The following is a 144179-nucleotide window of genomic DNA, read 5'->3' as shown; positions in this document are numbered from 1 at the left end:
TCCTTTCATAATCCTATACGTTTCAATCAGATCCCCTCTCAGTCTTCTAAACTCAAGGGTATACAAGCCCAGTCGCTTCAGTCTTTCCGTGTAAGGCAATCCTGCCATTCCAGGAATTGGCCTCATGAACGTACGCTGCACTCCCTCAATAGCCAGAATGTCTTTCCTCAAATTTGGAGACCAGAACTGTACACAGTACTCCAGGTGTGGTCTCACCAGGGCCCTGTACAGCTGCAGAAGAACCTCTTTGCTTCTGTACTCAATTCCTCTTGTTATGAAGGCCAGCATGCTATTAGCCTTCTTCACGACCTGCTGTACCTGCATGCTTGCCTTCATTGACTAGTGGACAAGAACACCCAGATCTCTCTGAACAGCCCCTTTACCTAATTTGATACAATTGAGGTAGTAATCTGCCTTCCTGTTCTTGCCACCAAAGTGGATAACCAGACATTTATCCACATTAAACTGCATCTGCCATGCATCTGCCCACTCACCTAACTTGTCCAGGTCACCCTGTAATCTCCTAACATCCTCATCACATTTCACCCTACCACCCAGCTTTGTATCATCAGCAAATTTGCTAATGTTATTGCTGATACCATCTTCTATATCATTTACATATATTGTAAAAAGCTGTGGTCCCAGCACGGATCCCTGCGGTACCCCACTGGTCACTGCCTGCCATTCCGAAATGGAGCCGTTAATCACTATCCTTTGTTTCCTATTAGCCAACCAATTCTCTATCCAATCTAGTACTTTGCCCCCAATACCGTGTGCCCTAATTTTACTCACTAACCTCTTGTGTGGGACTTTATCAAAAGCTTTCTGAAAGTCCAGGTACACTACATCCACTGGAACTCCCTCGTCCATCTTCCGAGTTACATCCTCAAAAAATTCAAGAAGATTAGTCAAGCATGATTTCCCCTTCATAAATCCATGCTGACTCTGTCCTATCCTGTTACTATTATCCAGATGTGCCGTAATTTCATCCTTTATAATAGACTCCAGCATCTTTCCCACCACTGAGGTCAGACTAACTGGTCTATAATTTCCTGCTTTCTCCCACCCACCCTTCTTAAAAAGTGGCACAACATTAGCCGCCCTCCAATCCTCAGGAACCGACCCCGATTCTATTGAACTCTGGAAAATAATCACCAGCGCATCCACGATTTCCCGAGCCACCTCCTTCAGTACCCTGGGATGCAGGCCATCAGGTCCCGGAGACTTATCAACCTTTAGACCTAACAGTCTCTCCAACACCAAATCCTGGCAAATATAAATTCCCTTAAGTTCAGGTCCTTCAGCCACTGTTACCTCAGGGAGATTGCTTGTGCCTTCCCCAGTGAACACAGATCTGAAGTACCCATTTAATTCCTCTGCCATTTCTTTGTTCCCAGTAATATATTCCCCTGTTTCTGTCTTCAAGGGCCCAATTTTTGTCCTAACCATTTTTTTGCCTTGGACATACCTAAAAAAGCTTTTACTATCCTCCTTTATATTCTTGGCCAGTTTACCTTCGTACCTCATTTTTTCTCTGCATATTTCCTTCTTACTAATCCTCTGTTGTTCTTTAAAAGCTTCCCAGTCCTCAGTTTTCCCACTTATCTTCGCTAAGTTATACTTTTTCTCTTTTAACTTTATATGTTTCTTTACTTCCCTCGTCAGCCACGGCCGCCCATGTCTCCTCCTGGGATCTTTCTTCCTTTTAGGAATGAACTGATCCTGCAACTTCTGCATTATACACAGAAATATCCGCCATTGTTCCTCCACGGTCTTCCCTGTTAAGGTATTGCACCATTGAACTTTGGCCAATTGCTCCCTCATAGCTCCATATTTCCCTTTATTCAACTGAAATATTGTCACTTCCGATTGTACCCACTCCCTCTCAAATTGCAGATTGAAGCTTATTGTATTATGGTCACTACTTCCCAATGGCTCCTTCACTTCGAGGTCACTGACCAATTCTGGTTCGTTACACAATACCAGATCCAGAATCGCCTTATCCCTGGTCGGCTCCAGCACCAGCTGCTCTAAAAATCCATCTCTGAGGCACTCCACAAAGTCTCTTTCTTGATGCCCGATACCATCCTGATTCTCCCAGTCTACCTGCATGTTAAAATCCCCCATAACAACTGTAGTAACATCTTTGCGACAAGCCAATTTCAGCTCCTGATTCAACTTACATCCGACATCCAGACTACTGTTTGGGGGCCTGTAGATGACTCCCATGAGGGTCTTTTTACCCTTAGTGTTTCGAAGCTCTATCCACACTGACTCTATATCCCCTGACTCTAGGTCCCCCCGCGCAAGGGACTGAATATCCTCCCTTACCAACAAGGCCACCCCACCCCCTCTGCCCGTCAGTCTGTCCTTACGATAGCACGTGTAGCCTTGAATATTCATTTCCCAGGCCCTGTCCCCATGAAGCCACGTCTCAGTTATCCCCACAATATTGTATCTGCCAATTTCCAAAAGAGCCTCAAGCTCATCCACCTTGTGTCTAATGCTTCGTGCATTCATATATAGAATTTTTAATTTGTTACTGCTCTCACCCTTCCCCTCAACCCTTATTTCACTCAACTTTACAGCATGATGCCTTTTCCAGTTTTCTGCCTCCTTGATACAGTTGTCTTTCTTGACTTCTCTTGTTCTAACTACCCCTTCAATTTCCTTTTTAAACATCCAGCTTGTCCCCTCCCCCCCGCTACTTAGTTTAAATGTAGCGGTGTTGCAGCAGAAAACCTGCCTGCCAGAATGCTGATCCCTGATCTATTAAGGTGCAAGCCGTCTCTCTTGTAGAATTTATGGTTACCATAAAATATACCCCAGTGATCCAAGAACTTGAAACCTTGCTTCCTGCACCAGTTCCCCAACCACACGTTCAAGTCCATTATCTCCTGGTTTCTGGCCACACTGGCCCAAGGAACTGGAAGCAAACTGGAGATAACCACCTTGGACGTCCTGCTTTTTAGCCTTCTTCCTAGTTCTCCAAAGTCTCGCTGTAGTATGTTCCTCCTCTTCTTCCCGACATCATTTGTGCCAACATGTACCACCACCTCGGGCTCTTCACCCTCGTCCTTGAGGATGTCCTGCACTCTGTCCGCGATGTCTTTCTCTCTAGCACCAGGAAGGCAACACACCATCCTTAAATCCCGTCTGCTGCCACAAAAACCCCGGTCAGTTCCTCTCACGATGGAGTCCCCTATTACCACGGGTCTGTGCGATGTCCGACTCTTCCGCTCTGCTTCTGCGGCAACTTTTGATTGACAAACATGGCCGCCTTGCAAACTGGCAGTGTCATCAGACTCTACTGTTTCCAAAAGCTTCAACTTGTTCCTGACAGGTACTTCTCCCGGCGTCTCTTGCACCTGTCTCCTCTCTGCCTTCCTCATCGTCTGCACTCTTCTGCTCTCTTCTGGCATGATTGGTGTAATAACATCACTGAAGGTCTTGTCCAGAAAGATCTCGTTCTCTCGTTTAGAAAGATGACATGCAATCTTATTGAAACCAATAGGCTGGTTTCCATGGGGGTGAGAAAGTCTAGAGCTAGGGATCATAGTCTTTGGGTAAGGGATGATTCAAATTGAAATGAATTAAGGAGAAATGTCTTTTCTCACAGAGTGTGACTCTTTGGAATCCTATACCTGGAAGACTGTGTTCATGAACTTATTCGAAACTGACACCAATAGATTGTTAAACCCTAGGAAGCAAAAGGGTGGAGTTGGCATAGAAGTTCAGTAATGGTTTTATTGAATGATCAAATAGGCTCAAGGGGCAATGTGCCTTACTTCTTTGTATTTCTCATATTTTTCAACAGTCTATTGAAACATCTAAAAGTTCATTGGATCGCTCCTGTTCAATGGTGAAGGGCCCATACTACAAGTGAGTTCAGTTCTGTTTTGCAGTTAATACTTAATGAGCTCATGGTGACTAATCCTCCTTTTCCCATTGTTGGGAATAAGAAAAATGACTGACTCTGGTTGAAGTGTCTCAGGATGTTTCAGCTTCAGAAATAGCGATTAGCGAAAAGTTCTGAAGACAGCACATACCTTGCCAACAGGGAATTCAGCACAGACTGATTATATGTCCAAAGGAAGGGCCCTAGAGGACTTTCCACTAATTCCCCTTGCTGCTAAATGGACACATTGGCAACAGATTCTGAGTGACATTGGGAAGCAACCAATGTGGCCTGTTGTTTACTTCCATTGGAAAGATATTAGCAGCTGCTCTGCCTCACTTTAAAAGCCCCTGTACTTCCTTCAGTTGTGGTTCTAATTATAGTACAATACACCAAAAGTGCTTAACAGAACAGAACCAATAAAACTATTGGAACTTGACTATCCAGCCAATACTAATAGGATATACAATTTATAGGCTTTCTCCCCAACACTCATGTTTTATAAATCATGTGAACTAGATATCTACTGTTTTTATACCTCAGGAGGGCCAACATCACATGCTCCATTCCATCAAGACATGTCCCAGTAGCTCATGTTACAGACATGACCTAAGCACGTTGTGCTCTCTAGCAGCTAATACTAGGTTGAAATGCCAGTTTCCACAAAGGAAAATATCAACTACAACTTATTATAAGCTGCTTGTAATATGGAAATCTATTTGTTGCAGTTAGTTTTGTACAAAGTGGATCTATTGTTTACAGTATTTGTGTTGTTTTTTTTTCTTCAGAGAAGTGACTATCTGCAATCTCATTTTCATAACTGTGTTGGAATAGAGTGGGAGAATTTGAAAGTGCTGACTAAGACTGGATTCCTGCCTGAGGTGGTAGTCACTTGTCTAGTAATCCAGAACCCAGACCAAAGCTCGAAAGGCACATATTTCTTTACAACTCCATTTAAAATAATTATTTTTGCTTTCATGTGACTCCTGAAGATTCCACTTTGTGGCTGCTGAGCAAATGGTGATTGGGGATACATTAGGGCATAGACGATATGAGGTGGCAAGTGAGTGGGTGAGGTTTGGGGTCTTCTAAGCAGCCATTAGAAAAAGGGTAATGAAGACAGGCTTTTTTTTAACGAGGTTGCTTCAGTGCTTGCACTTCTCCCATGCTCCATTGCAGCTTGCAAGCTGCAAAACAAAGCCAAACCCTGTGTGAGCAAACAAATGTCCTGCATAAAGTCAGTCACAGCAACTAACAGAACTAGGCCATTCAACCTACTCAAGCCTGATCCACCATTCCAGGTTGTAGTCGATCATCTACTTCAATGCCACATTCTTGTACTATCTCTATATCCCTTTGTGGGATATAGGTAAATTAATGTTACTTCTGCAATTCTGCAATTCCATCTTACAAAGTAAAATGAACTCACACCAGTGTGTAATTGTTTTAGCCAAGAGCTGAGTCAACAAGAATGGAAACGATGTGGAGGAAATATATAATTGTTTTTGTATTAGCTAAAACTGTATGTCAGAAGGTAGACATTATGGGCAAGTAGATAAGATGTTGTGAGGGGATGAAGTTAAGCTAGATACGCCTGTACAAACAGTAGGTATAAACATGTGCTTCCCACTTTTACAAAAACACAGGAACAAACCCCAATTAAAAGGGTCATAGGGATCAGAACGGCCTCGGGAAAGGCACAGATGAAGGGGGTAGATAATGATGAAGAAAGAATATGCCTAACAATGACCTACAGCAGGATGAGGTCAAACAGCCTTGTGAGGCCAGAAATAAGCATTTTGTCACAGACAAGGCCGGATAAGGCAAGACGTAAACAGGGGTAATGGGGGCCGGTCTTAGGGAAGTGGATGATGTAAACAGGGGAGGGAGCAGTGTAAAACAATAGACATCAAATCATATAAATGTTGTGTATGAATTGAATTTGGTGTGTGTATGTCCCTTGCCTTGTAGACAGTGGACATCACACCCACTTGCAAGTGTAAAATAAATGGCACTACTGATTCAGATCTTGTCTCGGACTGAAATTATTGAAGTGAGTGGGCTTTGTTTCTCACAATTGGGGGCTCGTCCGGGATTTTCTTCCATCACCGGGGGGAGTGGCTGGCCTTGGACACTGGGAAGACGCGTCCCGTTCCCCATTGAGGAGCGGTCTCGTGTCCTGGTTTGGTCTGCTCCCTTGGGCGACTGGTACGAATCCCACAAGAGAGACATCTGAATCAGACTGTGATAGGACCTCGATAGACAATACGGCACAAAGGGGCCAGGCAACTCTGTGCACAGACCAAGGTAAGAAACCTGACTTTTAAGTATTGCCTTGGTGGCCGGGATTGAGTTTTAGTAGTTAATAAGGGACTAACGAAGGAACTCAATATGGGTTGTGCCGTTGGTAAGGAAAAAGCCTCCGGGAAAACAAAAGAAGGAAAAAGCAATGGAATTGGAGGCGGGGTCCCTTACAACATACCTCCAGAAAGTCCTTTGGGGAGGATGTTGTGGAATTGGCAAAATAATACTTGTACAGGGGAAAAAGATGATTAAATATTGTTGCTTCATATGGACTAAGGAATCCATTCTTCGTCCCGCCTCTTTTGGCCAAAATTCAGGTCGGACAAAGACTGGGTTTGTAAATATCTGAATTTATTTGTCAATGAGTGAGAGAGAGAGAGAGAGAGAATGAAGAGAGCTGTACAGCTGGTAGAAAGTTTAACCCTTTGTGATTTGGTTTGAATGCACATTTGTTTGTTGGTGATTGAATGTTTGCGTTTTATTCCCTGGAGCTTGAGTTCCGGGACTGTTTTGAATCTGATTTTTATTATGGAAACTTAACATGATTTCTTTTAAGGTTAAGGATTCTATAGAGATTATGAAAAAAAAAGAATGATAACTCCTGTTCTTCTTACAGGTCATGACTGCCTTACTATCAGTTTCTAACTAATCTCTTTTATCTTTACATAAAAGCGATTTATGGAGGACAGTTGAAGTTTCAGTTCAACATTAGATTGTAGTAAAAACAAGATCCTATGGTTAATATCTGTGACCTTGGATTCGGCCATTGTTCATGCATTAGAAGTTTTTTTTTAAACTTGAATAGACAAATAATTTTAAGGCAGCTCTGATTATTTCAAGACCTATAGTATTGTAATTGAGCAATGATTGGTCAGCACTACTTAAGAAAACTAATTTTGGATTTAAATTAAGGGACTAAAACTGGGTGATTACAGTGGATTTCAAAATTGAGAACTGTATGCATTTTACATTTTGAATATTAAATACTGAATAAATGAACGTAAATATATAAATATATTTACAAGTTTGGAACAGGCTTTAAAGTTAGTCAAGCATGAATTGATGAATTGGTGTTTGAAGTTATGGGGAGCTAGAAATATTGCAATATTTCTTGAAAAAAAAGAAAAAGGGGAAAAACGTAATGACTTATCCCCTTCGGGAGGTACCAATAGGGGACAAAGAGATTGGGTTTGTAAGTGTCCCCCTCAGCAGTGGGGAGGTCAGAACATTTTAAAAAAAGAAATGAAGGTCCTGGTTGAGGATCCGGTAGGGTTGTCTGAACAAATTGATCAATTTTTGGGGCCCAGTCTGTATACCTGGGCTGAGTTAATGTCTATTTTGAATATACTATTTACTGGGGAAGAAAGGGGACTTATATGGGGAGCAGCCATTAAAATATGGGTCAGGGAACACCCCATTGGAGATGGGGATGCTGGACAGGGAGAGGTGAAGTTTCCCCTCAGAGACCCCAGTGGGAAAACCAAAATCCGGAGCATAGAGAAGAAATGAAGGAATTGAAAGACCTGATTCTAAAAGGTATAAGAGAGGCAGTTCCGAAGTCACAGAATTTGACTAAAGTCTTTGAAGTTAGACAGGAGAAAGATGAGACTCCTTCAGCTTTTTTTTTGCAGAGATTAAGAGACTCAATGTGGAAATATTCTGGAATGAACCCTGAGAACCCAGTGGCACAGGGTCTTTTGAAAGTATATTTTTGTGACAAAGGGATGGCCAGACATACAGAGAAAGATACAGCAAATAGAAGGGTGGAGTGAAAAGCCATTAGATGAATTGTTAAGAGAGGCACAGAAAGTGTTTGTAAAGAGAGAGGATGAGAGACAGAAACAGAAGGTGAAAATGATGGTAGCTACGGTTGATGAGGTAGTTAAGAAAAGAGTGGAACCAATATTGAGCAACCGGAGGGTGGGTGGCAGCATGTCGGACAGAGAGGACAAGGGGGAGCGTTTGATAGAGGGTTCGAGCGACAGGGGCAGAGCTGGAAGACTCCACAGGCAGGATGCTATTATTGCGGAAAGATAGGGCACTTTAAGCGGGAGTGTCCTGCTCTGAAAAGGGAAGAGAGGGCAATTCCGCTTATGAATTTTGATGAAGAATAGGGGTGTCAGGGGTTCCTGCCCCCGGGGACCCACCAGGAACCCTTGATAAACCTGAAGGTGGGACTCTGTAGGGAAGAGGTAGTCTTCCTAGTAGATACGGGGGCAGCACGGTCATCGCTGAATTTTAAACCAAAGAAAGTAGGAATGTCGACACGGTCAATTACTGTTTCGGGGGTAAAAAGGGGAGGGATTTACTGTTCCAGTATTTGAACCTATGATGATAGAAGGTCCTAAGGATAGGGTCACAGGGGAAATGTTGTATATCCCTGATATAGGAAGTAACTTATTAGGGAGAGATTTAATTATCCTCTTAGGACTGGGGATTGGAATTCAGGAAAAAGAATTAGTTGTACAAAAGGCAATGATGACAGAGGATGTGGAGAGAGAGATAGACCCTATTGTATGGGCTAGGGAGGGGAATTGTGGAAAACTACAGATCCCTCCCCTTGAAGTAAATTTTTTAAAAAAAAGGAAAGGGGACGTTGTCTGTGAGCGACAATATCCCATTTCCATAGAAGGTAAACGAGGACTGCAGCCAGTAATTGAGGGATTGATTAGAGATGGACTGTTGGAGCCATGTATGTCTCCTTATAATACCCCAATACTACCAGTGCAGAAATCCAATGGAACTTATCGATTGGTGCAGGATTTGAGAACATTAAATCGAATAGTACAGATCAGGCACCCAGGATGCCAAACCCCTCTACGTTATTAAGTGAGATCCCTCATGACCACAAATGGTTTAGTGTGATAGATTTAAAGGATGCCTTTTGGGCTTGTCCCTTGGCAGAGGACGGTAGGAATTTGTTTGCCTTTGAGTGGGAAGACCCTAAGACAGGACAGCAACAGCAATACCGGTGTACTGTGCTTCCCCAGGGGTTTACGGAATCCCCGAATTTATTTGGACGACCTCTTAGTAACAGGAAAAAGAAGAGAAAGAGTAGTAGAAGCCACTAACAAATTATTGAATTTCCTGGGTCAGCAGGGACTGAGGGTATCTAAAAACAAACTACAATATGTGGAGCAAGAAGTGAAATACTTGGGACATTTAGTTAGTGAGGGAAAGCGAAAGATAAGCCCGGAACGGATAGAGGGAATAGTGGGGATGCCACTGCCCAGCACTAAAAGGGAGTTACGCAAATTTTTAGGTCTAACGGGTTATTGCAGATTGTGGATTGATTCCTATGGACAGAAGACTAAGAAATTATATCTCAAACTATTAGAGGGGGAACCAAAATGTCTAAGTTGGGATGATGAGGCAAAAGAGATCTGATCCATGCCCCCGTGTTAGCCTTACCTTCTCTAGATAAACCTTTCCACCTCTTTGCTACCGTGGATAAGGGAGCGGTTTTGGGAGTATTGACCCAGAGGTGGGGGAAGGAATTAGTACATGAAGAATTGATTAAAAGCGTCTTGGAGTCCCTATTACTTCCCCGAGAAATAGCAGTAGTGCATGTAAATGGTCATCAGAAAGGAAATGAACCAGAGGTTAGGGGAAATAGATTAGCTGCTGAAGTGGTTAAGGAAGCAGCCCTGAACCCACAAGAAGTGGTGATTCATTCCCTAATACCTACTGTCCCAGGTCCTCGGGAAGCTCCTATATTTATTGAAAGTGAAGAAAAAGAATTGAGAGATTTAGGGGCTGTAAAAACAGCAGACGGGCATTGGATGTTACCTGATGGAAGGAGAATGTTGAACAAAATGATGATGCGAGACATTATGGCTGTCCTACACCAAGGCAGCCATTGGGGAGTACAAGCAATGTGTGATTTGGTTCTTAGGGAATATGGATGTAAAGGAATATATACAATTGCTAAACAAATATGTGAGGGATGTATCATATGCAGAAAGGTAAATAAGAAAGTCTTGAGAAAACAGACCCCGGGAGGAAGAGACCCAGGATTGAGACCTTTCCAGAGTATACAAGTAGATTATACTGAACTCCCCAGGGTAGGCAGACTAAAATATATGTTGGTCATAGTAGATCATTTATCTGGTTGGGTTGAGGCATACCCCCTAGCTACTGCCACTGCGAGTGGAGTGTCTAAAACAATATTGGAGCACATAATTCCCCGATATGGGCTCGTGAACCATATAGATTCCGACCAAGGAACTCACTTTACCTCTAAAGTGTTACGGGGGGGTAATGAAAGGGTTGGGAATTTCCTGGGAGTTCCATACTCAATGGCACCCGCCATCATCGGGAAAGGTTGAGAGAATGAACCAAACACTCAAACGACAGCTCTCTAAATTGATAATAGGAACCAGACTCCCTTGGACCAAATGTTTACCTATAGCTCTCTTGCGAGTATGAACAGCCCCAAGGAAAGATTTGGGACTATCCCCCTATGAAATCTTATTTGGATTACCTTACTTAGGAACGAATGGAGAATTGCCAAGTCCCGAAACTAAAGATTTGTTTTTAAAGAAGTATATGCTGGGCTTGTCCTCCTCTTTGTCTTTCCTCAGGAAACAGGGTTTATTGGCACAGACTCCACCCCTTGAATTCACCGTTCATCCCATCCAGCCGGGCGATTGAATCTTAGTAAAATCATGGACAGAGACTAAATTGCAGCCGGACTGGGAAGGGCCGTACCAGGCTCTTTTGACCCCTGAAACAGCGATAAGGACAGCAGAGAAAGGCTGGACTCACTACACTCGGATCAAAGGGCCAGTGGACACTCCAGTTGAGGAAGAAGTCTGGACAGCCGAATCAACGCAAGATTCGCTGACACTCAGGCTAAAGAGACTTTGAGTAACTGATTATAAAGTGGCGACGCGAGCGCGGGATTATTTCTGTAAGATTGTATATTCAGCATGATGGTTAGAATACTGGGAATGCTGCTAGAGATATGATGCTAGCCCTTTTAGTATTGGGATTTCATCAAATATCATTTTCATATGTATTATTAACGGTCCCCAAGTCTGATAATCCACAAGTAATAGACGCTGATGTATGCAGTTTAGTAAATTGTGGGGATGTAGATAATCAGAGACAGTACCACAGCTCTGAGATACATCTTAAGTCCTATGGGGATGGCCTTGGGGATGGTATTTAGTATAGTGGTCTCGACACAGTACACCGGGCCCCCTTCCGACTAGCTCGTGATTGTCCTGATAAAAAGTGTAACCCAATATACCTAACAATAAGGAAAACCACATGGCACGAAACAATCCTGGTGGGGGGGGGTGCACCTATGAGATACAATGAAATGAAATGTTTGGGATAGAAATGAAAGCAAATGGGAAGGATTTCTTGGGCTATTGTTTTTGAATTAGCGAAGGTCAGGGAAAACGGTAGAACTACTGGGTAATAAGATACAATCTTTCACCCCTCCCGCTGATCCTAAAGTAGTAAAATTTATAGAGGTAAAGGACTTGAAACAGACCATTGAAATAGAAACTGGGTACGGGGATGCAAATGCCTGGGTTGAATGGGTAAAGTAGACTGTGAAAAGTCTGAACAAGAGCAATTGCTATGCATGTGCCTCCGGTCGGACAGTAACCCAGGGGGTTCCCTTTCCGCTCGGGTGGAAGCGAGACAGGAAGGGCATGAAATGTATGATAGCCCTGTACCAGGATGAGACTGCGTGGAATGATAGGAATTGTACCTCCCTATCTCTGATGTTCCCTCCTTTGGAGAAGAACGATGTAAAAGTTCCCCCCCTGTTTTCTGCCGCAGTTGGAAATCACACATCGGTGCGTAGACGAGGTACAAGTCAGTCGAAAGATTTGGGGGAGCTGAAATTATGTACAGAAATTAAGAATGTCACCGAAACGGAGAAGGGAGGGAACTACTCAGCTCTGAAGGTTCCCCGAGCGGATCTGTGGTGGGACTGTGGAGGCAAAATATTGAGACCCACCCTCCCTCCGGATTGGAGAGGGATATGTACAATTGTACAATTGGCAATTCCATTTACCCTGGCATTTGAGAAGGAAAAGATAGGAGGGAAAAAGGGAAGGGGTAAGAGATTACTGTTAGACACTTCTTTCAATGGCAGGATTTATCTCGATTCGGTAGGAGTCCCTAGGGGGGTACCTGATGAATTCAAGGCTTGTAACCATATTGCAGCAGGCTTTGTGTCAGCTCTCTTTTGGTGGGTAACAATTAATGAAAATGATCATACCCTGTATACGAGGGCTCACCCAAAGACTGATTGAAACAGCCTTGATGAAACAGGTGCCCCTAAAAGGAAAATGCAGAAGATAACAAATGGTAATTAAAGAAAAGGGGGAAATTGTGGGATATAGGTAAATTAATGTTACTTCTGCAATTCTGCAATTCCATCTTACAAAGTAAAATGAACTCACACCAGTGTGTAATTGTTTTAGCCAAGAGCTGAGTCAACAAGAATGGAAACGATGTGGAGGAAATATATAATTGTTTTTGTATTAGCTAAAACTGTATGTCAGAAGGTAGACATTATGGGCAAGTAGATAAGATGTTGTGAGGGGATGAAGTTAAGCTAGATACGCCTGTACAAACAGTAGGTATAAACATGTGCTTCCCACTTTTACAAAAACACAGGAACAAACCCCAATTAAAAGGGTCATAGGGATCAGAACGGCCTCGGGAAAGGCACAGATGAAGGGGGTAGATAATGATGAAGAAAGAATATGCCTAACAATGACCTACAGCAGGATGAGGTCAAACAGCCTTGTGAGGCCAGAAATAAGCATTTTGTCACAGACAAGGCCGGATAAGGCAAGACGTAAACAGGGGTAATGGGGGCCGGTCTTAGGGAAGTGGATGATGTAAACAGGGGAGGGAGCAGTGTAAAACAATAGACATCAAATCATATAAATGTTGTGTATGAATTGAATTTGGTGTGTGTATGTCCCTTGCCTTGTAGACAGTGGACATCACACCCACTTGCAAGTGTAAAATAAATGGCACTACTGATTCAGATCTTGTCTCGGACTGAAATTATTGAAGTGAGTGGGCTTTGTTTCTCACACCTTGAAGAAATTATGATCTAGTCTTGAGGCAGATATGCAGTTTGAAACTCAGGTAACAGACAAATTCTTGTTTCCCATGACTAACCTGGAAATTCAGTACTGCTGTTGTATCCGAAGAAGCATAGCCATTATCCTTATGATTATGTTAACTATAAAGGGAAACAGTAATGAAGGAATGTATCAGAATATTGATTTGATTTGGTTTGATTTATTATTGTTGTCACATGTACCTAGGTACAGTGAAATATTTTGTTTTGCATGCAGTACAGGCAGATTAACCATACAAAGTGCATTAGGGTAACAGAACAAGGCAAAGAATATAATGCTACAGTTGCAGAGAAGGTGCACAAAGAGTAAGATCAACATTTAGATTTGAAATTTGAGAGGTCCATTCAGAAGTCTAACAGCAGGGCTGAAGCTGTTCTTGAATCTGTTGGCTCGTGTGTTTAAGCATTGTATCTTTTGTATGACAGGTGTTGGAAGAGATTATAACTGCAACTGGGGTGGTACCAGGGGACTGGAGAGTAGCGAATGTTGTGCCCCTGTTCAAAAAAGGGAATAGGGATAACCCCGGGAATTACAGGCCAGTTAGTCTTACTTCTGTGGTAGGCAAAGTAATGGAAAGGGTACTGAGGGATAGGATTTACGAGTATCTGGAAAGACACTGCTTGATTAGGGACAGCCAGCACGGATTTGTGAAGGGTAGGTCTTGCCTTACAAGTCTTATTGAATTCTTCGAGGAGGTGACCAAGCATGTGGATGAGGGTAGAGCAGTGGATGTAGTGTACATGGATTTTAGTAAGGCATTTGATAAGGTTCCCCATGGTAGGCTTATGCGGAAAGTCAGGAGGCATGGGATAGAGGGAAATTTGGCCAATTGGATAGAAAACTGGCTAACCGGTCGAAGTCAGAGAGTGGTGGTAGATGGTAAATATTCAGCATGGAGTCCAGTTACAAGTGGAGTTCCGCAGGGATCAGTTCTGGGTCCTCTGCTGTTTGTAATTTTTATTAATGACTTAGATGAGGGAGTCGAAGGGTGGGTCAGTTAATTTACAGATGATACAAAGATAGGTGGAGTTGTGGACAGTGAGGAGGGCTGTTGTCGGCTGCAGAGGGACTTAGATATGATGCAGAGCTGGGCTGAGGAGTGGCAGATGGAGTTCAACCCTGCCAAGTGTGAGGTTGTCCATTTTGGAAGAACAAATAAGAATGCGGAATACAGGGTTAATGGTAGGGTTCTTGGTCAGGTGGAGGAACAGAGGGATCTTGGGGTCTATGTACATAGATCTTTGAAGGTTGCCACTCAGGTGGATAGAGTTTGTAAGAAGGCCTATGGAGTATTATCGTTCATTAGCAGAGGGATTGAATTCAAGAGTCGTGAGGTGATGTTGCAGCTGTACAGGACTTTGGTTAGGCCACATTTGGAATACTGTGTGCAGTTCTGGTCGCCTCACTTTAGGAAAGATGTGGAAGCTTTGGAGAGGGTGCAGAGAAGATTTACCAGGATGTTGCCTGGAATGGAGAGTAGGTCGTACGAGGATAGGTTGAGAGTTCTCGGCCTTTTCTCGTTGGAACGGCGAAGGATGAGGGGTGACTTGATAGAGGTTTATAAGATGATCAGAGGAATAGATAGAGTAGACAGTCAGAAACTTTTTCCCCGGGTACAACAGAGTGTTACAAGGGGACATAAATTTAAGGTGAAGGGTGGAAGGTATAGGGGAGATGTCAGGGGTGGGTTCTTTACCCAGAGAGTGGTGGGGGCATGGAATGCGCTGCCCGAGGGAGTGGTAGAGTCAGATTCATTGGCGACCTTTAAGCGGCATTTGGATAGGTACATGGATGGGTGCTTAATCTAGGATAGAAGTTCGGCACAACATCGTGGGCCGAAGGGCCTGTTCTGTGCTGTATTGTTCTATGTTCTATGTTCTATGTTCTATGCAATGGGCGGGATCTTTGATGGTCGGAGGCTGAGGGGTGACCTTATAGAGGTTTACAAAATTATGAGGGGCATGGATTGGGTAAATAGGCAAAGTTTTTTCCCTGGGGTCGGGGAGTCCAGAACTAGAGGGCATAGGTTTAGGGTGAGAGGGGAAATGTATAAAAGAGACCTAAGGGGCAATGTTTTCATGCAGAGGGTGGTACATGTATGGAATGAGCTGCCAGAGGAAGTGGTGGAGGCTGGTACAATTGCAACATTTAAGAGGCATTTGGATGGGTATATGAATAGAAAGGGTTTGGAGGGATATGGGCCAAGTGCTGGCAGGTGTTACTAGATTGGGTTGGGATATCTGGTCAGCATGGACGAATTGGACCGAAGGGTCTGTTTCCATGCTGTACATCTCTATGACTCTATGACTCTATGTTGGCCGACTTCCCGAGGCATCGACAAGTATAGGTGGAGTCAATGGATGGAAGGTTGGCTTGCATAATGGGCTGGGCTGTGTTCACAACTCTCTGGAGTTTCTTACAGTCCTGGATAGAGCAGTTGCCACCCCAAGCTGTGGTGCATCCAGATAGAATGCTTTTTATAGAGAATCTATAAAAATTGATAAGAGCCTTTACAGACATACCAAATTTCCTTAGCCTTGTGAGAAGTACAGGCATTGTTGTGCTTTCTTGACCATAGCATCAATGAGGGTGGACCAGGACAGATTGTTGGTGATCATCACTCCTAGGGACCTGATGCTCTTGACCATTTCCACCTCAACTCCATTGATACAGCTATGGCATGCCCTCCGCTCTGCTTCCTGAAGTCAATGACCAGCTCTCTTTTTTTTCTAACATTGGGGAAGAGATTATTTTTACAACCTGCCACCAAGCACTCTATTTCTTTCTTGTATTCTGTCTTGTCATTGCTTGAGATCTGGCCTACAATGGTGATGTTGTCAGCAAACTTGTAAATGGAGTTGGAGCTGAATTTGGTCACACAGTTGTGAGCATATTGAGTGTAAGGGGTTGTGTACACAGCCTTGCAGGGCGCTGGTGTTGAGGATTATTGTGGAGGAGATTTTGTTGCCTGTTCTCACTGATTGCGCTCTATGGATCAGGAAGTTGAGGATCCAGTTTCAGAAGATGGAGCAGACATTTTCTTTGCATCCATTGTATAACCTGTAGAATCTGGAGGGGTAGCCTTTGCACCTTAAGGGCAATTGAATTGCAGACTGCATTATCTACTTCAAAAAACATAATGAGCCAGATTTTCACTGAATTGGACTGACTCAGGAGCCCTTTAGATCCCAATTCTAGGAACATCCCCATTCCCATTTCCACCTGTATAGAATAGGGAATGAGTAATCTGCCTGCACACACCACTCCTAACTATGCCAACTCCATTGTGGGTAGTCCAACTACACATCTGATTGCATCACCGCCCAAACCTGCACCCTCAACAAAAATGTTTGTGAAGTCTAACTAAGGATATCCAGTTCATGGCATTTTAGTGGAGCTGTCAACCACGATAAAACACCCATCCTAAGTGAGGAGGCCAAAAGTAAAAGGCAAATGCTCATGGATATCTTTAGGGGGGCTAGCTGATTGGAGACAAAATTAGATTGAAGGTAGAAGACATAGGGTAGTAGGAGAGGGTTGTATTTTGGACTGGAGGCCTGCGACCAGTGGTGTGCCGTAATGATCAGTGCTGAATCCACTGCTTTTCATCATTTATATAAATGATTCAGATGTGAATATAGGAGATGTGGTTAGTACATTTGCAGAAGACACCAAACTGTGGACAGTGAAGATGTTTATCTCAGAGTACAATGCAACCTTGATGAGATGGGCCTATGGGCTGAGGAATGGCAGATAGAGTTTAATTTAGATGAATGCGAGGTGTTGCATTTTGGTAAAGTAAACCAGGGCAGGACTCGACAGTTAATAGGGGCCTGGGGCATGTTGCTGAACAAAGAGACAGAAGGGTGCAGGTGCAAGAGTTCCCTGAAAGTAGAGTCACAGGTGACAGGTGATGAACAAGATATGTGGTACACTTGTCTTCATTGGTCAGTGTATTGAGTGTAGGAGTTAGGAGGTCATGTTGTTGCTGTACAGGACAATGGTGAGGCCACTTGTGGAATATTCTGTGTAATCCTAGCCTCCCTACTTTGGGAAGGATATTGTGAAACTTGAATTGATTAAGAAAAGATTTACAAGGATGTTGCCTGGACTTTGAGTTATAAGGAGAAGCTTTTATCCCTGGAACATCAAAGGCTGAGGAATGGCCTTATTGGAGGTTCATAAAATTATGAGGGGCAGGATGAATAGCCAAGATTTTTTTCCCAGAAGTTGGGAGTCCAAACTGGGGGCATTGGTTTAAGGTAAGAGGGAAAGATTTTAAAGGGACTTTAGGGGCAACGTTTTCATGCTGAGGGTGATGCATGTATGGAATGAGCTGCCAGAGGAAGTGATCGAAGCTGGTACAATTACAATATTTAAAAGGCATTTGGATGGGTATTTGAATAATTTGAATTGGGTTTAGAGGGATATGGACCAAGTGCCTGAGAAACGGGACAAGATCAGTTTATGATGTCTGATTGGCGTGGATGCATTGGGCTGAAGGGTTTGTTTCTGTGCTGTATGACTCTAGGTTGATGTCCCAGTAAACAGGAACAGGTGTTCCAGCCAGCTGGCCTTGCCTTTCATCTCACAGTCAAGTCCCCACAATAAAAGTAATCTGGGGTCTTATTTTAAAAGGCAACTCGTTTGCTTTCTGTCTTGACCTTCCCACCTCCTCCATGAAAATCTGTCCTGAGAAGCTGGTTAAAGAGAAGGTGCTGTGGAACTTCCTTAAATATTAACACTGATAATGAACACCCTGGGCCAGAATTTGGTGTCAAATAAGACTGAGGCCAATGGCATTGAGATCACTTATCCATAAGAAATCGTGAGCAACCTCTGGTTATATCCACTTCCTACTTAATCTTTATACAACCCTTCAATTTGATTAGTGTAGGATCCACACTTGTTCTGCTCATCCAGGTCTCACTTCCTCACTTTCCCAAGCAGTGACCTTCTCAACTTCAGCAACTTGCAATTTGTACGTTACAACTTATGCTTACCAAGGAGGGTCTTAACAATAGACATTCTTGGCTGATCTGTAGCAGTTAATTATAGCTCCTGTAAATTACACAATCCTGCAGCGATGAAATTGCACCACACTCTCTGCTGGGAAATTGACTAGAATCAAAACTGATTTGTAACACATCAAGCATATCAGTGAAATCAGTGTCACTGACAACTTGTATCAATTGGAATAATATTCTTCATACTGAGTCTTGGTGTCAGGCATCTATAACTTTGGGATATTTAAATTGCAATAATACTGCCCTATCCAGTGTTCAGCATGAAAGAAGTCTCTCTGTCACCCATAAGGTGTTCAGATTAATCAGGATGAAACTGTTCGCCTCAACAAGTTGAGCAATTGACTGCTGGGTTATGAAGTTGCAAAGCAAAGGAGGTTTCCCTTTTAGAGCTAGCAGTTCTTTACATTGAGCTTGTATTTAAACTTAAATGGAAACAGAAATAAGTCCAGGGAGAATCTTAAGCTGCACCATTTAGTTTTGCAATTTTTAAATTATTCATTCACAGGATGAGGGCATCAGTGGCCAGGCCAGCATTTATTGCCCATCCTAATTGTTAAGAGCCAACCGCATTGCTGTGGGTCTCGAGTCATATGTAGGCCACACCAGGTAAGCCTGGCATTTTCCTTAGTGAACCAGGTGGTTTTCCTGACAAATGACTTATGGTCATTATTAGACTCTTAATTCAATATTTATTGAATTCCAATTCCACCATCTGCCCAGGCAGGATTTGAACCCAACTCCCTAGACTGTTATTTGGGTCTCTGGATTCCTGAAGAAGGGCTTATGCCTGAAACGTTGATTCTCCTTCTGCTTGGATGCTGCCTGACCTGCTGCGCTTTTCCAGCAACACATTTTTAATCTCTGGATTAACAGTCCAGCAATAATACCACTAGACCATTGCCTTCATTTGCTCAAAATAAAATCTCATTGATTCCAACATATTTTAATTTACTGCTTACAGCTCAAGACTTTATGGAGGAGAAAGTGAGGAGTGCAGATGCTGGAGATCAGAGTTAAGAGTTTGGCGCTGGAAAAGCACAGCAGGTCAGGCAGCATCCGAGGAGCAGCAGAGTCGATGTTTCAGGCATAAGCCCTTCATCATTCCAACTCAAGACTTCTCCCAAGTAAAAGTAAAGCACCATGCACTGCTTAAAAGTTTTCTTCTCAATACATCTCTTCTGTACTTGAAATTCACGAGTGACTGAAGAAGCAGTCAGACTGTCATATGCCAAGGTTATGGGCGGCATGGTGGCTCAGTGGTTAGCACTGCTGCCTCACAGCACCAGGGTCCCAGGTTTGATTCTGGCCTCGGGTGACTGCCTGTGTGGAGTTTGCATATTCTCCCCGTGTCAGCGTGAGTTTCCTCCCACAGTCCAAAGATGTGCAGGACAGATGAATTGGCCATGTTAAATTGCACGTAGTGTTAGGTGCTTTAGTCAGAGGGAAATGGGACTGGGTGGGTTACTCTTCGGAGGGTCAGTGTGGACTTGTTGGGCCAAAGGGCTTGTCTCCACACTGCAGGGAATCTAATCTAAAATAAATTACTCCATAAACTGCCTTTTTACCAGAAACATTGAGTCTATTCTTCAAATTAAGAGGCAATTTTATTTAAATTTTTCTTTTATCCTTTTAAATGATGAGGATGTTGCTGGCAAGGTTAGCATTTGTTATGCATTCTTAACTGCCTGGGAACTGAGAGGCTTGCTCAGTCAGTTAAGAGTTAACCCCATTGCTGTGGATCTGGAGTCACACGTAGGCCAGACCAGGTAAGGACAGCAGATTTCCTCTGCCAAGAGACATTAGTGAACCAGATGAGTTCTTACAACAACTATTGGTAGTTACCATGGTCCCCATCACTGAGGCGAGCTATCGTCCAGATTTATCAGCTGAATGCAAATTCCAGCAGCTGCTGTGAGGTTTGAACCCACATTCCCAGCACAAGCCTCTGGATTGTTATTGGAGTGATACTAGCACTATACCAAGCGATTTCCTGTTTCATTCACTAAGTTTGAGGCCATTCTTGGTTCAAAGGAACAAGAGGTTTTTAAATCAATTTTATCAGTTGCTTCAGTGAGTGCAGTGGATTTCCAGGTAATTATAGCATCACGTAAGCAAAGGTGAAGTCATTTTCCAAAGCTTCCTGGTGCAGTTCAATGATTTGTATGATGCAGATGTGATAGTACAATGGAACAGGAAATTTGAGGGGAAATTGTGGACTAACATCCAGGTTATGAGGGTGAAAACCAGCATTGTTTGCAAAGCTGAAAGATGAAAAGGAGAGATTATTGGTCCAATATTCATAAAATTTATGATACACCTATAGAGATTCCATGGATGGCAATCTCAAAATTTGGAGAAATTCTTTTTAAAATAGTAGAATACAAGTGAAAATAATGTTACCTTTCCCAGTTCTGTCCTCTGCTTCTTCTCCCCTCCCTTTTATCATCGTTCTTTTTCTGAAATACATGATATAACCAATTGCAACCATTTTAAGATTTGTCCATTTTCATGCACCTGCCTCTGCTTCTATCCTGCTTTGGAGATGGGGACAAGTATGTTTTCAGAAAAGCCATTCAGCCCTTTCAACCTGATCTGCTGTTCAATGGACCCACATTTGTTCAATCTGATTCCTAATAAAGATCCATCATCGAATCACTACAGGCTGGAAGTAGACCATTCAGCACATTGAGTCCACACCGACCCTACGCAGAGCATCCCACCCAGTTACCTCATGTTTCCAATGGCTAATCCACCTAACCAACACATCCATGGTCACTTTAGGCAATTTAACACAGGCAATTCATTTAACCTTTGGATTGTGGGAGGAAACTGGAGCACCTGGAGAAAACCCACACAGGTACAGGGAGAATGTGCAAATTCCACACAGACAGTCGCCCGAGGCTGGAATTGAACCCAGGCCCCTGGCGCTGTGAGGCAGCAGTGGGGAGCCACAGTGCCATCCAATCAATCTTTGTTGTGAAATTTCCAGCTGACCAAAAAGAATTATTTTGCAAATTTGTATACAGCTAGCTGAGACTTTACTGGGAAACTTTCCATGCTAGATTCTGCAGATTCTGTTAAATTCTGTAGAATTCAATATTGTAACATAAAGAGGTATCAGAACTGAAAGAGCTGGTCCTTTGATGGGATATTTGCAATGGGTCTTAGAATGACAACAATAATCTCAATATTTAAGAATAACTGCAATTGCTTAGTAACTCAGAATAGCCAGCTTCCATGACGTTATCAGCCCTCCCTGATTAAATACAGACACCTTTAGTTAAACAGACAATACAAATAAAGTTTTGACAATTGATTACAATCTTTGGTATGCTGTTGTCTTGAAATCATTCCATTTCATTCACAATAACAAAGCAAACACATTCCCAGTGTGCAGAGTGAAATCAGTAACCCTGCCATTCAGAGCCAGCACTTTAACACTAATAACCAGCAAACACAAACTGAAAGATTAGGAGATATTTGCCAACTTCAATACCAAGAAGGAGGCTTCTCACCAACTAAACTCTCTTCAAACTCGGCTGCTCAAAAGCACAGTGGAAGACAAATTTACTGTGCTGGCTTCGCCAGTAACAGCCACATCTCATGAAAGAATAAGGGAAAAGCAACAATGTTCCTTGTCCAATCTACATTAGCTCTAGCCTGAAGGAATCCTGCTATTAAGTAAATCAGAAATGTATCAGAATATGCATTGTACATTCTCGTTTTATCAAATTGTGTAAACGTTAAGTAAAATGATACAAAAACAGAAATTGCTGGACAGCATCTGTAGAGAGAAAACTGAGTTAGTGTTTTGAGTCCAGTGACCCTTCTTCAGAGCTCTGTTTTAGTTTCTTATCTTTAGCATCCACAGTTCTTTTTGTTTAAGTTTACTAAAACGGCATGTCCGCACTTGGTCACCTTTGTGTTCAGTCTGAACAAAATGGTTTATTGCCACGAATCATTGCAATGCATACTACTGCTTAAGATTTCATTAAGTAGGAAGTGTACTGTGCATTTTTGATAGCTATAACAGCATAAGGTTTCAAAATGTAAATAATTCTTGTGCTCAACCATAGCAAATCAATGTTGGTAGAGATGAACAAATGATAATGCAGAAGTTGGAATGTAGGCTAATTTTCTCCAACTGAGCTTCAAGTACTGTTTGCAAGCACTGTTGACAACCCCTTTCTTGATGATCAAGAGTAAATCCTTGTTGGACTTAATTGGCCAGGTTGGATTTGCCTTGATTTATTTTGTATACAGGGCTTTCTGGGCAATTTTCCATATTGTTGGTTAAATGCCAGTCTTGTAACTGGTTTGGAACAGCTTGGCTAGGGGTGTGGTAAATTCTGAAGCATAAGCCTTCAGTACTTTGTGGGCGGCACAGTGGCACAGTGGTTAGCACTGCTGCCTCACAGCGCCAGAGATCCGGGTTCAATTCCCGTCTCAGGCAACTCTCTGTCTGGAGTTTGCACGTTCTCCCCGTGTCTGCGTGGGTTTTCTCCGGGTGCTCCGGTTTCCTCCCACACTCCAAAGATGTGCAGGTCAGGTGAATTGGCCATGCTAAATTGCCCATAGTGTTAGGTAAGGTGTAGATGTAGGGGTATGGGTGGGTTGCGCTTCGGCGGGTGCGGTGTGGACTTGTTGGGCTGAAGGGCCTGTTTCCACACTGTAAGTAATCTAATCTAAGTAATCTAATCTAATCTACTGTTGCTCGAATGTTGTGGAGCCCATAGTCTTCAGAATCTCTACTACCGCAGGCCATTTTGTAAGATCACATGAATCAAATTGGTTGAATCATGGTGTCCATAATGCTGGGGACCTCAGGAGTAGGCCAATATGAATCATCCACTCAGCAGTTCTGGCTGAAGATAGTTGAAAGTTCTTTAGCCCTAATAACATTGACTTTGGGAATCATTGAGGGGTATTCCTATTTGTTAGCTGCTCGGTTGATCACCATTATTCATAAGGCAGGATTATAGAGATCTGGTCTGTTGGTTGTGGGATCTCTCAGCCCTGTCTACTCCATGCTGTTTCCATTATTTGGTGCCCAAGTTGTCCTGTATTGTCATTTCACCAGGTGGACCCTTCACTTTTCCTTAAATATGTGTTGTGCTGCTCTTGATATGCCCTCCTACGCTCTTCATTGAAATAGGGCTATTCTTCCAGCTTTATGTTTATGATAGAGTGGAGCATAGTGAGGGCAGGAGGTAACAGATGACAGTTGAATATAATTCTGTCTACAATGTTGGATACATTGCACAGAATACAATTCTGTATTCAACCAATAGTGCCTCGTATTTTTGAATTGTGCTCAAAATCTATGCCAGTCAATAAGATTATCCAGTCAACAAGGGTGGCATGGTGGCTCAGTGGTTAGCACAACTGCCTCACAGCACCAGGGACCTGGGTTCAATTTCAGACTCAGGCGACTGTCTGAGTAGAGTCTGCACTTTCCTCTGGGTGCTCTGGTTTCCAGTCCAAAGATGTGCAGGTTAGGTGAATTGTCCATCCTACATGGCCATAGTGTTCAGGAATGTGTGGGTTAGGTGCAATCGTCAGGAAAAATGTAGAGTAATAGGGTAGGTGAATGAGTCTGGATGGATTACTCTTTGGATGGTCGGTGTGGACTTATTGGGCCAAATGGACTGTTTCCACACTGTAGGGATTCTATGACATGCAGGGCATCTTCAATGGGAAGATGGATTTGTCTGTGTGGGTGTAGCTGCAAGGCATTCAGAACATTTAATACTTTCCAAAATGTAACAGCTCAACTGATTGATCACAGCCCATTCCAACTTGTTATTCCTTCAGTGTTATTGGATCAATGCTGGGGCATCAGAACCATAAAGCTCCGACACTTCAAGGAGAGATCCTATTGTCACCTTTTAAAAGGCATTTACAGATGACCAATGAATGTATTCTTCCTCTGTGTCAATGTCTGGAACAAAAAATAGCAACTATATAGAGAAAAACAGCCAACAGAATGAGTAATGTATGGAATACAGTTAACCGAGAGGCAGTGAAATAGGAAGAGAGAGTATTACAGAGTTCTTACTTTCAATATCATGACAACTTTGAGAATTAAGCTAACATTCTGCCTTCACTGGCAGTGCAATTGCCAACAGTATGAGACATCATTACCAGCAACACCATGGGGCATGTACAATGGTATCAAACTAAATATTTACTTCATATAGCAACCTGGTGCCCCTGAAATGGATTGCAGCACCAATGAGCCCATCTCACCTGCCACCTCGCTGTCTGATTGGTGAACCCCCCTGGGTAGTGAAGGGACTGGAAAACGGGGCATCACACCAAGCAAAGAATGGGAGGGGAGAAGAGGACAGTGACTAGAGGATGGAAGATTGATTGGGAAATAAGACAGAAAAAGGAGCAGTGGATGGACCTAGGAGGGGGCAGTGAAGAGCAGGAAGAGGGGCAGTGAATGGAATGGCGAGAGTGGGGACAGTGAACCTGGGGGGGCGGGGTAGCCAACAGGGTCACAAGCCAACAACAAACAGAACAATGAAGGAAACCATGAGCAGGGCTGCAAGGGGACCAAGGGATGGGATAACGATTGAGATGACAGAGGCTGGTGAAGAGAAAAGCAGCAATAAAGAGTGTTCCTCGTCTGTGTCATGGGACACATGATGATGACAATGTCAACAACACCAACTTCCTGGTGAAGTGCATCAGGAGGAAATACACCGGAGTTATAAAGCAAGGAGAACTTTGATTCCAACAATAAGAACCTAACACTATAACTCTGAAGAACCTGTGTCATGAATGGATCAGGCTCGAGTGAAGAACATCATGAAATTAGTTTCAACATGGAAGATTCAAGCACAAGTTTTGGCGAAGACCATTTTGTTCCCCAGTGCTCCAGGATTACATTTGCACCAATGCTCACCAGAAAATCTAAATTGATGTGAACATGGCTCAGAATGATAAGCAGCGCCAGCCAATTACTGTAATTTGCAGGGAGATGGGCATACAGTAATCCTGACCACAGGCTGTCTCAGGTTTCTTTAACTTTGTGTGGCAATGGTGATATCACTACATTAACCAGCGCTACCCAAGTCCTATACTGCAACTACGTACATTAACCAGCATAAACAAACAACTCCAGCACTTGAAGGGGGGGTATTTCTAATTTTGGAGACTACAGAAACAAGCTTATAAGACATAGGAACAGTAGTAGACCATTCAGCCCATCAAATCTGCTCTACCATTCAATTAGATCATGACTGATCTGATAAATCTCAACTCCACTTTCTGACCTTTTCCCCATATCCCTTATTGATTAAAAATATTGATCTTCAACTGCAACAGCCTTCTGGGGTAAAGAATTTCACAGATTCTCTTCCTCAGAGAAGAAATTTCCCCTTATTTCTATCCTAAATGGGTGACACCTTAACCTGAGATTATGTCCTTCTCTCCTTGACCCTCCCACATGGAGAAACAACCCCTCTGCACCTGCCCTGTCAAGTCCCTAAAAATCTTGTATCTTTCAGTATGGCCACCTTTCATTCTTCTAGATTCCAATGAGTACAGACCCAATCAACTCAACCTCACTCCATAAGATAGCCTCTCCGTACTTGGTGTCAGCCTAATGAATCCTAATGTCTCCAATCTTTCCTTAGATAAGGGGCTCACAGTATTCCAGCTGTGGTCCGACCACTGCCTTGTATAGATTTAGTAAAACCTCCCTATTTTTAAAGTCCATTCCCTTTGAAACAAAGGCCAATATTTCATTTGCCTTCCCTATCACCCTAGATTTCTGTGATTCGTTGACAAGGATTCCGAAATCTCTCTGTGCTGTAGCTTTCTGCAGTCTTTCTCCATTTAAATAATATTAAGGTCTCCCGGCTATAGGAAAGGTGTGTCAAACTTGAAAGCGTTAAGAAAAAAAATTTACAAAGACGTTGCCAGATTTGGAAGGTTTGAGCTATAGGGAGGGGCTGAATGGGCTGGGGCTGTTTTCCCTGGAGTGTCGGAGGCTGAGGGGTGACCTTATAGAGGTTTATAAAATCATGAGGGGCATGGATAGAGTAAACAGCCAAAGTCTTTTCCCCAGGACAGGGGAGTCCAAAACTGGGAGTTATCACTTTAAGCTGAGAGGGGAAAGATTTAAAGGGACTTAAGAGGCAACACAGAGAGTGGTCATGTACAGAATGAACTACCAGAGGAGATAGTAAAGGCTGGTACAATTACAATATTTAAAAAGCATCTGGATGGGTATATGAATAGCAAGGGTTGAGAGGGATATGGGCTAAATGCTGTCAAATGGGACTAGATTAATTTAGAATATCTGATTGGCATGGACGAGTTGGACTGAAGGGCTCTGTTTCCGTTCTGTATAGCTCTAGGAGTCTATTCTTCATGTCAAAAAGCATAACCTCACATTATTGTCCATCTTTCAAGCTCATTTGCCCCTGCAACCATTTGACTTTCCACCTACTTTTATGTCATTCACAAATTTGGCTACAATATGTCACTTTTCACATCAAAGTCATTAATATATATTGTGAATAAATGTGGCCCCAGCACTGATCCCTGTGGCACACCATTAGTTAAACATTACTATCCTAAATATGTCCCCTTTATCCCAACTCAGTTAGCTAATCCCCTACCCATGCTGGTATGAGTCCCAAAACCACATGCTCTTATCTCATTGAGTAGTCTTATTTGATTTTTATTGTCATGTGTATTTTACAGTTCGAATATAATAAAATACAGTGAAATGCTTTCATTTGTCTCCACAAAACACTGCCATTTTGAATAATTTATTAATAAGGAAGGAAAAGATATGGCTTAAAGAGTCCATCAGTCAGTTCTGAGCCTGCTCATCACCATCAACAACTGTGCCGCCATCTATACCAAACCCAACCGATATCGAAGTTGCCAATCCTCAGACGCCATCTTTGCCACTGGGCCGATATTCCTCGCCACCCCTTGCACTGGACCAAACGAGGTCAGAGTCACAACTTTTGTAGCTGGGCCCATGTCATCAAAGTTGCCAATGGCCCAACCAATAAAGAGTTGCTGATCCTCAGCCACCATCTTTTGCCGCTGGGCCTATCTCACCGGCTTCGCCTCAACCGATGGAACAGCTGCTGATTCCAGACCCTTTGCTTACTCTGGAAAAGTGATTAGGGCCTCACTCTTCCCTGCATTGGGACCACTCGAGGTCTACGCCCTGGGGTCTCACTGCCACTGGTCAGAGCAAGGTCAGGGGGAAAAAAAAGACAGAAAAAGAAAAGCAATCAGAGTGAACAGACCTCAGCACTGGAGCATGACTGGGGGATCAGGAGGGTTAGCTTTTCACACAAGTCTGTCAGTCTCCTGGTCACTGGGAATCTGAAGCCCTGCCCACTTCACCAAAATGATCACGCTCATGCTCTGCTCACCCTGAACGTGCTTCCCTGAAAATGTAGCATCTTACTGAATGTCTTTAAGAAATCCAAATTTATTATATCTGCTGGTTCCCTTTATCTATCTTGCTTGTTACCTCCTCGAAGACTTGTCATAAATTTGTGACGCGAGGTTTTCCTTTCATGAAGCCAAACTGACTGTCTTACTTGACTACGCATTTCTAAACGGTCTGTTGTCACGTCCTGTATAATGAACTGTAATATTTTCCCAATGAGGGCTGTTAAGCTAAGTGGCTGATTTGCGCTGACTGACTTGTTTTATGTCTCCCTCACTTTTTGAATAAAATTCTTAAATTGGCAGTTTTCCAAAACTCTGGGACTTTGAGATTCTCAGGAACCTTGGAAGATTACTGCAACGCATCCACTATCTCTGTAACTACCTCCATTAAAAGCCTGGGATGCATCCAGGTCCAGGTGGAGTAAAAGTACACACTGAGTAAAGATGGTGGAAGGTTCTGAATACTAATACAGTAACAAAATACTGCAGACAAAAACCTGAAACAAAAGCCAGAGAAAATGCTAGAATAACACAGCTAATGTGGCAGCATCTCTGGAGAGAGATACAGGGGTATTTCAAGTTGATTACCATTCATCATAACTCACTTTTACTAAAATTCCTCAATCTTTTGCATTGATTCAGCCACCCACACTGATGGAAACCAGTCTCAGTTATATGCAGGCAAAAGTGGGTACTGCAGATGCTGGAGATTAGAGTTAAAATTAGAGTAGTGCTGGAAAAGCACAGCAGGGTCAGGCAGCATCCAAGAAGCAGGAAAATTGATGTTTCGGGCAAAAGCCCTGCATCAGGAATGAGCCCTTCATTCCTGATGATGGGCTTTTACCCCAAATGTTAATTTTGCTGCTCCCTGGATGCTTGACTCAGTTATATGCAACATAGCAACAAATTGGGATTGATATACACAAAACGTGTTACATGCTGACATCTAGTGGTCAGCATCTGCAACTACGTATTGACAAAAATTAAACTGAAAATGTATTATGAAATGTGGTACAAATGCAGGTTTTGTTAAACAGTTGTGTTTTTACAGATATCTAATTTGAGGTGAACCAAAGCTCCCTTGACTGACATGGGCAGAGGAGGGAGAGAAATATCCAGAGTTTCGAAACATTTTTTGGAGTTTAGAAGAATGAGAGGAGATCTCATTGAGGTATCGAAAGTGCTAAAAACGATTAACAAAGTAGACGTAGAGCAGATGTTTCTCCTTGTGGAGCACTCTAGAACGAGAGTTCATAGTTTTTAGGCTCTGGGGAATCAGTGAAATTTACTACCCCAGAGTGTGAAGAACATGGGATACTGAATAAATTTAAGAAGGAAACAGATGGCCTCCTTCTTTAGAGACCGCAATTTCCCTTCCCACGTGGTTAAAGATGCCCTCCAACGCATCTCGTCCACATCCCGCACCTCTGCCCTCAAACCCCACCCCTCCAACCGTAACAAGGACAGAACGCCCCTGGTGCTCACCTTCCACCCTACAAACCTTCGCATAAACCAAATCATCCGCCGACATTTCCGCCACCTCCAAAAAGACCCCACCACCAGGGATATATTTCCCTCCCCACCCCTTTCCGCCTTCCGCAAAGACCATTCCCTCTGCGACTACCTGGTCAGGTCCACACCCCCCTATGACCCACCCTCCCATTCTGGCACTTTCCCCTGCCACCACAGGAACTGTAAAACCTGTGCCCACACCTCCTCCCTCACCTGTATCCAAGGCCCTAAAGGAGCCTTCCACATCCACCAAAGTTTTACCTGCACATCCACTAACATCATTTATTGTATCCGTTGCTCCCGATGTGGTCTCCTCAACATTGGGGAGACTGGGCGCCTCCTAGCAGAGCGCTTTAGGGAACATCTCCGAGACACCCACACCAATCAACCAAACCGCCCCGTGGCCCAACATTTCAACTCCCCCTCCCACTCTGCTGGGGACATGGAGGTCCTGGGCCTCCTTCACTGCCGCTCCCTCACCACCAGACGCCTGGAGGAAGAACGCCTCATCTTCCGCCTCGGAACACTTCAACCCCAGGGCATCAATGTGGACTTCAACAGCTTCCTCATTTCCCCTTCCCCGCACCTCATCCTAGTTTCAAACTTCCAGCTCAGCACTGTCTCCTTGACTTGTCCGGACTTGTCCGACCTGCCTATCTCCTTTTCCACCTATCCACTCCACCCTCTCCTCCTTGACCTATCACCTTCATCTCCTCCCCCACTCACCCATTGTACTCTATGCTACTCTCTCCCCACCCCCACCCTCCTCTAGCTTATCTCTCCATGCTTCAGGCTCACTGCCTTTATTCCTGATGAAGGGCTTTTGCCCGAAACGTCGATTTCGCTGCTCGTTGGATGCTGCCTGAACTGCTGTGCTCTTCCAGCACCACTAATCCAGTATTTGCTTTCCAGCATCTGCAGTCATTGTTTTTACCTCATGGACTTTTAATTAGTCATGGGTGAAAGGGGTATGGGAGGCAGAAGAGAAAGCGATGATGAGGTCAGCCATGACACAATCATAGTAAATGGTAGAACAGAGGCTAAATTGCATAATTCTGCTCCTAGTCCTTATGTTTTTACATCAGATCACTCATACATTCTGTGGTGCTCCACTTTCATTATTTTCAGTGCAAGAATCCAAATCCTGGTGGATAATTCCATGAATGGAGGTTCTTCCACTTGTAGTCTCAGTCGTCACACTAATCTTACTTGTCGCCACACCCTCCTGTCCCTAACCTAAATTGGAATAGGATGTGACTGACGTTTTGTGCTAAGTATTCCAGTGTCTTCCCTCCTCGAGGTATTGCAGTGTCTGTAGTTCAGTCTCCAGCTCACCAAATGAGCCAAAGTTCTGCAGCTGTAGATGTCTTTGATCACACTCGCATCGCTCAGCTCCCAGAAAACTGTAACCACAACACACCACCTGCCCTGTCATCTTTATTATGCATTAAGAAAACAAGTAATAAACTTTGTTAATAAGAGTTCCATTTAATAATACTGTTTATAAAACCTTACAATTAATACGTTACCAAGGTTTCAAATGATACAAGAAAAATACTCAACCAATTTCTCACCCGCTTTCGTGAGACATCACACTGATTCTGTCTAGAATATGACTTGTCCTCACTGGATAGCTGTAAAACTGTCCTGCACAAGTTTAGCAACTTCCTTCCTATATCAGGGAGACCAAAATTGAACACAGTATTCCAAAGGTGGCCTAATCAATGTCCTGTACGGCCACAATATGACATCCCAACTCCTATACTCAATGCACTGACCAATAAAGGCTTGTATTCTGAACATTATCTTCACTAACCCTTCTACCTGTAACTCCACTTTCAAGGAACTATAAACCTGCACCCCAAAGCCTCTCTGTTCAGCACCAATTCCTTTTGCCCTACCATTAAGTATTTAAGTCCTGCCCAGATTTGCCTCAACAAAATGCAGCATCGCACATTTATTGAAATTAAACTCCATCTTCCATTCCTCATCCCATCTGGATGAGTTGGAGGGCCTGTGGAAGTTAAAGATGAGGCAATTTTAAAATTGCTAAAATTTGATAGTCTTATAATCAAGCCAAGTTATTTAGGAAGTGTTGGTCCTGGCTTTCTAAATAAGTTCCAGAAAACTGTAAACCTCATTCCAACAGCAATAAAAGCAGAATTTGAGATCTACTCTCCTGAAGACCAGTGCAAAATGCCACAAAAGATTTAGTTGTATGACTTTGGTTATAAGTTCAAAAGAAGCTAGAGTTACTGAGCTCTATGATTAAAATCCTTCCATTTTATTGACATTTATTCCAAGCAATAAATCCAAATTTTACAAAATCAAAAGTCAGACAGATTCCATTTGACAGTTCAAGGTTTGCTCATTTTCAGCATTTTTATCCTTTTCTGCTTCTGTGACATCACCTTCCCTTGATGCCGTACAACTGAAAAAAAGAAAACAACACAATGAACACCTTCCCTCTTAACATCAAAAACCAGGGGCTCACTCCACACTTTGGTTTAGTACTGTCACGTATACTGATGTACGCTGAAAACTGTTGAGAATGTGCTTTACAGGCCAAGAACACTTCAACACCAGATTTCGATACAAAACCATAGTCAACCATAGAATCCCTACAGTGGGGAACCAAGCCATTCAGCCTACCAAGATCACACCAAGGGGTAATAATTTTGAGGAATTGTAGGCAGCGGATGTCATTCCTTCGGCATTGACATTCCATCAAATAAAAACAGAAATTAAAGTTAATTCATTGATAAATCAGACGATGCACAAGGAGCCTTATATTAGCTGGTGTATTTGAACTCAAGCCTCTTGGGAACGACTTACAGGAGATGTAATGGGAAGGGGTGGTTAGGAGGTGCCTTATCCACTGGCAGGTCAGCTGTTAAGAACCCTGTGTCACCTCCATTGAGGAGTCTAGTGGAATTAAGTAGCACTTCACTGGGCAAAATCTGGTTTGTAACAGTCAAAGACCCTCATGAGGCAACATCCTGCCCAAGAGATGCCAGCACAGATGGGAGCAGAGCCTACTGTTTACCATGTACCAACCCAAGGCCATATACCAACCTAAGGTTTATAGTCACAGTGGGACCCAGGCTAAAGGTTAATTGGGGTGGGGGGGGTTGTTCTGTCAGCAAAGAGAGTCACTTCTCATTGGGATCCCTGTTCTCGATGTTAGGTCCCTCAATCATGCACTGGGCAGCACTGAAAGAGGGATCCCCACCAAAAACATCCCAAGGATGATAGGGTTTGCTTTGTCAGTGTCCCAGCTGCTGTTGGTAGAAGGATCAGTTCCTCAAGTGGTCATCAGGTGCTCATCTCTGGCCTTAGTTGGGAGCAGGCCATAAGTCCTGCCCTAGACCTAGAGCCATCAGGAAGGCATTGAGACCCTTATCCTCCCACCCGGTTAAATGCATCCCCCACCTTGGTAAAAGGAGACAGAATGGGTGAAGCTCCAGTTATTGAAATGGATTTCCAGGAGTTTTTCAAAATGAAATTCCATGACAAAGACTCTGTTCTGCAGGATACAAATGTTGGTGAAATGCCAAATGATCAGAAACACCTCCTTCTTACTTAAACAGAGATAAAGCATTAACATTGGAGCACAAACGTCAGGAACATATGCAGAGATATCATAAGCAATTCACCATATAGTCATTTGAGGACTACAATTAATTCAAACCACAAGAAAGCAACACATGGCCACAGCAACAGCAATTGGAATGAGCTTAACTCCACAACCATAGTGTCCAGGGATGTGCAGGCTAAATGAATGAGCCATAGGAAATGCAGGATTAGAGGGATAGGATAGGGCATTGGTCTGGATGGGATATTCTTCAGAGGGTTGGTGTGGACGGCATAGACCAAATGGCCCACTCCCACACTTGAAGAGATTCTATCATCCTAGAGAGAAGGTTGTAAGTGAAAGGTACTTTAGTTGAATGGTTATGCTACTCGAGTAGTAACCACAGAGGATGTGGTTTCAAATTTATTATGACAATAATAAATCTGCACTGAGATTTTCTGATTTGTGTTTTTATTACAGCTACAGGGAGACGGTGGTTAAGGCCACAGTCAGATAAGCCATCACCTCATTGAATTGTAAAGTAGGTTCTAGGGGGTAAGCGACCCAGTCATGCTCCCTTGTGAAAAGGAGACAAGGAGACAACAAAGGGATATGGATAGGCGAAATATGTAGGATCGTAATAGAATGTTGAATCCCTACAGTGTGGAAACAGGTCCTTTGGCCCAACAAGTCTACACTGATCCTCCGAACAGTGACCCACCCAGACCCACTCCTCATTACCTGCCATGGCAGATGGTGGAATTTGAATTCTATAAAGATCTGGAATTAAGTGTCTAATTGTCTCGTCTGGTTCACTAATGTTCTTAAGGGAAGGACACTGCCTCCTTACCTAGTCTGGCTTTATGTGACTCCAGACCCACTGCAGTGTGGTTGACTTTAACTGTCCTCTGGGAGTGATAATAAAAGTTGGTCTAGCCAGTGACACCCTCATCCCATGAATAAATTTTTTTTAAAAAACTAATCATTTGCATATCCTTTTAAAAGTTCACATCAAGCTTTGAAACAAAATTTTGGCTTCAGCAGCTCTACGCTAACTTTCAATTCATAACACTTATTTTTGTGTGCCAATTAATTTTGTCCCAGATTAATGTTTCAAAGTTTCCTCATCACAGACATTAAAATAACAGGCCCACAGACAGGTACTGGGATAATTGCTTTTCTCACTTTTTTGGACAGGAATATAAAAATCACAACCCTCTAGCGAAAGATTGTCCTACTTTTTCCAAGTGTTCACGAGCAAACTTTACCAGGAGTCTGAATTTCAACTTTACCAGGATTCCAGAAGTCATACAAATCAAGTGTCGGCTGCACCCCTCCAAGGGTTAGCAGATGAGAACGAAAAGGTATTGGAAACGTTATACATGGAGAGTGTGGTGAAAAGGAATGAGATAAAGAAACAAAAAGAGTCACATTAGGACAGGTAAATGCCTACAGTACAGCAGACATACCAGACAACTGGTTGCACTTGATCAATAGCCTGTGGAAAAGGTTGGCCATATGTTTCAGGCAGCACCAAGCAGAACATTCCAGCCATTATCGATAAACTTCCCATTAAGATGAATGGCAAGACTTTATTATGCATCCCTGAGAAACAAAGAAATAATGTTACAACCAACGGAGGCTCCTCAGATGATTTGTTCAATGGATTAAGTTGCTAGAAATGTTAAACTAATAAAGCCAAAATGAAGAGGTAACAAACAACAAAAACCTAATCCCTCAGATGCATTCTAAATATTGAAAATACAACCACACATTGTACTGCATAAATGCATCACCCCAGTTTTGCTCAATACCTTCTGTAGGAAAAGTAGAACCTTATACCATAATATTATGCCATTAATAAAAGTTTTTGTTTTGGAACAAACTAAAAAAACCTTCTATTTACAACTGTAAAATCCTTATTTCCAAATTCCTGAAGAGTCTCTCGCTGTCTCTCTCCGTGTGACTGACACACACACACACACTCAGGTTTTTCTGTTCTGGCCAACTGCACATCCCATTCTAATCCGTCCGCGTTGGCAGCTGTGGTTTCTTAAGTTGTGGAATTCCCTCCCTAAACGTCTCTTCCCTCCTTTAAACCGGGTTGGAGGGCTTGAGCTATAGGGAGAGGCTGAATAGGCTGGGGCTGTTTTCCCTCAAGTGTCAGAGTACACAAATAGGATGGGTTTAGAGGGATGTCGGCCAAATGGTGGCAAATGGGACTAGATTGGGTTGGGATATCTGGTCAGAATGGATGAGTTGGACTGAAGGGTCCATTTCCATGCTGCACGTCTCTATGACTCTCTGACTCAACTTTCAGTTACCAACTCCATATCTCCTTACATGGCTCAGAGTCAGATATTCTTTAAACAATCCTGTAGGTCATGTTACCACCTCAAGTTGGTGTATAACAAGCAACTGCAAGTTGCTGTTAAGGATTAGTGGTAGTTGTTCTGATAATGTCATTGGACTAGTAACCCGGAACCCCAGACTAACACTCTGGGAATATGGGTTCAAATCAGAACAGATATTTATTTCAGTTTTTATTGGATTCAAAGAACTTGTCTAAAGGCAACCATTGTAAATTTAAAAAATGCTCATTAATGTCACTTACAGAAGGAAATCTGCCCTCCTTACCTCGTCTGGCGTTCACGTGCATCCAAATCCACAGCAATGTGGTTAATCTTAACTACCCTCTGGGCAATTATGGATGGTTGGTCTAGCCAGTGACATCCATATATCACATGAGCAATTTATTTTTTGAAAAGCAGAGGGATAAATAAAATTCTTTTCAGTTTTATTTAACAATAAAATTAATATGGATGAACGATAGAATCTCTACTGTGTGATGTAGGCCATCAGCCCATCGAGTCCACACCGATCGCTCACCACCCCCCCTCCCCCCCCATCCCTGTAACTCTGCATTTGCTATGGATAATCCGTCCAACCTGCACATCACTAGACACTATGGGCAATTTAGCATGGCCAATCCATCCCAACCTGCAAATATTTGGACTAGGGGAAGAAACTGGAGCACCCAAAGGAAATCCACACAGTCACAGGGAGAATGTGCAAACTCCACACAGACAGTAGCCTGAGGGTGGAATTGAATCCAAGTTCCTAGTGTTGTGAGGTAACAGTGCTGACCACTTAGGAACCATGCCCCCCTCCCAGTTAGGAAAAACTGCAAACATGCAGTGACTCTCTGTTCTGATAATAAAAGAGAGAGTGCGTCAGAGTCCTGAAATGGTTCCACATATAAATAAACATCAGGCCAGCGTAAAGGTGTAGCCTTCTCCCTCTTACCCTTTACAATGGGTTGGTAATATTCTCATCTCATCGAGTTTGGAGAAGATTTGTAGCTCAGTTTGAGGTTCTGGACGTAAGTTTGCTCACTGAGCTGGAAAGTTCATTTTCAGATCCAGATTCTCATCTCAATCAGAAGGGCAGTGTTTCAAGCTCCATTCAAGAGTCATAGAAATGTTCAGCATGGAAGCAGACCCTTCAGTCCAACCTGTCCATGCCGATCAGATATCCCAACCCAATTTAGTCCCACTTGCCAGCACCCAGCCCATATCCCACCAAAACCTTCTATTCAAATACCCATCCAAATTCCTTTTAAATGTTGCAATTGTACCAGCCTCCTTCACTTCCTCTGGCAGCTCATTCCATACATGCACGACCCTCTGCATGAAAAGGTTGCCCCTAAGGTCCCTTTAAAATCTTTCCTCTTTCACCATAAACCTATGCCCTCTAGTTTTGGACTGTGCTACCCTGGGGAAGGGACATTGTATATTTACCCTATCTAAGTCCCTCATGATCTTAGAAGCTTCTACAAGATCACTCCTCAGCCTCTTACAGCTCAAATCCTCCAACCCTGGCAACATGCTTGTAAATCTTTTCTGAACCCTTTCAAGTTTCACATCTTTCCAATAGGAAGGAGACCAGAACTGCATGCAATATTCCAACAGTGGCCTAACCAATGTCCTGTACAGCCGCAACATGACCTCCCAGCTCCTGTACTCAATACTCTGACCAATAAAGGAAAGAATACTAAACGCCTTCTTCACTATCCTATCTACCTGCGACTTCACTTTCAAGGAGCTATGAACCTGCACTCCAAGGTCTCTTTGTTCAGCAACACTCCCTAGGACCTTACCATTATGTGTATAAGTCCTGCTAAGATTTGCTTTCCCAAAATGCAGCACCTCGCATTTATCTGAATTAAACTCCATCTGCCACTTCTCAGCCCATTGGCCCATCTAGTCAAGATCCTGTTGTAATCTGAGGTAACCGTCTTCACTGTCCACTACACCTCCAATTTTGGTGTCATCTGCAAACTTAATAACTGTACCCCCTATGCTCGCATCTAAATAATTTGTGTAAATGACAAAAAGAGGGCCCAGCACCAATCCTTGTGGGCGGCACGGTGGCACAGTGGTTAGCACTGCTGCCTCACAGCGCCAGAGACCCGGGTTCAATTCCCGCCTCAGGCGACTGACTGTGTGGAGTTTGCACGTTCTCCCTGTGTCTGCGTGGGTTTCCTCTGGGTGCTCCGGTTTCCTCCCACACTCCAAAGATGTGCAGGTCAGGTGAATTGGCCATGCTAAATTGCCCGTAGTGTTAGGTAAGGGGTAGATGTAGATGTAGATGTAGGGGTATGGGTGGGTTACGCTTCGGCGGGGCAGTGTGGACTTGTTGGGCTGAAGGGCCTGTTTCCACACTGTAAGTAATCTAATCTAATCTTCATTGGTCACAGGCCTCCAGTCTGAAAAGCAACCCTCCATTACCACCCTCTGTCTTCTGCCTTTGAGCCAGTTCAGTATCCAAATGGCTAGTTCTCCCTGTATTCTGTGAGATCCAACATTGCTAACCAGTCTCCCATGGGGAATCTTGTCAAACGCCTTACTGAAGTCCACATAGATGACATCTACCGCTCTGCCCTCATCAATCCTCTTTGTTACTTCTTCAAAAAAACTCAATCAAGTTTGTGAGACATGATTTCCCAAACACAAAGCCATGTAGACTATCCCTAATCAGTCCTTGCCTTTCCAAATACATGTACATCCTGTCCCTCAGGATTCCCTCCAACAACTTGCCCACCACCGATGTCAGGCTCACTGGTCTATAGTTCCTTGGCTTGTCTTTACCACCCTTCTTAAAGAGTGGCACCATGTTAGCCAACCTCCAGTCTTCCGGCACCTCACCTATGACTATCGATGATACAAATATCTCAGCAAGAGGCCCAGCAATCACTTCTCTAGCTTCTCATAAAGTTCTCGGGTACACCTTATCAGGTGGTGGGGATTTATCCACCTTTGTGCCTTTCAAAACATCCAGAACTTCCTCCTCTGTAATATGGACATTTTGAAAAATGTCACCATCTATTTCCCGACAGTCTTTATCTTCCATATCCTTTTCCACAGTAAATACTGATGCAAAATACTCGTTTAGTATCTCCCCCATTTTCTGCGGCTCCACACAAAGGCTGTCTTGCTGATCTTTGAGGGGCCCTATTCTCTCCCTAGTTATCCTTTTGTCCTTAATGTATTTGTAAAAACCCTTTGGATTTGCCTTAATTCTATTTGCCAAAGCTATCTCATGTCCTCTTTTTTGTCCTCCTGATTTCCCTCTTAAGTATACTCCTACTGCCTTTATACTCTTTAAAGATTCACTCGATCTATCCTGTCTGTACCTGACATATACTTCCTTCTTTTTCTTAACCAAACCCTCAATTTTTTTAGTCATTCAGCATTCCCTGTACCTACGAGCCTTTCCTTTCACCCTGACAGGAATATATTTTCTCTGGATTCTTGTTATCTCATTTCTGAAGGCTTCCCATCTTCCAACCATCTCTTTCCCTGCGAACATCTGCCCCCAATCAGCTTTCGAAAGTTCTTGCCTAATACCGTCAAAATTGGCCTTTCTCCAATTTAGAACTTCAACTTTTAGATCTGGTCTATTCTTTACCATCACTATTTTAAATCTAATAGAATTTTGGTCACTGGCCCCAAAATGCTCCCCCACTGACACCTCAGTCAACTGTCCTGTCTTATTTCCCAAGAGTAGGTCAAGTTTTGCACCTTCTCTAGTAGGTACATCCACATACTGAATCAGAAAATTTTCTTGTACACACTTAACAAATTCCTCTCCATCTAAACCCTTAACACTATGGCAGTCCCAGTCTATGTATGGAAAGTTAAAATCCCCTACCATAACCACCCTATTATTCTTACAGATAGCTGAGATCTCCTTACAAGTTTGTTTCTCAATTTCCCTTTGACTCTTAGGTCTATAATACAATCCCAATAAGGTGATCATCCCTTTCTTATTTCTCAGTTCCACCCAAATAACTTCCCTGGATGTATTTCCAAGATTATCCTCCCTCAGCACAGCTGCAATCGATCCTTATCAAAAACGCCACTCCCCCTCCTCTCTTGCCTCCCTTTCTATCCTTCCTGTAGCATTTGTATCCTGGAACATTAAGCTGCCAGTCCTGCCCATCCCTGAGCCATGTTTCTGTAATTGCTATAATATCCCAATCCCATGTACCTAACCATTCATCTGCCTTCCTGTTAGGCCCCTGCATTGAAAAAAATGCAGTTTTATTTATTAGTCATACCTTGTCCCTGCCTGCCCTGACTGTTTGACTCACTTCTGTTCTCAACTGTACCAGTCTCAGATTGATCTCCTTCCTCACTATCTCCTCCTCCCACCCTTCCCTTCCTCTCCCACCCCCCCCCCCCTTACTAGTTTAAATCGTCCCGAGCAGCTCTAGCAAATTTCCCTGCCGGTATATTAGTCCCCTTCCAATTTAGGTGCAATCTGTCCTTGTACAGGTCACTTCTACCCCAAAAGAAATTCCAATGATGCAAAAAATGTGAATCCTTCTCCCATACACCAGCTCCTCAGCCATGCATTCATCTGCTCTATCCTCCTATTCCTGCCCTCACTAGCTCGCAGCACTGGGAGTAATCCAGATATTACTACTCTCAAGGAGTCACCAATTTTAAATTATCACTAAGATAGCAGTTCTCAGAAACATGAAACATATTTCCCTACTACTTTTCCGGACTTATGCTCCTGCTGAATGCTCCCAATTAGATTTTTAATGCAGAGATGACTGCATTTGCCCCAAGGGAAATTTAAGGAAATATTTGAAGCAAGGTGTATCGGGCTAAACCTGAAACATTAACTCTGTTTCTCTTTCTGCCAGACATGCCGAGTTTCTCCAGCAACTTCTGGTTTTGTATCGGATTTCCAATATGCGCAGTTTTTTTGTTTTTCTCTTAATCAACAGTTTAAGTTCTTCAAGTGGGATACCACTTTCACTAACCTCACTGGTACCAATTTTTAAAAATTCTTTGAATAATTAAACGTATAGTTGCCTAAAGTTTTTACTTCTTACCCAGATATGCAAAATATGGGGATATTATGGTGGAAATCATAGCTGCCATGGAACAAGCTGCAACACCCATATTCCTCACTACAGTTGGATACAGTTCAGTTGAGAAAACGTAGATCATAGAGAACGCTGCTGCATATCCGAATTTACCAACCATTGCCATTGTCATAATAAGCACATTGTAACCTGTGAAATCCAAGCACAGACAGGTTAGTATACACACAAAAGTTTCCAAATAGTTTAATTCAATTTATTCAATCTTTTCAACCACATGAAAATCCATGATCAATGGGAACAGTATTGAAGTTCTGCCCATCACACAAGCCTATAATGCAGTGACTGTGGGCAACTCCATAAAGTCACCAGCCAATCACCTACGCAAAAGTTGATTGGGATTTGTTAGCCTGAATAGCTTTTGAGAAATGCAATTGAATAAAATCAGAATGTTAAATGTCGCCACTAACATGCTTCAACAGAACAGAGGGTTCCCAAATTAACTGGTTTGAACTCTTACTCGAAGGTACAATCTGGATCAACAGCAGCATAATTCCACTACACACCACAATGCAAGCAAGGGAGATCCGACGAGGTGACACACGCAGCAATATCCATGCTATCACATAGGATGGTATTTCAATCACTGCAGAGATAAAGCAGTTGATATACGGGTCTCCATGCATATTGGGCATGTTGAAGGATAAGCCAAAGTAACCCACTGAAGAAATCATCCTGCAAAAAGATGTGAAAAACAAAGTATTATTGGAAAGAAAAATACTGAAGATGCTAGAAATCTGAAACAAAGGGAAAATTGAGGAAACAATGAGTTTATTATAATTATTGGAAAATTTCCTTCCACTCTCCTAACAAGGAATTATATTCAGAATCTTGTACAGCCCTAGACAGAGAAATTAAAAGCCACTGACATAGATTCTCTAGATGTGACTGGTCTGTTAGGAGTGGAAATAGACAAGGGCAGTCCTCAGCAGACCAATGAACATTGATGGAGGAAGACGGTATGGTCAACGCTGTCTACAGATTGTTGGAAAGACAGTCGAGCACATAATTACAATATCACAAGCTCTCATTTTGGTCAAAGTTGTATCAATGCTGTAGCAAGGAACAAAACCGATCAAAGACTTCAGTGTGTATTTGGTAGGCCCCGCCGCCACGCCCACCAGACTTGAGAAAACAAGATGAAGACAGGACAGGAACATCAAACGCTTTTCTTCCTTTTTGTTGTGGGCAGATTTGAAAGTAAGATGACAGCACCCAAATTCAGGAAGACCCTTATGTATCTATCGGTACTGCGCTGGGGACTAGAAATAGGAATTGAGCAATCAGCAGTTTGGTGGATATGTGTGCATGCGTGGGAGGGGGAGGAAGAAGATCGGCAGTCATGCCAACTAGATGTCAGAGGGTAACATAGGAAACAAACTCGAAAAATATTGAGAACTTTAGGCTATTGCTAGGGGAGCATGAGTGGGGGGTGGGGTGAAGATGGAGCTAAAATGGAGGGATTCAAATTTAGTGGTAAGGAAGCCCATCACTTTCTCACGTACGTCCTCAGAGAGGTTAGGGATAGGGGTCTAAAGGAAACACTTATTGAGAACACATAGAAGGACTCACCATACAAGGACTGCAAATATCGTGATGTTTCTGATATTGGAAGTCCGAACCAAATCCAAGTAAGTGACTGCATGTATATTTTCATTTTGCAGCTAAAGAGTACAAGAAAATAAAAATTAACATTGTGAAACAAATAACTAACAGACAGGGAAGAGCCAGTAAAAGTTAATATAAACCCCCCCCCCCCCATGACTCTACCTATAACTTAATAAACTAAATCATAGGCCATTCATTTGGCTGATTAGACAAAACGCATCCTCATGGAATGACCAAATTAAATGGAGCAGAATGTTCCCAGTTCAGTGGATTATCAGAGAATAACTCTTGTATTGATAGAAAAGAGAATGGACAGGGGTTTAAAAAAAAGCAATTCTAACTGATGGTGAACAATCTTGCTCCAACACATCCTCTTCCAGGTTTAACAGCAGATCACTGGGACCTCAAGCACCTATCATCATGGTCTTCCATGGCAAACGCGTTGCAGATAGTGATGAAGCTTTTTCAACATAAGATCGGGGTAAGAAATGCAATGGATAAGGGCAACACATAGATGTGAAAGATGATCATCATCCAGGAGAGTGACAACAACAAGCCAGGATGGGGTGAGCCCATGCAAGATAGAGGTTTTCATATGCAAGAGGACAAAAAGGAGCTCATCACTTATCTTCAGACAAATAGAAACCTGGAAGGAAATGGAGGGTTGGATGACTGTGGGGCATCCCTTGGTACCACTGTCACCCAGAGATCACATACTTATTGCCAGTGCCAAGCCCTCAGTCCTCTTCCATTTCCATTGTACTAAACGGCTCCATAACCACTTACCTACCCATTGTACATCCAGGCCTCAGACTGTCATCACAAAACCAGTGAATACAACAAGTTAGTCCTCAGGGTCTAAGATGTGAAACAGAGGAAATCTTTATTTTTATTAATTAAACAAAAGTAACTATGTAGGGTATGGGATCAGTAAAGTACACATTTCTTCACCTTACTGCTTTCATTGATGAAGGCCAAAATCCTGCAACTCCTTTCCGACAGTAAAGGAGGTGGCTCACCAGTACCTTGTGGAGAGCAACTAGGAGTGGACAGGAAATCCTGGCCTTACCAATATCACTCACAATGAATGAGTGAGTGAGTGAGTGAGTGAGTGAGTGAATGAAATAAATAAATAAATAAATCTGCAAAGAGGTAAGCATACACACAAAGTGAAGGCTGCAAATTGAATTGGTGCAAGCAGTGATATGATGAGGACCAGTTAGAAAAAGACAAAAAGGAAAGATGAGTCAGTGAAAACAGAATGGTCCATTGAAAACACGTGTGTTTTTGATTTGATTTGGTCTTTTCCTGATGTTGTTAAGTCATTTAAATGTTTCTAATTTTTATCCATGAAACCACCAGTGAGCACAGCAGGCTTGTTTTAAGCCCCCTCCCTCCCAACACACACACACATACACAACAAAAAACATTGGTAAGAGAGATGTCAGAGGTCTAAGAAGGCAGACTGCTGCCATTTTCTCCAGGGCAATTAGACATGGGGAATAAATGTGTGGCCTAGCAGATATCCCAGGAACAAGTTTAAAAATTGTCAAATTTCACGAGGTTTTCTAAGTAAGAGCAGTCACGGATTTAAATAATGCACAAAATACCACAACTAGTTTTGTAGGTATTAGACAGTAAGACCATAATAGGAACAGGATTGGGTCATTTGACTCATCAAGCCTGCTCACAGCTAATCCAATGTTCCTCACATTCACTTTCCTGCCTTTCCCTGTAACTCTTGATTCCCCTATTGATCAAGGATCTATCTCAGCCTCAAATATGCACAAGCACTCTGCTCCCACAGCTCTCTGTAGTAAGGATTTTCAAAGACTCTCAGCCCTCAGAAGAAATTGCTCCTCATCTCTGTCTTAAATTGGTACTCCTTTATTCTGAGACTATGCCCTCTTGTCCTAGATTCTCCTAGAAGGGAGAACAACCTCTTAGCATTTACCCTGTTAAGCCCCTTAAGAATCCTAAATGTTTCAATGAGGTCACCTCTCATTCTTCTAACTAGTCGGTAGCAATAAGATAGACATTGCGTCAGAGATCAGGACTACATCACTTGCTCTAGATCTGAATACAATAATAGAACTGCCAAATGCTTTTGGGGGTGCAAATAAGGCAATACAAAAATTGACCCCATACATTGTTGAAAATGTAGTGTATTATCATGGTTTTTTTATTCTAACATCAATGAAATTAATAAAACGTGCAATGGTTTATTACAATTGATTCTCGGTTTCCTATATTCTCAAACGTCCCTGCAGTCGTCGTAATGCCATTTCTTTTAGCAGCGGCTTTTAAGATCACTATTGCTTCTTCCACTCGACCCTGAGAGAGCAGCCATCTTGGAGATTCTGGTATAAACCTGTAAAATACAGCGGGGAAATACTGTAGCAGGTAGAATAGTAAAGACTGCACAAATTGGGTTCAGGGAATGCAAGAACTTGCTCAGGTGGTTTATCGAAAAGGAAAGCAAACTTGCAGAGAAAACTTCCCTTCTCTCACTGCTCCAACACAGCCAAATGGACATGGCAAGCTGGAACTGAGAGTTATGTGCAATAGTTAAAAAAGGCTCCAATGCTGAAAAAAAATTAATTGGAGAGTACAGGTGATGCCAAAGAGAACCACCAAAGCTGCCATTTGTGTTGGTCAGCAGCCAATGGAGATGAGAAGATCAGGGTCATTGGGTTTTGACCCAGAGATGGGTTGACATACCAAATTAAAAGGCATGGCAAATTACATTGGTATATGTCCATCCCCTTTGAAATTTATTTCACGTTGAAATGTAGTGAATATATTTGTCACAATATGGGGAACTATGTGTGATTTGACGTTACAAAACAAATGAAAAGTTAATTGAAGGTTAACTCACCACCAGAGAGGAACATAAAGGATTTGAGGAAGCGACAAGGCCACCAATAACATCCGCCAGTCCCGAATAAAATACGCAAAAATCGGTAGAACCACATAACCCACTGCATAAAATAGGCAGACTCCAATGGTTCCAAAAGCAATCCTTTCAGCTTTACCAAGAAGTTCACTTCCTATTGAAGAAAGTTTTGAAAAAAAGCCAACTTACAAACCTCAGTGTGATAAACTGATAACTTGATCAGCAAATGAGAGCACTTCAAAAGTAAAGAAGAAATAAAAGAGAAAAAAAAAGTGGCAGGTCCAGAGATTAGCAAGATGTAACTTACAAATGTAACTAATGACATTTTGCATGATAACTTTAAGAGAAGAATAGACTAGAAAGATCTCCTTTTCAGTTTTGGTTTTTCAGGTTCATTCTCGACATTTGACCTCAAGAAATTTTTCACCACTCAACTGATTGCCCATCTTCCAAGTGCATCTGATACATGGCAGGGAGATAGTGAGCTAGCCTGAAACAGCATTCAATTCTGCTCACTACTGCCCTTTGAGGCCCAGAGATTCATCATCCTGTCAGACCTCCAGGTCCCCTGACCTCCATCCTCCTAAGGCAAAAGTGAGTACTGCAGATGCTGGAAACCAGAGTCTAGATTAGAGTGGTGCTGGAAAAGCACAGCAGGTCAGGCAGTATCAGAGGAGCAGTAAAATCAAAGTTTCAGGCAAAAGCCCTTTATCAGGAAGATGAAAGGCTTTTGCCTGAAACGTCGATTTTCCTGCTCCTCGGATGCTGCCTGACCTGCTGTGCTTTTCCAGCACCACTCTAATCTAGACTCCATCCTTCTAAGATTAGTGGTGCTGGAAGAGCACAATAGTTCAGGCAGCATCCAAGTAGCTTCGAAATCGACGTTTCGGGCAAAAGCCCTTCATCAGGAATAACCCATCCTTCTAACTCCCACGTCACAAGTCTGAGAATCTGGACATTTCCCCACTCCCACCCCCAACCCAGATCAGCACCCTCCCACATCCCCACCTCAGACCTCCATGCCCTAGCCTCTCATTCCACAGTCTGGTGGTTGACTCTTAACTGCCCTCTAGAAAATTAGCGATGGGTAAATAAATGCTAGCTTAGCTAGTGATACCCATATCCCACGACTGAATTAAATATCGTTTCTCCCCAACAAAAGAAAAATTCAACATCCTCAGGCTTTTTGGAATGAAAATCAAATTTCCCCAATTCAATTCGCATTAAAGTCTAATGAAATGCCAAGCTGATATACTTTCTCAGAGGTCAGGACACTACCACTGTGTCATATATGCCCAAGAAATAATTAGCAACCTACCAACAAGGATGGCATTCAAATTTCTAAAAGCAGAGCACAACAGATTAGCAGATCACCTTAATCACATGAACATTTTATCATTCACAAAAGCAGGCATCTTGTTTTAAATCAATTTGTTCAGATGTATCATGACACATATTTTGAGCAGATGACATTTGAACTCCAACCTTCTGGGCTAGAGAGGGAGACACTACCACTGTGCCACAAAATGTTTGGTAAGGTCATTATATCCTTCCTCAGGCGCAGTGCTTAGAAGACCTTTGTTTATGGTCTAACCAGGGCTCTGTGTGGCTGAAGCAAGACTTGAATAGGCAATTAAAAAGTAGAAGAGACACACAGAGCCAGAGATTTAGGAAGCAACAGCTCCCAACACATAAGGCTATTGACTGAAATTAAGAGCAGGAATGAAGTGATGCAAAGCAAAGCAAAATTCAGATTGGTAAAATAGAGTACAGACCAGCTAAAGTTAGTTTTTGCATCACTCTGCCTGTCTGACTGAGGATAGGGAGTCAATAAAAAGACTGTGGTGGACTGAGTCTTGCAATTGGGTGTGAGCATCTGGATTTGGGACAAGGTAGCGGTGTTCAATAACAAATAAAAACAGAAATTGTTGGAAAAGCTCAGCAGGTCTGGCAGCATAAAAACCAGAGTTAAGGAGTTGGGAGGTCATGTTGCAGCTGTGCAGGACATTGGTCCAGCCACTTTTGGAATACTACATGCAGTTCTGGTCTTCTTCCTATCAGAAGGATGTTGTGAAACTTGAACGGGTTCATAAAGGTTTACAAGGATTTTGCCAGAGTTGGAGGATTTGAGCTATAGGACAGCTTGAATAGGCTGGGGCTGTTTTCCCTGGAGCGTCACAGGCTGAGGGGTGACCTTATTGATGTTTATAAAATCATGAGGGGCATGAATAGGATAAATAGACAAAGTCTCTTCCCTGGGGTGGGGGGAGTCCAGAACTAGAGGACATAGGTTTAGGGTGAGAGGGGAAAGATACAAAAGAGACCTAAGGGGCAACTTTTTCACGCAGAGGGTGGTACGTGTATGGAATGAGTTGCCAGAGGAAGTGGTGGAGGTTGGAACAATTGCAACATTTAAAAGGCATTTGGATGGGTATATGAATAGGAAGGGTTTGGAGGGATATGGGCCGGGTGCTGGCTGGTGGGAGGAGATTGGGTTGGGATATCTGGTCGGCATGGATGGGTTGGACCAAAGGGTCTGTTTCTGTGCTGTACATCTCTATGACTCTAGGTCCAGTGACCCTTCCTCAGAAGTTTTTTTTAAGTAGCTTGCAGAGGTGAGGCCACATTTAAAGATCAGGATACGAGGTGGTGATATCATTGATGTGTAAGAGGGATGCTCTGGCAATAGATAGGACCTGCGTTTTAAAAATTATCCGACACATTTTTGGTTTTATTTTCAAAGTGGTCAACTAGAGGAAGCCAGAAATCCCAATTAGTAGGAAGGAATTACTTCTGACTGACATCCAAACCAGAAACATTTTTTTCCCATCATCTGTTTTGCCTGCACAATGCACAAAAAGAGAGAAGAGGTGAACATTGAAGACAGTGAGAATGGAATAGAACAAGGAAACAGATTTAGAACAATGCAGCAACTTAAAAAGAACTTACCTAAAATGAACATCACTATATATCGTGCAATTTGGGCCAGGCCAACAATGAAGAATAAGGTAACAAACATCTCCCAGCTCTGAGAGGTCACGAGGAGAAGGATAGAGCCAGTGTGCACAGTCATGGATACAAACAGAATGAGTTTTCTCCCATACCTTAATAAAGCAAGAAAACATATCCATTTAAATAGGTTTTCTTCGTCAAATACTGTAGCCCGCGTTGCTGCTTCTTAAATCCTTTTGACATGATACATAGGTCAGGAATCCTTTGTACCAATGCCACAGGACCAACTTGTTTTGGATACACTTACCCTTCAAGATTTTTCACTAAGCATCTCACAACCAAAAACATTTCTTTAACCCTAGCCTATTGGGTAAAGGGTTCACGTGGTCTTTATCCAAAATCTGTTGGCATCTGCAAGCTTATGTTTTTTCATTATCTCTGCACTTGTCCTTCTTTGTTTCCATTTGTTGCTACACATACCACTTAAGTCAGTTCAAGCCTTTGGAAGAAAGCTCCTCCTGAATGGACCTAAAAATGAAGTTAATTCCCAAAAGGGCCTGAACAGATCTGCAGAAGCTGAGTTCGGGCCTTTGGAAAGAAGCTTCACTTTTACATCTATTCAAGTCCATTCAGGCTAAGCAAAGATGTCTTCCTCAAAAAGGCCCAAACACAGCATGTCTATAGGAGTGTTCAGATCCACTTTCAAAGACCTTCGGTTTTTGGATGGACTGATAAATAATACCTAATCTGAATATAGATTTATCCTTTGGTATAATATATCAGGTACAGGGATATAATGGTCATATTTCCAAACTGACATATTGGAATATTAGCTCTCACTTGTGCTCTTAAATCACAAAATAAAAGACTCCAAATTTCTATGAAATACACAGAAACACAAGAGATGCTGACAATGCTTTATTGCTCTTGCCTTGTTAAAGTGGTCATGATGAACATTGCTGGTGTGAGTTTTATCTCTAGCAAGATATTCTATCTGGTGTGGCAATATTAATGTTAAATCTCTCGTAACATAATCGATGTGGATATCATGGCACTGAAGAATCCAATAGACTGCTATTACAGCTCAGTAAATATTAAAAATACTTACATTCATAGCCACATCAGTGTTTGTGCTAACAATAAACTATTAAGCTACATAAAGCAGCATTTTTCTTGTAGCATGTCACATTTTAAGGGAAAGATGGAATAGGTGATCATTCTACCCTCAGTTCACAAACAGTGATGTTACTACAAGCATGTCCCTTAAAGGTACACTGACTGTGAGACATAATACAATTGCCACTGAACTTGTCCAGTCGTTGTGTTGGTGCCCCTCCATCAAAGGCATATATAGAATTTCACTGAGTCAAAACCCTGAAAATGAAAGAACAGTGGTATATTCCCAAGTGAGCTCGAAAGTTGCACACAACTGTTCAGAGATTGAGTCCTGTTCTTCTAGGCAAAACCAGCATTCCAACACATGCTAGTTTGGGGAAAACAAAAACCTGTAGCACTTAAACAGCCATGTCGAGTATGAGGTCACAGAAGAACCCTTGCTGAAAGATGAGGGTATCTGTAGATCTGTGAAGGCTCTCCAACATCAGAAGGTAAGGGCATTGCTTATAATTGGGAAGGACCTAGGACATCTACACCAAAATATTAAATTGAAAAAATGCAATTGAAAGATAACGCAGCTAAAACAGCCATCTCATTCAGCAATCAATATTTCCATTTTAATTAAAGTGAAAAAAAACCATTGATGGAAAAGTGAAATTGAAGATTAATGACTGGGAAAGATTAAAAACCATGATTAAAATTAGTGCATACTCCAACATCAGTAAGCACCATAGCCAATGCCTGGGTCCACAGATGTGCCAGAAGTAAGAGACCACAATAATCTCACAACTGGATGTGCTATCAGGATGACTGAACAGCTGTGCTACTCAGGGCTTCACTGTCACCACAAAAGGCACAATCTCAAAGCCTCCACAAAGCTCTGTTAACCAACACATGTGAAACAAACGCCCAATTACAACCAGCAAAAACAATCCATCATTAAAAAGACTGTCCCACTGGGGAAAAAAGAGAGTGAAGAGTCAGAGTTGGGAAGAGAACAGCAGCTGCTCAAGACTGCCATCATCTCTATTACAAGATGGCCAAAGTCCTCACTGTGAGAGACCCTGCAAGGCTAAAATCCAAAGTCTCAACTCAGAGCCAACAGTGACATCTCCCAAGAACCAACTATCTGTAAAGAATCATCCCCACCAAGAGGGACTGCCAATATTGTACAGCAAATAGATGGGAGTGGGAACATAACGATCACATATTCTAAGTGTGCAGATAGATATCTGGTAAGTCCTGGTTACACTAAACTTCTTAACAAAGTGATATTAGGAATCCTTTCTTGACACTGTGTTGTCGTCCCTTTCACTTGGAGCCTAGTTGGTAGTGCACATGTCCCTGATTCAGAAGGTTGATAATTTGATGCTTACTCCAGAGATCAGAGCACACAAAACCAGGCTAATTTTCCAGTGTAACAACGTGAGCGTTCTATACGAAGGTGCTTTACAGACAAGATGGAAAATTGAGGATGCTTCTGCCCTCTCAAGTGAACACAAAAAGTCTCTCCTCGAAGAGAAGGCAAGTTCTCCCTGGTGCGCTGGTCAGGTTTACAACCAATGAAAGCCCTCTGTTGGTGAAAATACCGAGGAAGTTTCACCATTCATTGATAGGGCAGGCAATATAAGACATCATAGCCAATGACACCCACATACTGGGATCAATTTTTTTTCAAATCCCACGTCGTCCCAGTACTCTCCAGTATAACTGTCCACTTTACAACTGGTAACAACTTTACGGCACATCAAATTACAGGGAATACCATTTCCAACAAGCAAGAATCCATTCATTCCACCCTGACTTTCACAGGCATTAAAATATGCTCCCCATCCCTAAAATCAACACCTGAGGGATGAGAATTGACCAGTACCTTAACTGGACTAGCCCTCTAAAAACAATAGCTACAACAGCAGTCAGAGGGCAGGAAATCTGCAACAATTAAGACACTATCTGCCCCTCCCAAAATCTGTTCACCATCTAATGCACAAATCACGATCAGCAGAATGATGGAAAACATCACTCGGCTGGGTCAAGAAGCTCGACAATATTTGGCACAAAATGCCCACCTTTCCAAAATAAATCTGAAACGAATGCAGAGAATGCTGGAGGATCACAACAGGTCTGGCAGCATTTGTGGAGAGAAAAAAAAGTTATTGTTTCAAGTCTAATACAATTCTTCTTCAGAAGCTGTCAGCCCTTTCCAAAATCGCATCCACCAACTCAAACACATGCCATCCACCCACTGGCACCTTCTGTCAAATGTACTGCAGCAACACGCCAAGTCTCCACCATTGGCACCTTTCGAACCTGTGACTTCTATCACCTGGAAAGGACAATATTTAACAGATGCGTGGGAACAGAACCACTTACAAATTACCCTCCAAGGGAAAATAGCATCCTGACTTGCCATTTCAACTCTGTCGCCAGGTGAAATCCAGGGACTCCTTCTCCAACAACACTGCAGAATACCCACATCGCAGCTGATGACAGTGGCTCACCACCACCTTAAAGGTAAACTGGGTATGGTGCACAAATCCTAACCTTTCCAGTGGGTCCAACATCCCAAGAACCAAGGTATGAAAAACATCTTTTTACTAGCCGCTAAAGGAAATTACCATAACCAGTTAATTATTTAGTTACTAAAATTAAGAATTGTACCTGTCTGAAATTTGTCCAGAGATGAATGATCCACACAGCATGCCCAAGAAAAATACTGATGCTGTAAATGGTCCTTTCCATTTATTATCACAAACAAGATTCCACTGAAAAAACAAGGCAAAGTCATTAAAAACATCAAACAAAAAATAAACAAAAGAACCACAGATGCTGGAAACCAGAAACAAAAACAGAAATTGCTGTTAAATGCATTCTGAAGGGTCAATGAACTGAAAGATTAACTCTGCTTTCTCTGCACAAATGCTATCAGACCTGCTGAGCTTTTTCAGCAATTTCTGTTTTTGTTTTCATTAAAAGCACTATTAACTTGCATTTCAGGTGCACTACTGGTTTGTTAAAAGCCTGGGGCTGGAAAGAATATAATGGCATTGCCATATGAACCAATTTGAATGATATCAGTTTGCTTCCATTGCAAGGGAGGCATTAATTAATTTTCTTTTGGTATTTAAGCCCCTACAGGACACAGGTCTGTTGTGAGAAGTACAATTGTCCCATTGCTTGATTGTGCTTTGTAGGTTTCTTTAAAAAGTGAGAGTTAGCCAGGTGCAGAATGGACCCAGTGTTCTTTTCTTGTATTACAACAGCGTAAACATTTCAAAAACCAAAACAAAATTGTCCCAATCATCAGCCATGTAAAATCAGGAGGTCATGAAAAGCCCTATGGACAGCTAAATTTTATTGGAAATTAAATTACTACACTTGTGACTGTGGTCTGATTGATAAGATTGGGCGGGTTCATGATGAGTGAGGGCTCAACTTTTTGTTATGATGGCTTGTCCTGTACAGACTCACTCCTCTTTCATTAAAAAATTAAGAGTGTTTAAGGACAGACATTTCTCCATTTGGGTCTGTTATTTCTCCGTCTGACTATAGAGTATACTATAGTGCAGGTTCCCTTCCTCAGCTACCTCCTTTAACATACAGGAACCCTCGGTATCCAATACACCGGCGTTCTGACCAGCATGCTCTTAGTGCTTTGCAAGTGATTCAGCTGTTGCAGAGAGATCAGAGAGGTGTTTTGCTTTTAGTTGCTTTGTGCAATGCCAATAGGTTGTCCGTGGTCAAAGTGAAAATGTACACAAATCACCGTCTGGTAAACTTTGGGTTATTCTGACACAAATATTGGTGCACTTTCCAGCATCTGTGGCTAAACCTGGGGAACACAGCTTGTTTCCACCAGTCAACGCCAACATCCAACACGTACTGTTGGAGACTATATTCCAACAGAAAGCAGCATTTTGAAATGCAATATTGTCATGTGGGGATCTGGTTAACTCAGTTGGTTGGACTGTTAGTTTGGAATGCAGCATAAAGCAAATGGTATGGGTTCAATTCTCACTGCTCCAGCTACAGTTACTATTAAAGACCACAAGACCATAGGAAACATAAACAGGAGAAGGCCCTTTAGCATCTCCCTTTAATATGATCACAGCTGATTCACCATTTCTCATGTCCACATTCCTACTTTTTTCCCCATAACCCTGAATTCCCTGACGATCGAGAATTTATCTCAGACTTAAATATACATGAGGACTCTGTCCACACAGATCTCCATGGCAAAGACTTCCAAAGACTCACTGTTCTCGGAGAGAAGTTCCTCCTCATTTCAGGATAAAGTTAGCACCCCTTTATTCTGAGACTATGCACTCTGGTCCTAACTCTCCCATGAGGGAAAGCATTCTCTCAGCATTTACTCTGTCAAGTGCCTTAACAATCCTATATGCTTCAATGAGCTCACCTCTCAATGTTCTAAACTCTCTTCCTCAAGAGCAGCAAAGACTGGGTCATGGAATACTCTCAAGGCTGAGTCAGGTTTTTGATCAACAAGGTAGTCGATGGTTATGGGAAGACAGGCAGGACTGTGACATTAAGGCCATGATCACATCACCCACGATCTGAGCTAATGGTAGATCTACTCCGAGTAGAGTCCCAACCTGTTCGCTTTTGCTCATAAGACTCTTCTTCCCAATCTCTCCTTGGAAAGTGGACTGGGAAAATTGGCTAAGCAAGGTTGACAGAAGAGAAGCAGTGGGAAACATTTTTTAAAAGGAAAATGCTGCATAACTCTCAAAGATATTTATGTTTGAGAAGAAAATGATGCTGTGGCTACCCAGGGACATTAAGAATGATATCAATTTGTCAAGAAAAGTCAGAAAATATTGAAAAGTTTAGTAGTAGGCCAGAAGATTGGGGAACATTTAGAAACCAGAAAAAGGGAGCCCCTTTTTTTGAAGCAAGCTGCAATTAGTGTCATTTAGCTAGAAACAAGGCACAACAGTGCCAGATTGCTGTCAAGTGACAGGAAGGTAGCTGCCTGTCACAAAGATGGCAGTGCCCATTCACACTATAGAAACAAACTGTACAGGGAAAATAAGAATGGTGTCACAGTTGACTATCCGTACATACACAACTCTGGCTGCCATCTTCAGTGTTGGCAGCACATTGTCCGAGAAAAAGAGTGGCAGAAACAAGCGTACAAGAGAAAACTAATGAGAAATATATTGTATATTTCTACAAGTAAATCTTTTCTGAACTCTTTCAAGGTTAACAACATCTTTCCTATAGCAAGAAGACCATAATTGAATGCAGTATTCCAAAAGTGGCCTAACCGATATACTGTACAGCTACAACATGACCTCCCAAATCCTCTACTCAATGGACTGACCGATAAAGGCAATCAAACCAAATGCCTTCATCACTACCTTTTTGACCTGTGATTCCACTTTCAACTTTGAACCTGCACTCCAAGGTGTCTTTGTTTGGCAACATTACTGAGGACCTTACCATTAAGTGTATAAGTTCTGCCCTGATTTGGCCCATCAAAACATAGCATCTCACAGTTACCTAGATTAAACTCCATCTGCCACTCCTCGGCCCATTGGCCATTTTATCAAAGTCCCATTGTACTCTGAGGCAGCCTTCTCTGCTGTCCACCACACCACCAATTTTAGTGTCATCCTCAAAATTTACTAACCATACTTAGTATATTCACAACCAGAGGTTGAGATTGAGGAATTAAATAATGGCAGGTGAAGCTGAAGGTTACAGTCTGACCAGCCGCACCATTTAAAATGGCAGAGTAGGCTTAAGAAGCCAAATAGCCTATTTCCATACATGGGAAGGCACCAGGAAGAGTAATGGACTACTAAACTTGAAATCCTTTGGCACTAATGGTCTGCATCCTATGGTCTTAAAAGAAGTAGCTGTAGAGATAGCAGATGTGCCCTTTTTTTAATCTCCCAGATTAATGCACTAGATTCTGGATTGACAAACTGGAATGCAAGACTTTAATTCAAAAGAGAAAGGAGACAGCAAGCAGCAAACTAGACACCAGTTAGCTTGGTATCGGTCATCAGGAAAAGTACTGGTAGCCATTAATGGAGGAGGAATAAGACATTTAGGACACAATTATATATTCAGGCAGATTCAACAGTGTTGTAAAAGGAAAATTGTGTTTCAAGCAAGGATTAGGAACAGGGCAGGCCATTCACCTCCTTGATTCTGTTCCACCATTAGATAAGATCATGGCTGATGTGATCGTGGCCTCAACGTCACAGTCCTGCCTGTCTTCCCATAACCATCGCCTACCTTGTTGATCAAAAACCTGACTCAGCCTTGAGAGTATTCCATGACCCAGTTTTTTCTGCTCTTGAGGAAGAGAGTTCCATACACTAAACAACCTCAAAAAATTGTCCTCTTCTGTCTTAAATGGGATACTCTCCTTTGTTATGGAGCATAGCCTCTTGGCTCTGCACTTATCCTGCAAGAAGCAGCGTCCTCTCAGCATTTACTCTGTCAAATCAGGATCTTGTGTTTTAGTAAGATCATCCCTCATATTTCTCAATTCCAATGGGTGTAGGCTTGGCCTGCTCAACCCTTCCTCTTCAGCCAACCCTTTCAACCCAGGATCTCTCAATCCTTCTCTGAACTGCTAATGTGATTACATCTGTTTAGAACAAAACTAACACTGTACTCTGGATGTGGGCTCACTAAGGCTATGTACAGCTACAGCACCATTTTTCTACTTGTATATTCCAGTTTCCTTGCGATAAACGACAATGTGTTGATCACTTGTTCTATTTACGTACAAATCTGGTTATTCATGGCGTAAGAGACCCCTAGATCCTCTTGTGCTATTGATTTCTGCAATCTTTCCCTAACTAAATAGCATTCTGTTCTTTTTTATTAAATTCTCCTTGCTAAAGCAGACACATTCACATTTCACAAATGTTCGCCTGCTTAACCCGATCTAAATCACTGTGCAATGTAGTTACAGCTCACTTTCCCACAAAGATCTTTCCTATCTACCTTTGTGCCATCAGGAAATGTTTCTACCGTTCAAAATACTAATAGACAAATGCACGAGAGATCTTGGAGGATAGATCGACCCAGGGTAGATAAAGGGAACCAGATATAGCGTATCAGATTTCCAACTGGCAGTCGATAAAGTGCCACATAAAAAGACTACTACTTTCGAGAAGAGCTTATGGGAGTTGCTGAGGTGGTGTTGATATGTTAGTGTGGAAGAGGGTGGGCAAACAGATAGGAAGGAAAGTTGGGAGCAATGAGTCTTTTACAGTTTGACAGTCCGAAATTAGTAGAGCTTCAGGAATCAGTAACCTAATGATGCTCAGAGTTATGAGCACTCCCTGAGCATGGTTCCCAGTCGGTTATAATTCCTGATGGCATACCCTAAATTATTAACCTACCCTGGTGAGGAGGGATGAACTGGCTCCACTTCTTAATTCCCCCACCCACTGGGTTGGTCATGACGAGGTTAATTTGTAACGATCCCTCCACATGTGGATAAATTTCTCCCAGACCAAATTAACTCTGTCATAAAAGGGAACCTTTTAAGGGAACCAGGCCTTCTAGAGTTATCATAAAGTGAGAGTTTAGTAGCTGCTAAAATCGAGAAGTAGTAACAACACAACACAACATACAAACACAAATTATTAACAAGGAGAGTCCATAAAAATGCACAAACAGTTCAGAGTCTGATCATTAAGGAACAGCAAAAAGTAGCAAGTTGTGGTCATTAAATGGGATGGTACTGGTAGCATTGACATTGGAAGTGGAATACTAGGTTAAAATCCTTGCTTTTTTTTGAGGGTTGACTGAAATTCTTTTGTCTTGATTGAGTGCTCTGACGTTCTGTCAAAAACATAGCACAAGAGTGTCCCTATTCCCCTTCCTACCCACAGTGCGGGAGCATTTGATGGCTATTCTCAAACTGTGACCTTCACTGCATAACTAGTACACTAGACCGCTGACAGACAAGGGGAGCAGCGAAAGGTGGCCGAGCAGAGGCTGATAGCTAAGTTCCATACCCATAGGGAGGGCTTCAACCGGGACCTTGGGTTCATATCACACTACAGGTGATCACACACACATACACAATCCCACATTCACACATATACCCTCTCACAGACTTAGATCACTTTACACTCACACACACACATATATACACTCTCTCTCACAGAGTGAGAGGTTAGATTAGGTTAGATTTCAGATTAGAATCAATCTAAACATTATGGCACACACAACAGAACACAGAGGGCTAACACCTTCTACATCTTAACATCTTATCTGGGCTGACACCAATTGTTACAGTTAACCTGAGAATGTAACTTTTAAAAAAAGTTTTATGATTTACATATGAAAGAAAAGAAACTAACATGGTCGTTCTAACAGATGAGAGACTCAACAAACAATGAAGGTATTTTTCAATGTATAATTTCAGTTACATCACACTGTAAACTTTTGCTATAAATTCTGTGTCTTACAACAGTGTACTCCACAACTACCTGATGAAGGAGCAGCGCTCCGAAAGCTAGTGCTCCAATTAAATCTCTTGGACTATAACCTGGTGTTGTGTGATTTTTAACTTTGTGCTAAATGGGACAGACTTGAACAGATCTAGCAATTCAAGACAGGTCAATAAGCAGCAGCACTGGCACATTCCAACATAATCTACAACATCATGGCCTGGCAGATCCCCCACTCTACCATTACCAGGTTATCAAACCTGGTTCAATGAAGTGTGTACAAGGACATTCCAGCAGCACCTGCTCCATTGCCACCAATGCAGGAAAAATGAAAATTTAACTGAATATTTGAAGGGGTCAGATTGCATTTGATTCATGGTTAAAAAAGTGTAATCCTTTCATCATAAATAGAAATTAGTTAAATCTTCAACTAATCTGCTGAATGCTGATGATTCACCGTAGTCTGAAATGGATAAATGATCTTTTCTGATTCTTTTCTTTTACCATTGACTTGGTTGTAATTAAGTGGCTATTTCAAGACAAACACATTTAGTCCTCATCCAGCCAGGGCAAAATGAAAGCTCTAGTCAGATTAAATAACTAATCTCTGGAATTTATTTCTAGTCTTTGTGTGACAACTCATGAAAATAAATAAAACCTATTCAATGGATCTGCTGTATCCCAAGCAACTGTAATAGCTTTGTCCAATTTATCTGTTAATGCCTGTTCTTTGACCTTCCGACAAGGAGAATTATTGACTTATTTATATGCAAACCAACTTCAGTTTATCCAGTCAATGAACACAGTCTACCATGTCCCTTTTCATTCCACCTCCTAATCACATTTTGCAATGCACTTAACCAAGTTTCTCTTGAAAGAAAGAGCCTTAAATTAATTCCCAGCTTTAGTTTGCTTCTCCTTATGTAGTACATCAAAGACTGCAGATTAATCAGAGTTCTACTGTTTTAAAACCTTTGAATTCAGAGGAGATTTGGGCTTTGTTGCCCAAACCAACATCTGTTGCCCATCCCTGATTGGATTTGAGAAGGTGATGTGGTCTGTCTTCTTGACAAGCTGCAGTCCATGTGCTGTTTGATCCAGCAACATTGAAGGCACAGCAACTATATTGGTGTGTGGTGTGTTGCTTGGAGGAGAACTTGCAGATATCTGTTGATACCTATCAAATTTAAACCTCTGGCACTTTCTCATAAACCCGTTGACACTGGGATCAACTTAGCACAACATCAATGATTGAAATATGTCTCCTTAGGTCACTGGGCAATGAAAGGTTCAATCAACATCTTCTGACTGGCACTTAGTTCATTTAGCATGTACAAAATAATCATTTATTGCTAACCCAGTAACTTGCACATGTTTATTTTGCATCAAACCCAGATGCCTTCTTGCTTCACCTACATCCAATTGTAACATTCATTTTCAGAGCAAATATTACACTTACCAACATTTCAACTACATGTGACACTTAACTCCTAATTTTACTTATTATACTTACAACACAAAATAATTTTGGAGCATATCAGAATGTAATTAACACTCTTGAGCTGATAAAAATTAGAGATTAACCTTTCCCTTAGCATCATGCAAACAACTTAAAACATGGGCAAGCAAGTGTAAGAATCCTAACCAGAAACTACATACAAACCCTGGAATTCCCAGTGACAGATTTTGCAAGACCTGGGACATCCTCTGACCTGTTTGGCAGGAATTTCAATCATTACTCATTTTAACAGTCCAAGCCAAAATCATTGTCCAGGTCTTTTTCCTTTCAGGCACAGATTTCAATAACTGCTCAGGACCATTCACACCACCTCTCTGTGCTAACAGCAGCATAAAACAAGAAATACCTGCAAATCAGGTCTTATTTGAGAAGAGGAGGTCAGTGTTAAAGCATAGCCTTCTTAAACATGTGCCTCCAGGAGAGGCATAGTCTGTCCTTCTTGAGATACTCAAAAGAAAAGTGAAAGATGATAATCAGTAAACATAAGCCGAAATGCCAATGCAATTAAAATGGACACAGCAAAGTATTGAGAAAACAAAAGTACCAGAAGACTGCTTTCTCCTGATGCTGATCTACTCGAGTTATTTGCAAATGGACCTTCCCGATCAATGATGTCTTTAACAGGCATTGAGAGTAGAGTGGTGCTGGAAAACCACAACAGGTCAGGCAGCATCCGAGGAGTAGGAAAATCAACATTTCGGGCAAAAGCCCTTTATCAGGAATGAAGCAGGGAGCCTCCAGGGTGGAGGGATAAATAGGAGGGGGGAGGTTGCTGGGGAGAAGGTAGCAAAGTGTACAATAGGTGGAGGGGGGTGGGGATGAACGTGATAGGTCAGAGAGGAGGGTGGAGCGGATAGGTGGGAAGGGAGATTGGCAGGTAGGGCAGGTCATGACGATGGTGCTGAGCTGGAAGGTTGGACCTGGGGTAAGGTGGAGTGGGAGGGAAAATGACGAAACTGGTGAAATCCACATTGATGCCCTGGGGTTGAAGTGTTGCAAGGCGTAAGATGAGGCGTCAGGTGGTGAGGGTGTGGCAGTGGAGGAGGCCCAGGACCTGCATGTCCTCAGCAGAGTGGGAGGGGGAGTTGAAATGTTGGGCCACGGGGCGGTGTGGTTGATTGGTGCAGGTGTCCCAGAGATATTCCCTGAAGCGCTCTGTGAGAAGGCGTCCAGTCTCCCCAATGTAGAGGAGACCACATTGGGAGCAATGGATACAATAAATGACATTGGTGGATGTGCAAGTAAAACTTTAATGGATGTGGAAGGCTCCTTTGGGGCCTTGAATGGAGGTGTGGGCGCAGGTTTTGCAATTTCTGTGGTGGAAGGGGAAGGTGCCAGGAGAGGAGGGTGGGTTGTTGGGGGGCGTGGACCCAACCAGGTAGTCCCAGAAGGAGCGGTCTTTGCGGAAAGCGGAAAGGGGTGGGGAGGGAAATATATCCCTGATGATGGGGTCCGTTTGGAGGTGGTAAAAATGTCGGTGGATGGTGTGGTTTATACGAAGATTGGTAGGGTGGAAGGTGAGGACCAGGGGGTTCTGTCTTTGTTATGGTTGGAGGGGTGGGGTTTGAGGGCGGAGGTGCGGGATGTGGATGAGATGTGGATAGCATCTTCAACCACGTGGGATGGGAAATTGCGGTCTTTAAAGGAGGCCATCTGGTGTGTTCTGTGGTGGAACTGGTCCTCCTGGGAGCAGACATGGCAGAGGCGGAGGAATTGGGAATACGGGATAGCATTTTTGCAGCAGGTAGGGTGCAAGAAGGTGTAATCCAGGTAGCTGTGGAAGTCGGTGAGTTTGTAAAAAATGTCAGTGTCAAGTCGGTCGCCATTGATGGAGCTGGCGTTGGTCGGCCTGCCCAGTGTAGAATTGTACAGCACAGGAAGGAGCCCATTGGCCCACAATGTTATGCCAAATACACCACCAAATGAAACTAATCCCTTCTGCATGCTCTTAGAACATATCCTTCCATTCTTCGCATATTCATGTCCCTTAAATGCCCCTATCGTATCTGCCTTTACCACCATCCCTAGCAGCATGTTCCACATTACTACTACCCTCTATGTAAAAAAACACTTGCCCTCACATCTCCTTTGAACTTGGCCCTCTAACCTTAAATGCATGCCCCCTATTACAGACATTTTGACTCTGGGAAAAGGTTCTGACCGTCAACCCCATCCATGCATCTCATAAATTTATAGACTTCTATCAAGTCTCCCCTCAGCCTCCGCCACTCCTCAGAAAATAACTCGAGATTTTCACACCTCTGCTTATAGCTCAAATCTTCTGATCCAGGCAGCAACCTAGTAAGCCACTTCTGCACCCTTTCCAAAGCTTCCATATCCTTCCTGTAATGTAGCGACCAGAACTAAACACAATACTCTAAGTGTGGCCTAACCAAAGTCTGTTAAAGTTGCACACTGTCAACTGCATAGGGACCTCTTTGAAAAGTAACAAATGACAGCCACAGGAGCCAATGGAGAATCACTGAAGATTGTGAACTTTCGAAATGGTTTTAGTGGCAAGTATTTTTGAACAGCAATTCTAACTTGAATATTTAGTAAAAGTGTATTTTAACTCTGTGGTGGTGGCTGGCATGTTGCTTTGTTATGTGACTGGAATCCATTTCTTCCATCAACGAGCATCAATCCATCACTCCCCTCTGCCTTGTCATAGTTTTATTGTCTGCTCCAGAGTGCTTCAGAGGCAGGAACAGATGTTTCGCCATCACATTCGATTTCTGAATTTGTACTGACTACCAAATTTTGCACTACTGTATCTTCATTCCTCCTGACCTTGGGTCCATAATAAGCACCTTTGAGAACCCACCAGTTAAAAGCCTCCAGTAAAGCCAGTAGTGATGGAGAAACAGAAAAATTCTGCTGGGAATGCATTACCCTGTCCCACCCACAAAGAACTGCCCTTGGTCTTACTTCGTTGTGATCTTAAACAGTGTCTGCAGTCTGTGTTGGCTAATCCAAAAAGACAAAAGAAATCCCTTGTCATTTTTACATTGCTGATGTTTAACAATCATGACAATTTTAGCAGCAAGGTGGTGCACAGGCTCTCTCCTGATGTGCCTTGGGCTACTTTATGATATTAAAAAGCCTTTGCTTAAACATGAAACTTTCTTTTCATTGGATGTGGGCCAGCATTTATCACCTATCCTTAATTGCCAAGACAGCAATTAGGAGTCAACCATATTGCTATGGCTTGGAGTCACATATAGGCCAAGTCAGGTAAGGCTGGCAGATTTCCTCCCCTAAAGGAACCAGATGGGTTTTTACAACAGTAGTAATGTGATTAGGCCAGCATTTTTTAATTGAATTCAAATGTCACCATCTTTCATGGTAGGAACGCATGTCCCTGGAACATTAGTCTAGGGTCCTCATTACTCATCCAGTGACATTACCACCAAGCCACGGCCTCCCCTTATTGTTGTCACTGCAGGCAGCAGAGAGCCTACTTACAGACAATGTTAAGGGAACATCCCTGCCAGTGACAGCTGTGCTCCAACTCTGCCCTTTTGAGCAACCCCCACTTTTTATCAATTGCTCCAGCATTCCATTCCCTAATCCAGAAACTCTGGAGAAGTGTTCGAAAGGAAATTCATGTCCCCTCTCCCCAAAGCCTTCTGGAAGATCTGTCTCTCTGACTAGGCTGGAGGTCAGGTGCCATACTTTAATCTTTTGTTCAGTGAAATCACATCTTCTAACTCACACCGAGTGTTTCAAGATGTTTCATTAGGTTTAGGACACTAAACAAATCAAAGTTACTTTGCTGTTGCTGGAAAATGTGGGTTTGGAATTCAGTTGTATTGCTACAGATGGGAAACTTTTTTTTGACACTATGGATTGTATCAGTGCCTCAATACAGTATAGTCATTCAGTAACAGTGAAGCCGCGGGGAACTTGTTTCCAACTCATGATCGCCAAGACCCCTAGATTGCCCCTTTGAGGCTTGCCGCACCTTTGTACCATTTGGGCAATTAGCAGGCTTTCCTTGGAAATTACAGACCTCTCCCAATGGCAGGAGACTCCATGATATCAAAGGCAGTGCTGTTGCCAGTTCTATACCCACCTGAAGTTTCTGGTTGGTTCAGTGATGGTTTGAGGGGGTTGCAGGTGCAAGCGGTGTTAAAAAAAACACCTGGCCAATCATCCTTTTCCAATGGCAGATACCATGATCAGGCACTGAATAACTTTCAACAAAGAACCCAGACTTGAGAGCCCAGATGGTATTGAAGGATTCAACAGGCATCTATTACAAAACATTATACACACAGTTATACATACAACTGCTTAGTCACTAACCCCACTATCCCTGCCATCTTTCTCCAGAGCTGCTAAACGTCAGATTATTTTCCTCGAAAAGCTCATTTGATCGCATTCCCACTTCTGAGTGAGTGTCAGGGACTAGAGTTCTGACTTCTCAAATGAATGGATGTTTTTCTCCAATTTGCTTCATCACTGAGTCTTTGAGAGGGAGGGGAGGGTTTAAGGCACCTAAGCACCACATTCAAAGATAACTAGCAATCAAAAATGCTGCCTTTGGGAGCACTGCCCTCATCCCAAAATTTAGTTTTACAACAGGCTTTTCTTTTAAAAACAGCATACCTGAACTTGAATTAAACCCTCGAAGTGAAGATGTTTCAACCCATTTTCTCACAGTTTAAAATTTAAAACAGTGGAAAAGAAACTTGTCACAAATGAGAGAGAGTATGCCTGCCCCAAGCTGTAATAATGTACTCTCAATCCGTTGTTTCAGATGTATTACCTCTGATCTTCCCTCCATCAGGAGGTCAGAACTGGGGATGTTCACTGAATATTGCATAATGTTCAGCACTACTCACAACTCCTCAGATACTGAAAGAGTCCATGTTCAAATTCAGTAAGAACCTGAACAATGTGAAGAATGTGAATAAAATGAGGACAAGCTAGCAAGTGTTATGGACCAGAACGAACCCGCTCACTACATATTAAGGAGATAGCCTCGACCCTAACTTTTTCTTATTTTAAAGGCAAGTGCCAAGGTACAACTGGATTGATCAAAGGACCACTTTATTCATATACTATACTTAAAATACAACAAAAGAAAAAAGAAATTCAAATAACACTACTGGAAGACTTTACAGAATAATAGATTATTAACCACTACAAACTATAGTTCCAGTATAGTAACATCCTATAAACAAACCCTTGGCAAAAGGCAAATTCAGAAAAATAGATTGTCTCACACGCAATTCTCCAGTTAAGGAGGATAACATCAACAGCAAACTCAGAGACAGAGAGAGATGTTCTGCGGTTTCTAACCCCAGCTCCAAGACACCAGCAGCTGCTACTGAAAAACTAAAACTAAAACTAAATATTCTGATTATGTGGAAACTTGACCATTCAGGCTGTTTTTATTATTCCAACCTTTTAGAAGAAGGCCAAGGCCTCACAAATTGATTTCTTTATCGGCTTTCAATAGACAGCTCTGCACCTTAGTCTTAAAATCTCTCTTAAAAAAAATCCAAGACAAAATACATTTCTTAAATCCATAGTTTTGTCACACTGGCAACATAAAAGAAGAGTGGAAGAGTTTTTTTTAAGATAGATAAAAGGTAAGAGATAGGCAAGAATGGAAATTGGATGACTGGAAAATGAGGCTGGAGAAATAATAATGGGGAACATAGCAATGGCAGAGGAACTGAACTGGGACTTTGCTTCAGCAGCATACCAGAACTTCGAGAGAATCAGGACAGAGGTGAATCTAGTAGCCATCACTAAGGAGGCGTTTCAGATGCTGAAAGGTCTGAAAGCAGATAAATCATTCCTGACGAAGGGCTTATGCCCGAAACTTCAATTCTCCTGCACCTCAGATGCTGTCTGACCCTGCTGTGTTTTTCCAGCACCACCCTAATCCTGACTCTGATCTCCAGCATCTGCAGTCCTCACTTTCAACAAGGATAGGAGAGTAGGCAAAGACATGGCAGATGGAATATAATGTGGGAAAGTCTTAGGCTATGCACTTTGATATAAAGAACAGATGTGTAGACTATTATCTAATTGACAAAAGGACTCAAACCAGATGCACAAAGGGACTTAGCAGTCTGCATTCAGGATTCTCTTAAGGTTAACATACAGATGCAATTGGCAGTCAGGAAGACAAATTCAATGTTAGTATTCATAGAAGCAAAGAATCCCTACAGGGTGGAAACGGGTCATTTGGCCCAAGTCCACACTGACCTTCTGAAGAGTAACTCACCCAGATCCATTCCACTACCCTATTACTCCACATTTCCCCTGACTAATGCACCTAACCTATATATCCCTGAACACTATGGGTAATTCACTACAGCCAATTCACCTAACCTGCACATCTTTGAAATGTGAGAGGAAACACACGCAGGCATGAGGAGAAAACTCCACACAGACAGTCGCCCGAGACTGGAATCGAATCTGGGTCCCTGGCACTGTGAAGCAGTATTGCTAACCACTGAGCCACCATGCCACCCTGTATTTAAGAGGGCTAGAATACAACAGCAGGTATATACTGCTAAATGCTCCATAACACACTGGTCAGACCCCTTTTTGAACATTGTGAACTATTCTGGGCTCCATATCGATGGAAGGACTTGCTGGCATTGGAGGGGATCCAGAATAGGTTTACATGAATGGGCCCAGGGATGAAGGGCTTGTCATTTGAGAAGCAGTTGACGACTCTGGATCTGTACTCAATGTAGTTTAGAAGGATGACATGGGGGTGAGGAGTGGGGAGGATCTCACTGAACCTTACAAAGTTCTGAAAGGCCAGGATAGAGTGGATGTAGAGAAGATGTTTCAATATGGAGGAGAGACTAGGACCCAAGGGCACAGCCTTAGAGTGAACAGAGATGAGAAATGTCTTCACTCAGAGGGTGGTTAATCGTGGAACTCATGGCCTCCATTTCCTTTTGTGGCAAAGTCATTGACTGTGTTTAAGATAGAGATTGATAGGTTCTTGATTACTAAGGGGATCAAGAGTTACAGGGAGAAACATATACGCTATGATCGAATGGCACAGCCGACTCAATGGGCCAAATGGCCTGATTCTGCTCTTAAATCTTATGTCTTGCGTTGGCAAGTAATATTCATGCCAGACAAAGACCATTTCTAACTACGCAGAATTCAACCATCGTCCCTTGACATTACCTTCACTGAAATCCCCTGTACCAACATCCTAGGGACTAGCATTGACCAGCAACTGAACTCCACCAGCTATAAAAAATACTGTGGCAATAGGCGAAGGACTAAAGGTAAGAATTTTATGAAAGTATCTCACTTCCTGTCTGCCCACCGTCATTAGGAGTCTGAAGGGGGTCAGTTAGTTGGACAGCTGGTTTGCAAGACAGAATGATGCCAACAGCATGGGTTCAATCCCTACACTGACTGTGGAAACCATGATGGTCCCTCCTACTCAAACCTGAGGGCTTTTGCGGTATAGTGTCTGCAACTCTAGGCTAGGAGGTCCAGGTTCAAGTCCCATCTGCTTCAAAGGTGTGTATTGATATTTCTGAACAGGTTGATTAGAATTTTATTTTGACAAAGGTAGTGTGAAGAAATACGCTTGACTGAATGAATGTAGCTGCAACAACACAAGAAGCTTGACACCAACCAAAAGAAAGAAGCCTGCTTGACTAACACTTCTTTCATCACTGATGCATGACAACAGCAGTGGGCACCATCTACAAGGTACACTGCTGTAACTCACCCAGGCTCTTTCAACAGTAACTTCCAAACCTGTTACTTCTAACACTTTGAAGGTGCAGAGCAGTAAAACACAGGGAACACCACCACCTGCATATTTCCCTTTAAGCCACTCACCTCCATGACTTAGCACTACATCACCATTCCTTCACTGGCACTAGGTTAAAATCCTGAAACTTCGTAACAGCACTCTGTGTCCTGATACCCCAATGACTGCAGCAATGCAAAAGGGCAGCTTATCACCACCTTATCAAGGATAATTCGGAATGGGAAATAAGTGCTGAGTTAGCCAAGACATCTGGATCTGAAGAAAGAATATTTTAAGTGAGTGTCACAATGGCTTCTCAGAAAAACAGAGGAAGACTGTAATAATGGCGACATCTGCCATGTGGATTACTGTTAGCTGGATTCTTTAAAACAGTCAGTGTAAATCATTTTTAACGATTCTCACCTAAATTGTTTGAGGTTTAAATTATTTGCTATAAACTACAAATTAAACGTTTCATGCCATGACTATTGGTGGAAAAGTGTGCAAAACTGGTTGAGTCAAGCACATTATTTGCACCAGCGAGTACACATTATTAGCCATCCTCTGCCCTTAAAATCTTTCACTTACTTTAATTGATAATAATTACATCTTAAAAACTTCAGAATGGACTGGGAACGAGCAAACAGAGATCAGAAACAGTCTTTCTCTCTATCCCAAAACCATCCTAACCTTCAAATATAGTTGTATCACATCATGTGTTCCCTAGAAATTCCCTCCCTAATGGCATTGTGGGTCAACCCACAGAAGGTGGACTGCAGCGGTACAAAAAGGCAGATCACACCACTGTCTCAAGGGACAGGCAATAAACACAGGTCAGTCAGTGATGCACACATCCCACAAATGAATAAAAACAATGCAGCTCGATCCTTACATTTTCCTCCCTGCCCCCACCCAAAAAATAACATACAAATCACTGTAAATGCTCACAAGACTCTCCTGATAATGTTTGTGGCATCTTTGGTTTCTTTTCCAGTATCCAAAATCCAAACTGCTAGACCCTAGGAAGCCTTACCTGCAGGTCCAGGGAACTAAACCTCTCAAAATATAGCTTGAAACCTATATTTGTGAATCAAGACCCCAGTTTGAGAAGGAGGGACCTTCACGGTTTTCCATAGTCAGCATGGGAATTGAATCCATGCTGTTGGCATCATTCTGCCTTGCAAATCAGCCGTCCAACTAACTGCATTTTCAAATCCAACAGGAGCTGAAAAAGTCCATGCCCTGGTAACCCCAATCTGCACAACGCCACGGCTCGTTTTTTTTAAAAAAAGACTCTCATTTAACATGAAGATCACTTAATAGTCTTAAAAAGACATTTAAAATCTCTTACCTCACTGACAATTGTAGAGATGTATCTATCTGTGCTGTACACCCAGCCGTCAACACATGGCTCTATTTCACGGGCTGTCTCACTGGAGCGGTCTCCTTCAAGAAATTTGAACTTGCTACACCTACTGTACACTTGCTCACCGTCCCTTTCTTCAATAGGGATCCGCAGACTCAGGTTCAGTGACGAGTTATTTCCTTCGAAGGTGGTATTTGGAGAGTCGGGCAGGCGGCAATGGTGCTGCGGGGTGTCTCCCACAAACACCACAGAGAGACCAGTGTAGCCGTTCGGGATGTTGATGACACTCAGCAAAAAGAATATCGTTTTCTGGAAGGGACCCCATGCTCCCAGGAAGGCAGTTAACTCATCATAATCTTGCACGTTCATCCTCACAAAAAGAGGACTCTCCTGGCCGACCGCAACTCACAAGTCATGCAAGTACAAGCTCTTCGAGTCTACAGAAGCAAAAGACAACGTTAATAAATAAAGTTTCTCATCAAAATCTGTCAACCACAGCAACTTCTCCAATGCAAATACAAAAGCCTTGCACAAGTAGTCTCCTGGTTGTTTGGATGCGCATGCTCGCAGGGGATGAAATTGTAACATGGAATTTTGATACTTTTGCTGACCACGTGCTTCAAGTTGCTTTAAAGACAACTTTCCCCTCTTTATCAAAATGCTGTTCAGCTTGTGTTGCATAACTATTGATGAGTCCGAATACCAGTTATTTACTGGCACAATCGCAGCCACAATGCTTTGTGAAGAGAGAATTTTTACTACACAAGAGTCAAGCAAAACGAACACTTTTTTATTCATTTTTGGGATGTGGGCATCGCTTCTTGGCCAGTATTTATTGTCCGTCCCTAGTTGCCCTTGAAATCGTGGTAATGGACTGCCTTCTTCAACTGCTGCAGTCCACCTGCTGTGGGTTGGCTTGCAATGCCATTGAGGAGAGAAATCCTAGGGAATGTTTCCAAGGCAAGATGGTGAGTGGCTTGGAGAGGGACTATTGGAGGTGATGGTATTCTCATGTATCTGCTGCCCTTGTCCTTCTCAATGGAAGTGCTCGTGGGTTTGAAAGGTGTTTTCAGAGAATCTTTGGTGAATTTCTGCAATGCATCTTGTAGATTGTACACAGTGCTGCTAGCAGTCAGCAGTGGAGGGATTGGATGCTTGTGGATGTGGTGCCAATAACAAGGAATGCTTTCTCCTGGGTGGCATCAAGCTTCTTGAGTGTTGTTGAAGCTGCACCTATCCAGGCAAGTGGGAGTATTCTATCACACTCCTGACTTCTGCCTTGTAGATAGTGGACAGGCTTTGAGGAGTTAGGAGGTGAGTTACTCAGCCAAATATTCTTAGCCTTTGCCTTGCTGTTGTAGCTACTACATTTATGTGGTGTGTCCAGTTGAGTTTCTGAACAATGATAACCACCAGGATGTTGATAGTGGGGGATTCAGTGATGGTAACACCATTGAATGACACAGGGCACTTGTTAATTTTGTTTTTATTTATTCACTGGATAAGGGTGTTACTGGTTAGGCCAGCATTTGTTACCCATTCCTACTGTCCAGAGGGCAGTTAAAGGTCAACCACATTATTGTAGGTCCAGAGTCACATGTAGACCAGACCAGGTAAGGATAGACCGGAAGGAGGCTGGAAGAACACAATAAGCCAGGCAGCATCAGGTGGTGGAGAAGTCGATATTTCAGGTGTAACCCTTCTTCAGGACTGGGGAGTGGGTGTAGGAGGAGCTACAGATAAATGGGGTAGCGGGGCAGAGTGGTGAAGCGGGGATAGGTGAAGACGGGCAGAGGGTTAGAGCTGGCTGGTTAATAGGATGAATGAATTTGATTAGAGGGAGGAGGGGTGGGAGGGCAGATTATTTGAAATTGGAGAACTCACTGTTGAGTCCTCTGGCCTGTTTGCTGCCCAGATGGAAGATGAGGTGTTGTTCCTCCAATTTGCACTGTGGTTAGTTTTGAATATAGAGGAAGCCAAGTATGGTCATGTCAGAAAGGGAGTAGTTGGGGGAATTGAAATGTGTGGGGACCGAACGTAAATTCAGGGAATGGTTCACGGAGCATCGCAGCTGGGTCCACAGTCACCAGTCTCTGCATCCAACACATCATCCTCAAATGCTTCTGCCAACTCCAACTAGACTCCACCATCAAGAACATCTTCCCCCTCCTCTCCCTTCCACAAGGACCGTTCCCTTCAACAGTCCTTTGTCTGTGGGGAGAACAGCACAAACTATCATGATCCTGCGGTACCTTCCCCTGCAACCGGAAAAGATACAAAACCTGCCAGTACACCACACTTCTCCCCCCCCCACCCCCACCTCCATCCAGGGTCCTAACCAGTCCTTCCACATGAGACAGAAGTTCACCTGCCTCTTCTCCAACCTAGTTTACTGCATCTTGTGTCCCCAATGTGGCCTTCTCTACATTGGGGAGACCGAATATAAACTTAGGGAATGGTTCACTGAGCTGGGCTGCAGGGGCTGACTGACCTCCCAGTCACCACCCAGTTCAATACCTCCAACCTGGAATTTTGAATTCCGGCATCTGCAGTTTTATTTTGCTTCAGACCAGGTAAGGATGTCCATTTCCTTCACTGAAGGACATTAGTGAGCCAGATGAGTTTTTCTGATAATTGACAGTGGATTCATGGTCATTGTCTTTTCTTGGTGATGGTCGTAGCCTGGAAATTTTGTGGTGCAAATGTTACTTGTCAGCCTAAGCCTGGAGATTGACCAGATCTTATTGCATTTGAAAATGGACTGCTTCAGTCGCAAATGGTGCGGAACATTGTTCAATCATCGGTGAATATCCTCACTTCTGAACTTATGACGGAGGGAAGGTCATTGATGAAGCAGCTGAAAATGGTTGGCCTTCGTTCTTCCTCTTTCCCTCACCCACTACCCTGAGAAACTCCCACAGAGATGTCCTGGAGCTGAGATGACTGATCTCCAACAACCAAGACCGTCTTTGACAAATGGTCAGTTAAACTCGAAATGTCAGCTCTTTTCTCTCCTTACAGATGCTGCCAAACCTGCTGATATTTTCCAGCATTTTATCTTTTGGTTTCAGATTCTAGCATCTGCAGTAATTTGCTTTTATTTAAGTTGTTTTTACCAAGACCTTTTTCCCGTGTGTTAGGTATGTCTCCAACCACCAGAGATTATGGTCCCTGATTCCAGTTTTGCTAGGGCTCCTTGATGCCATATTTATTCAAGTGTCGGCTTGATTAAAAGTGCAGTCACTCTCCCCTCACCTCTAAAATTCAGCTTTATTTGACCATGTTTGTAAAAAAGCTATAATGAGGTCAAGAGCGGAGTGGACCTGGCAGAAGCCAAACTAGGCATCACTGAGCAGGTTATTGCTATATGTGCTGCTTGATAGCACTGTTGATGATTTATCCTGCTGTTTATGTACAGGACATACTTGGGCAATTTTCCACCTTGTTGGATAGATGTGAGTGTTGTAACTGTACTCTAACAAGTTTGTTTGGGGAGCAACTTGATCTGGAGCACAATACTTCAGTAGCATTGCTGTAATGTTATCAGGGCCTGTAGATTTTGCAGTATTCAGCATCTTCATCTATTTTGTGATATCACATGGTGTGAATCAAATTAGCTAAAGACAGGTATGTGTAATGCTAGGAACCACTGGAGGAGGCCAAGATAGATCATCCACTCAGCACTTCCAGCTGAAGATTGCTGTGAATGCTTACCTCTTGCACTGATATGTTGGGCTTTTGCATCATTGAGGCTGGAAATATTTGTGGAGCCTTCTCCTCCAGGCAGTTGTTTAATTATCCACTACTATTCATGAATGGATGTGGCAGGACCAAAGAACTTAGATCTGATCTGTTGGTTATTGGATCACTTAGCTCTCTCTGTCATTGGCTGCTTATGTAGTTTGGCATGCAAGTAGTCCTGTTTAGTGACTTCACCAGGTTGACATCTCTTCTTCAGGTGTTCCTGGTACTGTTCTCCTGCACTGTCCATGGAACCAGGGTCAATCCCCTAGCTTCATGGTAACAGTTGAATGAGGGATATGCCAGGCCTTGAGGTTCCAGATTGTGCTAGAGTACAATTCTGCTGCTGTTGACGGCCTACATCACCTCTCAGATGCCCAGTTTTGAGTGACTAGATCTGCTTGAAGTCTGCACCATTTAGCACAGTTCTATCCATAGATGTTAGTGAGTTTTCTGCACTAAGTAGGAATGGAAGAATCTTCAGCTGGGTTCTAACCAATGTATCAGAAATCTTGGCATAGTTTCTTCGCTATTATAAGTTAGGTTAATAGAACCAAGGATCCTATATGTTTTCTTAAAAAAAACATCTCAACTTGTCTTGGTAACTTGTTTCTGACCAGATATTAGCAATGTGAATAAAATGGAGAAACATCCATACACAGTACTCCAAGATAATCATGAATTTCTATACCTGTGCTGCCAATAAAAATCTTGGAAAACCATGCAAAAATAAAAATGAAAACAAAAATACCTTGGATTATGGAAGTCTGAAATAAAACCAACAAGTACTCAGAACATTCCATGTCTTCGGAGAGAGCAGCAAGTTGGTGACCTTCGCTTGCCTCATCAATGCACAGCTCTTCCGTACGTCGGGTTTGTTTTTTTTCTGTCAGTTGGATTCAATGTCCATGCTACATTATCTCTAAACCATCTCTCCCATGCTGGCCATGTCGTTGAGTTTCCTGAGGATCCACTTTTGCTCCATTTCTCCATTTGCATGGTGTTTCTTAGTGACATCATTGGAAAGCATGAAGTCAGACAACACCAGGTTGTAGTCCAACAGGCTTATTTGAAATCACAAGCTTTCAGCATGATGCCCCTTTTTCAGATGAAGTCCTCTTTCCATTTGGTCAGACATTCCAGCCCAGGCAGCTTCCTAGTAAATCTCCTCTTCACCCCTCCAATGCAATCACATCTTTCCTGTAACGTGGTAACCAGAACTTCTCAGTACTCTAGTCACAGCTTAACCACCATTTCATACAATTTCTACATAGCCTCGCTGCTCTTGTATTCTGTGCCTCATAATAAAACCGAAAATCACATGACACCAGGTTATAGTCAAACAGGTTTGTTTGAAAATGCAAGCTTTTGAAGTGCTTCTCCTTTGTCAGGTAGGCAAGTATCACATGTACTTTAATCACCTTATCGACTTGTCCTACTACCTTTGGATATCTATGCAAATGCACATTAAGGTCCCTTTGATCTTCAGTACTTTTCGGGGTCCTACCATGCATTATGTAATACCTTGCCTTGTTATCCCTCCCTAAAAGCAATATCTTACACTCTTCTGGGTTGAATTCCATTTGCCATTTTCTCTCCAGTCACAGTCTGTCCATATCCTCCTCCAGTTTATGGCTATTCTCTTTACTGTTTCTGACTCCACCAAGTTTCATGTCATCGTAAACCTCTTGATTGTACCCCCACATCTCAATTCAAATCATTATCTTACACCACGCACAATGCATTCAGCATCAATCCTTGTGGAATGCCATTGGAAACAGACTTCCAGTAACACTATTACCCCTCTACCATTTACCCTCCTCTCCCTGCCTCTCAGACAATTTTTGATCCAATGTGCCACTTTGCTTGGTCCATGGGCTCTTACTGTCTTGACTAGTCTGCAGCCTCACCAAAAGCCTTGCTAAAGTCCATGTAGTCCACATCAAATGCTTTACCATTATCTGCACTTCTGGTTACTTGCTCAAAAAAAAAGTCAAATTTGTTAACTACAAGCTGTGACATAAATCTATGCTGATTCTTCCTGATTAATCTGCATCACTCCAAGTGCAAATACACTCTCTAACCTCAGATTAATTTCTAAAACTCCCCCCCCCAAAAAAAAAAATTGAGGGTGGCGTGGCTGACTTGTGATTCTTGATCTATTCTTTCGTCCTTTTTTTTTAAAAAAGTAGGGCAACTTGGGCCCAGAGAGGATTTGAGAATTACTGCCAGGGCTTCTGATATCTCTTCCCTTGCCTCAGCAGCTTGGGATATATTTCATCAGAACCAGCAGATTTATCCACTCTTTGGACCTCTCTCTCTCCCCTATTGTTTCAGTCCTCCACTTTAATGTATACATCAGTGTTCTTCTTTTCCATTATGAAGGATTATCCAGTCAGCCATGATCTCATTCAATGGTGAAACAGATGTAAAGGGATGGCCAACTTCTTTTCCCACATCTTATAGTTTTATAAGTGGACCGTTGAGCCAATTGGTAAGATTTGTCTTAATTATATCTTAGTTGCATCTGTCCATGACAATATTGATAAGTGCGACCACCAGACAGACCTTGTGGAGACACAGTCCTGCCTTCACATTGAGAATAATGTCCATTGTGCTGTGTGCCAACTTGCAACTTGCTGCTCTCTCCAAAGACATGGAATGTTCTGAGTACTTGTTGGTTTTATTTCAGATTTCCATAATCCAAGGTATTTTGATGGGTTTTTTTGCATAGTTTTCCAAGATTTTTATTGGTGGCACAGGTATAGAAATTCATGATTGTGTATGGATGTTTCTCCAAGATAGTACTTAAATTTTATTCACATTGCTAATATCTGGTCAGAAACAAGTTACCAAGAAAAGTTGAGATGGTTTTTTTTAAGAAAACATATAGGATCCTTGGTTCTATTAAGGGAGACCTAACATACAATAGCAAAGAAACTATGCCAAGACTTCTAATACACTGGTTAGAACACAGCAGGAAGACTCTTCCATTCCTACTTAGTGCAGAAAAGATACACTGGAACCAGGTAGGTTCCAGATAAATGGAGGCCCCAAATAAACTGGGATTATTGTCCCTTTGAGGAGAAAAGGTAGATTTGATGGAGGCAATCCAAATTTTCCTAAGAGTAAAGGAAGAGGACACAAACTCTTGCTGGAGCAGTGGAATAGGTAAGCAGAGCACTGACTTGAGGGAATGGATTAATCCTAATTGATGCTATTGTTACATCGCACCAGTATATTCCAAAGCTCCGCTGGCTGATAATCTCCCAATTTTCAGGTTCTAGAAACTAATCCAATCCTCAACTATCCATGATCCATAGGCTAACTCACATCAAATCCCATTCATCCATCACTCTAGTTCTCACTCACTCAAAGACTGCAGATAGAAAGCGCTTTCTATGACCGCTAAACATCTGAGAAAAGGCTTCACAGCCAACTATAACTGTAGTCATAACTGTAATTCAGAAAAATTGGCTTGGATTTTGTGAATAAACCCCTATCAAAAAACAAGACAATACTGACCAGATGAATCTGCTCTGGATGAATGTTTGCTCACTCAGTTGGAAGGTTCATTTTCAGACGTTTCATCACTATACTCTGACATCTTCAGTGAGCCTCTGGACTAAGCACTGCTGAGGATTCCTGCTTTCTATTTATATGTTTGGGTTGGTGATGTCATTTCCTGTGGTGATATAATTTCCTGTTCTTTTTTCAGGGGGTGGTAAATGGGGTCCAAGTCAGTGTGTTTGTTGATAGAACCTCAACCTGAGCTACGAATCTTCTCAAAACTCACTAACACCTATGGACAAAACTTACAGATAAACCAACAGAACACTCATGGGATCTCCGATATCAGGGTTCTTAGCAGAGACAGTAATGCAGAGACATGAACAAATAGCTCTGCCAACCATCCAACCCAAACTTTGTTTCATTTAGTGATGACAAAGGTGTCATCCTCATAATGGACCCAAGTAGAGGAAACCTTCAAGACTATTAGTAATACACTTACTGGTATAAAATTCACTAAGGAGGAAAACAACAACAAACTGCCATTCCTAGATGTCACAGTCGAGCGAACAGCCAATGGGCAACTTCAAACCAGTGTCTACAGGAAACAACACATACGGGCCAAATATTGAACTACAGAAACAATCATCCCAACATCCACAAATGAAGCTGCATCAGAATATTATTTCAATGAGTCAACACACTCTGCAGCATAGAGGAACTACACAGAGCAGAGGAAAATCACCTATCCAGCGTATTCAAAAAGAATGGGTACGCAATGAACACAGTCCACGGATTTCTCAGCAACAAACCCAAACAAGCAGACAAAACATGTCCAGAAACCCTAGCCACTGTCCCCTACAAAGACATCTCAGGAATGACTGCCAGACTACTCAGACCCCTTGGCATCATGGTAGCCCACAAAGCCACCACACTAAAACAGCAGCTAATGAACTTTAAAGACCCTGTACAGACAAGCAAAACTAATGTCATTTACAAAATACTGTGCAAGAATTGTAACAAACACTAAATTGGACAAACAGGCAGAAAACTAGCCACCAGGATTACATGAACATCAACTAGCTACAAAACGATATGACCCTCTCTCACTAGTATCCTTCCATACAGATAAGGACGGACACCACTCTGACTGGGACAACACATCCATCCTAGGACAAGCCAAACAGAGACACACATGAGAATTCCTAGAAGCATGGCATTCCAACCAGAACTCTATCAACAAACACTGACTTGGACCCCATTTACAACCGCCTGAAAGAGCAGGAAATGACATCACCACAGGAAATGACATCACCAACCCAAAGAAACCCAAACATATACATATAGAAAGCAGAAATCATCAGCAGTGCTTCATCCAGGGGCTCACTGAAGAAGTTAGCTAGTATGGTGACAAAATGTCTGAAAATGAACCTTCCAGCTCAGTGAGCAAACCTACATCCCAGAACCTCAACCTGAGCTCCAAATCTTCACAAAACCCACGAAAATCAATCTGCTTTTTAGTTATGAGAGATAAATATCGATCAGGGCACTAAGGACAACTAAACCATTCTTCTTGGAAAAAGCATCATGTAACCTTTACTTCCATTTGAAGGGGCAGATGCAACATTGGTTTGAATTCAAAGTTTGTGAGAAGATTTGTAGCTCAGGTGCTCGTTGTTGTGGTTCTGTTCGCCGAGCTGGGAATTTGTGTTGCAGACGTTTCGTCCCCTGTCTAGGTGACATCCTCAGTGCTTGGGAGCCTCCTGTGAAGCGCTTCTGTGTTGCTTCCTCCAGCATTTATAGCGGTTTGTCTTTGCCACTTCCGGTCATCAGTTCCAGCTGTCCTCTGCAGTGGCCGGTATATTGGTTCTGGGTCGATGTGTTTGTTGATAGAATCTGTGGATGAGTGCCATGCCTCTAGGAATTCCCTGACTGTTCTGTTTGGCTTGTCCTATAATAGTAGCGTTGTCCCAGTCGAACTCATGTTGCTTGTCATCTGTGTGTGTGGCTACTAAGGATAGCTGGTCGTGTCGTTTCGTGGCTAGTTGGTGTTCATGGATACAGATTGTTAGCTGTCTCCCTGTTTGTCCTATGTAGTGTTTTGTGCAGTCCTTGCATGGGATTTTGTACACTATGTTGGTTTTGCTCACAAACTGGCTAAAGAACTACAACAGAAACTGAAACACCTGATCAGCGGATCCAGACCCTCTATACAGTCAACATAGGAATTCATGGACATCATCAGAAATATACACAGACAAGGAAGAAACTATGGTCTCATTCATCCACTGTTCACCTGTATCAACAAAGCCCTAGCCAGAGAAACAATAACCAACCTGCTGGACATATAGAACAGACAACAAGACGGGGAACCTATAAACAAAGATTGCATACTCAAACTACTGGACCTGTGCCTCTCAACACACTTCACATTCAACAACCAAATATATGAACAAATCAACAGCACACCCATGGGCTCACCCATCTCTGGACTCTCAGCAGAAGCTGTAATGCAAAGATTAGAACAAACAGTCTTACTGCAAATTTAACCCAAACTCTGGGTCAGATATGTGGATGATACCTTTGTAATCATTAAAAACACAGAAATACAAAACACACATCGGATCAAAGCCACACTCACAGGAATCCAATTCACTAGAGAGGAAGAAAAAGACAACCAACTCCCATTCTTAGACATGATGGTACAGAGAACACCGAACGGAGAATTCACCACAAAAGGTATACAGGAAAGCCACATACACTGACCAAGTCCTGAACTACGAAAGCAACCACCCCAACACACACAAAAGAAGTTGCATCAAGACACTGTTCAAAAGGGCCACAACACCCTGCAGCTCAGCTGAACTGCAAAAAGAGGAAGAACAACACCTCTACAATGTATTCACCAAAAACGGATACCCCCGCAATTTCATCAACAGATGCCTAAGGGAAAGACACTGCACAGAATGTCAGCTTTGATGTTTCTGTGCATGTCCTAGAACCCTGTGATAGAGAGACAAGAGAGCAACCAAGTGGGGGACAGTTGTCAACACATTGATACACGGTCCCTGAACGTCATTCCCCAGCCACTCCTGACTTCCCAAGGTCTTTATCCAATCTTGATTTGGTCCAAATCTGGCCCTCATTTATGTCACTGGTGGCTGAGATGTTTCAAATATGGAATTAAGTTTAATTCTTAAAGTTCCATAATTAAATTTTAAAGGCACATCATAGTTTCTGAATCAGACATTCTAGATACTTTGTGCAACTTCTTTTCATCAGGTGAGCAGTTACATGCAAATTTTGCCTCATTCAAAATCTAGATTTAGTTAACAGTGCAACAATCAAATAACCTGCGCACATAGATTGCACTTGTAGATGATTTACTGAAATATTTTCCAGCAGCACTTCTCAAACACCATAAAAGCTGCATATTACAGTTGAAAATTTACAGTAGCATATATTCCAAACACAAAGATCATATCACTTTGGACTTTAACAAATCAAAGTTCATAATGAAATCATGTAACAACGTTTGCAAATAATTCTTAGTGCATTATCAATCTATTCTTGTTTACAAAACACTAATTTCAACAACTAGAAATGTTAAGCTTTTATGCCTCCCTGGAGACTTGCAAGCAAACATATGTCCAAGCAATTTGTAAAATATTTGACTGTTGTAAATGCTGCAGCTTTAGTCCAAATAGCCAGGTCATTTTATACATCCGTGAATAAGTTTCCATTTGTTTCCGAGTTACGACCACTTGATTTTTATTTCACACGAGAGCTTCTCCGTCAAGCAGCTACAACAATTACTTCATTTGCTTGCCGACCCTGTGGCTAAAATGAAATCAAAACCGAAAAGTTATATCAACAGCTTTTGGGTAAAACTAGAATAAAAACTTTCCTTGTACTCATGGAACACGTGGATAAACCATCATGTGACCGAAGTGAAACAAAATTCAAGTGTTTAGTCAGTGTACCTTTACAAAAATGTGTGTGGGAAGAAATCTGCGCAATAGATCATTGGAGATAGCAGGAAACCGTGATAAGCTTATGCTAAGACCTGGCAGTCGCTGGTAACCAGCCATGAGTGGATAGAAGTTGTACAATAATTCTTGTTCAGTGTCAGGCAGAATTCGTAATCGAACCTTGGAAAGAATGCAAAAATAATTAAATTTTAAAAATGCAACTTCTGGAGGGCTGAAACAAAAAACAATTACTTTTCTGGAACAACAAATATCTTTATTGTTGCTCAATTCTTCCACCCTTAAAAATCTTTAGACTTATCTACCCACTTAAAATATATTGACAGATTCAAAAACAGTACCTGCTTAAGACCAGAAAACATGAATGCATCATTGGGCTCCACAAAAATCTCCACATCCTGCACTAATTTGGTTCTGTTTTGCAACCAATATTTGACTGGTAGTGACTCACGAACTCTACCAAACGATGGGAGCTCTTTCAAAGAAAGCAAAGCAAGCTAGTGATATAGTTGCAAATTTAGTTCAACTGCTGCATCACCTCCATTAAAGTAGAACAACTGCATATTTATACACAAAATTTAATGCAGACACCTATAGACACATGCACATATTAATTGGATGAGATCTATGTAATAATCTTAATTAGTAACAGAACTATCAAGTAACAGGTTTTTAAACATCCCCTCCCTGACCATTAGAGAATTTCTACACTTAAAATACTGTAATTGTTACGATCTTTGTCATGCCAAGCATTTTGTTTGAATGAATTAAGAATCAGAATTACTCAATGGCTATGATTTAGGCACTGAGCAAGGGTATATTTTAGATATAAATAGTGCTTCCTTACTTTTTCCTTGAGATATTATACAAGACTTAAAATGTATTGTTGATTAGGAACTCCCGCAGGTTATCATTGGTGTTGCATTCTACACTCAGTTCTCAAAATTTTTAAATGAGAGATTTTGTGCATATAATGAATAGTTGTATAAATTAGTTCACCTGCATGAACAAAGAGCGGAATTGTGTCCACAATCACATGGGGTAACGTTATCACTGTGTTGACAACAGGTATGCTTTTAGCAGCAGACGTTCTATCAACAGAACATACCATAAGTAAATGCTGAAAAACACGGGTTTTCTGTTTTCATTTGCAACGAGAACAAAAACTTAGAAAAAGGTTAGATTTCTGCTCCAAGGCCATGCCTATCTAGAAGGCGAGTGGCATTTTAAATTTGCATTATTACCAAAGCAAAACAGTCTTCCGTTGATAGAGCCAAACTCTCCATTTTTATATGGCAAAAAAAAGATACTGTGCCTTTTCCAGGAGATTATATAACGACCCGAGGCAACTCCACTGTGGTTTGTAGGTGCTGGTGGACACTGCAAGCAGAAGCACTCACTGGCACACTCTCCTGTCTGTAAAACCACTGAGAAAAAATAGATTTCAAACACTGAGCAATTACAGGAAGACAAATCACAATTGAATTCGTGGCATTTTACATATATCATTGATTGAGATTGAAATATTGAGTATTAGCCAATCATTTTGTAGCAAGCAAAAATACAGCTTTAGCTTGAACACCTTTTTAGGAAAAGCCCCATTTTCAGTGAGTCTTCTCTTTTTCTCACTTTCCCCCAACCCTCACCTCTCCCCATCTGTTTCTTCTGCAGGCATGCATGTAACATAACCTCCCTCAAGGGAGGTGATAGTCTAGTGGTATTATTGCTGCACTGTTAATCCAGAGACCCAGGTAATGTTCTGGGGACCTGGATTTGAATCCCGCCATGGCAGATGGTGGAATTTGAATTCCATTTTTTTTAAAATCTGGAATTAAAGGTCTAATGATGACCATGAAACTGTTGTCAATTGTCAGAAAAACCATCTGGTTCACTAAAGTCCTTCAGGGAAGGATACTAGGAGAAAGTGAGGACTGCAGATGCTGGAGATCAGAGCTTAAAAATGCGTTGCTGGAAAAGCGCAGCAGGTCAGACAGCATCAAAGGAGCAGGAGAATAGACGTTTTGGGCATAAGCCCTTCTTCAGGAATTCCACAGGGAAGGATACTGCCATTCTCACCTGGTCTGGCTACATGTGACTCCAGACCCAAAGCAATGTGGTTGACCTAACTGCCCTCTGGGCAATTAGGAATGGGCAATAAATGATAGCTTAGTCAGTGATGCCCTCATCCCATGAACAAAGTTAAAACAAAATCAACAATTCTTTGCTTTACAGAGAAAAATGTGACATAGTATAATCATAGTTGAATTGCTGCTGACCAGCTACACTTTAAATGTTGACATAGACCCCTGAGGCAATGAATAGACTTCTAAAAATGTTGCTCCAAAGGACCTTCAATAAACAGAAGTGATGCCAAGCAGTGAATGTCATCCATTTTGAATGACAAAGATTGCTCAAAGATTTTTTTGCAAGTATTAGGAGATTTACAAGCATGCATAGAAAATTATTCTCCCCGTGTCTGCGTGGGTTTCCTCCGGGTGCTCCGGTTTCCTCCTACAGTTCAAAAATGTGCAGGTTAGGTGAATTGGCCATGCTAAATTACCCATAGTGTTAGGTGAAGGGATAAATGTAGGGGAATGGGTCTGGGTGGGTTGCGCTTCGGCGTGTCGGTGTGGACTTGATGGGCCGAAGGGCCTGTTTCCACACTAAGTAATTGCACATTAACCTATAGTGAACCAGCTAGCCATCCTTGTGGAACCCACAAGTGAAGCCTCAAGTGAACAATTACTCTTCGAAAACCACTCAACAGTGTTAGAGGACAACGTTGTCATGCTCAAACAGGGCATATGGCTGTGGTATACAGTGTTAAAATGAAGAATGCATTACGTCCATAAATAAATAACATTAAACGAAAAAAACCTTTACCCATTAAGACAGTTATACCTTGAGCTAGCTGCGACTCCATCTGATCAACAGCAGTCATGGAAGGTGCAAGTTCCAGTTTGCTGGTTACAATGGTGAGTGACCATGGAGAAGCACTCAGGATGTCCATCATTAAAAGAAATGGAATATCCGCAAACACCCAGTCCATGTGTTCAAACTGGAAAAACATGTTTTATTTTAAAAAGTCAGCATACTGCCTGACAACAATATTAAAATGTATCAAGAAACTAATTGAAAACTCTTGTTGAATAACAATCATACAACCACCCACAATTAAAAAAATGCATAAAGCTTAAGATTGAAGAGGTGGAATGGTCTTTTAACAAGCATAGAACAAATAATTTTTGTTATTCTATTTAGAATTTGAATGATGATCTCTAGTAATACTTTATCTCTTGAACAATTTTTACAAAACCATTATCGATAAAATTAAATAATTTGTATCCAGAAAGTTGTCAATGATATATTTTCGAGGCCAAGATTTTGATTTGGCACACTTCAGTAACTTACTTTAAATCAGTGTTTACCAGTTACAGATTATTAATTTATGCTGTTAATTCAATACTGATATGCAGGCTGAATTTCAAACTAACAATTAAACTGTATGAGATGGAAATAATCTAACCTAATATTTGTGGTGTTCAGATCCAATCCTAAGGGAAGATAAATGTGCAACAGAAAACTGCCATCAACTCTCAAAAAGTTGTGAAGCAGCTTTGAGCATTTATTCAATATAACCCAGCTCAAATTCAGAGTGAATAACAGTGGCAATGGGTCCAAAATTCAATCACTATGGTACATTATGAAAATAAATTACTGTAAATGCTGGAAATCTGAAACAAAATACTTGTGAAAAAGATAAACAGGTCAAAGAGCTGCGATAAAGAGAAAAAAAAGGGAAGATTTGAGTTGATAATCAATCATTTCAGCTCCAGCTTGACCAGAAATGTTATTTAAGTTACTCTCTCAATAACTGCTGTCTGATCAACTGGTTTTCCAATTTTTTCTGCTTGCGTGTGTTCAATTTATAAATTATAAAAAAACAAGGTAGGCCTGTAGTACAGTAGCCAGGCACGATTTGTTCTATGTTTTTACAGCTACTAAAATGACCCAAAGCTTCTGCTCAGAGTCACCTGACCTGCTCTCAAAGGGGACAGCATGCAACACCAACTACATATATACATCATAGTTTCCAACACTGTATTCAATTGCATTGTGTGTATCTCAAACAATGTAACACTTGGATCCTGGAGGCAACAACAATCATTAATATTAAAAATCTTTTTTTGTTGATAAAGTGCCATTTGATGGAACTGATCCAAGGAATAAAGGTCAACAAGCGAGGAGGATTACTCCACTAATGCTGTGAGATCTGAAATTCTCCAGCATTTTATTTTTATTTCAGATTTCAACCATCTTTGCAGTACTTTGCTTTTAATTGGATGAAAGTATTCCTCTTTTATCTGAAAGAGTTACTGATGCTGTTTGTGATAGTATCCTTAAAATATATGGGGTGCCTCACCTAACAGGGCAAAAGTTAATAGTCCCAAGAAACTTGGATAAGTCAGTTGGTTTATCTTGTGAACAGCAGATTCACACAAAATCCAGATCCAGGACTGATCGACACTCTGTGCCAAGTTAGCTCATCTCAGCCTGAGTTTCTGCGATCCTGAGTTAGGGAGGGAATATTGGCAGAGCTCTCTCATTTCTGTTCATCTATAACGGCTACTAGACATTTAACTGTAGATACCAAGCAGGAAGAGCATCAGTTGTGAAGCTTATGAACATGGTTCACAAAAATAGAACCAATTGGGTTTGGTACTGGATGAAACCTAGAACGTGGAGAAAGAACAAATGCTTTGAAGAGTGGAGGGTGGGGGGAAAAAAGTCCCTGTTCTCACACTGCTTTTCCCAGCATGGCTTATTTTTGTTTTGATAACTGGGAAAACTGGGGCCTCTGGCGCAGCCACTGAACACATGAGATCATCAGAATTGGTTCTAGATGCCAAAATGTGAAGCAGCTGGAAAATATATCACTATCTATTTTACAAAATGGCTTTCTTCAATGAAAACTAAGCAACCAGCAACAATAGAAAATGGCAACATAGATACCAGAGATATAAATAGAGTCATAGAGATGTACAGCATGGAAACAGACCCTTCGGTCCAACCCGTCCATGCCAACCAGATATCCCAACCCAACTTAGTCCCACCTGCCAGCACACAGCCCATACCCTCCAAAACCCTTTCTATTCATATACCCATCCAAATACCTCTTAAATGTTGCAATTGTACCAGCCTCTACCACTTCCTCAGCTCATTCCATACACGTACCACCCTCTGTGTGAAAATGTTGCTCCTTAGGTCTCTTTTATATCTTTCCCATCTCACCCTAAACCTATGCCCTCTAGTTCTGGACTCCCCGACCCAAGGGAAAAGACTTTGCCTATTTACCCTATACATGCCCCTCATAATTTTGTAAACTTCCATAAGGTCACCCCTCAGCCTCCGCCACTCCAGGGAAAACAACCTCTCCCTATAGCTCAAATCCTTCAACCCTGGCAACATCCTGTAAAATCTTTTCAAAATCCTTTCAAGTTTCACAACATCTTTCTGATAGGAAGGAGACCAGAAGTGCACGTAATATTCCAACAGTGGCCTAACCAATTACCTGTACAACTGAAACATGACCTCCCAACTCCTGTATTCAATACTCTGACCAATAAAAGAAAGCATACCACACGCCTTCTTCACTATCCTATCTACCTGCGACTCCACTTTCAAGGAGCTATGAACCTGCACTCCAAGGTCTCTTTGTTCAGCAACACCTTCTAGGACCTTACCCAGCAACTAAATGTTCACCTAGTATAGTTTCAATAAAACTGCCTTTGGAAATCTTCAGATTAAAGTAAAACCATAGAAATCAAACAATAAAATTTGTTCTTGTACTTACCTTTGTGGAAACAAACTTCGCAGTAACATCAAATGGCACAACTGTTTCAATAGTGATGGTCTCATCCTAAAACAAAGGAAACTTCAATAACTTTGCAGTACTGGACCCAAACATTTACAAAGCAAATCTAGAATCTTTCAAGTTTAGGAGGAGGCTACGTGGCCTATCAAACCTGCGCCAGCTTTTTGACTGGCATGCCCAATTTTCCCCTACTATTCTCTTCAAGAACACATCAAATTGCATCATTCCATGAAATAGAATTTTTGCAGTTGGGCTAATTATGTAAACATGAAATAATTCATCCACATTTTTGACATGGAACATGTGTTATCATATGATCACATTCTTTACTTTGGTAGAGGATAGACAGGAATATGGTGTTGAAGCCACAAAAAGGTCAGTCAGCTCAAAAGACTAAATGGGACTACTCCTGCTCAAATTTGTAATTTCTTATCTCTTTGGTTATTAGGTGCACAAAAATAAAAGTACCTTTTTCTTTAAAAATAAAAGAAAAATCTACTTAGAATACTTTTAACAAAAAAGTAAATCTAAACAGTTGGTTGTGACTTACGATGCTTATGAAATCCCCAGGCAGGCAACCTCAACAATTCTAAGTATTGTAAGTAGTCAAGTATTTATGCTCATTGATAAGGTTGCTTGATTTTTCAAAAGCTAAGTTTTAAATTGCAAACAACATTACAAGGGTATAAAGAAAGACAGTTTTGCATTTATAGCATCTTTTGCAAACACCAGCATGCTAAAACATATGAAGCAAACTTACTGCTGTCTTAGAAGAAATTGGGCAGCCAACATATACTCAAAGAGTTATTAAAAGCAATAATAATTTATATTAGTGATGTTGGTTGATGAATAACTATTGTATAGAAAACAGCAGAAAAGACTGATCTTTTTCAAAGTGGTATCACGGGATCTTCTGGGGCCACCTGAGGACAGACTGCAATTTTTATTCACGTCCTCAGAATGAAGCTTGAACCCAAAGTCAAACAATGCATACGTTAAAAATATATTTTACATTCTTCACCTTATCTTACACTAAGGATACTGGAAAAATAATATGGAGGAAACCGTCACCAACCTTATGGCATTTGCAAACAATTTCTTTGCCCTCAACAACGGTAGTAACAACATAAGAAACGTGAACCAAAAATATTCTTGAACCAACTTGTCCACATCGGATGTGCAGTGCTTTTTCCACCTATAAAAAATATTAAATGTCAAAAAAAAATTATGTAGTAACCAATGTTATTTAAAAATGAACATCTGCATGCCACAATTTGTTAAAGGCTTTGAGAGCAGGTAATAAAATTTACTATGGCAGCTGTTCATCAACACAACCCCAGCGTAAAACTGAGACCTGCGGATGCTGTAAATCAGAAACAAAATAGAAATCGCTGACAAACTCAGCAAGTCAGACTGAAGTTCTGAGGAACAGTTACTCGACCAGAAACGTTAACTGATTTCTCTCCACAGCTGCTGCCAGACCTGCAAACTTTTCCAGCAATTTCTATTTTTGTTTCCAGTGTAAAGCTGCTATGCAGTGAAGAAAACAAAATCTGGTACTTTCACATACCTGACAATTTATACTTCTGGAAGTTAGATTTCTTCCATTTTTCTTAAAATAATCTGAAGCAGTAGTTAATTATCAAAATTCAATCACCAATAAGAATAAAAAAATGGATGCTGAAATAAGGTAAATGTAAGCCATATGTCAGGACAATAGCTTCCTTAATTTGTCACTTTTTATATCGCAAACTCATGAATGGACCTAATCTGGCCATTTTCACTCCTGAACAAATGCAGAGAGTTTACCACAGATTACTTGGAAGGGCAGGTATCGCAAAACCTTGGAGAACAGGTGAAGCTAACTACTATGCAGTAGCAACATGTGAGATGTTCAAACAGAAGCAATTAACCTAAAGAGATCTACCTATCAAACAAGCGTGGACTATGAATCTCTTTGATAGTGCCACACTAAGTATGTCTCAAAGACTGGTGGATTATATCAAGCAGCAATTTCCTTTGGCTATTGACAACAGGAAAAGTGCTGTGTCCAACAAGCTTATGCTTGCAAAACTCAAAAGACTGTTCAACATTAGATGTAATTCCATAATTGGATAATAATTGTTACATAATCTTGTGCGCTATGAATTATACTGTCCAACCGACTAAAGATTGCCACTTGGACTGAATATATGTAACTTTCAGGATGCACATATTAAAAAGCAATATACTGCTTTGTGCAAACAGGAAGAACACAAATATACACATTATGCCTCTTTCTACTCAACAAAATAGACACCAACCATTTGCTGGCTTATTCCTTAGAGCAATGCCTTAACTAGAGTCAATAGGCCTGGTTTAAATTTAAACAAAACATTACAGTTATCCAATCAACCAGGGTCAATTTGACGACCAATCACCTTGCACTGTTCATTCAAAGTAAAGATGTTTATCTCTTGTATTCTCTTCCACACATCAAGCTTCAGCTAAATAGGTCTTTCCTCAGCAAAACTCAAACTTACCACATGGCTAAAAAAATGCATTTTGCTCATGACATACAGATTTGGGTGCTTTTTAAACAATACCCAACTTTGAATGCAAGACAGTTCAATAAAATGCGTTCAAATATTTGGAAATGCACAAGCATAATCAGAAACACAAGTTTTCAATGAACTTCCCAGAATCTCAGGTATATTAATTTCTACTAAAATGGTTACACTCAAATGGTTAATCTGAAAGCACTGCAAGAATTCTGACCAGTTAAAACAGCTGAACATACTAAGTGCTCTTAGGTTATTGTGGGTGCATTAAAATGAGAAGGCTGAAGGAATAGCACAGAAATTAAAAACTAAACAATTTGCTGCACAACATTTGGAGATCAAGACTGACTACCGAGAAAAATGTACGGAGTATCCCTGAAGACAATAAATCGGGTTGTATACTTTGGGATCTGTGGATGCTGAGTAGGAGGAAATAAAAATGTCTCCAAAGGTGCCAAGGTCAGAGTGATGACATCATTGGAGAGAAAAAGTCAAGATATTCTTGCTCAATATAATTTACAAGTAGCAAGACAAGTTGCCTTAGTATACAAGATCAACCTTTTATAAATGCAACATTAAGGAAGGCAGCAAAATAAGGTTTTTAATGAAATAAGTTCAGCACATATTTTCATAATTCCAGAGAACACTAGTTTATATGCTTTAGATTTATATGCTTTGCCAGTGTGCTGAGCATTGCAAGAAACAAAGCCTACATAAGTCCGTGAGGCTATTGCTTTTCAGAGCATTTGAAGGGAGCTGGAAAAAATTAGACAATAGTGAATGAGGAAAAAAAAAGGAGGAAAAGCAAGAAAAAGTAATGGCTCAGGAACACTGGTTGATGCTCTTCTGCTCCTTGCTGAACATCTGCTGAGGAACTAAATATCAAGGTGAAGCCAAAATTCTGGCAAAGAAAAATTAACAACGCAAACACTGATCACCAGAAGGAATAAAAGTTCATAATTTTCTTTAAAAAAATACATTTTTATTACTGAAGCCAGTAATAGCTGAGATTGAAAGGATCATTTTTGGAGAGCATGAACTGAGCTGGAAGCTTTACCTGTCACAGTACATACAAAGAAGTGACAGGCGCAGTACCCACAATCACTAAAATAGTTGGAAGCAAAATTTCTCAAATACAGATACTTGATGGAAAGGGCTCTTCATCTGGAATACACATTGTTAAACAGGTCCACCTTTCTCCAAGTGTGATCTAAACTTTTCATATAGGCCCATTAAAAGGGACTTTACCATTTCTCCTGGGTGCAAGTCTCCAATAGGAATATCAGGAAGCAATGCAGGATGAGAATCATCGCACATCTCAGTACCATCAAGGGTGACGTGGGTTGTTTGAGTGAGGTTGGCATCTTGGCCTGGAAATGGTTTAGAAACCAATTTTCAATGTTTGTTCACAGAAACCCATATCCATTACAGCTCAGCAAAAGTTTGTTACAGAAAGCAAATAACTTAGCACATTTAGATACAGGACTAAAATTACAAGTTCCTTAAAAATTCAAAGGGATTTGGACATTGCTGGCTAAGCCAATTGCATATCCCCAATTGCCTAGAGGGTACTAATGAGTTATCCACAATGCTAGAGGTCTCAAGTCATATGCAAGCCAGACTATGTAAAGATGGCCGATTTCCATTTAGATTTTCTGAAAGGTCATTAGTGAATCAGATTGGTTTTTACAACAAGCAAAAGTGGTTACACGGCTGCAAATTGGCTAGCTCATCATTTCTCATTTCCGTTGAATTCAAATTACATCAGCTGCCAAGGTAGGATTGGATATGCCCCATAAGCTGAATTCGAATGGCATTAGCACACCAATCTCAGCATTGACTTCTGGGTTCTGGAGGTCATTACCTCACTAGCCCCAAAGGCCCACACACACAGTAACAAAATTAGAGGGAACATTACTCAAGTTACCAGAACATTGATCTGGAGTTCTGGATTACTAGCCCAGTGACATTATCGCTATGCAACCGCATCCTCAGCAAGTTCAAAGGCAGTTGAGGGCCATAGATATTTATAGCTATTGAATATATGTTTGTGCCCCTTAACATACAAAAGGCAGCAGAGGACTAGAATAGGAGCAAGTGTTACATATATGTTGCTTTGATTCAGAAAAGGATTACAAATAAGGAACAAGAGTAGGTTTCTCAGTCTTTGACCATTCAATAAAATCATGGCTGATATGATTTTAACCTCAACTCTACATTCCTGCATATCCTCAATGATCTTTCAGCCCCTTGATGATCAAGTATCTATTTAACTCTGCCTTGAAAATTTTTAAGGATTCTGCATCCACTGCCTTTTCAGGCAAAGTATTCCAAAGGCTCAACCCTCAAAAGAAAAAATATGTTTCCTCAGCTGTTTTAAATGGGTGTCCCTTATTTTTAAACTATGCCCCCCAGTATAGATTTGCACACAAGCAGCAGCATCCTTTCAACATCAATATCTTTTACATATTTCATTAAATCTCCTCCCAACCTTCTAAACTCCACAAGATACTGGCCTAATTTGTCTAGCCTTTCTTCATTAAGCAATTCACACATTCCAGGTAGACTCATAACACACTGAACTGCTTCCAACTCATTAAGATCTTTTCTTAAGTAGTGACCAGTATTGTATACAGTACTCCCAATGCAGTCTCACCAATGCCCTGTTTTTGGTGGTCTCAGGCAGGGGGTTGGGAACCAAAACAGAAGATATAGGTTAATAGGATATACAGGAAGAGCCAATCCAACAACCATGGTGAGGGAAGGAATCAAATGATCAAAATAGGAGTTGAAAGTTGGAGTAAATGATAGAGGTGAGGCTCAGTGCTATCTGGGATTAATAAATAAGGATGGAGAGCGTGGAAAGTACAGTGCACAAAAAAAAATAGAAGAGAAAGACAAAGCAGTAAAACTTATTTAAAAACTTTATACCTAAATGCACACAGTGTTCAGAATAAAGTTGATGAGCTGATGGCACAAAGAGAGACAAATGGGTACAAACTGTGGGGATTACTGAAAAGTGATTATAGGAAAATCAGGACTGGGAGTTAAATATCCAAGCGTATTCAATATTCCGAAAGGGTAGACAAGAAGGAGCAGGACGTGCAGTACTTTAAGGCTGTATTAAGAAATGATATTGGTATTAGGGGTCAAAAATGTTGAATCAGTCTAAATGGAAATAAAAAGCAAGGGTAGAAACCCCTTGCTAGGGTTATTTACAGACTCCAAATGATATTTCCGAAGTAAGGCATATTATAAACCAAGAAATAATGAGGCTTTGAGAGAAGGATACAATATAATTATGGATGATTTGAACATGCATATTGATTGGATCAACCAGCTGGGCAAGGGTAACCTCGAAGAAAGTTTCATAGAGTGCATGAGGGACTTTTTCTTACAGCATGGAGCCATCCAGAGAACTAGCTGCTTTAGATTTGGTATTGAGGAAGAATAGATAAATGATCTTGCAGTTAAGGATCCTCCTGGAAGGAGTGACCACAAAATGCTAGAATTTTAATTTCACATTGAAAGAGTGAAGACAGTTGCATGCGAGTGTTATAGCATTCGACAAAGGTAATTAGACAGTCCTAAGCAAGGGGTTGGCCCAAGTTGACTGGGCAAATATATTAAAACACAAGACAGTTCAAGAACAGTGGTAAATACTTGGGGAAATACTCAACTAATTAAAGTACATCCCGGAGGGGAAGAGGAATTGTAAAAAGGTGAAAAATCATCCATGGCTTAACAAGGAAGTTAAAGATAAAAGCAAAAGCTACAGTTTATCATACTGCAAAAGTTAGTGGCAATCTGGAGGATGGGGAGAACTTTAAACATCAGCAAAGGGTTACCAGAAACGAGATCACAAGAGCCAAGATGACCAATGAAAGGAAACTAGCAGAAATCACAAGCACTGATACCAAAAGCTTCTATAAGTTAAAAAGGAAAACAGTCAAAGTAAATGTTGATCTTTAGAAGTCAAAAATGGTGAAATAATGATGGCAAACTTTGAAATTAGAGGCACTAAATCAATATTTTGTCTGTTTTCACAGTGAAAAACAATTTTTTTCCCCTAAAACTGCAGTTAATACAAAGGAATTTAGTGAAATTACTTAATTATTTCTCCCTAGTTATAGTAAACAGATGGGATTAAAGGTAACTAAATCCCCAGTGCCCGATGGCCTGCACCCAAGAGTATTAAAGGAGGTGGCAACAGAGACAATAGATGCAATAGTGATGATTTTCCAAAATTCCCTGGATTCTGGAAAGATACCAATGAATTGGAAACATGCTAAGATTAGATCCCCTACAGTGTGGGAACAGGCCCTTTGGCTCAACAAGTCCTCACCAACCCTTCAAAGATTAACCCACCTAGACCCATTTCCCTCTGACTAATGCAGCTAGCACTATGGGCAATTTAGAATGGCCAATTCACCTGACCTGCACACCTTTGACTGTGGGAGGAAACCAGAGCACTCAGGAAACCCGTGCAGACACAGGGAGAATGTGCAAACTCCACACAGACAGTGGCCAGAGGCCAGAATCAAACCTGGTTTCCTGGTGCTGTGAGGCAGCAGTGCTAACCATTGAGCCACCGTGCCACCCCTTTGACACCCTTATTCAAAAAAGGAGATAGCAAAAAGTGGAAAACCTTCAACCAGTTCACTTGACCTTAATATTTTAAAAAATTCATTCACAGGATGTGGACACCACTATCTAGGCAGCATTTATTACTCATCCCTAATTGTCTAAAGGGCAGTTAAGAGTCAACTACATTGATGTGGCTCTCGAGTCACACGTAGGCCAGACCAGATAAATATGGGAGTTTCCTTCTCCAAAGGAGGTTAGTGAACCAGATGGATTTTTCCAACAATGAACTTCTGTAGTGGGAAAGTTGCTGGAGTCAAAGGAGAGATAACTGAACACTTGGACTAACAAAGCTCAAATCACCAGTGTCAGCAGTTTCATGAAGGGCAGGTCATTCCTGACAAATTTGGAGTTCTTTGAGTATATAACTTTCAAAATGGATAATTGGAATCTGGTAGATGTGGAATATCTCTACTTCAAGACAGCATTTGACAGGTGCTACTTAAAAGTCTGATCTGGAAGGTTAGATTCCAGGAGGTTAATTGACTTGGATAGAGAATCGGTTGACTGATAGAAAGCAGGCAGTCAGGAAAATGGGTCTTTCTCCAGAAAGCGAACTCGAACTAGTGTGGTACAATAGGTTTCAGTTCACGGACCTCAACTATTTACAAACTATAAGAATGATCTGCAAGCAGGGACAGAGAGTGTAACATAACAAAGCTCATAATGACACTAAAATAGGTGGGAAGGCAGGCAGTGAAGAGGAGTTTACAGATGGATATTGAGAGGGTAGGAGAATGAACCAAACCAGGCAAATGGAGTTTAATGTGGTTAAGTGCGAGGGTGTCTATTTTGGCTCGTAAAATGAAAAGACTGATTATTGTTTAACTGGGAAGCAGATTCAAAGTGTGTCAGCGCAGAGAAATCTAGATATTTTTGTGCATGAATCATAAAAAGTGGGTATGCAGGTGCAGCACATAATGAAGTAAATGGAATCCTAGCCTTTATTGCAAAAGGACTGGATTATGAAAGTAATATTATTAATGTTATATAGGAGTCGATGAGACTATACCTGGAGTAGTGTGTCCAGATTTGGTCTCCTTACTTGGAGGATGTGGTGGCTCTAGAAATACTTCCACAATCACCAGTTGACTCCAGGAATGAAAGGGCTGTTGTATGAGAAGTGGTTGAATAGCTTAGATTTGCACTCGCTGGAGTTCAGAAGAATGGTTGGGGGGGGAAGAATCTGATTGAGGTATATAAAATGCTGAAGGGGTTTTGATAAGGTCTACGTTGAACATATCATCCCAGTGAGAGAGAGTCTCAAACAAGAGGTCATAGATATTGAATAAGAACAGGACATTCAAAATTGGAATGAGGAGGAACTACTACTTTCAGAAGCTGTGAATCTGTCAAACTCACTGCCAGAGTGCAGTGGAGGTAGAATAAATCAACAGATTCAAGAGATAAAAAGAAATATTTCTGATGAAAAGCAGGATAAAAGGACAATGAGGAGCAGGCAGGCAGGAAAGAGGAATGTAGACCAGCATAAGATCAGCCCTGATCATGTTAAATGGCAGAGCAGGCTTGAAGGTTTGAATTGCCTACTCCTGCTCCTAATTCCCATGTTCCTCCATAACTAAAGCATAACCCCCTGACTTGTCTATTCAATTTTCCCTCACAATAAACCATAACATTCTATCATCATTCCTGATTATTTGCCATACCTGCATACAAACCTTCTGTGAATCATACACTAGGGCCCCCAGAGAGAATCGGAGTTCTACAATCTCTCTGATATATGTTTTTAAATTTTCTGCCAAAACAAACAATTTAACACGTTTACACATCATACTCCATTTGTCATATCTTTTCTACTCACTTAATCCATCTGTATCTCTTTGTAGGTTCTTCTTCACAACTCACTTTCCATCACATTTAGCTACCATACCTTCAATCCCTTCATCCAGATCACTTATTACAAAAAATTGAAACACCAGACCAACCCCGATGGCACACCACTCGGCCTTTAAATGCTATACTTATTTCTAATCTTTGCTTTCTGTTTGCAAGTCAATCTTCTATCTGTGACAATATGATACCTCCTACAGCATGAGCTTCTATTTTCCATAATAATCTTTGATGTTGCACCTTATCAAATAAGTTCTGGAAATCTAAATACAATACATTCACTCATTTCCCCTTCATCTGCAGCACAAGTTACTTCAAAGAACACCAAGGAATTAGTTAAACATGACTTCCCGTTAATAAAAACATGTTGTTTCTACCTGATCACCTGGAACTTATCCGAGTGCGAGGTTATAAAGTCTTAGTAATAGCTTCTAACATTTCCTTACACCAAATTTATAGAATCCAATCCAGTTGGGGAGAGTGAAACCAAGATAAAATTATTTTCTCTGTGGGGACAGTGCATTGATTTGTTCAGTCTGACCCCTCTCTCTCAGCATATTACTGCTCCCTATTTACATAGATACCTCTTAAAATCAGCCTGGTTACATGTTACGACACAGTTAAGAACTTGAACAGCAGTCTTTTTTTTAGATTAGATTAGATTACTTACAGTGTGGAAACAGGCCCTTCGGCCCAACAAGTCCACACCACCCCGCTGAAGCGTAACCCACCCATACCCCTACATCTACATCTACCCCTTACCTAACACTACGGGCAATTTAGCATGGCCAATTCACCTGACCTGCACATCTTTGGAGTGTGGGAGGAAACCGGAGCACCCGGAGGAAACTCATGTAGACACGGGGAGAACGTGCAAACTCCACAGAGTCAGTCGCCTGAGGCGGGAATTGAACCCGGATCTCTGGCGCTGTGAGGCAGCAGTGCTAACCACTGTGCCACCATGCCGCCCGTCTTCTAACAGAGGCAGGGACACCATCACTGAGCCACAAGAGCCCTCTTCCTATTTATGCACACTTGATTAACCTATTTACCTTAACCTTAAATAAAGACATCAACAAAAATCATTCATGATGTGTGATGAGATATTCAAGATGTACGGTAAGTGCCAGATAAAGGTTTTTTTTAACCTTTGATATGAATTAGCAGCCAGGTCAAATAGTCTACTGTTTATAACTGCATTTCTTAGTGAAATCATATACAGAGGGTGTTGAATTTAAAAAGTCCTGCCATTGCTTTTCTCAAAATAAAAATGACTGTATTCCACAACTACTAAATTCTCACGTTTTCATTATGGTCATGGATCAGCTTGAATGAGGCGCATTGATAATTTTCACCGTACTTCTTCCAGCACATGACTGTTTACCTCTCTTTCGATGCAAATTGCTTCATATTTCCACAGCCCATTGCTTAAATACATACACAATACCGTAGCAAGTTTCAGACAAAATTGAAATAATCTTTCATTCATTCAGGGGATGAGTGCATCATTGGTGAACTAGTGTTTATTGCCCATTTCTAATTGCCCTTTAGAAGATGGTGAAGAGGAACCTCTTCAGCTGCTGCAATCCACTTGCTGTAGGTGCTGGCAGGGAGAGTGTTCCATGATTTTGACCCAATGACAGCAAAGGAGTATCAATATATTTCAAACTTAGGATGGTAAGTGGCTTGGGGCAAAGTAGCAGGTGGTGGCATTCTTACATGGAATTTAACTTTGCTTCAAATGTTCACAGCCTGAAGACTGAAAGCTGTAAGAAACAACTCTATACAACTGAAAAGCTCATGGAACACTTCGCTGTCCAGGATGAGGAGTCAATTCCAGCTGTTACACTGGAGTTGGCATGACACTGGCTAAATGTGCAACCACTTCTGATTTAATGTGTATATTAATACTCTGGATAATTTATCCCATTACAGACATAAATCCTATAAAAGAAATCCTGGTGTATCAAATCTACATATTTGCATACCTGGTTTTAAACCTGCTGTGAGCTTGATGTCTTTTGCAGTGGTAGCTTCCTGTGACTGTACAGTGACTGCTAAGCAATACATTTCATTGGTCAAGGCAGGGGGCTCATGTCGCAGCTGAACGGATATTCTTGGAATTCGAGAAATCACCCTTCAATTGTGAAAAGAAAAATAATGAAAGCAGATCATTGCTGACAGGGGTAAACATTTTGAGCTGAAATCACTCATCCCAAAGCAGTAGTGCCACACAGAACACAAATGATCAAATCAACTACAAAATGCACAAAAGGAAATGTCTGTAGATGCAGAATTAGAGAAACACAAAATGAACCAAATGGTGAAAGCACACCCCTACATTATTGAACTGGAAACAAAATTATGTCAAGCTTCAGAAACAGCTGGTCACCACACAAACTATATTCACTTTGAAAACTGTTTTCTCTATGATCAGTGGAAAGTTAAACCAGGAAAACAAAGATTTCCAAAGCTCCACAGAATAACTTTACCTACATTCTAATAAATGAGCAAATTGCAGAAAAAAAATTGCCAACATGATAATGTTTTCCTGACTTAATTTTGTAGCATTTGATTCATTAACCTATAGTTAAAGCTCAGGGTCTTTCTTTTCCCTCTTGTCCAGATTTTCACAGATGCGTATATGTGGAATCAACAATCCTGAGGGGACAATGACCAGGAAGTGGTTTGTTGTTAAATTTGCTCAAGACATGATATTTAAACTGGAAAAAAAGCTGGACTGTTATTGTTAATTGATAACAGAAAACTTTGTTCAGTATCTATAATAATCTTGAAAGATGAATGCTTTTGATCTGCTGCATGAGGTTTAAATGAGTTGCTCTGTGGGATTACAACCTCGCACCAGATTATAATGGGAATAAAGGATCAGTATCACCTTAAATTTTAAAAATTTGCAAAGACGGAGACAAAAAGTCTACAACAGTAAAAAAAAAGCTGCCTCTAGTTTTGTGTTCAAGCATTAAATCAGGTCTTTAAAGTCCAGAGTGTTTGAACTGAAAAGGAGAGATAGAGGGAAAGAAAAGCATTGCTTGAAAAGATCACTGACTTGACACCGGTCTCAGGTCTTCCCTATTTGGTTTATGAACTTTATTCAAAACTTTTAATAAGCTTTTTAATAAAGAGCTTGAAAATCATTTCAGTTCATCCACCATTTTGGGTACATTACAGGCCCTAGACAAAATGTTTGGGTAAGAACTAACGTGTGCTTGACAAGATGGAGAGGGGGATATACCAGATATTTCAGGGATGAAAATGTTTGGTTACAAAGCTGGTGAAGCTGAAGCTGTTCTCTTTGGAACAAAGAAGAATGAGGGGAAAAATTAAAACAAGTCTAGAAGATTAGAATACATTGAGGTAAGCCAGCTACAGATGTCAAATTTTGAAAAGGAGATACAGGGCTGAGGTGGAAGAATGAACAAGAGATGCACCATTTTTAGAGCAAGCAGTACTGACTGTGAACTTGTTGCCTACACAGGTGGTAGATGTGGAGATGTTAAATGATTTTGAAAGGAAATGGAATTGACAACGGATTGAAATAAAATCGTGGGGCTATAAGAATAGAGCAGGTGAATGGATTTGTGTCCGTTGCTCGGAGAGCCAGCATTGCTTCAATGATCTGAATATCCTCCTTCTGTCACAAATTAAAGGTACATCACTAACTTGTTCCAGCAGCCTTTCTGCATTGATAATGCTAGATGATCAACTGCTCGTTTCTGTTTTCTGCTAATAAAGAAACATTTGCTAAAATAAGATTCTTCTCCAGAAAGGAGATAGTGAGGACTCCAGAGGCTGGAGTAGTCAGTGTTAATAAAGTGTGGTGCTGGACAAAGCACAGCACTCCATTCAACCACTCCCTTCCAACCCCAACCTCATCATCAAACTGCCTGACAGGAAAGGCATGGTGGTAGTATGGCACACCAACCTCTACATCGCCAAGGCCAGATGCCAACTCACTGACACCACCTACCCCTTTACCATGACTTCATTTCTCATCACCAAACCATCATCTCAAAAACCATCCACAATCTCCTCACCTCAGTGATCTCCCATCCTCAGCCTCCAACCTCATGGTTCCCCAATCCCGCACTCTCACCTAAAATCCACAAAGCTGACTGGCCCAGTCAACAGATTGTCTCTGCCTTCTCCTACCCTGCTGAACTCATCACCACTTATCTCAAATCCGTCCTCAGTTTCTTCCTCTCCAACCAACCCACCTAGTCCCCCTCCACCAACACACATTCGATTGATGGAACTGGTCCTCACCCTAAACAACTTCTTTCAATCCTCCCACAATCCAAAGGGGTGGCTATGGGTAGTCGTATGGGTCCCAGCAATGCCTGCCTCTTCATAGGATATGTGGAACAGTTCCTCTTCAACAGCGATAATGGCACCAACCGCCACCTTTTCCTCTGATACATCGATGACTATCCACGAGGAGGGTAAACAGCTCATCCACTTCAATACCTTCCAGTCTGACCTCAAGTTCACCGGGACCATCTCAAACACCACCCCCTCCCTTACCTGGGCCTTCCCATCTCCAATGACTGACTTAACACTGAAACTACTTCAAACCTACCAACTCCTATAGGACCTTGACTACACCTCCTCCCACTCCCACTTACTCCCAATTCCTCCGCCTCTGCCATATCTGCTCCTATTTCCAGAACCACAATTTCCCCTAGTCCATTATCAACAATGTCCTCAATTCCATCTTCTCCATTTCCTGCACGTTTGCCCTTGAAACCCCACCACAAGGATAGAATCTCCCTGGTCCTCACATTCCACCCCACTAATCTCCAAATCCAGTGCAGCATCCTCTGCCATTTTGCCACCTACAGTCAGACCCATCACCAAAAATAGATTTCCTTCCCCCCTCCTATTTGCATTTTGCTCATGAAGGGACCATATTAGCTCCACACTTCCCACCAACTCCCTCTCCACACCTGGCACCTATCCCTGCCACCATAAGAGGTGCAAAAGCTATGCCCAAACCTCCCCCTCACCTCTGTCCCAGGCTGCAAAGGACCATTACAAATCCGGCAAAGATTTATTTGCATATCCTCAAACCTCAGTTACTGCATTTGTGTTCTCAATGTGGTCTCCTCTGCAACGCAGAGAAGCAGTACAAACTCGCAGAATGGTTCAGGGAACATCTCTTGTCTGTATGCATCAACCAACCCCACCTTCCGATGACCAACCATTTCAACTTGCTCTCCCATTCCACCAATGACATGGCCATTCTGGGCCTCCTTCAAATAAGGCCACCTGCAAACTAGAGGAGGAACACCTCACCCACTGCCTCAGGAGCCTACAACCACACTGTGTCAACAATGAAATCACCAGTTTCCAAATCTCCCCTCCACATCCCGTCCCAGAGCCAACCCACTAACTCAGCAATGCCCTCTTGACCTGAACTAACCTATATGTCAATCTTCCTTCCCCCTATCTATCACCATCCCACCCACCTTTGCACTAGCCGAACACCATTCCTCCAATTCATTTTTCAGACTCCTTCCAGTCCTGAAGGACCATCTTGCTCCTCAGATGCTGTCTGACCTGTGCTTTCCCCAGTGCCACACTTCTTCTCCAGATATCATATTACATTTTTGCGTAAGTCCAAAGATATGCAGGTTAGGTGGATTGGCCATGCTAAGTTGCCCAGAGTGTCCAGTAATGTGTGGACTAGGTGAATGAGCAATGGGAATTAAGATTACAGGGATAGGTTTTTTTTGGGGGTGGGGAGGTGGTGGTGGTGGTGGGGAGATGTGTCTGGGTGGAATGCTGTTCGGAGGTTCGGTCTGGACTCGATGGGCCGAATGGATTGCTTCTACATTGTAGGGATTCTATGTAAAACATGTAGAAACACTAATACAGTTCCATGAAGGAGGAAATAACTTTTAAACTGCAGGTTTGTACAAGCATGTATTCTACAATTTTTTCATTTTAAATCTATTTAGGGTAAGGACTGTGCGATCTCACTGATCTTGCAAAAGCAAAATTAAAAATAAATTGCATACACAGGCTAAGATTCTTTTCTGATTATGTTATTAAAGTTTGAACAACTTCTTATTGCCAAATCCATGTACACAACTGCAGACAAACAGGACTGTTCTTTGCCTCAGCTACAGTATGGCAATTGTGAATGGTATGGATAATGGATAATGGATATTCGTGAGTTATTGTATCAAATAATCCTTTCTTGTACTCACATGGTGCTTGCCTGTATTGTAACGCTGTCCCAACATACTTCATTGCCCGGCAACTTTGGTCTCCGTTTAAAGGATCGAGTGGCCTGCAGGGCCTCCTGACATGATGCAGCATCTCCTCCTCCACCTCTCCAGTTAAGTATCACACATCTGCCAATATCACTGCCGAGAACCAGGTCTACAGAAGTAATCTGATAGCACAGACAGTAGAAATAGCATCTAATTTTAGGATCAGAATTTACTCAGCAAACATTGATGGGAAAAAAAAACAATATTTTCAGGAAAACAAAAAGGGACAAAACTGATGTTACCATGTCCAGGGATAAAACTAATACCAATTATCATTTAAATACACATGGTTTATAGCCTAATGTGATTATACATGGGAAGTCATGTCTCACTAACTTAACTGCGTTTTTTTGAAGTAATGAAGAGGACTGATGAGGGCAGAGCAATGGGAATAATCTATATGGACTTCAGTAAGGCATTCAACAAGGCTCCTCATGATAGACTTGTTGGCAAGGTTAGATCACATGGAATACAAGGAGAACTAGCCATTTGGGTACAGAACTGGCTTGAAGGTGGAAGACAGAGGGTGGTCACAGAAGATCGCTTTTCAGACTGGAGGCCTGTGACCAGTGGAGTGCCACAAGGATCAGTGCTGGGGTCCACTGTTTTTTGTCATTTATATAATTGATTTGGATGTGAACATAGGAGATATAGTTAGTAAGTTTACAGATGACACCAAAATTGGAGGTGTAGTGGACAGCCAAGGTTACCTCAAAGTACAACGGGATCTTGATCAGATGGGCCAATGGGTCGAGGAGTGACAGGTGGAGTTAATTTAGATAAATGTGAGGTACTGCATTTTGGAAAGGCAAATCAGAAGAGGACGTATACACTTAATAAGGTCCTGCGGAGTGTTGCTGAACAAAGAGACCTTGGACTGCAGGTTCATATTTCCTTGAAAGTGAAGGCGCAGGTAGATAGGATAGTGAAGGCGGTATTTGGTATACTTTCCTTTATTGGTCAAAGCATAGAGTATAGGAGTTGGGAGGTTATGTTGCGGCCCTACGTGACATTGGTTAGGCCACTTGGAGAATATTGTATGCAGTTCTGGTCTCCTGCTGCAAGAAGGATGTTGTGAAACTTGAAAGGATTCAGAAAAGATTTACAAGCGTATTGCCAGAGTTGGAGGGTCAGAGGGTGGTGCGTGTATCGAATGAGCTGCCAGAGGAAGTGATGAAAGCTAGTACAATTATAACATTTAAAAGGCATCTGAACGGGTATATGAATAAGTTTAGTAGGGTTTAGAAGGATATGAGTGCTAGCAAATGAGAGTAGATCTATTTAGGTGGTCTGGTTGGCATGATGAGTTGGACTGAAGGGTCTGTTCCCATGCTGTTCATCTCTACGATGCTTTGACTCTACATACAAAGATGAAGTTTCAGTACAGATGTAGCAAAATTGATTGCAATTGTTATCCATGTACAATGTTTCTTACTCACATTATTTGCGTTCAAGAACAGAGATATTTCAAACCATTAAGTAAAAACTTACCTCCACTTTCTTTCCAACATCTTCAGTCCTAGCAACAAATTTGAACACATATTGCCTAGTTTTACCAGGAACTAAGCACATAGTTCCCTGAGATGAAGCATCTAAGATGTCAGATGTTTGATAGGTGTCTTCTATTACACAGTGTTGGTTATACTCCTTAAGAAGAAAGACATTTGCATTAAAATATATTACATTTGCAACTGGGTCCACTCCAACATCGGAGCACAACTGCTCGGATCACTTTGGTTAGTGGTACAATACAGAAAATCAAATCAAAGTCTCCCTAACAGGAACACCAAAAAATATATGCCAGAGCACGATTAGAATGTGAAGCTTGCTGCCCAAAGGAGTAATTGAGGTGAGGCATAGTGAGTTTAAGAGAAATCTAGGCAAATAAGAGAAATGCATAATATGACCATCCTTCCAGACCAAACCGTCTCAGAGTTCATGCAAGGGTACTTAGAAATTCTAAGTAAAACAACACATCTTATCAATGGAACGCTCAGGTAGGACCATCCTACCCACCTATTTGGTGGCTTTAGCACCAAATGAGTGCAAATTGTATATTTTTATGTCATTACACATTTAACCACTGAATCATAGTACAAAGTGTGAACTTAATCTTCTGAAAAGGAAGCAAGAGCCCTACTACTGAGCCAAGCAAACAGATGGGTGAAAAACGTGCTGTTACAGACAACTAAGTCTTATCACAAGAAAGGATCTAAACGTTATCTCACCTGGTTGTTAAAACAGACACAGAGCTTTGAAAATCTGAATGGATGAGGGCAATGAGCTCGAAGGTATACATGGATTTGCACAGGGTCATCAACATGGAAACTTGGAGCCAGGAAGCGAGCTTTACATTCAACTTCAAAAGAAGAAAAAGTTCATATAAGAAAGTAAGAATCAAGCACTGACTGCTCAGTGAGAAACAATAAATTTAAAGAATGTTTCATGCTTGGCAATGAGATGGACATGTTAAATTATAACCAAAAATGGTACAATGAGAACTGTTCACTCCGTCAAAAAGTTTTTAAAACACTCAAGTAATATAATCTTACTGAATTAAAATTGTTATTGAATTAAACACATCTTTCAGATGTGCAAAGACACACATCATTAATTTCAAGGAGTTCCTGCCACAAATCTGAAAATATTGTTTGCTAAAGGAGGTAAGCACTTATGCAAAATCATCCAATGTCAATGAAAGTGGAATCTTCATGGCGCCAGAATACTTCAGTCTCTCAGTCAATTCCCCTGCCCAACCTATGTATTTTTGTCTTTAAAAAAATCAATTACATTGCCTTCTCTGCATTCTGAAGCAGATTTATACAAACCTCAGATTGAGAAAAACATTTGCATGTCTGTTCTAATAGGGTGACCCCTAAATCTTATACACTTCAAACAAGTCATTCCTAACTCTCTAAACTTCAACTGAAATAATCCCAGTTTGTTGAATCCTATCCTCTAAGGCAATCCATTCTGTCCAAGTGTCAATGTAATAAATCTCTTTTGAAACACTGCCAATGCATTATGTCCTTCCTTAACTATGGAGACCGTGACTGCACATAGTATCCAAGCTGTGGTATCAAAGCCCCATATAAATGTAAGGCTGTTACACTTCAGTTGTGTTCAATTTTTTAAATTAAAAAACAGTATCTGGATTATGTGCTTTGTCTGCTATGAATCTTTTGTGACTCATACTAGAACCCTTTGGGTCTTGAACTTTTGCTCTCAGTCTCTGCTTCAGAAGTGCTTTATTTTTTTTAAAAAAGTTCTTCCTGCCAAAATGAAGAATTTCACATTTTCCCATATTATATTTCATGTACCTATAGCTATACGCATTCCTGATGAAGGGCTTACACCCGAAACGTTGATTCTCCTGCTCCTTGGATGCTGCCTGACCTGCTGTGCTTTTCCAGCACTACACTCTCAACACCGAAAATTTAAATACAAAACTTCTACTGGGTCCCTTTATCCACAGCAAACGTTACTCTTCAAAAGAAATTTAATAAGTTGATTAAATGGGACTTCCCCTTCACAAAACCATGCGGACCTTGAACAATTACTTTGAACTTAGAAAAAAAAAAGTGTGCAGCTATAGCTTCTAATTATCGACTTCAACATCTTCCCCATAACAGGCCTCAAGCTAAAAGGCCTACGGTTTTTGGATTCCTGCCTCCCTCAGGTTATATATGCTACTTTCCATTCTGAGGGAATTTTTCTTGAAATTTTGAAAATTTAACATCAATATATTTATCACTTCATCAGGCACTAGGGTGAAGTCCATCTGGATCCAGAGGCCACAGCTCTTAATTCCCTTTGCTGAAATCTGTAATTTCACCAAGATCCTCCCCCTCTTCCACCTCCTAATTTATAGCAATTACTGGAACATGTTTGGATTCATTAAAAGAGGAAGACAGAAACAATTTATTTGTTCACGTCATCTGTTATTTCCCATTCCCGTGGCTTTAAAGTAAATGCATCATAAAAAGGGAGTGTTTTATGGACACCTTGTTATCTTTATTCCCTGCTTTAGAAGAGTGAGAAGAGCTACAGATATTAAAGCAGATTTAACAGAAATAATGTCTAGTCTGGAGAAACAGCAGTAAAATACTGCAGACTGTACGAGCCTATAACCGAGGAAGTGATAGTAAGGGAGAGGGGCCAATGATGCAAATAATAGAAGTTCTGCAAAAGTTCTTCAAAGGTAAATAACAAAAATGTATATATAGATGAACTACTTTATTAGAAAAATTAAACTTACCAAACGGCACATAATCTTGCATCTCAATTGTAAACACATTACTTCCAGCTAAAGAAATACGATCTGCCCACACCTTTTGAGCAGTTTTAATGGCCTTGGAGTCACAATCAGGTTCTGGAGCAGGGCTCTCATTCTACGTGTATAAAAGGAAGAGGGCACTGTAATTTTTCTTTTTCCTTTTAAATATTTTAAAAACTGATACTACAAATACTGACCATCAATACTTTTATCAAGTTCTTTTCAATGCGAGATTTTTGTTCATCATTCAGTGTAGAAGCTGTCATTTCAGTCAAGGAATAATCTCAAAACAGTATTACCATTATCTAAAACTGACAATTATTGGAGCAAGGAAAGAACAGTAATTCCAAGATATGGGTAAAAGAGCTGAAATTATCTCGGGTAATGATTGAGGAGCCATCATTGACATCTACACTGCTCTTGCATTCTGAATAAAATCAAGAAAAAAACAAGGTCAGAATTTATCAAACATCTGCTAGCATGTTTACAGGCTGGGGAGGCTCTAAAAGTCACGGTGGCTAATTAATGGCCATTCTAGGGGCTACTTCCACTCAATCTCACTTCCCAAACCTGCTGCAATACCCCAGAGTGCTCAACTGCATCCTTCCTCCAGAATTAACACATGGGGTTGCTTGTAGTGTCAGTAATGACTGCTGCTTCTGCAATCTGGTAGCCCTGAGGTGGGACTCACAAGTGAGGGTAAGAAGTTTCACCTGCAGTCAAATCAGTTAAACCTGTTTAACGGACAAGGGGAAGGCAGCATCTACAGGCTTCATTTCCATCTGGCTCTTTGTGGATGGTGGTGGTGGTGGTGATGGACACCCTTTCACCTGATCAATATTGCCCAAGACTACATTTCCAGTTGCTATCTAGTGACCTCTGCTAGAATATCTGCAAGTCTGCAAAAATACTAAATTTTTAAAGATTCTCACAGGATGATGGGTCACTGGCAAAGTCAACAGTTGTTGTCCAACACAAATTGCCCTTCAGATGATGGTGAGGCACCAACACCTTAAACAAAAGGCAGCCCTGGACTTACTGGAGTTTAGAAGAGAGGCAACCTTATTGACAAAAGATTCTAAAGGGTCTTGACAGGCTAGGGACCAGATGGCATCATTTCAGAATAAGGTGTCACCCATTGATGACAGATTTGAGGAGGAATTTCTTTGAAGGGTACAGAATCTGTGGAATTCTTTACCACATAAGTCTATTGAGGGCCAAGTCATTAAGCATATTGAGGCAGGCAGATTTTTAAATCAGACAGGAATTAAGGGTTATGGGAAAAAGGCAGGAAAGAGGAGTTGAGGATTATCAGATCAACCACGATTCACTAGTGGTGAAGACTTGGGCTGAATGGCCTACTTTTGCTCCTGAGTCTTATCTTAAGAGTCATCCTCAATAGCAGTGGGATTTGCACAATGGTTTTAATAATAAAAAGTCTGCCTGGGTTCACTCATGTTACATAACAAAGAGTACAGTACCTGTGGAACTGGATCCTTGCAAGAGTGAGCAATTCAGGGTCTACCTGGATGTAGAGGGCAGAGTCTCAGGATAAAAAGTCTCAAGGTGGGCACAAAGAGGAATGCCTTCTCTCAGAGCAAGGACAGGATTTATTTACCCAACAGAGCAGCATAGGTGAAGTTATTGAACATACTCAAGGGTGATTTAGACAAATTTCTCATTACAAGGGAGTTAAGAACAAAGCTAATGATCAAGGAGAAGGTGAGGCAATTTTCAGATCAGCCATTATGGTAGAGTGGGTTACAGTAATGCCTAATAGCCAAGATCAGCTCTTATTTGCTATGTTCGTGAGAGAACTGAAGGTGGTGAAGAAAATGCAAAAGAAAAGTATGAATACATGACACGATTACTTGAATAAATAGATGTTTAGCATTCAATTCAGCACATAAAGAAAACAAAGAACAGAAAACAAATTGTTTAACATATCTACATACAGCCAGCAACAATATTCTTCCCATACTCTGTCTGGACACAGCAAGTCATTTCTGGTACAGATAACAAACAAACGCTAGCCTCCAGAAAGAGTGAATTTGAACAAAGCAAGTCAGGATTAACATTAGAATGGAAAACTTTGCTAGTTGGGCACTTCTGAACTACTCTACAGAAATACAGAAGGTTTGTCATCAAAATTTGACACTATGTAATATATCATATTCCAAGACACCAGAGATGTCATGAAGTGGCAGAAAACGAATGAGGGAAGGTGACCAAATCATAGACAAAACAACAGATTTTAAATGAGAAGCCAAGTGAAATGATCCACTGGCTGAAAACAAACTGCTTGGAGACTGTACCAGTAAAAAAGATAGTACAGGGTTGGCCAGGCACAGATTTGCAGATCTGTGTCCCATTATTAAACACAACATTAAGCAGAAGTAGGTCTACACGCTCAAGGAAACAAAGTGAGTTCACACAGTTATTCCTACTTGAAGGGTAGGACTGTACTGACAGGTTCTGGAGATCACCAATTTATACTCTGACCTGCAGTTCTGATTGCATAGCGTGGGATATACGAGAGAGATTAAACAGAACATGAAAATACAGTTTAAATTTTACTCTCATTTATAACCAACAATTAAACCCCACCAAATCATTATTAAGAGATGTCCAAAATAGGACTATCCAGACAATGAAGCAATAATAGTTTTAGGGATGAAATGGATTTCTTTTCCAATAGCAAGGATACACCTCCCAAGTAGCTCCAGGGAGTAGGTGATATAATCTTTAATTTGACCCATCAGGTAAGCACACTTGAGTGCAGTGGTCAGAATAAAGGTAAGCAGCTTCCACCAGCGCTCACTGCGGTAATCACACATCACATAATCCAGTAACCTGCAGAGATGGGGGAGTGGGAAAAAGATATTCAACAATTAGTTGCATAGAAATGGAAAATATGACCAGCAAAGAAAGGAGAGAATAGAATGGCAGTTAACAAAAGGGAAACCAAAAATATTCTGCACACGAATAGAAAAGGTTGTAAGAGATGGGATGTCCCCTATTAGGAACAAGAAAGCAACATATCCCTAGAAACACAGAGCAAGACTAGGAAATTTATTGAATATCTTGTAAGGAACAGCATGCTAAACAAAAAATCTGGGGTGTGAAATAGGCAAGATTTGTAGAGATAGTAGTTTTACTTCAAGAAGTTGAGTCATTAGGCCTGGAAGGTTTGCATTCGAGGCTAAAGGAAGTGGGAGCAAATATAACGAAAGGCATTGTCATAACCTTTCAATCCTCAAAAGATAGAGTGCACATGCCAGAGGACTGGAGCTTGGCAAATATTATTCAAGAGAAAAGGGCATTCCTAGTAATCACAATCCAGTCCAATCTGTTTAACATCTGTGGCAGGGAGGTTGTTTGGAACAAAATTGGGGGTGAGGTGGATGGAAGAAGTGAAAAATACAGGGATGTGGAAGAGCCAGTGTTGGACTGGGGTGAACAAAATTAAAAATCACACACCATCAGGTTATAGCCCAATAGGTTTATTTGGAAGTACTAGCTTTCAGAGCGCTGCTTCTTTATCAGGTAGTTGTGAAGTGAAAGATCACAAGATACAGAATTCATAGCAAAAGATTAGTGTTATGCAAATGAAATGATATATTCAATATAACCTGGATTGTTAAGTCTTTCATCTTTTAGAATGGGTTGCAGTTTTCAGTTCATTAATACGTAAATCCCAGAACTTCTTTTAAGTCACCGTCTTAAGATAACAAAAGGTGACATCTCAGCTCAGACAATGCATTAGGGTTGTGAGATCAGAGTCTGTCTGCATCCCAATCTTGAGTCAGACTAGCTCTACTTCCAAAGTAGAATTTACAAAACATGTATTGAATGCCTGCAGATTATACATTCAATTTTCCTCAAAAATGCATCTGCAATTATAATTCTGCCAATACAAATTTACCCCATAAACCTGCGTGTGGAGCACACACACTCAGTGTGGCATGTCAGAACTGGCAATCATACCCTGTTTTAATGAGGACATCCTTGAGCACCTTCAGGTGCCCATCACATTCCTCCCCATCTGAACAGATCCGGTGTATGCAGAGGGCTTGTCGGTAGGGGATGGCTGTGTTAATACGTTTTTGCTGGAAGCTGGAAAAGTGCAGCATCGTGAGGTTATCTGTGGGTTTGCGGTAGAATGAAGTACTGATGTGCCCATCCTTGATGGCGGTGCATGTGTCAAAGAATGAAACAGATACTAAAAGAGTAGTCCATGCTAAGTCTGATGGCGGGATGAAACTCATTGACGTCACCGTTTCAGTGTCTCCTCGCCATGGGTCCAGAGGAAGAAAAATGGCATCAATGTATCTGGTGTATAGTGTTGGTTGGAGGTCCTGTGCAGCAAAGAAGTCATGTGCAAACTTGTACATGGAAATTATGGCATATTGGGAGAAAAAAAAACAAGAGTGAAAAAGCATGAGAAGAGGTGAGTGTTAATTAATGAGAGCCAGCACGGATTCACAAAAGGCAAATCTGACTGACCTCAGTGATTCTTTTTACACAGTAATAAATAAGTTTGATGAAAGACATGCAAAGGATGTTTTCAATTACTTTCTTAAAATCATGTGGACAAAATACCACATAAAAGGCCGGAATAATAAAACTGCAGTACAGCCTCGCATATGAAAAATTGGCTCTAGGTTGTGATAAATAAAAATAAAATAATGTAGATGTTGGAAAGCTGAAAAAAAGTCAGAAAATTATGAGGGTGGGGTGGAAATCAGCAGGTCTGGCAGCATCTGTGGAGAGACACACAGAGTTAACATTGAATCCAGTACAACTCTTGTTCGGAGATGCTGCCAAGTTGTGATAAATGGTTCTTTGTCAAAATAGAGGATGCTAGAAAATAGTGCCCCCAAGAGTTGTGCTAGGACCACATCTTTTATTTGATACAAAAAAATGACTTGTCTATCAGAAGAAAGTCAAGTTTCAAAACTGCCAATGATGATAATATAGAGGGAGATGTGACAAACAGTGAGACTGATAGATAGTTGATAGATAAGTCGCAGGTGGAATTTGCAGAAATTTGAAATAATGCATTTTGGTAGAAGGATGTAGGAGGGGCAATATCGACTGAATTATGCAAATTTAAATGTGTACAAGGACATAGTGACCTGGGAGTCATGTTCAACCATACAAATTAGGAGAAGTAGGCCACTCAACTCCATTCCTGATGAAGGGCTTTTCCCTGAAACGCCGATTTTCCTGCTTCTCGGATGCTGCCTGACCTGCTGTGCTTTTCCAGAACCACTCTAATCTAGACTCTGGTTTCCAGCATCTGGAGTCCTCACCTTTGCCCACTCAACTCCACAAGCCTGCTCTGCCATTCAATAACAGCAGATCTGACTGTAGCCCCAAATCTGCACTCTCACTTACCCCGATAAAAATGTTCAAGGGGATGAAATGTTAAGGCAGTAGTACATAAATTCTTGTTACAAATCAAGGATTCTGCTTCCACTATCTTTTCAGGAAAAGAGCTCGAAAGACTCCCAACCCTCGAAAAGAAAGTCAACTAATTATAAAAGAGTTATTTTCAAGAACTAATTGTATTAATTTGATTACAGAAGTGAGAAATTAAATTATATTTTGATGAGCATCGTTAGCTGTTAAAGCAGTTTCTGTAAGGAAAATGCCATTTGGTCCACATCAAATAGAAGGTTCAGGATTTTATTGCTCTATTGCTGAGGCTAATGCAAGTTAGGCTTTTGTAGTGAATGCACTTTACTTTGACACAGCTTAGAATTTTTGAAGTTAAAAATCACACAACACCAGGTTATAGTCCAACAGGTTTAATTGGAAGCACACTAGCTTTCGGAGCGACGCTCCTTCATCAGGTGACAAGCTGGTGTACTTCCAAATAAACCTGTTGGACTATAACCTGGTGTTGTGTGATTTTTAACTTGGTACACCCCAGTCCAACACCAGCATCTCCAAATCATAGAATTTTTGAAGTAGCTTTATTCATAACAAAGTATTAATAGGCCTGGGTGTATGTATGCATATTTAGAATTGTGATAAATAGTGAGCTTTGATTTTTTTGGTAACACTTGGGATAAATGTTAAATCACTGAAAGGTGACATTACATCAACTAAACAGACACAAATTAGTGCTTTCTTATCTTCCCAGAGTCTCTGGGGAATGGGTTAACGAAGAGGAACATGCTGCTAATAAAGGATTAATCACAAAAGAATGATTTGAGGGAAGAGACAGTGGGAAATGGTATCATGAAGGTCAGTGAATTTTTTTAAACAATATTTAGTACACAGACTATAAAAACTGTATTACTTAAATTAATACTATTAGCGGACAAAAATAAGTTGCATTTTGCAGAGGTTTTCTATATTATAACAAGCTTAACATAATGTGAATTTTTGTGGAGTCACTAACTCAAATCATTCATTTAGGATTACAAGTATTTTAATGTACAAATGATTCCAACACTAAGAGAAACCTTCTAAATTTTTATTTCAGAACAAGAACTGTTAAAAGAAAAGGCATCCCCCAATGGAATGAACTTATGAACTCTAAGAATCTTTAAAGTTTTATATTTCAATCATAATCCAGAAAGATGCTAGAAATAAACAAATCACATCCCATCCAAATAGTTTTCAGATACTGGACTGATCAGAACTCGTTTGGACAATATTGAAAGGACAGAATTATCATAGCTTTTGTATTTGACCATGTTCTAATTATGTTAGCTGCGTACTAAAATATGTTTTGTACCACATCATCATTGAAAACAAAGATGCATTCACATTTAGGGTTTCAACGATGCAACCATAGTTAATGAATCTGATCTTATCTGTCTTTTTTTAGTTAATTTTACATAATAGATAACTGGAATTACTCACTTCAATGCTTTGCTGTAGTCCTTAGCATAATAATATTCCTCACCCATTTGAACCACTGTCAACATAAAAAAAGTGTAACAAATGTTTTTCAGAAAGGCAAAAAAATTAATTCAAAACAGTACACAGAAGCTGGTTATTATTTGGTATGCATTACTCACTCAAATGACTCTTCATTCGAGGACACTTGTATTTCTTGAACTGAGCCACCGCATTACTCAGGAGGGTAATTATTAGTTCCTAACAATTGATAACATTTTCAATCAGTTATTAATCCTACTCATCAAAATCAATTAAATTCTGTCTAAGTCAGAATGCATACAATGTTGGGTACATTAATAGAAAAGCACACTTACAGAGTGGTCAACATCTCTTTCTTTGAGCTGAAGGGCGAGAATACCAACCTTTTCTTTCTCAGCATCTGGTGGCTCAATACCTGAATAAGATAGTTTGTAATCCATTAAATATGAACAGTCAACAGCAATAGGAAAACAAAAAAAGTGGAGAAATTAGTGTAGTCAGGCCTATCAGAATGGAATAAATTTCACTACAAGTAAAAGATGGGCATCAGTTACACTTAACCTATTCAAAAATCAACATCTACAGCTGTTGCCATGGGGATGGAATGATTTTTTTTTAAAAAGCAATTCTGGCTAACTCCTCATTCCCATTGTTATAACTTCAAAAATTCTAAAGACAAAGTTAACCATCATGCCATAGCATCAGAGTCATACAGCACGGAAACAAATACTTCGGTCCAACCAGTCCATGCCTAACATAACCCCAAACTAAACTAGTCCCACCTTCCTGCTCCTGGCTCACATTCCTCTAAATCCTTCCTATTCATGTACTTATCCAAATTTCTTTTAAACTTTCTACTTAGACCCAACATTTACCACTTTCTCAGGAAATGCATTCCACACGCAAACCACCCTCTGTGTAAAAGGTTTTATTTTCTTATTAATTTATGGGATGTGGGTGTTGCTGGCTGGCCAGCATTTATCGCCCATTCCTAGTTGCCCTTGAAGGTGGTGGTGAGCTGCCTTCTTGAACCACTGCAGTCCATCAGCCCACAGTGCCATTAGGGAGGGAATTTCAGGTGTTTGACCCAGCGACAGTGAACAAATGGTGATATAATTCCAAGCCACTCCTCGTGACTTGGAGGGGAACTTGAAGGTGATGGTGTTCCATATACCTGCTACCCTTGTCCTTCTCGCTGAAAGCGGTCGTGGGTTTGGAAGTTGCTGTCAGGATCTTTGGTGAATTGCTGCAGTGCACCTTGTTGATAGTACACACTGCTGCTACTGAGCGCCGCTAATGGAGGGAGTGGATGATTGCGCATGTCGTGCCAATAAAGTGGGTACTTTCTCCTGAGTGGTGTCAGCTTTTTGAGTGTTAGACTGCAATTCTGAATAAGATTCTAGCCTAGTGTGCCACTCTTAATATCACACCTCCAAAATTTAAATTTTTTTTGCATCATCTCTCTTCTCCTTTCCACAGTGGTACAAGTTGCCTAATCCATGATTCTAGTCAATCTATTTCATGTCCTGATGCATAGATCAATTTTCAGTGAAACCTCAAAAAATGTCTCCCAAGTAAAAACTACAGATTAATTGCATACCATTCAAACTGAACAAAAACAAATGCTGGAAATATAGACCCATCTATAGAATTATTCAATTCAAACTGAATGTTTTCCACAAAGCATTGCCTAAATACAAATATCTCTGATAATAAGACCATTGCCTATTTATTTCTTTCATAATGCTCTCCTGAAGGTTGATGCCAAGTAAGGTTTTATGACCAACTGTAACCACCAGCATCTTCTCCAAAACCTTCAGACAAGCCCCTAATTAATAAGGTTTGACAGACCATTCAATCAAATGTACTAGATTCGCTGCACAGGCCGTCAGACATTCACTTGACAAACATACATAAGCAGACAAAGGTTAAGAATTGATACCCAAGTCTTTGAAGAGAGAGCAAACTTTGTACTCACTGTTGTGGGCAAGACTGGCTAACTGCAAAAAGCATGGAATTTTGTATCACTAGTTTCAGATTAGGCAATGCAGTCAATTAAAGTAATTTTGTCCCATTATAAACATACAATTTGTTGCTCCAAATACTCCTATTTTTCTACTGTTTGATACAGCTTGCCATACCTATCTTGCATTTTAATAATTTTCTGACTAGTAATCTGGCTTATTATGAATTCCACAACTCCTGAAAAAGGCCCACAGCACAACTTGGGCAAATTTTTTTTCTAGAGTATATATAAAACATACGAATAGGCCTCACCCTGCAATTTTTCCTATTGCTTAAAGTAATTACATAGAATCTTTCCTGAATGCCACACACCACAGTCAACTAACAATCCAAAACAAACACAAAAACAAATCTCAAATAAGTGGCAAACATTCAATATGTACAAAAAGCGTAATTTACAGAATGTTACTGAAAAACTGTTAAAGCACAGTTGAAGAAATGTTTCCGTAAATCATTCTTGTGTAAAACTTTAAGAATACAAAAGAAAAGAGGTTTATTTAACAGAGCCTTGATCTACCATGTAAAATTCTGAAAGAACGGCACGGAGTTATTTGAAAAATAAAATTTGATTTCTTCCCTAACTTGAGCTACACCACATTCCTATGTTACAAGTGACTGTTTTGCACAAGTTTTGAACTGGTTACAGTGTACCTGGAGACATCCAGTGTGAGAATTCAAGTGCTTTTTGGAGGCGAAGGGAGTTTAGATTACATTTTATGTAGGTGAAGATCCCTTGAAAGGTTTCTTTCATCTGATGTTTGGGCTTCCAGTAAATGATCATGTACCAAGTTGCTTGGGAGATAAGCAACAGGACAAAAAGATTAAGGCAGCAGTTGTGTGTGTCTCTCTCTCTCTGGGGTGAGGGGGTTGCCTCAGTATTCAACACCAACAACTGCTGCCTTAATCTTAATCTGAACACCGTCCTACAACTCATCTGCTTTATCCTCTATCACATCTTCACCTTTGAAAATCAGTTCTTCATCCAGACACATGGAACAGCCACGGGGACCAAATTTGCACCCCAGTATGCCAGCATCTTCATGCACAGATTTGAACAAGACTTCTTCTCTACGCATGACCTTCAACCAACACTATACACCATGTACATTGACAACATTTTCTTCCTCTAGACCCATGGCAAGGAGTCACTGATAAAACTCCACAATAATACAAGTTTCATCCCACCAAACTCACCACGGACTACTCTCAACTATCTGTCTCATTCTTGGACACATGCATCTCCATCAAGGATGGATACCTCAGTACCACACTCTACCGCAAACACACAGACAACTTCACAATGCCAAGCTTCTCCAGCTTCCACCCAAAACACATTAAAACAGCCATCCCCTATGGACAAGCCCTACGCGTACACCGAATCTGTTCGGATAAGGAGGAACTCAACTCATCGACCGCCAGTTCCAACGTGTCACAGCGATGAACCATAATGACCTCCTCAAAGGGACAGAACTTGTGCTGCAACTGACAGGGTACCCTTCGTTGTTCAGTATTTCTCAGGAGCTGAAAAACTAGACCATGTTCTAGTGACCTGTAACACATTATCAATGAGGACGAGCACCTTGCCAAGACTTTCCCCGCACCTGCACTGCTCACCTTCAAAACAACCGCCAAACCTCAAACAGGTCATTGTTCTTAGCAAACTGCCCGGCTTTCAGGACAACTCATATAACCCTGTCATGGTAGGTGCTGCAAGTGTCAGAGTGGATATGGACACCACCATTACACATCCCACCATGCACATGGCAGGTACTTATGCAACTCAACCAATGTTGTCTATCTCATATGCTGCAGGCAAGGATGCCCTGAGGCATGGTACATTGGGGAAACCGAGCAAAGACTAGGGCGACGGATGAATGGGCACCACACAACAGACAGGAGTGTTCCCTCCAGTTGGAGAACACTTCAGCGGTCCAGGACATTTGACCTCGGACCTTCGGGTGACCATCCTCCAAGGCAAACTTTGGGACAGGCAGCAGCAAAAGGTGGCCGAGCAGAGGCTGATAGCTAAGCTCAGTACCCATAAGGAGGGCCTCAACTGGGACTTTGGGTTCATGTCACACTACAGGTGACCACCATTGCACTATATACACATACAGACACGCCTACCTACACACACTCACATGCACCCTCTCTCAGACTTAGACTCTTTTACACTCACACACATATACACTCTCTCACAGACACTCAACGCCCCACCCCAGATACACATGCGCGCGCACACACACATAAAAACCCACATGAACATATGGGGTGAATTTATACTTGCAGAGTTACATTGTACTTTGCTCAAAAACTGCATGAATCCATGTAAGACTCTGTAAACTCATTTTTTTAAGCTTCGAATCAGTCTAAACGTTATGGCACAGACAACAGAATACAGGGGGCTAAGACCTTCAACCCCTTATCTGGCCTGACACCAATTGTTACAGTTAGTCGGAGAATGTAACTTTTTAAAAAAGCTTTGTGATTTACATATGACAGAAGTGAAACTATCATGATCATTCTAACAGATGAAAGACTCAACAAACAATGAAGGTATTTTTCAATGTATAATTTCAGTTCCATCACACTGTAAACTTTTGCTATAAATTCTGTGTCTTACAATTGTGTCCTCCACAACCACCTGATGGAGCAGCACTCAAAGTCAGTGCTCCAATTAAACCTGTTGGACTATAACGTGGTGTTGTGATTTTTAGCTTTGTTCTGACCCATGTTGCATAACTGTATCAAATGAGTTTGCAACCATAGAATAGGTGGGAGGTGATGTGATACGACAACTGAAGGCCCAAGCAATCTTAACCCTTGCTCAAATGTTCGAAGTAGTACTCATGCCATGAAGTCAACTTTGATTTTTAATAAAGATCAGACCTTGTCTCGTGTGCGCGCATGCATGTCTGGTGCATGTGGGTGTGCGTGAGTGTGCACATGTATGGGGGGGTTCTAATGGGCATACGAGACATGATTTAAGGATTTGGTTATTGTTCTTCAATTTTTGAGTAGTAAAATTATTTGAACCTAGAGCATTAATGTTTAATTCTTTTGTTAAGTACCTGGGTTTTCAGATCCTAAAAACACAATACCAATCTCTACTGATAGCATGACAGAGAAGCATTAATTAAATTAAAGCCTTGTACTTTGAGTTACCATTTGGTGAAGAGATTTGATTTGGTAACAGAATACAATGTTGAAACCAGCTAACATTTAAGCAATGAGTGACAATAATACAGGTCTTGGTCAGTGGTGGCACATTATCAAATACTACAACAAGTAACGGTGAGGTTAGCTTCAGCAAGTCGGGTCAGCCTCACAAGCCAATAATCACTTTGCCTCTGACCAGTACGTACAGTTAAAATAAAGCAACTAAGGGCAATGAGGGGAATAAATTATTTGGCCATGAGAGGAAAAAGACCTTCCTTAATTACTGCTTGAACACATCAAAACATTTACATCAACTTTTCTAAAATGGTACTTCTTCCCTTACTTTGATGATTTTGTCTCCAAGGTCTTTGCCCAAAAAAATCCAACACTCCAGCTGGAGTTTCCAATGGGTCAGGACTGGGATAGGCAGTAGAGGACTACAAAAATTAAACATAACAGAACAAAATAAATCCAAGAATCTATTTGCTCAAGCGTCATTAAAGTGAAAGTGCCAAACAAATGCATTTAAGGTTGAGTGATCAAATGTATTACTTTCTGTTCTGTCGCCCGCAGCCTACAAAATATCACAGACTCTCAATGCAAAAATGCATCTAAAACAGATAGTGGGCTAAAGCATTCCAATATGCTTGCCTGCATTGGACAGGGTATTGAGTATAAGAGCTGGCAAGTCATGTTAAAATTATACAAGACATTAGTTTGGCTGCATTTAGAATATTGTGTCCAGTTCTGGTCGCCACATTACTAAAAGGATGTGGACACTTTGGAGAAGGTGCAGAGAACGTTTACAAGGAGGTTGCCTGGTACAGAAAATGCTTGCTACGAAGAGAGGTTGAGTAGGTTCGGTTTATTTTCACTAGAAAAAAGGTGATTGGGGGGGGAACCAGACTGAGGTTTACAAAATTATGAAGGGTATAGACAGGGTGGATAGAGACAAGCTTTTTCCCAGGGTGAAGGATTCAATAACCAGAGGTCATGCTTTCAAGGTGAGAAGTGGAAAATTTAAGGGGGATACACGCGGCAAGTACTGCACACAGAGGGTGATGGGCATCTGGAACACATTGCCAGCAGAGGTGGTGGGGGCAGGCACGGTAGATTCATTTAAGATGCTTCTGGACAGATGCATGAGTAGGTGGGGAGCAGAGGGTTACAAATGCTTAGGAATTGACCGACAGGTTTAGACAGTACATTTGGATCGGCTCAGGCTTGAAGGAGCGAAGGGCCTGTTCCTGGGCTGTAAATTTTCTTTGTTCTGTGTTAGTGTAAAGTTACTAATGTGTACTTCTTAGTGTCACACACACACAGAAATGCGACCTTGCTAAGGAGTTGAGGTTTGCTTTACCGAAGTCAAGAATCGAAACAAAAAGATGCAACCATGTGCATTTATACTGGCTCAGGATTATTCATCAAGAGGAAGGTTGCTAGAGGACAAGTGAATTGTTGAGAAACCCAAATATCTGGATATTCTCTCAGTTAGCCTTTCTAATTAGCAAAGGCTTTGGCAGCTCTGCCCTTCCCAGTGAGATTAGTTAATACTAGAACCGGTGAATTAACTATTCATCTTCCAGGTCCAAGCTCTTGAAACCCAGTGGGACAAAAAGGTTCCTTTAACTATCAACCATACTTTTCCTTAATTAACCCAAATGATACATCAGACACCCTCAACAGTACTCTCAGTGGAACTAAATGAAGTAGATAATATTCATGCTAACAAAGCAAGTGGAATAAGTTGAGTCTAAATGTATTTTGCATGTATGTGTGTTCATTTAAGTGGGGGCCACATCACTAGCTCTTTGAAATCAGTGCTTTGGAAGCTTTAACAGTAGACTGAAGGTGAGTGCATGGTTCTTTTACTAGTCAGGAGTGTAGGATGGTGGGGAGAGTCACAGTTTGCATTATGGTATATTTTTTGGTCATCTCTTATGACTGTGGCCAATCTGACTGATTGCATCAGTGCCTTCTGATCTGGTTCGCAAGAGCCAAGATAAAGCAAAAAGTGGAAAATAATATTCTCACTCGCATTGGTCCATGATTATCTGCAATTTTGTGGGATAATCAAAAAAATTTACAGGAGCACAGATAATTAATGTGATATCATACAGCTATAGAAAATTAAAAGTTACTTAGGACACAAACAAATGTACATTAAGCATTAAGTAATTGACAAGCATTAGAACACTATGCTGTGATCCCCTTCAGAGACTTATAAAATCATAAATGTGTCCAATTTTAAAAAAACAATTTTTGCCTCCAGCATGCAATGTTTCTAAACAGAATTCACTTGGAGCAAAAACAAAATCCTTAGAAACCTTTAATTGAAGCCACTAATATATTTATTGAATTTAATTACTTTTCTTCCTTCACACATAACCTCTTTTGTACAAAGTATATATTGTTAATAAAAACTAAGATAATAAAATTTCTCAAATTTGTATTCCAACCCATGAATTTTAAGTCAAATGACTCACAATGTGTCAAATTACACTCTCTAACTTTATGTCATATTTTTTGAAAACTTTACATACATCATGATTGCAGAGTTGATTTGCCAGCTGTTTACGTTCTTGTGCATAGTATGCTGCCTGTTGGTAATAGAAGCCAGGGTTCTGGGTCTGAATTGCTGTGAGGCCAAGTTTAATGGCTTCGTCAAACAAATCCCCAAATGCTTGAAATCTCACAAAAGGGGGGAAAAAAAGCAAGTATTATAAATATATTCACAGAAGACATCCAGTCGCATAGCTTAACGAATAAGAAAAATAAATAGTGATAAGTGAGGAACCCCCGTAAAAGAAATAAAATTGTGCCCCTGTCATCACAATCTATGAATTTAACATGCATGCAGGCAAGGAAGCAATTACAAGTTTAAGTAATTGGTAAGATCATACTGTTTAGACATCCAGGCTGCATGTTCAAATGCCAGTTCTGCACTTCCTATCTTCTTTTTGCACAAATCCACATGTTTACGGAACTGCGCAATGGCATCTAATGGAGCATTATGTTGGAAACATAAGCGACAAATCTGAGGGTACAGAAATAAACAGCAAAATGGAAATTTCTTGTCCTTATCAATGATATCCCGAAGTATTTGCACCCACAGCAAATGTCTGTGATCCTAATCTCTATTTTTGGTCTGGTACTGTTAAAGAAGATTATTAATAAATCAATTCTCACTCATGCTGTGAAAATGCACACCATTGTTCCCTTTTGGCTTTTTAAAAGAAAAGCTTGCAAATCCTCATGTCTGGCCAAAAGTTCACTGGTTTTAGTTGACCTTACAGTAGGAACATATTTATCAACTGGATTTATTTTTAGAAGTATTTTATGAAAGTATTTGAAAAATGACTGTTCCCAACTTTACCTCTATGCAACCATAATCTGAATGCTTCATTATTCATTTTTGGATTCAATTAAACCAATTAGTCACAATCACCATTTCCAATGGAATACATTCTTAAAGAGTGTAGAGTTCACAATAGAATATGTATTTAAACACTACAGAATTTGTAACTGCTCCATGGAAGATAAAATACCAAACAAAAATAAACCAGCAAACAATGGAAATTATCAAAACAAATTGCTCAAAGCTTAAAGAACTACAAGATCAGATTGCAGTTAATCCAAACAGTCAAAATGTGTTTTTCTTGCTTTTTAATGCTCTCAACATGTCTGCTTTTCAAAAGAAAACTGCAATCAGGGTTTTAAAATTACTGTAATATAAATGATGCTATTACATTTAACTATGGTAATATAGTTAACTCCATAATCAACTGGCAAAATAATACACCTCACAAGTTGTGTAATTACCTTATAGTTGGTGAATCCAGCCATTGTCTTGATTTCAAGCATGTTAGTCTCATGGGCTCTCAGTTCATGTACAAGGTTATAAGCTGTTCTATAGTTTCTGAAAATAAAAATACCTTCAAATAAACTGGTCTCTAACAAAGTGTGGATGCGGTGAAACACTCAGAAAATGTAATTAAAAAGCAGAGATAAGAATTGCCGAGTTTTTACATTGAAGCAATGTTGATACAATCCATAAACTAACATTCAATCACAAATTATTTTTTCATTGTCTAGAAAGAGTAGAGAGAAGATGCAAATGGTCAAATTGGCTATATTCAAGATGAATATTTTTTCTATTTCAAGCTCTGATGAATGAAGACATGTACTTTTATTCAATAAGTTGAGGTGTGGGTTTACAGGATGGCCCAATTTCTTTCTTTCCAGCATTTGCTCACCCATTCCAAGACACACAAATGTTTCAGCTCATGAAGAGGAAGACTTAAAGATAATTAAAATCAAAATCTTTCTAAATTTAGACAGAAACAGAATGCACTAAATGCCATAGCAAGGAGCTGTATCATACCAAAAGGTCCTAAGTTTAATTGCCAGTTTGCAATGACTTCAAGAAGAGATATTGCAGCAATGAAGGGTATCATCCCTTGGACTGAATACCAGATGAGGATCAAACTATATATGGTTGTGACATAGACACTGTCACCCCATAAAAGCTGATAACAATTACTGGCTTACACATGATCATGGTTAAACTAATTGAAGTCTTCACGCACCCACTCTGCTTTTAAAATTGGAGAAAGCAATGCTGGAAATCATGAAAAATGTTTTTCTTCCCCAGTCAGGTTTTTGTTCAGGTCAACTTGAGTCCAGACAATAACAAACTAAATGAAGATTATGAATATTACTTACTTTAATGCATTTTGTGTATCCTGTTTCAATTCACTGAAGAAAGCTGTTTTGAACTGATGTCTCACAAATAATAGCTGCCAAAATAAAGACAAATGTTTAAACTACAAAGACAGAAATTGTCACTTTAAAAAGTGCAAAAAGTCGGAGATAGATTGTGCAATGCAATGACTGCTTACTGAACTGTTGACTGTGAACAGATGTGATAATAGAGAACTCTTCATTTCTAAATGCATTCAATCTTAATTGTTTTCAAGGAGTTTTGACTGGAATTATTACTCTTCTACAACCATAATTACTTTAAGCAGTTTGCAAATAAATAGTGTTATGAGAGTACAAGCAACATTTAGCAATAAACCTACGATCATTTATTCATTTCGCACCCTTCATTTTGTTTGAGATGTAAAATAAAAGTATTTTACAAATAAAGCCATTGAACCTGAATCCATAGTTTATTTGACTCTAATTTACTTCAGTTATAATGCTTGAATTCAAGCAACAAATGCTCCAGCACTGCTCTCAAAGAAATCTAGGCGCCAAAATATGTTATAGACCATAGGACACCACCACAGACATGGGAGATCCCCTAATTAGTAAGTGAATTCATAAAATAATCAATGATGGAATATTTTGAATAATTCAATTTATGTAATAGGATAAAAATACAAAAGCAAACTTTTGACTACGCAGTGCCAAATGGACAACAACAGAGTGAATAAGAGGGGCATCAAGAGGCAAGGGCAAGTGAAACCAAGGGACTTTAGTGCTAGTAAACAGTGAAAGATTGTAACCAGTGCTTGCAAAATACTCCCTACCATCTATATCTCACTTTGTTAATGACTTAAATAGAAAGGAAGTCAAAGTGATTCGAAAACTGACCGGGGGCAGTTGTTCGCAGGTAAAGGGACGGCTGGAAAATGGGAAGCCTTCAGAAATGAGATAAGAGAATCCAGAGAAAGTATATTCCTGTCAGGGAGAAAGGAATGGCAGGTAGGTATAGGGAATGCTGGATGACTAAAGAAATTGAGGGTTTGGTTAAAAAAAAGAAGGAAGCATATGTAAGGTATAGACAGGATAGATCAAGTGAATCCTTAGAAGAGTATAAAGAAAGTAGGAGTATACTTAAGAGGGAAATCAGGAGGGCAAAAAGGGGACATGAGCTACCTTTGGCAAACAGAACTACGGAGAATCAAAAGAGTTTTTACAAATACATTAAGGACGAAAGGGTAACTATGGAGCGAATAGGGCCCCTCAAAGATCAGCAAGGCGGCCTTTGTGTGGAGCCACAGAAAATGGGGGAGGTATAAATGAGTATTTGGCATCAGTATTTACTGTGGAAAAGGATATGGAAGACATAGATGTTGACATCTTGCAAAGTGTCCATATTACAGAGGAGGAAGTGCTGGATGTCTGGAAACGGGTAAAGGTGGATAAATCCTAAGGACCTGATCAGGTGTACCAGAGAACTCTGTGGGAAGCTAGAGAAGTGATTGCTGGGCCTCTTGCTGACATATTTGTATCATCAATAGTCACAGGTGAGGTGACGGAAGACTGGAGGTTGGTTAACATGGTGCCACTGTTTAAGAAGGGTGGTAAGGACAAGCCAGGGAACTATAGACCAGTGAGCCTGACCTCGGTGGTGGGCAAGTTGTTGGAGGGAATCCTGAGGGACAGGATGTACATGTATTTGGAAAGGCGAGGATTGATTCGGGATCGTCAACATGGCTTTGTGCGTGGGAAATCATGTCTCACAAACTTGACTGAGTTTTCTGAGGAAGTAACAAAGAGGATTGATGAGGGCAGAGCAGTAGATGTGATCTATGTGGACTTCAGTAATGAGTTCGACAAGGTTCCCCATGGGAGACTGGTTAGCAAGGTTAGATCTCATGGAATACAGGGAGAATGAGCCATTTGGATACAGAACTGGTCAAAGGTAGAAGACAGAGGATGGAGGGTTGTTTTCAGATTGGAGGCCTGTGACCAGTGGAGTGCCACAAGGATCGGTGCTGGGTCCTCTACTTTTTGTCATTTACATAAATGATTTGGATGCGAACATAAGAGATACAGTTAGTAAGTTTGCAGATGACACCAAAATTGGTGGTGTAGTGGACAGTGAAGAGGCTTACCTCCGATTACAACAGATCTTGACCAGATGGGCCAATGGGCTGATAAGTGGACGATGGAGCTTAATTCAGATAAATGTGAGGTGCTGCATTTGGGAAAGCAAATCTTAGCAGGACTTATATACTTAATGGTAAGGTCCTAGGAAGTGTTGCTGAACAAAGAGACCTTGGAGCGAAGGTTCATAGCTCCTTGAATGTGGAGTCGCAGGTAGATAGGATAGTGAAGAAGGCGTTTGGTATGCTTTCCTTTATTGGTCAGAGTATTGAGTACAGGAGTTGGGAGGTCATGTTGTGGCTGTACATTGGTTAAGCCACTATTGGAATATTGCGTGCAATTCTGATCTCCTTCCTTTCGGAAAGATGTTGTGAAACTTGAAAGGATTCAGAAAAGATTTACACGGCTGTTGCCAGGGTTGGAGGATTTGAACTATAGGGAGAGGCTGAAAAGGCTGGGGCTGTTTTCCTTGGAGCGTCGGAGACTGAGGGGTGACCATATAGAGGTTTACAAAACTATGAGGGGCAAGGATAGGGTAAATAGGCAAAGTCCTCTCCCTGGGGTCAGGGAGTCCAGAACTAGAGGGCATAGGTTTAGGGTGAGAGGGGAAAGATATAAAAGAGACCAAAGGAGCAACTTTTTCACACAGGTGGTATGTGTATGGAATGAGCTGCCAGAGGAAGTGGAGGAGGCTGGTACAATTACAACATTTAAGAGGCATTTGGATGGGTATATGAATAGGAAGGGTTTGGAGGGATATGGGCCGGGTGCTGGCAGGTGGAACTAGATTGGGTTGGGATATCTGGTCGGCATGGATGGGTTGGACTGATGCTGTACATCTCAATGACACTAACAGTCAACTACCTAAACTGGAGCATACCCTACATGCATGAATACAATTTACACTGAACAGGACAGGACACCACTACCATCCCACTCTGCCCAACACCCTCACCTATATTTACCTGATGAGTTGTTTTGTTCAAGAATTCTTTGTGTGATTTGACCCTCCGAATCTCTGTATAATAGTATGTCTGTGCATGTTCATAAAAAGCATTCTCCAACCTGAAAATTAACAGAAGAAGCTGCACTTTTAATGTGGGAAAAAATGCTCTGAATTCTAATTCAAATAAAAATTAAAATATTTGATATAATTAATCATTCTAATTTTATTTTAAAACGATAGCATTATTTTTCCCCGACAGCTCCTTACTGAATATCAAAGGACAAACCCTCAAATCTGAAGCAGTGTGTGATATAGAGGAAGAGGAATGTTTTACTTGACTAGCATTGTGCTTTGTTAAACCTTTCCTATGATGTTCCTCAGCTGCTTTTCCAGAGCTTGACGTGCAGCAAGCCCTTGACGTGGATTTGTTTTGTTTATTTTTTTATGGGATTTGAGATAACCGGCAAGGCCAGCATTTGTTGCCAATCCCTAAATGCCCTTCAACCGAGTAGCTTGCTTGGCTATCTCAGAGGGCAATTAGGAGTCAACCACACTGCTGTGGTTCTGTATCTCAGAGGCTAGACTGGGTAAGGATGTAGATTTCCTTCTCCAATATATACTATTGAACCCAATGAGTTTACACAATAATTGCTAAGCAAGTTTTGAGAAGATTTGTAGCTCAGGTTGAGGTTTTGGATGTAGGTTTGCTCACTGAGTTGCAAGGTTCATTTTCAGACGTTTCATTACCTTACTCGGTAACATCTTCAGTGGCCCTCCGACAAATCAATGCTGAAAATTCCTGCTTTCTATTTATATGTTTGGGTTTGGGATGTTATTTCTCATCTCACATGAGAATTCCTAGAAACATGGTATTCCAACCGGAACTCTACAAACAGAGTTAGATTTCATCTACCACCCCCTGAGAAAAGGAACCGGAAGTGACTTCACCACAGGAAATAACATCACCACCCCAAAGAAACCCAAACATATAAAAAGAAAGCAGGGATTTTCAGCATTGCTTCGCCTGAGGTCTACTGAAGACACTACCAAGCAAGGTAAAGAAACATCTGGAAATGAACCTTGCAGCTCACCGAGCAAATCTACATCCAAAATAATTGCTAATATAATGGTCATTACTGAGACTAGCTTTACATTTAGATTTATTAATTTAATTTGAATTCTATCTGCTACTGTCAGCAGTCATCACAGAATTAGTCTTGGACTCTGACATAATAATCTAGCAAGATTCTCACAATGCCACCATCTTCCCCAAGAGCATGTAAAGTACCTACCTGATAATATATCCAACAAGATGATCAGTGTGTGGTAACACAAACAGCGACTTTCCTGACAGGTCACAAGCATTGCACAATGCTGCTGCTCTCTCTGAAGCAATCAAGTCCTCACCTAAAGTATTACATGAAGGATATATTTGATTCCTAGATGGTGAAGTACGAACTTCTTATAACAGCATTAACTATATGATAAGAAAGTTGCAGAAGGACTGATGAACTGTGTGGCATTGAATAGATCGTAAACAGTAACAATTACTTTAACTAAATTAAATTTTGGATTTTATTCTGGTAAGATTGTAAACCAGCAGGAAGTCCACTTTAATTTCATTATACTTGATTAGACATAGAAGACTTCAAGAATGCCCCAATATGAATATAATCACAAGCCCAGGATATCACAAGAGTTCCTCAGGGTAGTGTCCCATGAACCATTTTCAGCTGCTTCAATTACCTTCCCTTCAACATGATATCAGAAGTGAGGATCATTGCTAATGATTTCACGATGTTCAGCACTGCTCATGACTCATCAGATACTGAAGCAGTATTTGTCTAAATGCAGCAATACCCCTCCAGTGGTCCCCAGCATTACGGATACTAATCTTTAGCCAATTCGATTCACTCCATGTGATATTCCAAAACAGTTGATACTGCAAAGGCAATGGGCCCTGATGACATCCGAGCCACAGTACTGAAGGATTGTGCTCCAAAACCTGTCACTCCCCTAGCCAAACTATTCCTGTACTTGCAACACTGGCATCTACTGAACAGTGTGGAAAATTGCCATCAAGAGCGCATTTCTGAAAAAACATAGGTCGGGCAGCATCCGAGGTGCAGGAGAATCGACGTTTTGGTCATAAGTCCTTCATCAGGAATGAGGCTTGTGGGCTGGTGGCTAAGAGGTACGGGAGGGGGGGGGGGGCTGAAAAAGGTGATAGGTAGATAAAGATGAGGCAGAAGGTGATAGGTCGGCGGGGGGCGGGGGGGGGGGGAATGGTGTGGAGCAGATAGATGGGAAAGATGATGGGACAGGTCAGGAGGGCGGTGCCAAGTTGGAGGCTTGGGATTGAAATAATATGAGGAGAGGAGAAATAAGGAAACTGTTGAAATCCACAATTATCCCATGTGGTTGCAGGGTTCCAAGGCAGAATATGAGGCTCTCTTCCTCCAGGCGTCGGGCGGTAACGGTTTGGCGGTGGAGGCGACCCAGGACCTGCATATCCATGCTGCAGTAGAAGGGGGAGTTGAAGTGTTCAGCCACGGGACGGTGGGGCTAAATGGGTGATAGTGTCCCAGAGATGCTCTCTGGGATGATCCGCAAGAAGGCACCCTGTCTCCCTGATGTAGAGGAGACCACATCAGGTGCAATGGATACAGTGGATGACATTGGTAGATACACAGGTAAATTTCTGACAGATGTGGAACAATCCTTTGGGGCCTTGGACAGAGGGGAGTGGTGTGGGCACAGGCTTTGCACTTCGTGGTGGCAGGGACAAATACCATGGGGGGGGTGTAGGCTGGTGGAGGGCGTGGACTCGATAAGGGGGTCGCGGAGGGAATGGTCTCTCCAAAATGCTGATCGAGGTGGGGAGGAAAATATTTCTATGGTGGAGAGGTTCATTTGGAGGTGGCAGAAGTGGCAGAGGTTGATGCGATGTATGCAGAGGCTGGTGAGGTGGCAGGTGAGGGACCAGGGGGGTTCTGTCCTTGTTGCGTTGGGAGGTCTGGGGTTCAAGCACAGTGGTGTGTGAAGTGGAGGAGATGCACTGGAGGGCATAGTCAACGACGTAGGAAGGTAAATTGCAATCTTGGAAGGAGGAGGCCATTTAGGACTTTCCAAAGTGGAATTGAACATCCTGGGATCAGATGCAGCGGAGCCGGAGGAATTGGGAATAAGGGATGGCGTTTTTACAGGAGGTAGAATGGGAGGAGATGTAGTCTAGGTAGCTGTGGGAGTCAGTGCGCTTGTAGATGTCTTTGGTTAGTCGGTCACTGGAGACGGTGATGGAGGGGTCTAGGAAGGGGAGGGAGGTGTCCGAAATGGTCCAGGTGAATGTGATCGGGGTGAAAGGTGTTCGTAAAGTTGATAAACAGTTCAACATCCTCGTTGGAGCACGAGATGATGCCGATACAGTCAGTCATCAATATAGCGGAGGAACAGGTGGAGAGTGGTGCTGGTATAACTGCGGAAGATGGACTGTTCCACGTACCCGACAAAGAGGCAGGCACATCTGGGTCCCATGCGGGTGCCCATGTCGACCCTTTTGGTTTGGAGGAAGTGGGAGGATTCAAAGGAGAAGTTGTTGGGGGTGACCACCAGTTCAACCAGGAGGATGAGGGTGTCGGTGGAAGGGTACTGGTTGGCACGGCGTGAAAGGAAGAAACTGAGGGCTTGGAGACCTTCATCGTGGTGGATCAATGTATACAGGGACTGGACATCCATGGTGAATTGATGGAAGGTGTTATCAACAGTGCTATCAAGCAGCATCTGCTCAGTAATAACCTGCTCAGTGATGCCCTGTTTGGGTTCCACCAGGGCCCACTCAGCTCCTGACCTCAGTTCAGCCTTGGTTCAAACATGAAGAAGGTGTACAATCAAGGTGTACAATCCTTGACATCAAGGAGCCATAGCAAAACTGGAATCATTAGGTACCAGGGGACTCTGCTGTTTCGAGTCATACCTGGCACATCAGATAATGGTTGCAGTTGGTGGAGGCCAGTCATCTCAGCTCTAGGAATTCCTCAGGTGGTGTCCGAGGCCCAATTACCTTCAGCTGCTTCATCAATGACCTTGCCTCCATAAGGTCAGAACTACTCAGATATTGAAGTAATCCATGTTCAAATGCAACAAGATCTCGAAAATATCCAGAGGTAAGTAACATTTATGCCACACAAATGCCAGGCTGTGACCATTATAAATAAGAGACAATCTAACCACCATCTTTTGACATTCAATGGTGTTACCATCACTGGATTTCCCCCACTACCAACGTCCTGGGGGTTATCATTGACTAGACACTTAACTGGAGTCACCACATAAACACAGTGGCTACAAAACAATCTCAGAAGCTAGGAATACATCAGTGAGTAACACACCTCCTGACTTTCCAAAGCAAGTCCATCTACAAGACACAAATCAGGAGTGTGACAGAATACTCCCCACTTGCCTGGATGAGTACAGCACCAACAATACTCAAAGCTTGACACCATCCAGGACAAAGTAGTCAATTTTATTGGCACTATATTGACAAGCATCCACTCCCTCCACCATTGACACTCCGTAGCAGTGTGCACTAACTACAAGATGCACTGCAGAAATTCACCTAAGATCCTCAGACAGCACCTTCCAAATACATGATCATTTCTATCTTGAAGGACAAGGGCAGCAGATACATGGGATCACCACCACCTGCAATTTCCCCTCCAAGCCACTTACCATCCTAACTTGGAAATATATTGCTGTTCCTTCACAGTCACTAGATCAAAATCCTAGAATTCCCTCCCGAATGGCACTGTGGGTCGACCCACAGCTGGTGCACTGCAGAGGTTCAAGGCGGCAGCTCATCACCACCTTGTCAAGGGCAACCAGAGATGGACAATAAATTCTGGCCAGCCAGTCACATGTATTCACATAACTGAATAAATTTAAACAACTTGTACAGATCTGTGTCAGATATCTGTGTCAGATAAAAACCATCTCCAACAAGTGAGAACCTAACCATGATCGCCTGATGTTCAGTAGCATTCTCATTGGTAAATACCCATTATCACATCATGAGGAATTAGTATTGATCAAAACTGATCAGCCATATAAATACAGTGGGTACAAGATAAGCTAGAAATTGTGAACTCTGTCATGAGGAACATCCTTCAAGTTAATGTTAAGTCCAGTGACTCTTCTTCAGAACCCTTTAGAAGAGAGTCATTGGATTCAAAGTTTTAGTTCTGTTTCTCTCACCACAGGTGCTAACAGACTTGCTAAGTTTCTGCAGCATTTCTCTTCTCAGTTCAGACCTCAATCAACAACAGCATTTTGGTTTAAATTAGTTTAATCGTCTAAGGTTTGAAAAGCTGATTAAAAGCAGCTATCAATTTTGTTCTGTGGTTTACAGTGATCTCAGGCACAGTAACAGAAAAATAGCAACCAAAGTCAAAGCAACATAACTAAAGAATGCAATTAAAACTTCTGCCTCAGAAAAACTATCCAGTAGCTCACACAAGAATCAATGCGCAAGGATATAATCAGGTGACCTCTGCACTAGATCTGGTTGCAATGACAGTCATTATAGAATTATTCTATGATATTCAGTAATGTTCAGCAATTCTGTAATATTCAGTATTTAGAATACAGCAAGAGCTAGTACTTTCAAAAACAAAATTGTTTGAATGGATGACTTTGAAAGCAAAATCACAATACTGTGCACAGGTAATCATGTTACCCCAAATCCTTGAAATTAAAATTAGGACACAGTTAAGTTTCAAAATCAAAGCTTTATGCCTTTGTTTTCTGAATGCATTACATCAACCCAGTTGAACAGTTCGGGACTGGGGGTGAAAGATTAGTATTTCTAACTCTAGTTAAAGACAATTCAAGAAGCTAATAGTATAGATTAAAGTAGGTCATCTTATATTTTAAAATAGGTCCAAAATGTGCGCTTCATTCACTAAACCAGATGCAAAACTTCCATTAGGTGTAGACATAACAAAATAAAATTGCAAAGTTAAACATATTTCAAGGAAGTGCATTAACTTTAATGTAAAGTATCCATCAAAAGATCTTGCCAATTCTATTCCTTAGAAATAAAATTTAATTTAAAAATTTGAAAATCATAGAATAAATCTAATAGCAAGAATCTAAGTAATGAATAATAAATAATAAATAAATGAGGAAGGGTCACTGGACCAGAAATGGTTTCAGAATTCTCTTCAGAGATGGTGGCCAGAACTGCTTTTCCAGCAATTTCTGTTTTGTTTGTTATTAATTTTCCAGTCCATTCAACAAATACTGACTATGTGTTGAGTGTCTGTAACAATTTCAGGTTTGTCATTGATTTTTTGCAATATTTTCCCCTTTCATAAAATGCATAATGAAAGTACCTGGCGGTAAGGGAGTTTTCTTCTGTATCAGCACAACAGCAACCTTTGTGTTTCTTCCATGTAAACTTTGCCTGGAAGCAAAAAACAGAAATCACAACCTCACAGATGGAATGAGAAGCAGAGCAAAGTCGGAATTAGATCCTATATCCCAATAGAAAAATTATACTTTTTTTCCTCTATAGACCTTTTTTTTGTTTTACATATTCTTTGCTTTTGATTTTACAGATTCTTTGTTTTTGACCAGTGCTGACTTGATAGGCCTAAAGGCTTTATGCTGCTGTAGGCCTCGAAAATTCTAAGAATAATAATATTCAATTACAATTATTTTAGCATACCTGACAATTTCTACTCTGGTGGCACATTCAGATTGCTTCTCTTTCCACTGAGCATCATCCCAGTCCAGTTCATAAAAGACCACCACGAGTGCAGGAACAAGGTTTAAATGTTTGTTCATCCAGCCAGTTTTAAGGATTCCTTTCGGAATATACCACTCATAAGAAGTCCTCTATAAAAAGGGAGCAATTTCGTAATTAGTCTAAAAACTCTACAATGACAAAAGTGTTCCGAGTTTATTTTCATGGTCGCTGTAATATATGACATGCAAACTCAAATTACTGTACATAAAATTTAGATCACAGATTTTTATACAATTGAATAACCAGTTTTAGAGGTATGATTTAGGAAGCAATGTATATAAGTATGCTATTTTTATACAGAAAGTACATAAAGCACATTGTCAGAATGCTGTATCCAACACAACTGTGACAAAGGTAAATGGTCCCTTGTCAACCATAGTAACCTTGTGACAAAATTCATCACAATGCCATCTACTGAGCCATTGTCATCCAGCTGGTCAGGACAGCTTTCACACAGTCCTGTTCTTAACTAATCAGAGCTCAAAGCAGTGGACATTGTGATGGCTCCTTGAACTTTACCTTGGATGCTCCTCAAAGAGTTACCTCTTTGTCCCTTGTCAGGTTATTTAGAGCCACGCACTATACTTTCAGAATAAGATGGAGATAAGGTGCAAATTTTTCTGAGGAACATTAATCCTTGAAGTCCTGTATTCCAATCAGCAGTGAAGTCTGAGTCATTGACAGAGAAAGTTTTGACAAACAAAACAAATCATGGGTTATGGGGAGCAAACGAGTTGGACCAAGGGGCTGTTTCTGTCCTGTATGACTCTATGATACTATGAAAGGAAAGTGGAACAAAGACCACAATTATATCGGCTATGATTGTGCCAGACTTGCATGGGAGACTTGCCAAACCAAATAAGCCTACCCATGCTCCTATTTCTTATGCTCTTAATCCATGCCAATAATTATCCCAAGTCTCGAGTGTCCCAATTCTGTTATAAATGTTTTGTGGAGTTAATGCCATCGCAGTATGAATGTGATGCCACAGATACAGCACCATGGCATACTTTTTCTGTGTAAGGTATAAAAGGCTTAAGGGAGTTGCAGAAACAGGAAGTGACTAGTGATACCAAAGGAATTTCAAAACAAACAGATAAATGGGTAGGAATTTGTGCAGGATAAAATCGAGATCTTAAAAATTCTAGACAAAGAATATGAAAAATACAAGCTTGGATATTAACAAAGGCACTGGGAAGATATGTCTCAAAGTAAATTCATGGATGACAATTTAAACAGAAGATGAGTGCCACAGAACTTCTCCACTTCCAAATTTGGGTTTACAAAGTCCAAGTTAAAACTCCATTGTAAAGGTTGGTTGATGTTGATTAAACTGTGGTTCTGTGCAGTAGATAAATAAAAACTATCAAGGAGTTCAAAAATCTTCAAGTGTTTTATTTTATACCAAACATATAAATTGAATATATTTTTGTTTACTTCAAAAACGTCTGATGAAAAGCTTATTTGCACTGCTGTAGCTTTTAAAAGTGCATGTTTTCATCTATACGATTATATTAACTGCATATATATTTAGCCTCATGCCATAATGCTCAGTTTCATCAATCAAGCCAAACTAACCACCCCACATTGTACAAATTGAGGATAAGACCATGACCAAAGTTGCTTACCTTCTGTCTGCATTTTGGGTATTCATGATCTCCAGGAAGTACTTTAAATGATATGGGGACTCTGTCAGCCCGTCTGTTGGCACAAAAAGCATCCCAAATAGCTCGATGTACGGCATTATAAGTCACATCAAGGCCCGTGAGAGCTACAAAGGCCATTGGCCGGCAACAAAGCTCCAAAGGAAAATCCCATTGCGCTGAACTCATCTTGCAGATTAATGATAACTCAGGCTGAAATAAAAGACAAAGTGACACTATTAATAACAAAGTAAAGGCTAAGCAAGACCACTGATCAATGTTTTCTGCTGCATTGCAACAATATTTCAGATTAGGTCATTTCCAGATTAGGATAAATTAGGCAGTTAATGCATTTATGTTCAGTGAAACATAAATAAGCAATATTCGGGTCCATGATTCAGGTGGTAAAGAAAGTATGCAAATGAGCCATACACAAAGGGGTCTCATGCAGTCAGTACTGAATTAGCAGCTGTAGTGGTCAAAAGACTAAGATGTTTTTCTCAGAATCTAACAAAGCTGTGACAAGCCACAGTACTTCAGTTCAATGCTCAAATGGTTAACCTGTCAACACTTGACACAGTCAAACTTTGTTTAACATATTAGTGAAGAGGCACCTTTAACTGGAATTCCAAAGTTTACCTGCAAGATTTCAGGAATGAGAAGGAAGCTCCTTCTACCTACACCTTAAATGTGAGAAATGTATACACTGCTAAATCATTGAAACACAGAAGATGGTAGCAGGAGTTGGCTATTCAATCCCTCTTGAATGCTCTGCCATTCATTACAATCATGACTTCTCATCAAACACAATATTCTAATCCTACCATCCCCCACTTCCCTCAATCTCCTTAGTATAAGAGTTACATCTACCTCCTTCATGTAAACACAAAAATTTTGGCCTCAACCACTTTCTATAGTGGAGGATTCCACAGGCACTCCACTCTCTGGGTGAAGACATTTCTCCTCATCTAAAAATGTTTACATCTTATCCTTAAGCTATGATCCCCAGCTCTGAACTCCCCACTCCCCCTTCATACAGACCTAACCAACTTATTTTCTCCTCATACATCAGTACTGCCTTCCAGGATCAATCTGGAAGTACAAGCTTTCGGCACACTGCTCCTTCGTCAGGTAGCTAGTGGGGCAGGATCATGGGACACAATTTATAGTAGAAGATCAAAGTGTCATACAACTGATGCGAAGTATTGAACAGAGATTACTGTTAAGTCTTTAATCACTTAGAATGGGGATGCAGGTTTTGAGTGATCAATATGTAAATCCCAGAACTTTTTTCACGGCACAGTCCCGAGATAACTTAAGCTTTTATTTTTTTTTAAAAAGTGACATCTCAGCTCAGACAATGCATTAAAGGTGTGAAGTTAGAGTCTGTCTGCATTCCAGTCTTGAGTCAGACAGTTCTATTGCCAAAAAAGGAATTTATAAAATGTCACATGGACTGACTGCCTACAGATTGTGTGCTTTTTGAACAAAATAGAATATATCTGGATATACAAATCTGCAAGCACAAATTCACCCTATGAACTTATATGTGTGCATCTATGTGAGGGGGAGGGGGAGGGGACATATACATACAAGCGTGACTTAGTATATGCCTGTGACAGAGAGAACATGTGTATGAGAGAGGATCTGTGCGAGTGTGATTGTGCTTGTGTGTTAGAGTGTATAGTGTTGTGGGGTCACCTGTAGTGTGACATGATCCCAGTTGAGGCCATCCTAGCGGATACCGAACTTGGCTATCAGCCTCTGGTCGGTGACTCCACATTATTGCATATCCCGCATCCACCTTGGAGGACAGTCACCCAAATATCAGAAGCCAAATGTCCTTGACTGCTGAAGGGTTCCCTGACTGGTGATTGTTGTACAGAGTCCATTCATTTGTTGTCATAGCATCTGTTTGATCTTGCCAATACACTTGGGGCATTCTTGCCTGCAGCGTGAGATGGACACCATTGACTGAGTCACATGAGAACCTGCTGCGCATGTGGTGAGTGGTGTCCCCATGTGTGATGGCAGTTCATCTAGACTAGTCTAGACAGATTAGTCTAAACTATGTGGAAAAGTCAAGAGGTAACCTTGCTCAGCTAATATGTCCAGTATTATTGGCCTACCAAATGGCTTTTTCTTTTAAAATCATCTTAGATTCCCAGAATGCAAATTAGATTCATAACCTTCCCAGATCTTGAGCTCCAGGAAACAACATACAAACATCCAATCCATAACAAGCCAGTGTTCACTCAAATCAGACCACAAAGAGTTCACCTTTCCAGCAACTTCCTGTCTCTCTCTCTCTCTCTCTGTCTGTCTGTCTGTCCCTTGAACCCTTCAGCATGTGAATGTAATTTACAGAAGAATGTTTTCTCTCTCTCGCTCACTCACACATGAACATCTTCCAACCTTCTTACTATGTCAGTTTTCACCTTTGTGTTTTCCTAACCTGTAAGGGTAATGAGACATTCACATTCCAGAACAGTCAAGGTGAGGGAGATCATCCTCATAAATTCAGATCTGCTCGGTGTGGTATATATGAAAATATATCAGGTTTATTCTAATACATGCATATCCCATTTAGTTTATTAAATTACAAGTTCGTTTCCTATTGAGTCTGAGTTTTGTTAAGATCTTTGATATAACCAGAATTTTTAGTTATCCGACATTCCACTGTGCAATATGTGCAATCTTTCAGTCCCCGGCACGAGAAGAAAATAGTGCCACACACTCCACAAGTGAACAAATGCTATCACCTTATTTATACCGATCCATTGACACTAAGAACAGATGCCCCCAATTCTTCTGAACAAATGGGCTCTGCCCCCCACCCACTGTGATCTAGCGCTTTCCTGCAATTCCTTAGCAGATGTGTAACATGTATGCCTACAAGCTTTCTCATTTACTCCCAACTTTGTGTTATCTGCAACTTTTGTAGTGTTCCATTTAGGTCCCTCCTCTAAATCATTAACATATTTTGTGAATAGCTGGGGCCCAGTACAGATTTCTGCAATACCCCAATAGTTGTTGTCTGTCATTCCAAAAAAGTCCCCATTATTCCTACTGTTTCTTTCCTGTCTGCTGACCAATTTTTTATGCAAGACTTTGTCAAAAGTCCTCAAAGAATTCCAATAGATTTGTCAAGCACAACTTCCTTTTTGTAAATCCATGCTGTGTCACATTTTTTTTCTGAAGTCTCAGATTTGAATTCCTTCATAATGAACTCTAACATCTTCCCCATTACTGATGCCAGACTCACTGGGCTATAATTCTATTTTCTCTCGACATAACTTTTTAAATGGGGTGGGTTTACATTAGCTATTGGCTAGGTATAGTCATCATCCTGGATGGCATCTCTCAAGTCTGAATCAAACACTATGAAGTGGTTAGATTTTTTTTTAAGAAAAGAAAAGAATTGAATTTGTGGGAGACTGAAAATGACCACAATTTAAACTATTGTCAATCCCAGTCCTTTCTTTCAGTGGAGGATGGAACAAGAGTGAACAAGAGAAGTCATATTCATTCACTCCCTGCAGCACCACAGGCAACCAAACATGTAGGCCACAGACTGAGAAGGAAGCTGCAAGCTTGATTTGAATAAATGACTGAGCTTAAGGGATAAGGTCAGATATTCTGTAGAACGTCAAAGTGCGCAGGTGGCCGAGTGGGGAACACAGTATATAGGTGCAGGAGGAGGCCATTTGGCTCTGTGAACCTGCCCCATTATTCAACATGACCATGGCTGATCACCTGGTTCCCACTTTTCCCCCCTCACCTTTTGGTAATTTAGCCTTGAAAACTATCGATATTTTGGCCTCAACTGGTTTCTGTGACAGAGAATTCCAGTCTGAACACTCTCTGAATGAACATGATGTGGAGGCCCTGGTGTTTGACTGGACAAAGTTAAAAATCACACAACACCAGGTTATAGTCCTGTTGGACTATACTGTAGTGTTGTGATTTTTAATCTCTGGATGAAGGCATTTCTCCTTATCTCAGTCCTAAAATATCTACCAGTATCCTTAAACTGGGACACTTGGTACTGTACTCATTTTTCCTGCATATCTTTTAGATTAGATTAGATTACTTACAGTGTGGAAACAGGCCCTTCGGCCCAACAAGTCCACACCGCCCCGCCGAAGCGCAACCCACCCCTACATCTACCCCTTACCTAACACTACGGACAATTTAGCATGGCCAATTCACCTGCCCTGCACATCTTTGGACTGTGGGAGGAAACCGGAGCACCCGGAGGAAACCCACGCAGACACGGGGAGAACGTGCAAACTCCACACAGTCAGTCGCCTGAGGCGGGAATTGAACCCAGGTCTCTGGCGCTGTGAGGCAGCAGTGCTAACCACTGTGCCACTGTGCCGCCCTGTTATTGCAATCACAGACTTGGTTGAAGGGAGGGCATGATTGGCAACTAAATGTTCCAGGATATAGACGCTTCAGATGACAGGACAGGGAGGGAAGTAAAGGTTGGGGTGGGGGGTGGAGTTGCACTGCTGGTCAGGGATGATATCACGACTGTGCTAAAGGAGCACACTATGGGGGTCTTGGGTAGTGAGGCATTATGGGTGGAGCTGAGAAATAAGAAGGGTGCAGTTACATTGTTGGGGCTGTATTAGAGGCCTCCCAACAGTGAGTGTGGAATAGAAAAACAAATAGGTAATCAGATTATGGAAAGATGTAGAAGCAATAGAGTAGTGGTGATAGGAGATTTCAATTTTCCCAACGTTGACTGGGATACACTTAGTGTCAGAAGTCTGAATGGGGTAGAATTTGTAAGAAGCATCCAGGAGAGTTTTCTAGAGCAGTATGTCAATAGTCTGACAGGGAAAGGGGCCATATTGGACCTGGTATTGGGGTATGAGCCAGAACAGGTGGTAGAAGTTGTGGTGGGGGATTTCCTTGGGAACAGTGACCACAATTCTGTAAGTTTTAGAATACTCGCAGACAAAGATGAGAGTGGTCCTAAGGGAAGAGCACTAAACTGGGCCAAGGCCAATTATATCAAAATTAGGCAGGAGCTGGGAAATGTTGATTGGACACAGTTATTTGAAGGTAAGTACAGGTGAGGTGCCAGAGGACTGCAAGGTTGCTCATGTTGTCTGCCTGTACAAGGGTAGTAGGGATATTCCGGGTAACTACAGACCAGTGAGCCTGACGTCAACAGTGAGAAAGTTGCTAGGGAAGGTACTGAGGGATAGGAATTATTTATATTTAGAAAAGAATGGGTTTATCAGTGTTAGGCAACATGGTTTTATGTGGGGGAGATGGTGCCTTACCAAGTTCATAGAGTTCTTTGAGGAAGTGACCAAGTTGATAGATGAAGGAGGGGCTGTTGATGTCATATATATGGACTTTAGTAAGGTGTTTAAAACGTTCCCTATGGTAAACTAAGAGAGAAAATGAAGTCACATGGTGTGCAGGGTGTTTTAGCTAGGTGATAAAAGAATTAGTTGAGCAATAGGAGACAGTAGTACTTGAAGGGAGTTTCTCGAAATGGAGAAAGGTGACCAGTGGTGTTCCGCAGGGGTCAGTGTTAGGGCCACTGTTGCTTGTAATATATATAAGTGATCTGGAAGAGGGCACTGTTCATATGATCAGCAAGTTTGCAGATGACACGAAAATTGGTGGAGTAGCAGCAAGCATAAGGGACTGTCAAAGAATACAGGAGGATATAGATAGATTGGAGAGTTGGGCGGAAAAGTGGCAGATGGATTTCAATCCAGACAAATATTAGGCAAGACTAATTCTAGAGTGAATTATACAATGAACAGAGGAGACTTGTGAAAAGTTGACGGGCAGAGAGATCTGGGAGTGCAGGTCCATTGTACCCTGAAGGTTACTGCAGAGGTGGATAGAGTGGTCAAGAAGGCATATAGTATGCTTGCCTTCATTGGACAGGGTATTGAGTACAAGAGCTGGCAAGTTACGTTAAAATTGTACAAGACATTGGTTTGGCCGCATTTAGAATAATGTGTACAGTTCTGGTCTCCACATTACCAAAAGGATGTGGACACTTTGGAGAGGATGCAGAGAAGATTTACAAGGATGTTGCCTGGTATAGAGGGTGCTAGCTATGAAGGGAGGTTTGTTTTCATTAGAAAAAAGGAGATTGGGGGGACATGATTGAGGTTTACAAAATCATGAAGGGTATAGACAGGTTGGATAAGACAAGCTTTTTCCCAGGGTGAAGGATTCAATAACGAGAGGTCACGCTTTCAAGGTGAGAGGTGAAAAGTTTTAGAGGGAAACATGCAACAAGTACTTGGTGGTGGGCATCTGGAACACGTTGCCAGCAGAGATGGTAGAGGCAGGCACGGTAGATTCATTTAAGATGCGTCTGGACACATGCATAAGTAGGTGGGGAACAGAGGGATACACATGCTTAGGAATTGGACAACAGTAGATTTGGATCCGCTCAGGCTTGGAAGGCCTGTTCCTGGGATGTAAGTTGTCTTTGTTCTTTGTTCATTTACCCTTTCCAGGCCTGTTAGAAACTTTTAAAATTTTATGAGATACTCCCTCATTCTTTCTAAACTTCAGTTCTAACCAATTCAGTCTCTCTGTGAAAGAGCTGCCATAGCAGGAATGAGTTTGGTCAACCTACCCTCTGTAACCAGAACATCCTTCCTCAGGTTAGGAGACAAAACTGCACACAATACTCCAGATGCAATCTCAACAAGGTCTTGCATAATTGCAGCAAGACATTCTTTCTCAAGCACACAAATTCTCCCAGTACAAAGACTAAGATCCAGTTTACCTTCTTCATCTGCATGCTTACTTTCAGATCTCATTGGACTTTCTCCTCTTTCCCAAGCTACCACCATTCAGGTAATCTGCCCTCTTGTTTTAGCTAAGAACTAGCCTAGTAACCCAGAAGTCATGTGGCACCAGAAGACATTGTTAACTCACTTTCACAGCCTGGCCGTGTTTGGGGCAAATCAACAAGTGCAGCCATTGAGGTATTCAGCACAAAAGGCAGTGACAAAGGCCACATTATGAGATATGAACAGGAAATTTTGACGACAAGGAGGAAGCATTAAATATGATACAGGAAACAGAAGCTGAAGAAGACGACCAGGCATGATCATATAGCATTGCAGAATTGCTTCAAAGAGCCAAATAGCTTATTCTTGCATCTATACATAATATTATGACACTAGGGTAGGAAGCAATCTGGTTCAGGAATATGATTTTAAGGAGTGGCAAGAAACAGGGATAATGACTGTTGTAATATCTGGCTAGAGAAAAAAACATACTAATGCCCAATCAAAGAAAAATGCAAGTAGTCAAGCCAAGACAGTAGAGAATGGGTAGAAAGTTGGGTGTCATCCACATTCATGCAGAATGCAAATTGTTTTTGAACATTGTCTCCAGCAAGTTGATAAGAACTAAGCATTTGAAAGGTGATGGGTGGGGAAAGAGAGAGAGAGAAGAAGGGGGGGGGAAAGAAGAGAGAGGAAGGGGGGAGAAGAAGAGAGAGGAAGGGGGGGGGGGGGGAGAAGAAGAGAGAGGAAGGGGGGGGGAGAAGAAGAGAGAGGAAGGGGGGGGGAGAAGAAGAGAGAGGAAGGGGGGGGGAGAAGAAGAGAGAGGAAGGGGGGGGAGAAGAAGAGAGAGGAAGGGGGGGGAGAAGAAGAGAGAGGAAGGGGGGGGGAGAAGAAGAGAGAGGAAGGGGGGGGGAGAAGAAGAGAGAGGAAGGGGGGGGAGAAGAAGAGAGAGGAAGGGGGGGGGAGAAGAAGAGAGAGGAAGGGGGGGGGAGAAGAAGAGAGAGGAAGGGGGGGGAGAAGAAGAGAGAGGAAGGGGGGGGGGAGAAGAAGAGAGAGGAAGGGGGGGGGGAGAAGAAGAGAGAGGAAGGGGGGGGGGAGAAGAAGAGAGAGGAAGGGGGGGGGGAGAAGAAGAGAGAGGAAGGGGGGGGGGAGAAGAAGAGAGAGGAAGGGGGGGGGAGAAGAAGAGAGAGGAAGGGGGGGGGGAGAAGAAGAGAGAGGAAGGGGGGGGGGAGAAGAAGAGAGAGGAAGGGGGGGGGGAGAAGAAGAGAGAGGAAGGGGGGGGGGAGAAGAAGAGAGAGGAAGGGGGGGGGAGAAGAAGAGAGAGGAAGGGGGGGGGAGAAGAAGAGAGAGGAAGGGGGGGGGAGAAGAAGAGAGAGGAAGGGGGGGGGAGAAGAAGAGAGAGGAAGGGGGGGGGAGAAGAAGAGAGAGGAAGGGGGGGGGAGAAGAAGAGAGAGGAAGGGGGGGGGAGAAGAAGAGAGAGGAAGGGGGGGGGAGAAGAAGAGAGAGGAAGGGGGGGGGAGAAGAAGAGAGAGGAAGGGGGGGGGGAAGAAGAGAGAGGAAGGGGGGGGGGAAGAAGAGAGAGGAGGGGGGGGAGAAGAGAGAGGAAGGGGGGGGGGGGAGAAGAGAGAGGAAGGGGGGGGGGGAGAAGAGAGAGGAAGGGGGGGGGGAGAAGAGAGAGGAAGGGGGGGGGGAGAAGAGAGAGGAAGGGGGGGGGGAGAAGAGAGAGGAAGGGGGGGGGAGAAGAGAGAGGAAGGGGGGGGGAGAAGAGAGAGGAAGGGGGGGGGGAAGAAGAGAGAGGAAGGGGGGGGGGAAGAAGAGAGAGGAAGGGGGGGGAAGAAGAGAGAGGAAGGGGGGGGGGGAAGAAGAGAGAGGAAGGGGGGGGGGGGAAGAAGAGAGAGGAAGGGGGGGGAGAAGAGAGAGGAAGGGGGGGGGGGGGAAGAAGAGAGAGGAAGGGGGGGGGGGAAGAAGAGAGAGGAAGGGGGGGGAGAAGAGAGAGGAAGGGGGGGGGAGTAGAGAGAGGAAGGGGGGGGGAGAAGAGAGAGGAAGGGGGGGGAGAAGAGAGAGGAAGGGGGGGGAGAAGAGAGAGGAAGGGGGGGGGAGAAGAGAGAGGAAGGGGGGGGGAAGAAGAGAGAGGAAGGGGGGGGGGGGAAGAAGAGAGAGGAAGGGGGGGGGGGAAGAAGAGAGAGGAAGGGGGGGGAGAAGAGAGAGGAGGGGGGGGGGGGGAAGAAGAGAGAGGAAGGGGGGGGGAGAAGAGAGAGGAAGGGGGGGGGAGAAGAGAGAGGAAGGGGGGGGGAGAAGAGAGAGGAAGGGGGGGGGAGAAGAGAGAGGAAGGGGGGGGGAGAAGAGAGAGGAAGGGGGGGGGAGAAGAGAGAGGAAGGGGGGGGGAGAAGAGAGAGGAAGGGGGGGGGAGAAGAGAGAGGAAGGGGGGGGGAGAAGAGAGAGGAAGGGGGGGGGAGAAGAGAGAGGAAGGGGGGGGGAGAAGAGAGAGGAAGGGGGGGGAGAAGAGAGAGGAAGGGGGGGGGAGAAGAGAGAGGAAGGGGGGGGGGGAGAAGAGAGAGGAAGGGGGGGGAGAAGAGAGAGGAAGGGGGGGGGAGAAGAGAGAGGAAGCGGGGGGGGAGAAGAGAGAGGAAGGGGGGGGGGAGAAGAGAGAGGAAGCGGGGGGGGAGAAGAGAGAGGAAGCGGGGGGGGAGAAGAGAGAGGAAGCGGGGGGGGAGAAGAGAGAGGAAGCGGGGGGGGAGAAGAGAGAGGAAGCGGGGGGGGAGAAGAGAGAGGAAGCGGGGGGGGAGAAGAGAGAGGAAGCGGGGGGGGAGAAGAGAGAGGAAGCGGGGGGGGAGAAGAGAGAGGAAGCGGGGGGGGAGAAGAGAGAGGAAGGGGGGGGAAAGAGGAGAGAGGAAGGGGGGGAAAGAGGAGAGAGGAAGGGGGGGAAAGAGGAGAGAGGAAGGGGGGGAAAGAAGAGAGAGGAAGGGGGGGGAAAGAGGAGAGAGGAAGGGGGGGAAAGAGAGAGGGGGGGAAAGAGAGAGGGGGGGGAAAGAGAGAGGGGGGGGAAAGAGAGAGGGGGGGGAAAGAGAGAGGGGGGGGAAAGAGAGAGGGGGGGGAAAGAGAGAGGGGGGGGGAAAGAGAGAGGGGGGGGGAAAGAGAGAGGGGGGGGAAAGAGAGAGGGGGGGGGGAAAGAGAGAGGGGGGGGGAAAGAGAGAGGGGGGGGGAAAGAGAGAGGGGGGGGGAAAGAGAGAGGGGGGGGGTGAGAAGAGAGTAGTCTGAAAGGAATCTGGTCAAGTACATAAACAAGCCGTCACTCTCTCCACCTGACAGCTGCTTTCGTGTGATCTAGCCTGATGGTGGTGACACGAAGCTGCAGCCAAACTGCCCCCACCAACTAACCGGAGGCCCGTCCTCATCCCCACCACAACCCGGATACTTTACCAGGACAGATCCGCCACCGTTCACTTCCCCCGCGACTGGTACCACCGAGATCCTGACAACACTGCGTCATGACGCAACACGCACGCAGTAAACCCCACCTCTCGCTTCGATTGGCAGCGACACTGACCAATCGGTATCCCCATCTCCCAGGTCTGCCTTCGGGCTATTGAACCAATCGACGATCAGCCGGAATGTGGACCTCTGCGGGGGCTCCGATGAAGATCCTGAACTGTCGCCATCTGCTGGTGGGAAGCCGCCTGTGCTGCTCTGACACCGAAGGCAAAGCAGCTGATGCAGCAAGCTTGTGCCTGGGCTGAAGAATAGAATGCATCAGGATAATGGCATATGATGTCTTTTCTCTGGGTTGGGGGTGTCCAGAACTAGAGGACATAGGTTTAAGGTGGGAAGATTTAAAAGGAACCTAAGGGGCAACTTTTTCATGCAGAGGGTGGTGCGTGTGTGGAATGATCTGCCAGAGGAGCAGTGGAGGCTGGAATAGTTACAATATTTAAATGGCATCTGGATGGGTATATGAATAAGAAGTGTTCAGGGCAAGGTGGGCCAAGCACTGGCAGATGGGACTATATTGATTTGGGATATTTGGCCATCATGGACAAGTTGACCAAAGGGTCTATTTCAATACTGTACATCTCTATGACTCAATGACTCTAAGTCAAGTATCCAAATTTGCTGACGACACAAAATTGGGCAGCATTTTAGACACTGCTGGTGCCAGTAGAAAATTACAACAGGATATTGATAGATTAAGTAAATGGGCAAAAATGTAGCAGATGGATTTTCATATTAGCAAGTGTGAGGTGGTCCACTTTAGACCAAAAAAAGGTTAAATCAAGGTATTGTTTAGAAGGCATAAAGTTAACTACAGCAGATGTCCAACAAAATTTGGGGATTTGGGTGCACAGTTCTTTAAAATGCCGCAAACTGGTATA

General features: G+C 41.8%; 2 protein-coding genes across 3 annotated transcripts; both read right to left on the bottom strand.

Annotated features, from left to right (window-relative positions):
• Window positions 1-30832: 30832 nt before the first annotated feature.
• On the bottom strand, window positions 30833-68356 carry LOC140495749 (solute carrier family 22 member 4-like). The gene is made up of 10 exons (XM_072594815.1): window positions 67973-68356; window positions 51564-51667; window positions 47784-47938; window positions 44817-44988; window positions 44168-44309; window positions 41903-41994; window positions 40791-41005; window positions 40280-40462; window positions 34341-34476; window positions 30833-31728 (listed from the first exon to the last, which is right to left on the bottom strand). Exons 1-10 carry the CDS (start codon window positions 68354-68356, stop codon window positions 31632-31634), a joined length of 1680 nt encoding a protein of 559 aa, XP_072450916.1. The 3' UTR covers window positions 30833-31631.
• On the bottom strand, window positions 68269-143379 carry trappc11 (trafficking protein particle complex subunit 11). 2 transcript variants are annotated; one of them, XM_072594792.1, is made up of 30 exons: window positions 143230-143379; window positions 133010-133237; window positions 131301-131470; window positions 130966-131036; window positions 125869-125983; window positions 124596-124695; window positions 121516-121589; window positions 120613-120709; window positions 119694-119827; window positions 119334-119481; window positions 117134-117227; window positions 111942-112021; window positions 111747-111825; window positions 111589-111643; window positions 107417-107562; window positions 104907-104968; window positions 104692-104824; window positions 102662-102792; window positions 101925-102080; window positions 100368-100555; window positions 96126-96274; window positions 88891-89012; window positions 86178-86297; window positions 85082-85147; window positions 82129-82285; window positions 80543-80654; window positions 80227-80318; window positions 79569-79702; window positions 79222-79389; window positions 68269-68424 (listed from the first exon to the last, which is right to left on the bottom strand). In XM_072594792.1, exons 2-30 carry the CDS (start codon window positions 133211-133213, stop codon window positions 68359-68361), a joined length of 3423 nt encoding a protein of 1140 aa, XP_072450893.1. In that variant the 5' UTR covers window positions 133214-133237; window positions 143230-143379; the 3' UTR covers window positions 68269-68358. The 2 variants fall into 2 exon arrangements, with proteins under 2 accessions (XP_072450893.1, XP_072450901.1); XM_072594800.1 differs by lacking the exon at window positions 68269-68424 and adding an exon at window positions 78605-79078.
• Window positions 143380-144179: the final 800 nt, after the last annotated feature.

Source organism: Chiloscyllium punctatum, chromosome 2, assembly GCF_047496795.1.
Source record: "Chiloscyllium punctatum isolate Juve2018m chromosome 2, sChiPun1.3, whole genome shotgun sequence".
NCBI lineage: Eukaryota > Metazoa > Chordata > Chondrichthyes > Orectolobiformes > Hemiscylliidae > Chiloscyllium > Chiloscyllium punctatum.
The sequence above is the reverse complement of the archived record's forward strand: the minus strand, read 5'-3'. Positions and strand labels throughout refer to the sequence as shown.

Bases quoted from the DNA above. Each gene is read 5' to 3' on its own strand.
- LOC140495749 (XM_072594815.1), bottom strand. From the start codon at position 68,356: ATGAACGTGCAAGATTATGATGAGTTAACTGCCTTCCTGGGAGCATGG. The intron at 47,939-51,563 runs GTACAATTCTTA...TGCTTTATTAAG, and splicing joins TCTGGACAAATTTCAGACAG to GTATGGGAGAAAACTCATTC. The intron at 41,995-44,167 runs GTAATAAACCAT...TGTACTCTTTAG, and splicing joins TAGGAAACCGAGAATCAATT to CTGCAAAATGAAAATATACA.
- trappc11 (XM_072594792.1), bottom strand. From the start codon at position 133,213: ATGAGTTCAGCGCAATGGGATTTTCCTTTGGAGCTTTGTTGCCGGCCA. The intron at 131,471-133,009 runs GTAAGCAACTTT...CCCTTTTTATAG, and splicing joins ACCCAAAATGCAGACAGAAG to AGGACTTCTTATGAGTGGTA. The intron at 80,319-80,542 runs GCACAGTATCTT...TTCTGTTGATAG, and splicing joins TATATAATCTCCTGGAAAAG to AACGTCTGCTGCTAAAAGCA.